We start from the raw sequence: 144,179 nt of genomic DNA on the forward strand, positions 1-144,179 counted from the left end.
GCTTGGCCCAGAAAGGATGATGATGACAATAACATATTTTTCCTAAATGTGCTATTCTGTTTTGGAGCTGGATCACAGTGGGTGAATTTGTGAGCTTTGTGTACAACCCTAAATCCAAGAAGATATTTGTTCCTTTATGTAGTCCGAAAAACTAGGTCAAATTTTAAAGTGGAAATTAGGAGATCATGTCCCAGATAAATCTTTCTGGTCTGTATTGATTTTCCTAGAGAATTAGATCATCCAAACATTTGCAGATTCATTGGGACTGCATTGAAGTGCCAGATACGTTCATTGTGACAGAATACTGCCCAAAGGAAAGTTTATAGGTTGTTCTACTCAATGAAGATAATCCTTTCAACTGGGGTTTCTGGTAAAAGCCAGGTGTTTGTGGGGTAGGAGATACAACCAGTGAAATCCTATAGTCAAATCCCACTTCCTTCAGTGTTCATAAGAATCTATTGCCATCTAAATGCATTATGCTAGAAGAAGATTTGTGTTATATCTTGGTATGTGGTTGGGAATGGATAGATCACTATATCCAGACAGGAAGGCCTTGGAGAGGACAGGAGTTTAAAGTAAGCCCATTCATCAGTACCCAGGGAGACCTGGCTGAAGATGCTGGCAGAAGCTCCTGTTTAGCATCCAAAGGGTTTAGCTATAGACAACAGCAAGTAATCCTGGCAAGAAGTAGGCACTGGCTCAGTCTAATCAATTTATCCAGCGAACACTATGCTGGACACTGATTTGTTACAAAAATAAATAAGGATAGTCTCTCCTTCAAGAATGTCATGGCCTGGTAGGGAAGAAACATAAGCAGAGTTACAGAATAGTGACAGAGATGTCATGGGATATGAGAGGTGTATGGGAGTGGTATCTAGCCCATATTGGGAAAGAGGAACAGGCAATAAAATGCTTCCCAGTGGAGGTGAGATGAGGAACAGTAGGTTTGCCATGAGAAGGGGAGAAAAGAAGTCATTTCAAACAGTGGGAACACTGTGTGAGATGTAAGAAAGGATGATCTTATCTGGGGTTGTAAATAGAATGGTATGGTCAGAGCTTAGAGTTGAGAGTGGAAGTGGGAGGTAGGAGATGTGAGAAATGAGACTAGATTGATAAGGAGTGCTAGACCATAAAGGGCACTCTGAGCAGCCAGTGAAGAATTTAAACTAGGGAAGTGGTATGATCAGATTTTCCTTTTAGAAAGATCACTCTGGCATGTGGAAATCAATTTAAGTGTGAAAGACAGTTGGCAGTGAGATGAGTCATTAAGCCATTGCAGTTGTCCTGGCCAGAGATGATGGTAGCCAGTAAGGCTTTGGAGGTGAAGGAAGGAAGATGCACTGGAGACGTAGGAGGGGGAAGAATTGAGTGCTACTGAAATAAAGGATTACATGGAGAAATGTGTTAGCAAAGTGCTGTGGTAATAAAGTTAAACAGGGTTTGCATGTTTAGTCTTGAATAGGCTAACCTGTATTGAAAATCTGCAAGATATTTTTTCCCAACTTATTTGAATCTTGCTTTTATGGACCATCTTGAGAGAAAGGTGTTCTGCAGAACATGGTCTTGGCAACTTAACAGGAGGAGGTTTGAGGGCAAGATGGTGAGATCATTTATAGATGTTGAATTTGAGATCTCTTTAGACATTCAGTCAGAAATGTCTAGTTTTGAGCTCTTTGGTATTTTGGTCTGGAATTCAGAGGAGTGGTCTGGGATGGAGATAAAGATTTTGGAGTCAACTGCATATAGATATGACTGTCAAGGTACTAAAAGTCAATGAATGAGAACAGTGGGATAAGAAGGAGATAAGAAGGGGAATGCCTTTGGAATCCTAGTGTATTAGCTCTGTTCTCTGGAGAAACAGAATCAGCAGGAGATATCTGTAAATATAAAATTTATTAAAGTGTCTCACACAGCATGGGGATGAAGATTCCAAGGTCTGCAGGGTAGGCCACAAGCTGGCAGCTCCAATGAAGGTCCTCACTGAACTCTCAGGAAAGCCTGGCTGGCTGAAGAAGGAAGAGTGATTCTCTCTTCTGAATCCTCCTTAAAAGCCTTTCATTGATTATATTAAGCATCACTCACTGCAGAAAACACTTCCATGCAGCTAACATGATCATGCTTTAAGTCCATAAAATGTCCTCACAGCAACAGACAGGCCAGCACTTGCCTGACCAAACACCCAGGCACCACCACCTGGCCAAGTTGACATATGAACCTGACCTAGTAAGTACCAGCATTTAAGTGTGGGATAAGGAGTAGGGGACTGAGGGAAAAGGTATCATTCAGGAGACTGAGAGGGCAGGAGTAGAGCACTGTGATTAACTAATTGATTAATGTGGTTAGCTTAGGGCTAGCATAAGGAGAAATGTGGATTATGAAGTCAGTGATCCTATCCCAGTCATTTTGGGGTGACTCTGAAGTGTAATGTGCATCTGAACCTCAAGAACTCAAATACTCTCTCTGCTTTGTTTGGATATCCCCCTCTTTAGGCAGCCTACAGTCTGGCAAAAAAGCAGACCAGATTGCCACCAGTAATCTTCTTAAAATGTAATTATGCAGATAACCTGGGCTCAAGGATTAGTGCTTAGATTTGAGATTTAGACAGGGCTCTTTGAATGAAAATGGACTGGCTTTTTCACATTGTATTTTCCCTTTCCTCACACATTACCTTTAACTCCAAGTTAAGTTAGGCACATAAGCTTTTGTTTGTTCACTCTTAGGTTATTATTATTATATTTATTGTTATTATTCTGCTTTCTCTATTTCCTGGTGAGTTCTTTCATTTCCATTATTAACAGGCTTAATATGGACTTAAATCACAGTAGAATTTAGGTCAATTATTATGATGATACTTGTGATGCTTTCCAGTTTTGTGAGGCTGTCCATTTTCAGTGAAAATTTCTTTTCTTTAATGTCAGACATTGGTTTGCAACCATATAGAAAAGAAGATTCCAATGAGTGTTGTAGCTCATACCAACAGTGCTTGAAACGGATGTATCTGACCCCAGAAGCTCACTTAGTGTCAGATTATAAACCGGCTATACCAGGAGATGGGTACAGGTGGTCCTTGGTTTTTTTCCCACTCTTCCATTTTCCATTGTGCCTTCTTTTCTTTAATGATGCTTATTATAAGTGAGGTACAGTTCTAGGCACTGAGAATACAAAATCAAATAAAATCAGTTCTGCCCTTGGGGAATTGACAGAAACAAAGGGGTAAGATGATGAGGACAAGGGTGACAAGTGCTTAAAAGAGAGACAAGTTCTGGATGCTAGAGATGAGTGGGAATAACTAAATGAATGATATAAATAATAATAGTGAAAAATAGTTGTGGTGGGTGGGAGTTATGAACCTCTCAAAAACATGTTCTTCATCTTAATCCATTCCTGTGGGCATGAACATATTGTAAATAGACCCTTTTGATGAAGTTATTTCAGTTGAGGTGCGGCCCAACTGAGTAATGATGGGTCTTAATCCTAATACTGGATACTTACGATCACAGAGAGGTGGAAGCCACAGGGTACACTGGGATCAACCAGAAGTTGGTTGTCAATGGAACCCAGAAGAGAAAGAAGAAGATGCTGCCATGTGATGGAAAAGCCAATGGACCCCAAAGACTGCCAACCAACTAGAAGATACCAACCCTGGGAGAAAGCAAGCCTTCTAGCCTCTAAAAATGTAAGTTGCTAACTTCCTGCTGTTAAGCCAACCCATTGTATGGTATTTGTTTTAGCAGCTAAGAAAATAAAACAATAGCTAATTGTTATTGAGTATGTACTTGTCAGGCACTGTGCAAAATGCTCTAGATCATGACCTCATTTACTCTATATAGCAAATTTGAGAGGTAGATACTATTTTCATCTCCATCATGTAGGAATCTGAGTTATATATTGATAAGTGGCACAGTGGGTATTCAAAAGGCCATCTTTATTCAATGTGCTATGGTTACTTGAGTCAGAAGGGGTTGTTCCACATTTCAGTGTTGGTTTAAGTTTGTGAGCCAACCTGTGGGGAGGAGAGAGGCCCGATTAAAGTCTGTTCAAGTTAATGTAGTGGGAATTTTGTTCAGATTGATCAGTGGGGACAAACAGTTCAGTTAAATGATTATGAAACAAAGAATGGAAATTTGGAGGGTGTTCTAGTTTGCTAGCTGCCAGAATGCAATATACCAGGAATGGAATGGCTTTTAAAAGGGGGAATTTAATGAGTTGCTAGTTTGCAGTTCTAATGCCGAAAAAATGTCCTAATTAAAATGAGTCTATAGAAATGTCCAATCTAAAGTATCCAAGGAAAGATACCTTGGTTCAAGAAGACTGATGGTGTTCAGTGTTTCTTTCTCAGCTGGAAGGGCACATGACAAGCATGGTGGCATCTGCTAGCCATGCCTCTTGCTTCATGAAGCTCCCTGGGAGGCATTTTCCTTCTTCATCTCCAAAAATTGCTCCCTAGTGGACTCTCTACTTCATGATTCTGCAGCGTTCTGAAGCTTTCTCCAAAATACTTCTTCTTTTATAGGATTCCAGTAAACTAATCAAGACCCACATAGAATGGGTGGAGACATGTCTCCATCTAATCAAGTTTAATACCCACAATTGAATGAGTCACATCTCCATGGAGATAATCTAATCGAGTTTCCAACCTATAGTGCTGAATAGAGATTAGAAGAAACTGTTGCTTCCACAAGATTGACTAGGATCAAGACATGTCCCTATTTGGAACCCTTTTCCCTTCCAAATAAATTTGATAATTGACTTTTCCATTTCTGCAAAGTAGGCTGTTGGAATTTTGATTTGGATTGCTTTGATCTGTAGGTAAATTTGGGTAGAATTAACATCTTAACAATATTTAGTCTTCTACTCAACGAACATGAAATGTACTGCCATTTATTTAGGTCTTCTTTGATTTCTTCTAGCAATATTTTATAGTTTTCTGTGTGCCAGTCCTTTGCATCCTTGGTTTAATTTATTCCTAGATATTTGATTCTTTTAGATGCTATTGTAATGGGAATTTTTTCTTGATTTCCTCCTCTCATTGTTCATCACTAGTGTACAGAAATGATCCTGATTTTTGCATGTTGATCTTGTGTCTCACGCCTTTGCTGAACTCTCTTATTAGCTCCAGCAGCTTTGTTGTATGTTTTGGGGGACTTTTCATACATAGAATCATATGATGTGCAAATAGTGAAAGTTTTACTTCTTTCTTTCCGACTTGGATGCCTTTTATTTCTTTTTCTTGCCTAACTGCTCTAGCTAGTGCTTTTAGCTCAATATTGAATAACAGTGGTGATAGTGCGCAAATCTTAGAGGGAAGACTCTCAGTTTCTCACCATTGCATATGATGTTAGCTGTGGGCTTTTAATTTAAACCCTCTATCATGTTGAGGAACTTTTCTTCTATTCATAGTTTTCTAAGTGTTTTTATCAAGAAAGGAGGCTTGATTTTGTCAAATGCCTTTTCTGCATCAACTGAGATGATCATGTTGTTTTCCCCCTTCCATTTGTTAATGTGTATTACATTAATTGATTTTCTTGAGTTGAGCCATGCTAGGAGGTGAGAAGGCAGTAGCATGGTGCGGTAGTTAGATTCAAGTGTCAGCTTGGCTAGGTGAAGGTGTTTAATTCACAAATGTTGCTGCAATAAGGGGATACTCACATGGAAAAAGAATGAAATGTGACCCCTGCCATACAGTATGCAAAAAAAATGAGGGGAAGTTTAAACTATTCACAGACAAACAGAAACTGAGAGCATTCATCAGGAAAAGATCTGCACTTCAAGAAATACTAAAGGGACTTCTACAGGCTAAAAGGAAGAGACAGGAGAGAGAGGCTTGGAGTAGAGTGTAGAAATAAATATCATCAGTAAGGGTAACTAAAAGAGTAAAATGGGATAAAGCCCACTTGATCATGGTATATAATTCTTTAATGTGCTATTGGATTCAATTTGCTAATATTTTGTTGAGGATTATTCATTAGAGAAATTGACCTGAAATTTTCTCTCCTTGTAGTATCTTTATCTGGGTTTGGTATTAGGGTGATATTGGCCTCATAGAATGAGTTAGGCAGTTTTCCCTCCTCTTCAATTTTTTGAAGAGTTTGAGCAAGATTGGTATTAATTCTTGGGGTGATTGGTAAACTGTCCCTGTGAAGCCATCTGGTCTTGGGCTTTTCTTTGTTGGGAGGTTTTTGATGATTGATTCAATCTTTTTACTTGTAATTGCTCTGTGGGATATTCTATTTCTCCTAGAGTCATGTGGGTTGCCCATGTATTTCTAGGAATTTTCCCATTTCATCTAGGTTGTCAAATTTGTTGGCCATGCAGTTGTTCATATAGATGCTATCCTCTTATGATCCTTTTCATTTCTGTGGAGTCATTAATAATGTCCTCTCCCCTCAGTCTGATTTTGTCTTTTTTTGTCAGTCTAGCTAAGGGATTATCAATTTTATTGATCTTCTCAAAGAACCAACTTTTGGTTTTGTTAATTCCATTGATTTTTAATTCTGTTTCATTTATTTCTGCTCTCATCTTTGTTATTTCTTTCCCTCTGCTTGGTTTGGGTTTAGTTTGTTGTTCTTTCTTCTCCTCCAGGTGTGCTTTGATTTTAGCTCTTTCCTTTTCTAATGTAGGTATTTAGGGCTATAAATTTCCCACTCATCAGTGCCTTCACTACATTCCATAAGTTTTGATATGTTGTGTTCTCATTGATATTTGCCTCGATTTTACTGATTTCTCTTGTACTTTCTTCTTTGACCCACTACTTATTTAAGAGTGCATTGTTAATGTTCATATCTCTGTGAATTTTTCCAGTTCTCCGCCTGTTATTGATTTCCAGCTTTACTCCATTGTGGCCAGAGAAAGTGCTTTGCATAATTCCAATCTTTTAAAATTTATTCATTTTCGTGTTGTGATCCAACATATGGTCTGTCCTGGAGAATGACCTATGAACACTTGAGAAGAATGTATAATCTGCTGTTTTGGGTTTCAATGTCTTTTATGTCTGTTAAGTGTAGTTCATTTATTATATTATTCAAATTCTGTTTTCTTACTGAGCTCTGTTTAGATGTTCTATCTAATGATGAGATGGTGTATTGATGTCTCCCTGGAAGTTACCTTATAGATTATTTTTGTGCTGCTTCATTTTCAGATGACGCAACTCAGACCCAGGGAGACTGAGACCTATTTTAGGCTCCAGCTTGTCCTATGATTCCCATTTAGACCTCTGGTAGAAAGATACGGAATCATCTCTGGGCTCACTGTTACTCTCTTTCCAACACTACTTCCATTATATTTCTAGGGCATTTAAATAGCTATAAGGATAATACATTCCATATCTAGCCCATCAGTTTTTGACATGGTTTTATCTTTCATCCTGCTTCAGCTACCTATTTTCACATCACACCTGAGATATCATTACCCATAACTGCATCCTTTCCACAATCTTGTAACTGAGAAATCAGAATTTAAGGGATGATTTTGATTCCTGAATCATTATATAAATATTCCTTTTTGCTTTCTGGCATATTGGAATAAACAGGGAAATACCTGAAATCTCTGAATTATAATCCAGCTGCCTTGATTTCTGATAATGGTTGTATAGTCCTTATCTTCTGCCCCTGTAGTTATAAAAACCTTGTGACTAACCTTCATCTATAGCTAGTTATCCAGTTTTTCCAGATGATGTAATTACAGGTGATCTAATTATTGCACATGAGCAGATTGATTACATGCTTAGTCACCAAATGTATGAAAGAAAATGGTGGAATGGGGTATAGGTGACTTGCAGGTTAAAGTCTAAGCTACTGCACATGTCAGGTGGGACATCTATAGCTAGTTATCCAGTTTTTCAACTTTAGAGTCTTGTAATCAACTAAAGATAGCTCCTAATGGCTGTTAATGAAGCATCGTGGGTCTGCCCGGAACTAAAGCACCCCAAGTCCCAAATTATCTTGATGACTGAAACTGGATTTAACCTAATTGGGCCCACCTGACATGTGCAGTAGCTTAGACTTTAACCTACAAGTCACCTATACCCCATTCCACCATTTACTTTCATACATTTGGTGACTAAGCATGTAATCAATCTGCGTATGTGCAATAATTAGATCACCTGTATTTACATCATCTGGGGCCATGTGCTCATTACCCTAAACGCTGTCCACCTTTTCTCTAATAAACTACCCAGATTACTGCGGTTTGGGGAGACAGATTTTGGGTTGTTAGGCTGTCTTCTCTCCTACTATGCATCTAGTAATAAACTCTTTCTCGCTTTGAAACTCCAGTGTCTCAGGAATTCGTTAATGAGCACATCAGGCAAAAGAATCCACAGCCTTTGTCCAATAATAAACTCATTATCAACCTCTCATTTTCTGACCTTCACCTCCTATTTTCCTAGTGAATTCCTTTTAGTTTCCCAACTCCATGCATAAGGCTCGGACATCCAATCCATTGACCCAGCGGCCCCTCCCTCCTTCCTTCCCAAGCCCCCTTTTTCCCCTTACCTGGCTTGGATTCCATGGTTCATCATTGATACTGATTCATTAGCCTATACTCTCTTCTTCCAAATCACCAATCAACAAAGTGTATGTGTTAGGAGGGTTGCTGTTTATTTCTCCCCTCTGGACAATAATACGTTTCTCAAAGGCAGTGACTTTGTCTGCTTTTCTCTCAGCTGTATCCTGAGTGCCTGGATCATACTTGGCACATAGGGAGTGCTCAATAAATATTAATTGAATGAATGAATAAATAAATCAGTGAGAGTAGCTTTTGGAGGGGTTAAATAATATTTTGCTCTGGAGAAGTTGGGGACATGCTACTATTTTGATTATTCCTAATGTTAAGTTGTCTCTGATTCTGTTCAATTCTTTCCTCCCCTTCTCCAGAAAGAAGATCCTCACACTGTGAAGCATTCCTTGTCTCCCTCTTCAGGATCTGATTACAGGAAAGTCTGAGGTCATTGTCCTTGCCCTCAGAGTATGCAGAGGTAAGGGAGTGGAGAAGAAATGGAAATTTGAAGCATGCTGACTCTGAAGCCATTGCATCTACTAATCCTGCTATCCTTAGAGCTCATGTTTATCTCTTAGAAAGAGATATATTGGCAATAGGAGCCCATGGCCTCAAGTGACAACCTCTTGGCATTTTTCTGGCTTTTCCAAATCTACCTCCAGATGGAGATGATCCAGTAGGTAATTGGAATATGTGTTAGGAGATCAGGACAGAGGCTCAGATGGAGATAGAAATTGGGGGACCACCTCTGTAGGGTTATAATGTAGCCATAGATAGAGATGAAGCTCCTAGGGAGAATATGCAGAAAGAAAAGAGCAGAGAAAGGGGCTGTGGCAGAATCCTGAGATTGGAACCTAGCATTCTTGTAGAGCTCAGTGCCATAAAAACATGATAACGATGTGATGTGTATGAAGAAAGCAAAGCAAGCATGTGCATATGCACATATAGATACAATTACAGTGCCATAATACACATCACTTTTGGATTTGACATGCATATGGGCTTATGATAATTTGTATAATTGATAGGAATGAATTTACTAAAACATAAAATGAAAACCGTGACTTGAAAGGGTTAGGTGCAGTCCATAGGAGAGTAATAGAGAAGAAAGAGCTAGCCATTGTGACATGGGAACAGCCAGTCCTTTGATCTAGTTCCAGCCATGGTATTAATTGTCCTTGTGAGCTGGAATCCCCAGGCTGCTGGCATTCTCTTTATCTTTAAAACAAAAAAGCGATGTCCAAGGGGATGGACCCAGGCAGCATATCAGAATCGGGAAAAGCTCCTAGAAGAACATGCATCATGCATGATCTAAAAAAGCATGCTGAATTTTATAGTTAAATTTTATATTTGTAAGATAAACAAAATCACACATATTGACTTAGTAGTTCAAGATACTAAAAGCAAAGCCCAACAAAATCTTTGTGGCCGGTGGGGCTAAGGTTAAAAATGAGAGAAACCTGGTGATTCCTGCATCAAATACTTGTACTTATGTTCAGATTAAAAAAAAAAAAAAGAGAGAAACCCTAAACTAGATGATTTTTAAATTGTTCAGTTTTCCAATTCTACTAAGAATATTGGTAAATTAGTGTGTTACTGGATAAAAGCCATGGATTCTTTTGCCTGATGCACTCAATAACCAATTCCTGAGATACCAGGGTTTCAAAAAGAGAAAGCGCTTATGACTAGATATGTAGTAGGAGAGCAGATGGTTTAGTGGCCCCATATCTGTCTCCCTGAGTTTAGGAGGTTCAAGGTTTTTACAGATTTTAGCAAGGGGAGATGAGGTCATTTCGGAAAGCAAGTTCAAAGCAAAAAGGAGATTGTGTGTTATCATTATTATTTCAATAGGAGAACGTAATTAGAAAGGAGGGAAGGCAGAGCTATCATTTCAATACTAAAATTGTAAGCCAAAAGGAAGGGAGACAAGTTATCTTTCAATAGCAGATTCTAGCCAATACGATTTATAAAAGTAAGGGGCTGAAACTAGTCAATGACTGACTTCAGACTCCTTAGCATTAGGGCCTTTGCCCTACAAGAAAATGACTGGATAAAGGGAGTAACAGCTCTTACAGTTGCAAAGGCACAAGGGCTTTTACAATCTGAAATGATTGTAAAATTGAATTATAGTTTAGGGATTTCAGGTATTCCCCTCTGTCTACTTCAATATATCAAAAAGCAAGAAGGAATATCTATATAATGATTCAGTAATCAAAAATCATCCCTTGAATCTTAATTTCTTGGTTACAAGTGCATGATTGCTGCTTTTGACCACTGCAGGTGATTAGGTAGTGCAGGAAAAACAACCCATCCCAGAGATCTATGTTTGAGCAAGTAAAGAAGCTTTTATGCAGTTATCCCCAACAAAGTTAATTCTGGGACCTGATGATGTCTTTGGTAAGCTTGGGTGACTTCCCAGTTCTCACTAGCTGCACACAAGTAGCTGACTGTGACTTACTCGTATGGGTTTGGTTGCGCATTTAAGGCAAGACTCAGCAGTGCACCCTCTTGTTTGGAGCGCTCAGCTGGTGTGGTTATTGGATCCTAAGGGGATGATAATTACAAGCCCAAGGGCCCCCTAAGGAAATTCCACTGCCTTCTTGGAACTTTAAAGAGTCAGAGATTAATACACAGGAAGCGAAGTGTTCCCATGAAGTAATTTTTCTTTTTGATTGATACTTAAACTAAATAACAAACACCTTAAAGTACTTACCACAGAAAGGACCCAGAACCTGACGCATGAAAGACAAAAACCAGTTGCCTGTTCTATAGTAAGTAATGACTTACTGAAATACAATATCAATAATAAAAGCTGTTTTGATTAGTTCATACGTTTCTATTTAACTTGTTTCTCCGAAGTGTTCTCTTCTGTGGAAGTCGTTGAAATAATAGTTTCTCATCTTTGTTTTAAGATCCCATGTTCTGCCTGCATGGATTTTTAAGGGTCAGTTCTCATTTGCACTAAGATTTTGGTCCCTTTGACAGAAGTCATTGTGCATCAAATGTCTAGAGGCAAATCTCTATCTGTCATGCCAAGAAAAGGATTTAATGTCACTACTGGATCTTGGGCATCTGTGAGTGAGTCTTGCAAGAAAATGTCTAGATAATGGAAGGTGGAATGGGAGAATGGCTTTCCTCGGAGGTTTCAGTGGGACATGCTTGGGTAGGTAGGAGATTCCAGCCCCAGGAGAGGAGTGGATCAGGTGTAACATAGGGTTTGGAGTCTGGCTCTGGAGGGGAGCCAGAGCTGGATTAGTGTCCCAGCTTTGCCATTTTTGTAGCTGTATGACTCCTGGGCTTTATAAGCCTCAGTTTCTTTATCCTATAAAATAGAGATTAAAATTGTGCCTACTTTTTAGGAACGTCATTTGTATTAAATGAGGTAACACATATAATGTTCTTAGTGAGTGCCTGAAGAGTTCTATAGATATTCTTCTCCTAATTAAGTGAATAGATTAGGACCATTGTTTTCAGGATTTGACAAACTAAGGAAGCAAGTAGGCAGCAGGTACCTGGCATGTTCCCAAGGCTCAGGCATCTTGGCAAGGTCTACCAGCATCCCAACAGTTTGTTCCCATCATCACAGGGAACAAAGTTTTCTGTCTGCTGCCCTGGTTTATAATACTGTAGGGTGTTCTAGGATTGTCCAGCATGTGCCAGACATAGAAGCTCCCTGTGTGGTTATTGTAGAGAGCCCAGCTTCCCCTATTTCTCAGTCCTAACTGCACTTTACAATCCCCTGGGGTCTTTGGTAAAGAACTAGGCCTGGGCCCTGCCCTTTAAACATTCTGCTGTATTTATTCCAGGGAAGATTCAGGAGGCATTGGTATTTTTTAAAAGCTCACTGGTGGAGTCTAATGTGCAGTCAGCTTGGAAAACTACTGATGCTCTTGTAGAGGCCAGCCCTCTGGGTTTCAGGACTTATCTGGTTTAGGAACCATCTGGAGATTACAGGTTTCAGGAAAGTAAATTTAGTGCATGAAACTTTCGTAGAGTCTCAGAGCCCTAGGTGTTCTTTAGGGTTAACAGGAATGATGTTGTTTGGGGTTTGGGAAACCATGGCAATAAACAATAACTAGCTAAAGCTTACATAAGAGTAGCCTCCAGAATAGCCTCTTAACTCCATTTGAACTCTCTTAGCCACTGATACTTTATTTTGTTACATTTATTTTCCCCCTATTTGGTCACGAAGGCATTGTCAATCCCATGGTGCCAGGGCCAGGCTCATTTCTGGGATTCATGTCCCACATGGTTGGGAAGATTTTCACCCCTGAATGTCATGTCCCACATAGTGGGGGAGGGTAAGGGTTTTCCTTTCAAAGATGAGCTTAGAGAGAGAGAAGCCACATCTGAGCAACAAAAGAGGTTTTCTGGAAGTAGCTCTTAGGCATAATTATAGTTACACTTAGCTTCTCCATTACAGAAATAAGTTTCATAAGAGCAAGCCTCAAGGTCAAGGGCTTGTCCTATTAATTTGGGAGTCCTAATGCTTGCGAGAGTTTCAGGGGTTTTCCAGGTGAGAAAGTTTAATAGTTCCATATTTTATCTCCAGTCCCTCAAGGGACTTTGCCAATACTTTTTTTTTTTAACCTGTGCAGATTTTTTTTTTAATTAAGAATAAAAACTTTGAGAAATTAAAATATGTTTAATTTATTCTAATTGGAATCAGGGTGGTATATAATGCAGTAATATTTAAACAAAAGAGCATTTCTTCATTATTCCCAGTGATGGCTTCTGCAACACATCTGTATCACCCCATAGAAAACTGCATTCCCTTGAAGGAGAATGAAATTGATGTATTCACATTTTCTCACTTCAAAGCTCTGCAGAAAGAATAATCATCATTGGATCCTCAGCAAATAACTTCTTTGTACTTTGGAAAGTCCATGGAGTTGACAGATAGGTAGAGGTTAAAATACAAATATTTTAGGTCTCTCCCTTCACTCAAGAAAGGCCGATGGATCAGAAACACCTCTGTCAGCTGGGAAGTCATGTGGCCGGCATCTGCTGGCCCTTTGCTCCTGGTCTCCATTGCTTTCAGCTTTTGTTCCTGTGGGGGTTCCTCACATTATTTCTCTGGTGCTGGCTTTCCTCTCTGGGCTTCCCTTCACTCTCTCCAGGTTCTGACTTGCATAACATCTCATGGTGACATCCGCTGGGCTCCAAGCATCTCCAAACACCCATGTCTCTGCTCTCTCTGTCAATGCTGAAACTTCTGTCATTTCTTTTCAATACTTTTTAATTATCTGCCCAACATACTCTGGTATATATCCAGGTATTACATTAGGCTTTACAGAGTTACAAGCCCTTGCTTGCATTCTGGGTTCCATGTGTTTGCGTCGTTTAAAATGAGCTCTCCAGGCAGTTAGGTTTGGATAAAACAAACCTCTCTGCCTTTGGTCTCATACAGTAGCTGAAGCTCTATAATACAGACAGTATATCCTTTGCCCTGTATTCTGATTTATCTTAGTCTCAACCAGATTGGTTTCATTCTTATCTCCAATTGAAGACTGATCTCTTTTTTGGTTTAACAGTTTAATAGTTGTTGTATGTAGTGATGCTGATTTTCAGAGCTGCAGAACTACAACTCTGAATTTAAGGTGTCACACAGGTATCCAAAATTCCAGCCCTCCCTTCTTTTTGAAACTCTCGCTTCCTTGGACTTCCCTACTTTGCCTCTCTTCTGGTTCACCTCCTGCTACTCAGCTGCCTTCTTAGTCTTCTCAGCAGCTTTGTATCCTTCCCATACACCTTGGATATTGATAGTTCTTGGGGTCTATCTTATTTACTGTTCCTAAATCTTCTCTGATTTAGCTTCTTCTATCAGCTTCCAATACCACCAACATGTCAGTGATTTCAGAATCTGGAGTTTTAAGCCTTTGTCCATCTTGAGATCCAGATGTCTAGTTCTAACCATTGACCTGGGAGTTCCTAGACTACCTCAACCGCAGTTGATTTGCAATCTTTTTATCTATCTTTTACTGTTTATTTACATTCGTTCTTAATCCTCTCTGTCTCCCTCCCCGTGAATCACCTTGTCCCACCATCTCCCCTCCCCAATTATAGACTCTAAAGTATGAAACTGCCTAACTTACCACCCACTCCCAATGATCACTAAATGTACCAAATAAAGGCTCATCTTTACCTTGTTTCCTCTTCTCTTAGAAGAGGAGGGGTGCCTTCTATTCTCCAGGGCCAATCTCTCTACTTGGGTTCTGAATTTCATCCCCTCCTGGCCCCCTTTCATTTAGACATTGAGCAAACACATGTTAAGAATCTACTGTGTGTTCCAGGTCAAGATGGCAGCTTAACAACGTGCGCATTTTAGTTTGTCCTCCAGAACAACTACTAAATAACCAGAAACAGTACAGAACAGCTCCTGGGGCCACATCAGTGACCAGACACACAGCGTACCCCAGTCTGGATCAGCTGGACTGGCTGCAAGCAACCCCCAAACCGTGGGTTCTCAAAGCTGCTGCAGCCAGTGTCCCTCCCCCACAGGCTGCTTCCCAGAGGGGGAAGGAAAGGTCTTTACCGGGAGCAGGGACTGGGCACAATCAAACGCAAATTGTGGAACTAATTAACAAATTCTGACTACTAAAAATAGGCCCCCAGCTTAGGTGAACTTGATCAAAGCAGAGGTTGCTCATTTTTGCCCCGGTGCCAAGGGGGCAGGACTGACAGAAAAGGGGGGGGGGGGGATAAGGAAACAGAGGTTTTTGTGGCTGTGTATCTACAAAGGCTTGACTGCCTTTGGATACAGCGGCAGGCCTTTTCAGGCTGCAACTGCCCCAGGCATAGGCAGAAGTGAGCTCTTTTGGGGGCTTGTCTGGAGCCTGTGCCTTCCCCAGGGGAGCGGTGAAGCCCAACTCAGGTGGAATCCCTCCATCAAGGAATTCAGACACCAGGGCTTGGTAATTTGAAGCCATTAAAACCAGCCTACAACCTCTCCTCTGTCTCTACCACGCCCCCAGCAGGGAGAGTCTGCCAAAGTTAAAGGTACTGCATCATCTTATGCTGGTGGGACCTGCAGACAGACAAATGCCACACACAGGACAGGATAAGAAAAACAGAGCCCAGAGACTTCACACGAAGTCTGCTGGGTCTCACCCTCAGGGAAAACCAATGCAGGAGACTCTTTCCTCCTGATAGGAGGCCAGTTTGGTCTGGGAAAATCTGGCTGGAGTCTATAATATCTAAGTATACCCTCCTAAGTGTGTATGTGGGGGGAAGGCACCACACAAGCAGGGCAAGAAACAAGAAAACAAGAACTGAAAAATTCTCCTCTGTTAAACAAAACTTAAGCTAAAGGTCCAGATAAAGCTGAATGGAATGTCAAAGAACAAAGAGACAACAAATTCATCCAGCAAGAAAACCCTAGATAAAAGAAGTGAAAGCAATCTCCAGAATAAACTAATTAAGGTAATTATATGCCTAGACGCCAGCAAAAAAATAACAAATCACACTAGGAAAATTGAAGATACGGCCCAGTCAAAGGAACAAACCAACAATTCAAATGACATACAGGAGCTGAAACAATTAATTCAGAATGTATGAACAGACATGGAAAACCTCATCAAAAACCAAATCAATGAATTGAGGGAGGATGTAAAGAAGACAAGGAAAGAACAAAAAGAAGAAACTGAAAGTCTGAAAAAACAAATCACAGAACTTATGGGAATGAAAGACACAGTAGAAGAGACGAAAAAAGCAATGGAAACCTACAATGGTAGATTTCGAGAGACAGAACATAGGATTTCAAAACTGGAGGACGGAACATCTGAAATCCGACAAGAAACAGAAACTGTAGGAAAAAAAATGGAAAAACATGAGCAGGGGCTCAGGGAATTGAAAGACAATATGAAGTGCATGAATATACGTGTTGTGGGTGTCCCAGAAGGAGAAGAGAAGGGAAAAGGAGGAGAAAAACTAATGGAGGAAATTATCACTGAAAATTTCCCAACTCTTATGAAAGACTTAAAATTACAGATCCAAGAAGTGTAGCATACCCCAAAGAGAATAGATCCAAATAAACATACTCCAAGACATTTAATAATCAGAATGTCAGAGGTCAAAGAGAAAGAGAGGATCTTGAAAGCAGCAAGAGAAAAGCAATCCATCATACAAGGGAAGCCCAATAAGACTATGTGCAGATCTCTCAGCAGAAACCATGGAGGCGAGAAGACAGTGGGATACTATATTTAAATTATTAAAAGAGAAAAACTACCAACCAAGAATTCTATATCCAGCAAAACTGTCCTTCAAAAATGAGGGAGAAATTAAAACATTTTCAGACAGAAAATCACTGAGAGAATTTGTGACCAAGAGACCAGCTCTGCAAGAAATACTAAAGGGAACTCTAGAGACAGATACGAAGACAAAACAGAGAGGTGTGGAGAAGAGTATAGAGAGGAAGACCATGAGTAAAGGTAAAAAGAAGGAAAATTAGATATGACATATAAAATCCAGAAGGCAAAATAGTAGAAGAAAGTACTACCCATGCAGTAATAACACTGAATGTTAATGGATTAAACTCTCCAATCGAAAGACATAGTCTGGCAGAATGGATTAAAAAACAGGACCCATCTATATGCTGTCTCTACTCAAAGGACACGAGGCCAAGGACACAAATGGACATTTACACACCAATGTTTATAGCAGCATTATTAACAATTACCAAGAGATGGAAACAGCCAAAATGTCCATCAACAAACAGTTGACTAAACAAACTGTGACATTTACATAAGATGGAATATTATGCAGCTGTAAGACAGAATAAAGTTATGAAGTATGTAACAACATGCATGGACCTTAAGGACATTATGCTGAGTGTGATTAGCCAGAAACAAAAGGACAAATACTGTATGGTCTCACTGATATGAACTGACATTAGTGAATAAACTTGGAATATTTCCTTGGTAACAGAGACCATCAGGAGATAGAAATAGGGTAAGATATTGGGTAATTGGAGCTGAATGGATACAGATTGTGCAACAGGAATATAAAAACTCAGAAATGGACAGCACAATACTACCTAACTGTAATGTAATTATGTTAAAATACTGAATGAAGCTGCATGTGAGAATGATAGAGGAAGGAGAGCTGGGGACATAAATGAAATCATAAAGAAAGATAGATGGTAAAGATCGAGATGGTATAATCTAGGAATGCCTAGAGTGTATAATAATAGTGAAATGTACAATATACAAATTTTAAAAATGTTTTTGCATGAGGAAGAACAAAGGAATGTCATTATTGCAGGGTGCTGAAAATAGATGATAATTAATACTTTAAAATGTCACCTTATGTGTGAGACTAAAGCAAAAAATGTTTATTTGTTACAAAATTTATATTTTGACTAGAGCAATTTCCTAATATAACTCATGTAGATAGTTTGATTGAATGTCATAAGTACTTGGAATCTCAGGTAGGACATGAGATTTTGTTGGTTTGTCCAGAGTGATGCCCTGATGAAACCCAGAGTGACTTGATCAGTGACTGTAAAAGTATTTGCAAGGCCCCTTCGGGGAATGGTGAGAGTGGGGAGAAATTCAACTTCCCCAAGTTGCATTCTTGATATTCTCACAAGCAGTGTGGACAACCAAAGCTGTAGGCTGAGCCCCCAGTCTTGGGGTTTGTTTATATGAAACTTAACCCCACAGGGGATAGGTCAAGCCTGCTAAAAATTAAGCCTAAGAGTCACCCCCAAGAGAACCTCTTTTGTTGCTCAGATGTGGCCTCTCTCTCCAGCCAACATGACGAGCAGTCTCACCACCCTCCCCCTCATGCGTGGGACATGACTCCCAGGGATGTGGACCTTTCTGGCAACATGGGACAGAGATCCTGGAATGAGCTGAGACTCAACATCAAGGGACTGAGAAAAACCCTAGAATGAGCTGAGAATTAACATCAAGGGATTGAGAGAACCTTCTCAACCAAAGGGGGAAGAGTGAAATGAGACTAAGTGTCAATGGCTGAGAGATTCCAAACAGAGTGGAGAGGTTATCCTGGAGGTTATTCTTATACATTAAGTAGATATCACCTTGTTGTTCAAGATGTAGTGGAGAGGCTGGAGGGAACTGCCTGAAAATGTAGAGCTGTGTTCCAGTAGCCATGTTTCTTGATGATAATTGAACAATGATATAGCTTTCACAATGAGACTCTGTGAGTGTGAAAACCTTGTGTCTGATGCTCCTTTTAGCTACTATATCAACAGAAGAGTAGAACATATGAAATAAAAATAAATAATAGGGGGAACAAATGTTAAAATAAATTTAGTTTGAAATGCTAGTGGTAAATGAAAGCGAGGGGTAAGGGGTATGGTATGTATAATTTTTTTTCTCTTTTATCATTTTATTTCTTTTTTTATTAAAAAAATTAACTAACACAACATTTAGAAATCATTCCATCTACATATGCAATCAGTGATTCTTAATATCATCACATAGATGTATGATCATCATTTCTTAGTACATTTTCATTGATTTAGTAAAAGAAATAGCAAGACAACAGAAAAAGAAATAAAATGATAATATAGAGAAAAAATAAAAATAAAAAGTACAAAAAATATATAAAAAAACAAAAACAAAACAAAAAAACTATAGCTCAGATGCAGCTTCATTCAGTGTTTTAACATAATTACATTACAATTAGGTAGTATTGTGCTGTCCATTTTTGAGTTTCTTTTTCTGTTGTCTTTTTATTTCTCTTTGTAAATTCATGCAAATGTTCTAAGAAATGATGAATATGCAACCATGTGATGATATTAAGAATTACTGATTGTATATGTAGAATGGAATGATATCTTAATATTTTTTGTTAATTTTTTTAATTAATAAAAAAGTTTAAAAAAAAGAAAAGATACTAAGTACTTGCTTAATAGGCAGCATAGTCATCCTTTAATTACATGACAAATAAACTATTTTAAAAAGGGCACAGAAAAAAAAGAAGAATCTACTGTGTGCTAGGTAGGTAAATACAGCACTGCACAGGACAAAAGGAGTCTCTGCTTTTGTGGAGCTTAGATTCTAGTGGAGAAAGATAGAAAATGTACAAGTAAACAAATATTTGCTATCATGTGATGATAACTGCCAGAAGAGAAACTAAAGCGGTGTTGGTGAAGAGTGAGAGTGACTGGAGGCTGCTGTTTTCTGTGGTGTTCCTGAATGAAGTGAGGACATCTGGGAGAAGAGCAGGCCTGAGAAGCACAGGCAGGAAGTGTGCTTGGTGAGTTTAAGCGGCAGCGAGGGGGTCATGGGGTTGGAAAGTGGGGGAGAGAAGTAGAAAATAAGGTAAAGGAGGTAGCAGGGGCAAGGCTCCGAATATCTTGATAAGTATTATAGATTTTATTCTGAATGATGTCAGAAGCACTCAGAGGGTTTGAGGCAAGGAATAGCTTCCGTTTTTAAAGGGATGTCCTGGTTGCTATGGAGGTGTGAACGAGGCAGTTTGGCTATACAAATTTGGAGTTCAGAGAGGGGTTCCAGTGTGGATTTATAAAGTTGAGAGTCATTATTTTATAGATTATATATTTAAGCTATGAGACTGCATAAGCTCCCTTGGGACAGTGAGTGTGGATTCAGAAGAGCACAGATCTGCACCCTGAGCTCTGTGGTACCTCAGTGCTGAGGTGGTCAGAGAGGGCCTGAGGAGGAGCAGCTGGAATCAAGATTAGATGGTGTCCGAGAAGCCCAGGCAAGAAAGTGTCTCCCACAAGAAGGAGTGATCAATTGTGTTAAAAGCTGCTGCTGGTCAAGTAAGGTGAGGACTATGAAGCAGCCACTGGGTGGGACAATATGGGGGTTCCTGGTGGCCTACACAAGAGCAGTGTGGCTAGAGTGTGGAGGAGAAAAAGCTGCTTTCAAGTGTGTTCAGGAGAGAATAGGAAGGGAGGAGGTGGAGGTAGCAAGGATGGACAACTATTTCAAGAAGTTTTGCTATGAAGGGAAGTAGAGAACTGAAGCTGTACCTGGAGGGGACACAGGCCTTTTTAGTATATTTGAAAGATATTATAATGTGTTTTAACTAATGGAAAAATCCAGTACAGAGTGGAAAAGCTGATGGACTTTGCTCCATCAATTGTCTCCTCTCTACACCTACCTCCAGTCTCTCCTTTGGCTCTAGCTCCTTCATGTCAGTTTACAAATACAAGGAGTCTTCCTTATTTCCATGTTCAGATGTCATCCTGAGTTCAAATTTGGTTCCTGCCATTTCCTTCCTGTTTGACTTAATCTCTTTGTGCTTCCATATTTTTATACTAATAAGGTTGGTGTGAAAATTAAGTGAGATAATGAACATAAGGAACTTAATGCCTGGTGCATAACAGGAGTTCTGCAAATGTTAGTCCTTCTACAAATGAGGGGGAAGAGGATTCTTAACTTGAACTTCCTCATTCTGAAATAAACTTGTTCTCCCTCTTTCTCTTATCCAAAGACCTTTTTTAAAAAGTGGTGCATACTCCAGGGTGCCTCTTAACCTCTCATTCACTTCTCTACCCACTTTCAAACTCATTGTTTGCCAGAACCAGCTTCACCAAGGTTCATGTTAAGGTTGTTTTTCAGTCCTTGCCCTTGTTGATGTCTCTAAAAGCTTTGAGAAGCTGACCACTCTTTTCTTTTTGTCTGTTGACTTCTGAGACACTATACCCTTTTTTTGGGGGGGGGGGGGATATGCTGTATTGCGAGGGTCACATTTCATTCTCTTTTCATGTGAGTATCCCATTATTGCAGCACCATTTGTTGAATATTTTTATATTCTGTGTTTTTTATTTCTTTGTTTGCTTGCTTGTTTGTTTTTGGGGGAAGTGCATGAGCCAGGAATACAACCCTGGTCTCCTGCATAGTGGGTGAGAATTCTACTACTGAACTACCCTTGCACCCCCATTATGTTCTTCTGTTTCTCCTCCCATCTTCTCTGACTCAAAGAAGGACTAAGATACGTAGTTTTGAATCAAGGCCTGAGGGCACTCTGAACAGACCAAAATTTTTCTGTCCTTTCAAAACAATTTTATTTGCATGTTTTCAGTATCACATTGCAGCTAAGAAAGAGGACTCTAGATTTAGATTTTCTGTGTTTAAATCTCAACTTTCACTATTCCTCATCTGTAAAGTGGGGATCATAGTATCCACATCTTAGGGTAGTTGTGAGGCTTCAATTAGTTAATCAATGTAAAATTTCAGGCCAGTGCCTGGAGAAAATAATGCGATGATGTTGATAATGAAGATGGTGGTTAGCAGTGGTGATGATGATGGAGAGGAAGTGCTGAGCACTAACTATGTACGAGAGAGGTCAGAGAAGCTTCCAGTTTGGGCTCCAAACTCTACTTAGCAAAACTAAGGCCCTTAGAAGGCAGCTTGGAGACTACCTTTTATTTTAGAGCATGTCCTTTAGTTCTCTTGCCTTGCTTCCCAAGTAGATTATCAAACTATTCCATTTCAAACATATGTGGTAAACCCCTTTAGAGGACTTTTGGTAAATACAATTTTCTCCATTTTGTTGTATTTCCATTACTATTTTAGCCACCCAGCGATGACTGATGACCCGCATTGCTGCCCTGTATAACCAGCCTGACAATGCAACTCTATTCGGATGATGCCATGGTTTCCTTCCATGGCTCTTCTCTGATTGACTTCACTTCAATGCCTTTTCACCCCTAAATGTTAATGCTTACTAGAATGTCATTATTGACTCTTTTGTCTGTTCACTGAATATCTGAATTTGGTACCAAGATGGAGAATCCCTGAAATTATAAGACTGCGTGTATATGTGCACTTTCTCGGAGAGGGCCCGTAATTTTTACCGTCTTTTCAAAGAGGGCTCCAGAACCACTCAAGCTAATCTGAGTGGTTCATTCTCATCAGCCTTTGGGGCCCTTGCCTGTCCTGCCCTGTGAACTTGGAGCTACGCTCTTCCTTTTGGTGGCATGAGTAACTTTCCCATTATACCTGGTATTAAAAAGTATCCCCTTGTGAGCAGAAGCATGTTACGTACTTCCTATAGAACCCTTTAAGCCTCACTTGGCTGTAGCCAGGGTTTTGTATTCAATTAGCACACGTAAGTGATTATAATTAATTGTACTCATTTCTGTTTATCTAGAAGGATTATGTGGTACTTATGTGGCACAAAATATGATTTTTGTTCATTTTTTGGATCCCTGGTGCCTGGGACATATAGTAAGTACTCCGTAAATATTGAGAGGCTGACTACATGGTATATTCTTCAATTTAGAATGAATACAAGAAATAGGAATATGACCAGATCATGCTACATTTATAAGTATTTAGCATATTACTAGAGTAGCTAATGAATATGTATATAAAGAATGGCCTATTGAGACAGAAATTCCTGAGGGAATTATAAAAATATCACCCTATTTCTTTCACTGAAAAAATACAAAATTTGATTTTTCTGCTATTATTAGGCTCCAATAAATATTCATCCTTTATCCCCCCCAGGGGGTCCTAAGCTACCTGCTAGCAAAGCCAGTGCTAAATATGCCCAGTAAATCACTCTGATTGCTTTTACCCTGTAGACAGAATGGTGATCTTAGTTGGTTTGCTTCTTTCAATAGCCTGAAGATTCAAATAACTTTGTATTTTTAATCCCCAAGACTAGAGGAGAGCATGCACACACACCCCTCCCCCACCCCCATGTTTAGGAAAAACACTTCCTGTGGAGAAGGTAATAGCTTCTCTTGGGAACAAATGGTCTAAGTGCAAAGCCCCTGGAGCTCAAAACTGCCTCTGCTCACATCCACTAAATTGCAAATCCCTGTGAGGAGGAGCTGGGCCTCCTCTCCCTGCCCTGAGAGGTGCTGATTCCCATAATAGCACATTGAGCTGTGGAGGTATCAATCTCAATGACGAAAGTACTCTATCAGTAAAGCCAGGTGCCAGTGAGATTAAAGGCAGGGCTTCCATTCTTTCAATTAGCTTCTCTTGTTTCCCGGCCCCTGATGGCACCCTTGGCCTCATTTCAGTATTGGTCCCAGGGGAGACCAGGTTAGGGAATGCATTTGTTTAGTACAATCCCTTGTGGCCTGTCAAGCCAATACAGCATACCATACTTTGTGTATGAAGAACAGAACAGTTGAGAGAGCCTCTGGTGACAAATGATGCTGCAGACGTGAAGATTGGGGCCTGTGTGCCCTTTTCCTTGAGGATAATGAACTATTCTAGCTCATACTTGAAAGCAGTCATGCTACCAGAAATAAGTTGGTGATGACCTAAGACAAGGTAGACCTGGTCAAGCTCATAGTTACCTAAGCATGCCCATCTTTTTCTGGTAAATTAACTTAACTGGAGTTAGGATTTCAGTGCGAAAGGCAGGGTAATGGTGTCAACTACAATACTATACTATTGTGCGTGACTGTTCGTAGGTCATGTAAACAATATCTGCAAAAGGAGAAGAAAATGCAGGTGTTTGAGTAAAGTTGCAGCGAGCTTACCCCTTAAACACGCAGGTAATAAATAGGTTGATGTGATTTGGTTAACCCACCCCCTTTTTTTCAAACATAAATCAAGTTCTTAGTACTAAAGGCATATTGTTTAGGAAAAACAGCAGGAAATTGCTTTAGAAAGGTATACTTCATCTCAGGGAACGTGTTCTGAAATTTGAAGTAAATAGACTATTTGTTCTTCCCTTTCGTAATAAAAGATACTGTAGCCACATCAGCAATGAGGCAGAACGGAGGTTGCTTAGCCTGGCAGCGGGTTTTGAAAGTTCAGATAAAAACACATAAATCGAAGTTGTAAGCTGTGAGGTTGAAATATTCTAAACAATTTGCCCAGAAGAGATCTGCTGCCACCAGTCAAAGTAGTCAGTCCCTAACTGGGGGTCAAGAGATCACCTCGTTTTGACAAATGGAGAAACTGAGGCATAGAGTTTGAAAACAGACTCCAAGCCACACTGTGTCATAGCCATAGAGTCTCTCCTGGGTGGGAGCTGGGGAGAGGTGGGGCTGGGAGGCAGAGGGACCTCTCTCCAGCAAAGAGGCTAGTATACTAAACTCAAAGTAATTTATCTGAAGAAATGAAAGCACCAACAACAATCCAGAAATAAAAAAAATCCAGGATATAAGTAGGAATCAGGATAACTGGCAAAAAAATTAACCTCTTTTTGGGACCTCTCTCTATCCCCTTTCCACCATGTCTCGATCTATATAATTCTCTTGTTATATATGCCTACTCATTCACTTGATAGACAAAAACTGGAACATCCAGATGTTAGAGGATGGAGTTCTCATCAAGCAGGCTGCCCTAGCTTTGAGTATACCAACATAGTCAAAATCAAAGCTAAGCAAAACACAACCAAAGCCAACGAAACATGCCACAAACAACTGAGGCTATTTCCTAAAGCAATTAACTAGCAATTCACTTTCTGGTCTTCCTGGCTCAGATTTCTGAGAGCTTCAAAAAAAATTGTGCTGAACAAAGAGGTACTATTGCTTAAGCAGGGCTTGCCAATTATTTGGCCTGATTTAACTTTTTTTCTACCTCATTGCCCCTTTCCAGGGACAACTTGGGGTTCACTGAACTTTCCAGTGCCAGCATGCCGTGTCAAGTGTTAAGTAAAATAAAATGGCTGCCTGCATTGAGCATTGCTGGGAGAAGTCCCCTTTCTGAGAAGGGCTTTCCAGAAAACAAAAACAATTGACCTGCAGGGGTTTTCTGAGAAAATGGAACACATCCTACGGGGTTGCTTATAAGCAATGCCTGGTGATAAAAATGGCTTCCATCTAATTGAGATAGCATGTCAGAATGGACAAGCATTCCAAACCGATCAATATACATGTGCTCCCCACTTTATAGGAATACCCCCATGTAAAATGGAAACAATGTCAGCCAGTCAGAACATTTCCTCACTTCCTTCTGTGTTTGCCTTATATGAGCGTCACCTTTCCACTACCTTGATGGGCTCCCTTCTACTTTCTGAATGGGATGCTATGCAATTGATGAATTATTCGATACAGCTGTGACATCCTAAATTTCATAACAAGTTTTTCTGTTATCACAGCTGGTGGATTTCCTGACCAAGCAGTACACTAACTTTGATGAAATTATAGATCATTATAATGTCTACAAAGTGTAGAGGATAGGAGATGCATGTGAGTGGTTACTGATGAATGGGCATTCCCTTAGACATGGAATAATATTAAATTGCAGTGAGAACAAAGCTTGGAATTAATGGAAGCTAATAATATACAAAAATTTTAACTGCACTAAGTCATAAGTTCCTTGAAAGCAAATCTTATTTGCTTCTATTGTGCCTATGCTTTTTTTTCTTCTCATAGCTGGCACGCAGACAACGTTTGCTGGTTTGATTCAAAAGCCATCTTTATTCAATAGTAGGGGAAACAAATTAGTTTTATACATTGTTTTTGTGGTCAGACTCTTTTATACATTTGTTTTGTGGTCAGGCACTTAGCTCAATGACTTCTAGGTTTCCGTTTATTCATTTGTGTTTATACTTTCCTTTTCTCTGTGGCCAGTGAGGGAAGAACGTAATCTTGAAAGACAAGGTAGCAAATATGGAACAATAATTAGATAAAATTACAATGTCAGTAGTCATTGCAACATCTAATTTTAGTTTTAATTTTATAAATTGAGAAGTAGAAGTGGAAAGAAAAAATATAACATAAAATGTAACATAAAGAGATGTTTCATTAGCCATAAGAAACTGAAAATAGATTTAGAAAACATTCAAGATTCATTTATTCAATGAGTAATTATTGAGAACCCATTATGTCCTAGGCATTGCGCTAGCACTGGAGCTCTGGAAGTTATAGAGCTGATGTGATGGACAGGATCTCTACCCTCAGTGAGCTTATAGTCTAGTAATAAATAGAGGACCAATAACCACCGTAATGATGCTTCTCCCATTTCTCGACAGCCACTTATGCAGGTCACTGTATGAATCACTGCTACTCACGCGTTCCTGACCTCAGCCCTGGTCCAGACCTTCATCGTCCTACAGCTGGTTGATATAACAGCCCTCTGTTTTATTGCCACACTTTACTTTTGTTGTTTTCTTGCTCAAGAGCTTCATTGCCTACAAAATCATGTCCGCACTCTCGAGGCTTGCATTCGCTGCTCCACATAACTGACTTCTTTGGTCTTATTTCCCGATGCTCTTTTACAGGAGGTCCCCAGTGAAGGATGGCAGCACCAACCCATCCCATGCTTTCAGTCCATTTCTTCTACCTGAAATGTTTCTCCCTTTCCTTTCAGGGTGTGTAAATGTTATGCTGTTTATGTTATGCCAAAGTCTCACTTGCTCCCTGAAACTTTGTTTGCCCCCAGACTTTCCTGATCGCGCACTTTTCTAACTAATTAGGTATTTACTTTCTGTGGCTCTGCAATATGGCTCATGTTAATAGACATGGCATATATTACCTGAGCATGTCTTCTACGGCTTGTATCTACCACAAAATACAGCTTACGTGTCTACCTAGAAAATGCTTATCACCAATGATGATAATTTTCCTGATGTCTACGACATTCTACAAATCCCTGTTGAAGTGAACTGAGCTGAATTGCTCTGAGTGTAAATTAGGCAACTTTGCTTACTGTATCTCACGACTTCTGATTACTTGTGCTCCAATTTAGATATGTTGCTATCGAAGACAATCAAATTCATATTGAACTTCAGAATGTTTACAAGTGAAAAAAAGAAGTGGTGGGTTGACATCTGTGGACATTAAAAGGCCCAAAATATTTCCCTAAAACTAGAGCTTTCTGCTAAACTGGTCAGTCATTTTTATTGTGGTCTAGTTCCTATGACTCCTGGGGAGTTAGAACCTAAAAGAGATGGGCATCACATCCAGAGATCTTTTGAAAAATAATTGATGCCTTAAGTGCCAATATTGTAGTTGTAGTATTCTAAGATCCCAGAATTCAGCACTTAGCCAAGACTACTCTCTGCATTACAGACAGATGGGTTTTTGTGGCTGCTGGGTAGACAAACAAGCCCTATTCCACCCCTATTAAAACAAAAATGTTCTTACCAAAATGTCGGAATTACTGGTTCCATTCAAATATAACCTCAATATGTATTTTATTTAGATCATGACAATTGAGTGCATGCATTTGTGTGTGTCTGCTGGATGATGTGTGGAAGCAACACCTTCAGCATCCAGGTGGAAACAGAGTGGGTGTGCAGAGCAGAAAGTGTCTCCGCTCCTTTTTTTTTTGGTATACTGTGTGGTGGGGTCACATTTCATTGTTTTTCCATATGAGTATCCCATTATTGCAGCACCGTTTGTTGAATTTTTTTTTTTTTTTGACAGGGCAGCGCATGGGCTGGGAATTGAACCCAGGTCTCTCCCACATGGTAGGTGAGAATTTTACCACTGAACTACCCTTGCACCCCCTCCCCGCCCATTTTAACAATGATGTCAGGAAAGGTAAAAACATCCTTCAGCATCATTTCAATTAAAATCCCAAACAATCTGCTACTCTACCCAGCAGAGCAAAGCAGACATACCCTCAGGGACAGTGTCTAAGCTTCTCAGTTCTCATTTTGCATTGTACCAACGCCCGTTATGATTCGCCAGTGTTCTGATTCTGCTGACTGCTCTGTATCCTCCTCCACCTTTCCAACTTCTTTAGCTTCATCTTTTGCAGAAACCCAAACACCCTGAATCTCCACTCTGGTGATCCACTTATAGATTATACTGTCTCAAACTTCTGAGATTATGCCAAAATGCATTAAAGAAAGCCAGCTTTTTTCAAGACACATTTTAAGCAAGGAAATCCATTCTGTTCAGAACTTGGTGCCTAGAGCCCAGGACTTGATGTTTATGAACTTTCCAAATCTTAGGAAGCCCCTTTGACTCTTCTTGAAATTTTGGCTTATTTAATTATAGAAGTTGCATATTGATAGAAAACTCATGCTTACAATTCAAAGTTCCTGTATACCACTCCATCATCAATACCTTGCATTAGTGGTACATTTGTTACAATTGATGAAATAGCATTTTTATAATTGTACTATTAACTATAGTCCATTGTTTAAATTAGAATTCACCGTGTTCTATAGTCCTACGCTTTTTTCTGTTTTTTTCTTTATTAGAGAAGTTGTAGGTTTACAGTATGTTTTTTTTTAAATTGTTCTAGTAACATATATACAACCTAAAATTTCCCCCTTTAACTGCATTCAAATATATAATCCAGTGGTGTTAATTACAGTTCCAATGTTTTGCTTCCATCCTCACATCCATTACCAAAATTTTTCTTATCATCCCAGCTAGAAACTCTGTACAACTTAAGCATTAATTCCCTATTCCCTTCCTCAACCCTGGTCCCTGGTAACCTACATTCTAGTATCTGACTCTATGGATTTGCTTATTCTGATTATTTCATATCAGTGAGATCCTACAGTATTTGTCCTTTTGTGGCTGACTTTTTTCACTCAGTATGATGTCTTCAAGGTTCATCCATATTGTCGCACATATCAGAACTTCATTCCTTTCATGGCTGAATAACATTCCATTGCATGTATATACCACATTTTCTTTATCCATTCATTGGTTGATGGACACTTGGATTGCTTCCATCTGTTGACAATTGTTAATAATTCTGCTATAAATATTTGTGTGCAAATGTTGGTTTGAATTTCTCCTTTCCCTTCTTTCGGATATATACCTAGAAGTGGGATTGCAGAGTCATGTGATAATCCTATAAATAACTTTCTAAGGAATTGTCAAGCTGTTTTCCATAGCAGTTGTACTATTTTACGTTCCCACCAGCAATGAATGAGTGTTCCTAGTTCTCCACATCCTCTGCAATACTTATTTTCCATGTCTTTAATAGTTGTCTTTCTAGTGAGTGTGCAATGATATCTCTTTGTGGTTCTGATTCGCATCTCCCTAATGGATAATGATGTTGAACATCTTTTCATGTGCTTTTTGGCCATTAGTATATCTTCTTTGCAGAAATGGCTACTCAATTCTTTTGCCTGTTTGTAAATTGGGTTGTTTGTCTTTTTGTGTTGTGTTGTATGATTTCTTTATATATTATAGATATTAAAGCCTTATTGGATATGTGGTTTCCAGGTATTTCTCCCAATGCGTAGGTTGTCGTTTTACTTTCATGTTAAAGTCCTTTGAACCTGCATGGAGCTGTGGAGCCTGCTTTTATTTCTGGGCTTGTGCTTGCTGGAGGCCCTAGGAACTCCCTGTTTACAGTTTGCAGGAGTTGAAGTGAGTGCCAACTCCACTCCCTTTCCTTTGAAGTAGACTTGCACCTTCTCTTGGGTGCTCTCTTGAGTGACAAAGCAGGTAGTCCTTTGCCCAGGTTGCTTCAACCTGATTGTTTCTTACATTATCCCAACTGGCTGCTGCTTTTCTGCCCACTGGAAGAACTGTGGGAGGGGAAGCCTGAGACAATGCCCTGGCTCAATCTCTCTGACTTCCACCGATAGATCTCCAGTGACATATATGCACCCCAGTACGCATGCCAGGGCCACTCTGCTCCCCTTGGAAGATGGCCAAGGGCCCACAATGGGAGCACAAGCTGGAGTGAAGGAGGGGCCAGCAAGGGGGCCTTATCTTCCAGAGACACATTTTCTTGATTTAGTACTTGTCCAGTTAGTGCAGCCCTTTAACTATTTCCCGTAGTTTGGAGGAACATTATGTCCTTATGATTCTCTGCCACCTTTGTCCTAGAGGGTTGGAACAATAGACTCCCACAGAGTTGACTCCCAGTGATCTGAGGTAGCCATATTTATCACAATTTGCCAGGCTCTTCCTCCTGCTTCTCTCTGCATGCTGCACAGTATTCCACTAGACTCTGGAGTTTCAAAATAATTGATTTAGACAGTTTCTAACAGTTCAATAGTTGTTTTGGTTGAGGAACTGATTCCTGGAGCTTCCTCCTCAGCCATCTTCCCACAGTCCCTCAATGACTCTTTTAACTACTGTGTTGCTATCCCATAATAACCCTTTTCTTACTGCCTTAAATGGTCCTGTGGAAGTCAAAGAATTACATTTGGTGCATCATCTCATTATTTCTTTCAGCAGCCTTGGCCCAGAGTGCTAATTCCCAAAATGAAAGGCAGATATGACTGACACTTATATGGCTGGTTATCCCTAAATAGTTACTCTTATTTGTCTTAAAATTGAGTATTAGAAGATAATGCTATTTCAGAAAGATGAAGAAAACAATGCTACTCAAATGTAAGAGGCATTGACTAGCAGCCGCTGAGAAGTGCTCTGTTCATACCATGGGCCAGAAAGATTTATCAGTTTGTATGCAGGTAGCCCAAGCCTGTAGTGACTTTTGCACTCAAAGATCCATTTCTGGAAGTGTTTTTTTGGACCCTCTGCCTTACAGGAACTTTCAAACCTTCAAGGGAAGTTCCAGGTAAAAGGTTTGGGATGGCAAACCCCTGCCAGTAACCTTTAAAAAACTCACAATCTTTTTTTGTTCACTCAAGAGTGCTATTGTTTAATATGTTTTCAGACATGGTGGTATCTGGGGTGCCCAAGGCCAGTGGGATTCTCCATGCTTGGGAAGGAGCAAGCATGGCCCTGGACCCAGAGGCTATGTGCAAGACCTCTGTGATTCCACACAAGCCCAATAGCCAGTTGAAAATCCATGCTGGGATCCACTCAGATGAGGTAAGTTAGGATGTCTGAATCCCATGATGTGCCAGTTTTCAGGAGAGGAAATGTGACCCCACAGATGTAAGCAAAAAAAAAAAAAAAAAAGAAGAGGTAGATATTATTTGCTTTTTTATTTTTGTATTGAGGTAAACATGTATAAAGTGCACTAATTTAAATTGCACACTTGATGAATTTTTACCTATGTGTACACATGTAGAACCAGCTTCCAGATGAAGATAGAGAACAGTTCCAGGTTTCCTTTCCTTCCACCCTCTCTCTCCCTGTGCCTGCCCTGCAAGAAGTACTCATCTGACTTTTATCTTCATGGATTAGTTTTGTACTCCTTTGTGCCTGCCTTCTTTTGCTCTGCGAAGTATTTACGAGTTGCATCCATGCTTTTACATGCACCGGTTAAAGATTACTGTTAAAGAAAATCAAACACCCTTAAGGCCACAGAGAAACATTTTATACTATCATAGTGATTTGATTCATCTTGTCTGATGCATTACTTAGAGGAAGTAAAATGATTCTTGTATATGTACATGCATAAAACATAAAAAGACATTGAGTGTTGCATGTGGAGAGAACCTGTATAAATCTTGGTCAGTCAAACTGTAATTGTATTCAGTCAGTCCAGATCCCAGTTATTCAGAGAGGTGATTCTTCCTGCTCCCTAATTTTAAATATGGGAAAAGATGTAGGTGGGACAAAATTTAAAGGGTACAATACAAAGACTTGTGCGCGTCTGTTAGCAGCAGCATAATTCATAATAGCCTAAAACAGGAAACAGTCCAAATGTCCATCAGCTGATGTATGGATTAACTGTGATATACCCATATTATGGAATATTACTCAGCAATAAAAAAGAATCAAATATTAATACGTGCCATGTGTGGAAGAATTTCAGAAATATGCTAAGCAAAAGGATCAAACACAAAGGGCTACATACCGTATGATTTCATTTATATGACATTCTAGAGAAAGCAAAGCTATCATGGCAGAAAGCAGATAAGTAGTTACTTGGGGGTGAGGTGGAGGAGTGAATTGACTGCAGAGAGGTACAAGGGAACTTTTTGGGATGATGTATATATATCTTGATTGTGTGGTTAAGTTTACATGGTTATGTGATTGCATACATTATCCAAATTCATACACTGTACACTTAAAATGTGTGGATTTTATTGTATGTAAGTTGTACCCCTGTAAAGCTGGAAAAATTTTCAAATTGTTGCAAAAGGACATAGGCAATGAAAAGTAGTTCTTCCTCCCACATTTGTCTTTTAGCTGCTTTGCTCCCCAGCCTGCCTCTCCCTCCTGTTAGCCTTTGTAGTTGTTTTGATTTATATAATGAACACTTGAGTAGTTTGAAGATTAGGCTAAGGAGACAGGAATCCAGATGTAAGATTTTGGTAACCGATGTGAGAATCAAGCTAAGTTTAACTTTCACAAAAGATGACGGCAGGCAGGGAAAGGGGAGGGCCTCTGATGCAAGCATAGAACTGGCGCCAAATCCCTACTCAGGGTCATTAAAAATATAAAACATAATCAAAGGCAGAACCTTTGGTGGGAAGTTCAAACTAGTTAGATTACCTGGATGGGCTGTAACCTCTGAAGTATCCAATCAGCAGTGAAACAGGAGAGGGTCTGTGAATGAGGCACAGGTATAACCAACTCTGCATTCTATTTGGCACGCCAACCACCATTTTGTGTTGTGCTGGGCACCCGTTCTTGCAAGATCACGAATAAATTATTTTCTTCTCCACAATTGGATGAGCGTTTATCCACCTTCACGTATGGCTCTTTTTTCTAACACTGATATAATAAAAAGGTTCCCAACATTATTTGCCTGTACACTCAGAAGAGTTCAGTGTCTGCTCCTTGGTGTCCCTTACTGAACGCTAGCTATGGACCAGCTCCTTTGAAAAAGCTTCCCTTCTATTCTCACCACAGTCCTCTAAAATATGTATAATAGAGCCCTGTTCAACAAATGAGGAACTGAAACTGTTGTGGGGTACACCAAAAGAGAGACCACACAATTCAAAAAATTCTGCAAGCCAATTTGAAGTCTTTGTCAGCCCGCTGGCAACTGCCTCAGAAACCCCCAAGAAGGAAGATTCAGAGAGCAGCCCCGAGAGGTTCTCAAGGGGGGCTATAAAGGCAAAAGCCGCAAACTTATCCACAGAAGCAGGAAAGGGACGTTATCTTTTTAGAGCCACATCTTGGTTTGCAGCTGTAAGCAAGCAAGCTTATCTACAGAAGCAGAAAAATGCCATTAGCCTTGCAAAATACATCCCATTCTTTAAGTTTCTTAGCTATGATTATTGTTCAATTTTTAACTCTTGGGGGCTTTCTGCCCTGGATCTTGTGACTCCGGATACCTTCTCCTTGCTCGGGCCTGATTTATTGCTCCTGACCCCCCACAGAAACTTCGAGAAGTCAGGTAACAAGCTTTCCCAGGTAGTAAGTACACAAAGTTGCCCCACTGATAAAGCAGAACAGGGGTTCAAATCCAGGTCTTGACCTGCCTCAACACAACGTCCCGACCTGTAGTCAGTGGTTGCCTTGGTTTCGAAGAGAGGGAGTATCACTTGGTCAACAGAGCAGCCTAAGAGATCTCACTTCCAAATTCTGTAATACTCTTAGCCAGACCTTTAGAACAAACCCGCCTTCTCTACCTTGATTCCCACACCCCTTCATAAAATCTTTGATTCGTCCTAGTTCTCAAAGCACAAATATTCTAGTTTCAGTCTTATGATAGGACTTTCCTTGGAGCCTCAGGTGTTTTCATCTTTCTTTGTTTATCATTCAAAGAAAATTAATCTTCCTTGCATGTGAAATGCCTTTTTCAGTCTCCATTAAAGCTCTATCACATTTATTTTCTCCATTCCCTCTGCAGCAGGAATAGGGGGAGGCTCAATAGTGAAAAAAGCCCTTCTGTTCCATGGGCACTTTCTCCTTAAAATAATGCCCTCAAGAGATACAAGGCAGGCAGAGGCTTGTATTGGTCAAAGGATCAGCTACAGGAGTTTTAGTGAAATAAATAAACCTCCTGGGCCTGGGGGGATCATACCTGCTCTGCTGTTTTAATCTATCTTCAGTTGAGTCTGGCAAAGACAAGCTCAGATATTGGCACAATATTGGAAATAACTTCAGTTTGTAAAGAAAAAGGAAGGACTGCAATAAGACTGCTCATGCCAAAAAGCCTTCTGGCATTCTTTTAAATTTTCTTGCATCTGCTAAAATATTCTCCCCGTACCCTCTTCAGGTAGTGATCTGGCCTGACTCCTAAAGCATGGCACCACAGTACAATGTCAAACTCCAAGAAATTCATGTCAGAGATTTCTATAGCTAGTTGAGCATCCATTCTGAATGCTCTTTTGTTCATCAGTGGGTGTGTGGAACGAGCAGACAGCTGGAATATTTTTTAAATGCAAAGTTAAATCTGTGCTGTCAAAGGATGCCACCAGCCCCATCCTGTTGAGATTAAGGCTTTGCCTGCCTCTCTACCTTCTATGTGCTGTAGAGGAGGATACAGAAGCTGTTGAATCCCCAGTGCTTGAGCTCTCTGTCTAGCACATAGAAAGTGCTCAATAATAAAGTAGAACCAAAACAGATGACAGCACTGTCTAACCCAACTTCCAGAGAAGAAGCCTATGGCGGCCAGGCAGGTGAGGAAAGAGGTTAGGTAAAGTCTATGACAACTTACAGAGAGGTTTGCCCCTTTTCAGTGAGGCAACAACCACTCAACCCCTCTGGTCGATGCTGTGTGGCCCAAGCGTTGCAGATCTTCAAGTTTCCAAGAGGGTTCATAAATCTAGATTTTGATGTGAAATTTCCTGACTTTTATAACACTATTTTGGCAATTGTTTGCCTGCCAGCTAGATTGGGTCTACAGGTTGCCAGTTTGGTAAAACATCAATTTTGTTAAAAAAAAAAAATCAAGAGGCTTGTTTCATGGGATAATTTTTTAAAGTATGTTTTAATCATATTCCCCCAAATGGTAGTGCTTTGATTAAATTTGGGGATTGGTCCTAGAACCTCATGAAGTGAATGTGGGCGGTTACCTAACGTATACACTTTCCTTAGCCCCTCCCTCCCCTCTCTTCCTCATTGGCACAGTGAACTCTGGGATACTCTGGAGCTCTTAGCATCTTCTCAGATGGAAGGCTGAGGGCCGTCTTAGGCCCAGCCTGGCTCACATTATATATTTTTCCTGCCCACCTTGGTCTCCTCTTCAACAGCTCTTCCCTGTGAGCATTTAAACATGCTCAAGCCTCTTTAGAGTTAGAGCGAAGTGTAACAACTCACATTACTATCTGGCTCCTGCCTTGTCTCTCTGCACTCTTTTTGCCTTCAGTCTCCGTGAAGAATTGTCTTTGCCTGCTGCCTTCACATCTTCACTCCACTGGCCCTGCAATTTGGCAGCCACTCCCACCAAACCTCTGAGGTTTCCCAAGCAATACTTTCCAGTTTCAGTTGCTTTTGACTTTCCAATTCCAGTCGCTTTTGACTTTGCTGACTGATTCCTCCTTCTCGTAAGAGTTTTTTCTTGGGTTTCAGTACTTCTTATCTTCTTGGCTTTCTTTCGACTTTCTCTGCTTTTTCTCGGGTTACCTACAGGTGCTTCTTCTTATGGGGCTTTAACATTGATGAGTCTCAAAGCCCTCCTGTAAGCCCCACAACTGTGTCTGTGGATGGCCTCAGCTACTCCCATGGCTTGTGCTGTGAACTGTGTGTCAGAGGCTCTGAAAGCTTTGTTGTCAGCTCAGGTTTCTCTCTTGGCTTCCATCGGGATTATCCCACTCCCTGCTGGACAGCCTTACTTGGTGGCCTCTCAGGCACCTCCACAGTGAACTCATCCCATTCCCCCTCAAGGTTGCTGCTGCTCCTCCTCCTCTGGTGTTTACTGTTACAGAGAATGGTGCCCCTTCAACCTGGTGGCCCAACTCACACACGGGAAAGTCATTCTCAACTCCTCCTTCTCCATCACACCCTACTCCAGTCAGTCACCTGGACTTGCAGCTCCATCTGCTTTCAGATCTGATCCCTTTTCTCCATCCTAACAAGATGCTGGGGCTGGTCACCACCATCTCTTGCCCAGATTATAGTAACAGCCTCCAAATGGGGTTCTCTGCCTCTAGTCTTCTCCATCCCTCCTCACCATCCGTTTGTCCTCCCTGCAGCCAGGGTAACCTTTATCTTCTTCACTTTAATATCTTTTTGTTGTGGTAACATGTATATAAAACACAAAATTTCCCATTTCAACTGTTTTTAAGTGTACAATTCAGTGATATTAATTATATTCACATTGTGCTACCATTACCACCATCCATTACCAAGACTTTTTCATGACCCCAAACAGAAACCCGCACCTATTAGATAGGAATGCCTCCCCTCCTCAGGCCCCTGATAATCTTTAATCTATAAAAAATCTTGTTTTTAATGACATAATTTATGCATCAGAGTGATCTTTCTAAAATGCAAATCCAGTGGTGTCACTCCTCTGCTTAAAACCTTGCTCTAACATTTTCATGGCCTTAGAACTGTAAATTTGTAACCTAATAAATCCACTTTGTAAAAAAAAAAAAAAAAAACCCTGTTCTCCCTGTTGCCCTAACACAGCTCACCAGGCTTTGCATGGCCTGGTTGGGAGTAACCTCAGCCCTGCTCCCTCTTCTAGTTTCCTCCTCACCCAATCTGTCCTCTCAGCTTCCTGCTCTTACACCTCCAGGCTGTAGCACTTACCACTTCCTCTGTTCAGCACACTCCCCAGGTCCCATTGCACCTGCTCAGCCTCTAGACTGGGAGTCTTCTCTGAGCCCTCATCTGGGTGAAGTAGCCGTCCTGAACTCTCTTGCCAACTCTCTTGCTTCCTACTCAGCTCCTGCCTCACAGCCTTGTCACTGCTGTTTAATTGTCCTTCCTGTCCCTGATTATAAGCTCTGGGGAAAGGAAGGCCAGGTCTTGTTTGTTTGTTTTTAGAAATCATCATTGCACAGTAGATGCTTGGCCCATAATAGAATAGTTAAGTGGAAGAATGAATCCCCAAAGGAAGGATCTCAATCATTCCATGGTGCATGGGAGTGAGCTCCCGAGGACCAGTGTGTGTTCAGTGATGTCATATTGGTATCTTGAAATCAGTTGTGGTGGGTGCATTTGCATGGAAATTCACAAGCACTACAAATGGGTTCTCAGTCCTCCCTGTGCCCCAGCTCCATCCAGTTTATTGGCATGCCTCTGCATATATGGCTTTGGAAAGCTCTTCAGAGAGGATAGAACCCTGCAGCAGTGGTTTGGAGTCAGTTCATTGCCCTAAGCATACAATTTGAGAGCTTAATTACACTAATAGCTACTGTTTAATGAAATTTATTATGTGCCAAACCCTGTGCTAAAGTTTCACATACTGGATCTTGTTTAATCTTTGAAACAATGAAGCAGAGTAGGCGTCTTTAGCTCACTGTACAGAAGAGGACATTAAGAATGGATTTTATTGACATTTACTCAGCTGGTAAGTGAGGAGATGTTTGATACCAGATCTGACCCTCAAGTCAGAGATTGTAACTCTTCACTCAGCTGCCATTCACAGTGGTGGTGGTGGCTTCTGTTCCTACTTTACACTCTCACTTCTCAGAAGCAGTTCCTTGGTTTTCAGCTGGCTGTCACAGCCAGCCCTCCATCATTATTGATTAGAAAATATCAAACTAATATTTTATCTGCAATAGGCTAACTGATATCTTGACAAGCATTTCATCCAAGATTGAGAAATAACTAAGATAGCAAGAACTGAGTGTCATCAACAGTGACATTTTGCATTGGACAATGAGTTTAGTTTCTTGATGACATATTGGTAGAAATTGTACTTAAATACAATATTCCCACCTGCTGGAATAATATCGGTTGGTAATTGTTTGTGTTCAGGATTTATGTGTTCCAGGGAAGGTACTGTTTGAACCATGGAGCATGTGACTTGAAGCCCTCTCCTAGCATTCCTTAACAATAATAATCTGACACCTGGTGGTTGTGTAGCACTTTTTAATTCAGAATCTAAACAATGCCCATGGACAAAACCTATCCATTGTGAAGCTCCCTGAGGAGCGCAGTGTGTGGCCTGGACATTGCTGATGTTCCCTGCCCTGGTTATAGCCTGGACTTCATCATTGCTTAAAACTTCTCCTCTTAAGAAATCCCACCCTGTGTCCACATCCTTCCACCCTCCCTCCACTTCTCTCCCTTTCAATCTGTTACTTCTTCAGCTGCATTAAGTCTCCAGGATCTCAACTTTTCCACTCTAATGGACTTTCCTGGCTTTCTTTCTGATGTGGTCTGGAATCCATGGCCAATCTCTATAATACTTTCGCATTGCATGTGAAGGAAAAGCCAAGGAACCCCAAAGATTGCTGGCTAGCCAGGAGATACTGATCTAGGGAGGAAGAAAGTCTTACTACAGCCTCTGAAACCAGGAGCCAGTAAATTACTGTTGTTAAGCCAACCCATTGTATGGTATTTGTTTTAGAAGCTTGGAAACTAAGACCCCACCTACTAGCTTTGGAACCTTGGGCCCTTCCCAAATGGACATAACAGTCCATTTGGAATTCCTCATGAAATTGCTTTGAAGATTGAGGTGCTATATGTAAACAGTACCTGACAAGTAACGAGCCCTCTGTAAATATTCACTATTGTTATTATCACACCAGATTAGAGTCATCCCCATTGACTGTTTCTACCATCTCCAATTCTCAGTACCTTTCAACCTATTGTAATTTATTTTCTGCCCTGCAGTAAAACCTAATCTTGATTTGAGGATTATAACTTCTCACCTCACTTGATCCTATTGATCAACCCTCAATCACTCTCTCTCCACTGGTTTATGAATTATGGTTCTCTTTTTTTCTCCCCACCTTTCTGGCTGTCCCTTCTCCAGGTCTCCTCCTGGCCCCTGGGCTTTAACTTTGGCCCTCTTGTCTTCTCACTTTTTCTATTTTCAGTGGGCAGTTTCATCCACTTCCGTGGTTTGCAAATAGCTATATGTTTATGAAAACTCCTACATCATTATCTTTACCCCAGATCTCTTTCCTGAGCTAAAGCCAATATTTAGAATGTCCCTGAGACCCCTCCATCTGTATGTCCTACACTAGATTTAACATGTCTAAACCAAATGCATTACTTCCCTGCAAAGTGTTCTATAATCTCAATCTCAATAATGGAGCCAGCTTGTTTTATGGGAACGTTTTGTTTCCATAGTAACGTTTGAATACTAGGTGTCTTCTTTGTTCGAGGAGGAGATAGCTAGCAGAACTCGTGGTCTGTGGTCACATACCTAAAATTTGTGTTTGGGTAAATGGTTAACAATCTTTAAGACCCCATGTGTTCTATTATTAACTAAGAGTTTGCTTTGGGCCCAACATTTTACAAGATTTTATGATTTGAGGAAGTTTCAATAGTTTGAAGAGGTTTGGGGGCTTTAGGGAAATATTTGTCTTGGGAAGTTTGCAGCTGAACTTCGTAGCACTTTGGAGCTAGATAAGAAATAAGGGACTTGGAGTAGTCTGTTAACTCTTTCAGAGCTGAATAAGAATCCAGGAACTTACAGTTGTCCTATTTTATCCTGCTTCAGAATTATTTAGGGAACAAAGAAATGAGAGTGAAAGGCTGATTAGATGTTCAAGAAAATTAATTGTATTGTATAGTAGAAAGACTGGAATTAAGCAAACACAAGTTCAAATCTTAGCTCTGACCTTTAATTAGCTGTTTGACTAAAATGGGGATGATAATGCCTTTTCTTACATTCAATTACGGTGATAAAATAAGAATGCAAAACACTTGGTCAGGTAGTAAGTGGTAGCTTCATGTTTTTTTCTTTTTTCTTACCCTAGAATTCCTTACAATTTGCTTCAGAGGTTTATAGATTCTGAATCTAGGAATTTTCTCACTGACCAGGGTCAATAGTTGCTGGAGCTGTTGGGACCAAAATGCCTCAGCAGTTTCTATTTGGAGACACTGTGAACACAGTGGGAGTCAACCCATTATACAGGATGCCCAATGAATGGAGGTGGCTGAAGGATGCACTGACAAGTAGATTGATGGACGTTGGTAGATACATATGATAAAATATTGTACTGCTACTAAAGGAAATGAGGCTGAGAGGCATGCAACATTGTGAATGAACCTGTGGGACATTTGGTGAGGCAAAAGAAGCCAGAAACAAAAGAGCAAATATTAGTATGGTCTCATTTAGAAAATATTTTTAAGAAAACAGGGGCCTAGAGTGTAAACTCTTACAGCAGTCACATTTAGTCCGGAGTGGCAATTCTTGTTTTGTGTATGTATAACCTTGTATTTAGATATAAGAACAAAGCCAATCAAGTTGGTGTCAGGTCTCAGTAAAAGAACTTTTTTTTTTTTACATATAAAATGGACTCTGTGACCTGGGGGCCTCTCTCAGCTCCTTTCCTTCAGCTTCTTTCCCCCAGACATGCCGGCAATGACAGAGCAGTGTGTCAGAACCCCAGCAACCAATCAAACCATAAGTTAACAAGCGCCCATCCGATCAAGGGATGACACACCACCTAGTGGGCACCCTCCCCTCCCTGTGTCACTTTCTCTTTAAAACACAGCACCCAAAACAAAGAGCCAGAGCCATTTTTCTTTCCTTTCACTGTCTCCCCAGACAGGAGCCATTTTCAGGCTCCCACCTGCTTTCTCCCTTTCACTCTCCTACCTGCTTTCTCCCTACCTTCTCCCTGCTTCCTCACCCCAATAAATCTGTTAAACTTTGACTCACTGTCCTGGGTGGATTCCTTAATGACTCTGTAGACAGTTGGGAATAAGGTAACTGAGAATAAAGGGGTTAGGAAGATATTGTCTGGATTTTAGAACCTCATCTAGCCCTTAAGTCCAAAGGAAGAAAGATTTATTTTGTCCAGAACCTAAATTTTGTGTAGCACATAATCTAACTCAACCTGTCTGGATAGATCATTTAATCATTCCAAACACAGGGAGCCCAGAATAAGAATAAGAGCCTTTAATCCTGTATAGTTTAATGTAATGCCTGGATAAATCTCAGAGTATATTAAGCAGATAATCAAAAAGTATTGGCAAAGTCCCTTGAGGGGTGGGAATATGGAACGATTAAACTTTTATAAAATTTTTTTTATTGTTAAATATAACATATATACAAAGAAAAGAAAGAAGGAGCAATCATTTTCAAAGTACACTTCAACAAGTAATTACAGAACAGATTTCAGAGTCTGTTATGGGTTACCATTCCACTATTTCAGATTTTTCCTTCTAGCTGTTCCAAAACACTGGAGCTAGAAGAAATTATCAACATAGTGATTCAATAGTTACACTCATTTGTTAAATTCTATTTTTTTCCATTATAACTCCTCCTTCTCTTTTGATCCTTCTCCCAATATATAGGGACCTTGAGGCAAGGCCCGTTCTAACATTTTCACGTTGAGAAGGGGTGTCCACACTAAAGTATAGGGGGATGTAATTAATTTATAATCTTGGAGAGGCTGGTTCCTCTTGGTTTCGGGATTTATCTGGCTTAGGAATCCTCTGGAAATTTTAGGCCCCAGGAAAGCAAACTTAATAGCCTCTTGACTCTATTTGATCTCTTTTAGCCATTGAAGCCTTATTTTATTACACTTCTTTTCCCACTTTTGGTCAGAAAGCATTGTCGATCCCATGGTACCAGGGCCAGACTCATCTCTGGGAGCCATGCTCCATGTTGTCAGAAAGACTTTCATCTTGAATGTCATGTCCCATGTAGGGGTTGTGGAACCATTAGACTTTACCACTAGAGGAACCCCTGATACTGTGTCAAACATTAGGAATACCCAAATCAAGAGGCCAAGCCCTTGATCTTGAGGCTTGCTCTTGTGAAGATGATGCATGAGTGGAGAAGCTTAGCCTACCTATAGGCATGCATAAAAATTACTCCTGGAGGACCTCTTTTGTTGCTCAGATGTGGCCTCACTCTCTCTAAGCCCAACTCTGCAAGTGAAATCATTGCCCTCCTCACTATGTGGGACATTACTTCCAGGGGTGAAAGTCTCCCTGGTGGCATGGGAGATGACTCCCAGGGATGAGCCTAGCCCTGGCACCATGGGATCAACAACGTTATTATGATCAAAAAGGGAATAAGAAGTATAACAAGTAAGGTATCAATGGCTGAGAGAGTTCAAATAGAGTTGAGAGGCTGCTCTGGAGGTCACTCTTATACAAGTTTCAGTTAAGACACTGTTACCTATCATAACTTGCCAAACCCAAACCCAAACCATTCCTGCCAACCCTAAAGAACGCCTAGGGCATTAGCTGAGATTCTACAATGGTTCCATGCACTAGGACTACTTTCCAGAAACCTACAGTCTCCAGGTAGGTTCCTAGGCCAGATAACTCCTGAAATACAGAAGGGCCAGCCTTTCCAGAACATCAACCAGTCCCATCCCCTTATCCCATATTATCAATAGCCCCTTCTGATGTGAAAAAATTCAAATGGCCATAATCCAAATACCCCTAAAGAGTGGGATAGAAGGATCAAAGGTGATGGTGGAGTTATACAGAGAAGGTAGGGGTTAACAAATGAGTATGATTGCTGAATGATTATATTGATATTTCTTTTAATCTCCAATATCTTAGAGCAGCTAGAAGTAAAAACCTAAAATTGTGGAATTGTAACCCATACCAAACTGTGAAATCTGTTCTACAACTAATTGTTGCACTGTGCTTTGAAATCTATTCCTTTTTTGTATATGTGTTATTTTCACAAAAAAGGAAAAAAGTTGATTGTGATGATAAATGCACTGCTATATGATGATGTGAACCATTGATCGTACACTTTGAATGGTTAAATGGTATATGAATATATAATATATATATAAGTAATATATAAGTAAGCTCAGCAAGTGGGAAGTAGCCCCGGTCATAAGGCTGAGGTGGGGGAGTGGGAGTGGTGGAACAAGACTGAACGTGGTGTGTTTGCCTCTGTTAGGCTGATCTCCCTGTACCCTCCCCATTAGCTACTCACAGGGGAGTACAATGCATGGGTCAGCAGTGTTTAATATCTGAAGCTCCCAAGCACTCATTTCTACCTCCTCATCTTGTAGGAGAATCTATAGACCCTGGGTCACTCCAAGAACAGAGTCATTGTCAACAGGGAAAGGTTGGCATCGGTTATATGAACCAAAAGCCAACCACCAACTGAAACATTTCCAGTTGGATTGTTAGGCTGTATTACAACCCAGGTGATTTCAGAGTTTGTTTTTTTTTAAAAAAATACAATGCTCAAGGGCCTATACCCCTTTCCAAGCTACTTTCCTCCACTAATGGAGGCTGTTTAAGGACTCATGTAGCAGAAGATTAGAATTCCTTTAAAAGCCTCTTCTCCAGTCCTCCTCTGGATCTGTAAAAGCTCAAAATACAGCTTCCCTTTTAGAAAAATATATCATCTGCCCCATACAGAGAATGGTATTTAAGATCACCCATTTTCTGCTTCCCATGACTTACCTCTTATGAAGGGGGAATTTAGGATTTAGGATATTATTGAAGTGTTTAAAGTACTGACTTTAGGATCCTGGCTCTGCAACTTACTGACTGTGTGGCCTTCGGCAGTCATTTCACCTCCCTTAGCCTCAGTTCCATAATCTATAAAATGGGAATAATTCTGTCTAACTTTTAGGGATGCTACCATTAAATGACATAGTATATATAAAATCTTAGCTTAGTTCTTGGCACATAGTAAGTGTCCAAAATGGTAATAATTATTAAAATGATGTAAAGTCTTTATGGAACTTCAAAAGAGAATTTTAATATAAAAATAAAAAGTAGATGCTATTTCAGGTTATTATTTGCTTTATGGAAAGTAATATGCTTTTCATTATTTTTATTTGTCATGATTGGCTTGTATCATTAACACAGTTTTTCAGGGACCAATTATTTTGGTTGAATTGTCCAATTTTTTTCTCTCTTCTGGCTTAATGAAGCTTAATCAGGTGAGCATGGGTAATAAAAACACAGATTTCAGGGCCACTCAGTGTTGTCATTTGTTAGCAGGGTTTAGGGTTGACTGCCTCAGAGAAAAACAATGACATCCAGATCCTGCCAAGAGAGCAGAACCGTTTCTAGGAGATTTCTTTTGCCCCACAGCTCAAGGCTTAGATAAGACAAAGGCCTGGGGAGACATCCTTGGTTCCTTTCACCCACTCTGGGATCCTAAGGCTTTAGGTGAGAGATGGCCCAGAAAAATCTCCAGGAGAACAATATCCCTTTCTTTGAGGCCTATGGCAGGCTGTCCTTGGCTATCCTCTCACTGCCTCCTATGGATTCCACCCTCCTTATTTTGTTTGGTTGTATAAGGGCTAGGGGTGAGTGTGGGGTTCTGGGGGCCTCAGAGGTAGGAGGCAGCCTCTGCTGTAGCTGACCCAGTAGGTGGGAGAGAAGGGAGGGAGGGAAAGTGACCTGAAAGTGATCCAGAAAAGGGGCCACTTTATGTCTGGATTAACTCGTTAAGTTTAACCATCAAAGCCACAATCTCTACTGCTGTGGCCCAATTTTGGGTACTTGAGGATGGGTCAGATCTCCTCCAAAGTGACATGTGTGTGGGAGGTGGTGGTGTTGAGATGTGGGGGTGGGTGCTTGGGCTTTCTCTAGAGCCCCTCCCCCCTGAAGTGTGGGGGGGTGTACTAGGTGGTAAGGGACAAGGATTTAAATGAACTTAAATCACATTGTGAGAAAGCTAATTACTTTTCAGTTCTCTTGAAGTCCTTCTAATCATATCAAGAAAAAATAGACTCATTTTGATATTAGGATACTGTTAACTCTCTAAGACTTGCTACTCTTCACTAAAAATTTAGGTGAGTCCATATAAACTGAATAATAGTATAAGTGAGTGAACAGTAATCCTTGGCAAAGTCATGAAACAGACAAAGTTTTTGGTTTCTCCCAGGTCCCCTTTTCAATTCCTTCGCCCTGGTTGCAGCATTCTCTTTTGCAGCCATGTGACCCAATCCTCTCACATTGCTTAGGGTCCCTCTTCTTATAGAAGGAGTCCATTCATGGACTTGTTCCCCCCGTGGTACTCTCAGGATGTTCCTTTTCTAAGGAATTTTTTAATTTTTAATTTTAAAAGAGGAGTGATCCCTAGAAAAGACAGTGAGTAATTGAAATTAGTTTAGATGTTGTTATGCCTGGGAAAGAAGGTGAGACCTAGCTTAGGGTGAGAGGCATTTTCAACCCCAAATCCTTGATTCCCAACATGGGTAAGATGAGTTGGGGAAAGGCAGCACCCCTGGCTCTTTTCATCAGAGCCCGATTGTTTCTCAGCTCACACTGGCTCTTGTGGGACCTGGGACACCTGGCTCTGCTCCAGTTTCTACAGATGGAAAGTCACAGAAATAATGGTTGTGGGACTTTAGTAAAACACTAAATAAATGCATTCTGCCTGAAGCCAATTTAACCAACTATAAAAATTAGATATATGTGCATTATTTGTAGGCGGTTCTCTCCAGATATTGTCCAAATAGTTTCCATGTTATTTTTGTATATTTAAAACATGAAATTTGTTCAGAGGGAATGCCATGGTAACCCGCATAGAAAAGCCCAGGAAAAGCATCTCACTTCTGTGGCTCAACTCTGAAATCCATCTTGCACAGGGCTCTGTTTGCATAGTTGTTTCCACTTCTTTCTATTAAAATGAATCACAATTAATACAGTTGGAGTTGATGGGCAAATACAGACAGATGTTGTGTCTCTTGCAAAGTGTATCAAAGTGAATCTAGAACGAAAGCTTCCAAAGACCCATTTCCATGTAAATGAGAGGCCTAGGCTGGGAGAGTTATTGATCTACAGTGGATGGAAGGGCACTGATTTTTCATGTGGGGATACAACATGCTTGTAATTGTCCTGAAAAGAAGATGTCAGTTCTCAGAATTAATAGGTCATCATCCTCATTTAGCTCTGCCCGAGGGGCCGAGTAGCCGCAGAGTCTGGGCTTGTCTCTGCTCTCCCAGCTTGGCAGCACACATGGGATTCGTTAGCCATGTGAGTGTTAGCATTAGTGAATGTGCTCCGGTGACCGCGACTCATGAGTCAGCGAGTATGTCTAGGTGCCCGTGAGAGGATTGTCTCTGCCCTGACTGCAGGATGTGCTCGGTAGCCACGAGGCAAACCAATTAAAGAGCTGTCTTGCAGGGAGGCCGTCCCCGGACCCCCAGGTTCCCTGGTGGACTTGAGGATGTTCGCTGTCATGTTCAATGACCTGGCAAGTCCATCACTGGATGACCCCTTTCTGGCTGAGTTGGCTATTTCTTCCCTAATTAAATGTCTGTGTTTTCCCCCCAGGGGAAAGGGAAAGTGGCCATCTATTGACTGGAAAGAAAAAAGCTTGTTGCAGCCCTCTTCTTAGGTCTAGCACTGTTGTCCCCATTCAAGGACCAGAGAGATCTTTTAATTTAATTCCAGGAGTCATTAAGTTCAAACTATTATCTAATTTCTTTGTTCTCCACCTGGTTTTAGACTCTTCCTAGTCATGCAGATGAGCCTGTCACACTCTTCCCGTGAAGTTCAGAGGAGCCTGAAGTTTTGTAAGTTTAGTGACATCTCTGGGCCACATGGGAAAGATGACATCTACTCCCTTCAGACCATTTGAAACCACGAAGGGTTAAAACTGTAAGTGTTCTCTCTCTCTCTTTCTCATTTTCCACTTTCTAGTGGAAAAGGAATGAGTAGAAGTCCCTGGCAGGGGCATACATGCAAGCAAAAAGGAAAGAACGCTGAGTCGGGCGGGAGGGAAGAGTGGGGTTGTTCAGTTTGATTCACAGACATAGATTTCATTAAACATGTCAGGGCAGAGCTGATTTTCAACAGAATTTTGAGGTTGCAAGCATATTTCTCAAGTCCCTTCATGCATCTGCTTCCTTTCTTAACCAAAGCCCATGCCCCCTCTCCTCACCGTGAACCTTTCCTTGGCCTCCCATCCATGGCCATACTTTCTTATCCAGGGTTCTAGATCATTTCATCCTCTGGGCTCCTACTCAAATCTCAACCGTCCTGTGGGGATGCTTAATGACTGGCTAATTGTTAATTGGCAAAATTACTCATGTTGAGACATCAAATATGGATGGGAGAGGTGAAGTTTTGCATTTTAACAGGGATACCTATTATTTTTTGTGACAGAGTAATACACAGTGAGAGCCCCAGGCTTGGTGGCAAGCCTTTAGAAGGTGATTTTTTTTTTTGGAAGGAAAACTTTAATTTTTTTATGTACAGAAGAGTCAACTGTGTCCATTTAACCCAGTTTAGTGGCATGTTCTTTAGCCTTTGCCTTCTCCAGCTTGGCAGTGAGAGCCACAGATTTTGACCCAGGACATTGCTCCCCAAGTGATGTTGAATCTCATCATATCTTTCATTGTAATTGGTCCTGATAGTTTCCATCAGCTTAGGTAGTGCTCCTTTTTCTTCTGAGTTTACCTGCATGAGGGTGATAGTGGTGCATGTATTTCTGTGAACAAGCTGTTCCAGCCTGTTTCCCCTTGATGATGCAATAGGGGACCCCCATGTTTCTACACAACGAGGGCAGGAAGACAAGCAGCTTGATGGGGTTCATGTCATGTGTAATCACTACCAGCTGGGCCTTCTTGTTTTCCACCAAGGAGGTGACAGTGTTCGCCCCTGCTCGAAACACAGTGGCCTCTTAGTGGGGATATAACCTTTGTCAGCAGCTTTCTTCCCAGCCTCTGCTTCTTCACTTGCTTGGTCTCTTGTATGTACTCACCAGCTTAAGCAGTTGAGTACCCGTTTGGCAGTCCAGGGCCTGGGTGTACTGATTGAAGGTGGGGGAACTTTCAGCCGCTTGTAGAGGTTGGCCCTTTGCAGCTTAGAAGGCGATTTTAGCAACCATCCTGAAGAGGAAGGTGTCTGCTCTCCACTTGTGAATAACTATGTGTTCTTTTTAACAAGACACTCTTAGCTCCCTTCAGTATTAATTTTGATTATGGAAAGCCAACTGAAAGCTTTTAGAGGTTGTTTCTATTCATTATGATCATATTTTCCCTTTTGATGTATCAAGAGTTGCTTTTCATCTTTTAGTTCAGGCTGGTATACTCTTCTTACCATGGATATTTGAATCATTTTTGGCTCCCCATGCATTTTAATCAGGTAGTTTGAATAAGCAGACCATGTCTAAAGGAATGCAGTCAATCACATGCTAAGAGTCCCCTAAGAACCTGCCCAAATTATCTGCAGATTCCATCCCTTTTCTGCAGTGCCAAATCCACTACTAGTACTATATTAACTAGTACTACTAGTAAGGGTACTCCTCCCTCGCATTCCTCCCCCCACCCCCCGCACGGGCAGGCCCTAGGAATTGAGTCACCATGGCTCGCCCCTCCCTTGCATTTTATTCCATCCCTGACACCCTCACTAGACTCATCGTCTTCAAATCCAGTTCCAATCTTACCGTATTCCAGCACAGAGAAGTTCCCTTGACTCTGACCAAATTGAGTGCAAACTCTTCACCCTGCCCTCTCACACTCTTCATGCGCATGATGCCTTCCACTGCTCTAAGCGCTTTACACAAATTAACTCATTTCATTCCCACAGCCCTGTGACGTAGGCACTATCACTGCCTCCATTTTGTGGTTGAAGAAACGGGAGTTACACTTAAGGTAACAAAGCTAATGAGTGAGTGGGGAGAACCAAGGAAAGTGCTTGCTTTTCAAACTCCACAGTCCACTGCTTCTCCTATCTAAGGCCCCATGCTCCTCTCCACTTTCTTTCCTCACTTCTCATTCAGTGCTCCCAGAATACCTTCCCTGCTCCCAGAATACCTTCCCTGCTTTCTGGGAGTCACATCTTTGCTCTGCTGAGCTCTCTCCTCAGCTCTGCTGGTTGAATTTCCCAAACACTGCATCCTCCAAGAAACCTGATGAAACCCCTCTCTTGCTTGAACCCCGATGATTCTATTTTAGTTACTTCTTATGAAATACCCAACATCCACTACTTCACTTCATAATTGCTCATGTCTTACCTAATTTTTCTTTATCTAGATTGTAAGCACCTGAAGGCAAGGATTATGTCTTAATTATCTTGATGTACCCCAGTGACTTGTGGTCTTTCAAAAGGTAGTATTTTTTTAATAGATATTTACTAGAACAATTTAAAATTATAAAATCTGTGACTGCTGTGGACTTTGGACATTATACATCAGGCCTAATGAATGCGGGTGGCTGAAGGATGCACAGACTGAGAAGTAGATGGCAAATGATGGTGTATACATATGATTGAATATTATGCTGCTACAAAAAGGAATGAAATTGTGAGGCATGCAACATTGTGAATGAACCTGTGGAACATTTGGTGAGGCAAAATAAGCCAGAAACAAAAGAGCAATTATTGTGTGGTCTCATTTAGAAAATGCTTATAAGAAAACAAGGGACTAGGTTGTATGCACTTGTTGCAGTCATATTTTGTCTGGAGTGGTAATTATTATTTCTGGATTTTGAGGGGGTGTTTTGTATAACTTGGTCGGAATGAAAGTAATTTGGAACACAGGGGTAAGGAAGACATTGTCTATATTTCAGAACCTCATCTACTCTTTGAGACCAAAGGAAGAAAGGTTTATTTTGTCTAATTTTTCTGTAGCACATAATCTGACTCTACCTATCTAGATAGCTCATTTAAGCAATCGAAACAGAGGGAGCCTAGAATAAGAATGAGGACCTTTAATCCTGCATAGCTTAATGTAATACCTGGATACATCCCAGAATATTACTAAGCAGGTAATCAAAAAGTATTGGGAAAGCTTCCTATGGGATGGGAGAACAAATATGAAACTTTACCACTGGGGAAACCCTTGATATTGTGTCAAACATTAGAGCCACCCGAATCAATAAACCAAGCCCTTGATCTTGAGGCTTGCTCTTGTGAAGCTTATATATGTAGTAGAAAAGCTTAGCTTACCTTTAGGTATGCCTATGAGTCACCTCCAGAGGACCTCTTTTGTTGCTCTGTAAGCCCAACTCTGCAACTGAAATCATTGCCCTCCTCCCACATGGGACATGACATTCAGGGGTGAAAGTCTCCCTGGCAGCATGGCAGATGACTCCCAGGGATGAGTCTGGCCCTGGTACCGTGGTTCTCAACAATGCCATCCTGACTGGAAAGGGGGAAAAGAAGTGTAACAAATAAGGTATCAGTGGCTGAGAGAGTCCAAATAGAGTTGAGAGGCTACTGAAGGTAACTGTAATGTAAACTTCTGTTAGACATTGCTACCTATCACAGCTTGCCAACCCTCAACCAAAACCATTCCAGCCAATTCTAAACAACACTTAGGGTAATATATAAGATTCTACAAAGGTTCCATCCACTAGGGTAGTTTTTCAGAAACCAGCAACCTCCAGATGGGTCCCTGGACCAGATAAGTCCTGAAACCTAAAGGAACTAGCCTTTCCAGAACATCAGCTAGTTCCATCTCCCTATCTCTTATTACTGACAACCCTTCCTATATGAAAAAGTTAGAATGGCTATAGCCCAAATACCTCTAGGTAGTGGGATAGAAAGATTAATGGTGATGGTGGAGTTTGGTGGAGTTAAACAGAGAAGATAGGCTTTAACAAATGGGTATGATTGCTGAATCATTTTATTGATATTTCTTTTAGTCTCCAGTATCCTAGAGCAGCTAGAAGTAATAACCTAAAATTGTGGAATTCTAACCCATACCAAACTCTGAAATCTGTTCTACAACTAATTGCTCTGCTGTGTGTTGAAATTTATTGCTTTTTTTGTACATATGTTGTTTTTCACAAAAAAGAAAAAAGTGATGATAAAAAATATATATAATCCTTCTAGCCTCCAATGTTCTGGAGCAGCTAGAAGGAAAAATCTAAGAGGATAGTATGGTAGCCCATGACACAGTCTGGGATCTGTCCTGTAACTACTTGTTGAAGACTGCTTTGAAAACTGTTGCTTTTTCCTTTCTTTGCTTTATATATATGTTGTATTATACATAAAAAAAAAAAAAGTTAAAAAAAAACAACAACTTGGTCTGGCAACTCATATCTTTTTTTATTTTACCTACATTTATTCTTTTTTTAAAAGATATTTTTATTGATAAAACTTAACATACAAACATTCTTAGCATGCAAACATTCCATACATGGTGTTGGCAACTCATATCTTGAGTAATTGTTTGGTCTGTAAAATATGGGCTTGCTATTTGTCTTTTATATTGCTGTACAAATTCGCTCACTAAATTTCTTGGGACTGGTGAACTTAAAGGCTAACAGCCTACTGGTTTGGCTTTCACCTCATGACAGGTTGAGATGAATCACTGGAACTCTTGTTATCACCATCCCCTTGTGCCACAAGCTTGACTGGAAGCAGGGTGGGCGGCTGTAGAACGAGTTGCTATATGGTATGGTATGTCATGGAGACATAGGCTCAGGCACAACAGAAATTTTCAACAAATGACTGCTTTGTAACTAACACAGCAGGAAAGGTCAAAAAAGCAGTGAGCATCGTTGCCAGTCTCCTGGGGAGGCCAATTGCTTGGGTCAGGGTTGATGGATGGCATCTCCCCACATCCCACTTCTCAATGGAGAGGAGACAATCTGCTAATGGTGGGGTATTTGTATGACCCAGGGGGAGGGCACCCTGCCACTGAGAGTTCCCATCCTGATAAGCAGCTGGGGCTGCTTGTTCCTGGTTTCTGGGTTTAATGTATAGTTAGGCTGCTCTATTAGATCTAACATCTACCATCTACTCTGGGCCAGAGAATGGAAACGTAGACATATCTGCACACAATAAAAAAGGAGGGAAGTGATGGTGGGGGTGGGGAGGGTGGTAGGTAAGAGCTGATATATATATGACCATGATGAGTTCATGACTTCCCCAGCAGGTGCTAAACTGGGACTACCGACACCTAATGCCAGTAGTGCTACCTGGAAACACCAACAACCATTGGGCTGACAGTAATTGTCACGTAAGCCCAAAGCCTGGCAAGAGTCAAACAGAAGAAGCAGGGATGGCTATACTGGTTGTGAAGCTGATGTTAAGGGGGATCAACAAATAATTGGCCAGAAATGATCAAGATAAGTGATCCTACCTCTTGCCACTACCAAGGACTGTTTGTAAATTGTTTTTCCTCAAAGAGTTTCCTTTAGAAATATATTTGTTAATTATGCTTAATTTGTTCTTTAATTTTCTTTGTCTTTAAGGTTTTTTTATTTTGAAATAATTTCAAGTTACAGGAAAGTTGCAAAAATAATACAAACCCTATACAGAGAACTCCAACATATCCCTCCCCACCCCAGGATATCCAGGGCCACCAATTTTAACATTTTCCTACATTTGCTGTATTATTCTACTTATCATCGGTCTATCAATCCATCATCGACTTATCTTTTTATCTTTATCCATCCATCCATGCATCCATCTGTATCTTTCTGAACTTTGGAGTACAGGTTGAATACATCATGCTCCTTGAACATTTAATACTTCCATGTACATTTCCTAAGAACAAAGATATTCGCTTATATAACCATCTTAAGTACAATGATCAAGTTCAAGAAATTTAACATTGATACAAAGCTTACTGCTTATAGTTCAATTTTCTCATATGTCCCCAAAATATTCTTTTGAGCCTCTTGTCCTCCATTATTAGATAAGGCCCAGGATCATTTGTTGCATTTAACTGTCATTGTCTCTTTAGCTATTCACTTAATCTTAATTAAAAATTAGTGGAAAAAAAAGAGTTAATGTAATTGTCAACCAGAGGCTCTGATCAGCAGGAGTGAAACTCTATTACTACATGGAATTGGGATAATTCTAGTCAAAGGCATAGGCACTTTAATTGGCCAATGTGGGCTTAGTGTGAAGAATGTGCCATTTCTTTCTAGTTTTATGAAATAACGAATAGCTCTCAACCTTATTTATGGACCACTGTAGAGAGAGGGCTTGCCATAGTTTGGGATGCTTGTGTTAAGTCAAAATCAAATAGATTTCTTGGTTGTGGTCCACCTTTACCAGGTCTGTGCCTTGTCTTTCTGAATACGTCAATCCTGGGGGCCATCATTTGGCATATGTTCAGTGGGTCGATTTAAATCCCCTGTTGTACACCAGCACACAACCAGAACCTAAGGAAACTTATGATGTGGGTATTAGTAGAGCCCTGCACACCTCTTTTACTTGCCCCCTCACCTCTGGCAGTATTAACAATTTGTGATTTTTGTGCAGGGAGCCTATTTTTGTATAGGAGAATTCTATAAAAAAGAAGATAATGCTTATCTTACAGAGGTGTGTTAAAGTTCCTACATCCTACTAATGTATAGAGCAATGATTTAATATTTTATTTTCAAATAAATGTTATTGTCTAAGACAAGTAGCAGGATAGCCATTGGGATTAGCAAATGTTGTCAGCATTATTGTGTTGAGTACTCTGGGCAATTCCGAGGCTGGGAAGAAAGAAATAACCAGACAGGAAAATGGCTGTTTTGGGAACATTGAGAGGATTTGGGGACCATTGATGAGGCGGAGACATGAAGAGAATGGAGAAGCCCAAGGTAATACGATGATAAAACTTCAAATCTATGCGATTAGAAAAACTTATAGTGGAACTTTAGTTTTCAAACTTATAATGGAGCTGTGGGGTAAAGAGGACTGAAGAGGCGCAGCAGAGAGAGGGGCAGATGCCTTTCCCAAAGGAGGAAATGGGGAAGAACAGAGATTTTCCCTCAGAAATTTCTTTAATCCATATGTACTCTATGTAGCAGGAAGAGGAAACCATTGAGATGTGTGTGTGTGTGTGTGTGTAATTTTTTTAGGTTATACTTCAGATGGAAGAGTCAAGTAGTTCAAGACGAGACAGGCAAAGCTGAAACAATACTGATAATTGTGAATATATGCTATTAATTTTCTTCAGCCTCCTCCCTTCTCCTTTAGAGAAAATTGTCCTTCAACTGGCCCTGTATGTGTCTACGAAGATTCTATTCTCGAATGTTACAATATGTTTCTTACACTGGGGAATTGCTCTGGATTGAGAGCACACACAGCTTCTCCTGTGAAGTGATGTGAGCCAATCTTCTGGCAGGGGTAATCAGCTGACATCTTAGAATGGCAGGCAGCCTGCAAGAAGCATTTCTTGTGGGAGGCTGGAGGAATCTGAGATTACACATTTGATAATGGTGTATCAAAAAATGATGGGATTCTGAGGGTGTCAGATGCAAAAGCTCAGAGCTGATTGTTGTAGTTGTGATTTATGTTGTCAGGGCCAGGAATCCTCAAGATTTGGGAGGAGGGTATGGTAAAACATTAAGAATCTTGAAGAAAGTTTTGGAATTCTTCTCAGGGGGAGAAAGATGTGTGTATGAACACACACACAAATATGCGTATATTTTTAGGGAGTTCAGTCATGCACCCCAGTAATGAGTTTAAGAACCCATTATGTAGAACACATTTTCTAGAGTTATGTGGATTCTTTTAGTTTTTAGAGAACAGAAATGCTTTGCAATGATCTCCACTGTGCTAAAATCAATGTTTTCTATAGAACAAAATCTTATTCTCCTCATTTGCTTTCTTACTAGGGTGTTTCCTTTGTGGAGGGTGAGGGATGACACTTGGCAAAGGTCATTTAAAAACTAGACTCTGTGGTTGCATCTGTTGTGGAGACCTCACTTTCAAGAGTTTTGTCCTTTGCTCTTTGTCCTCCTGAATCTAAGTTCAAGCCTGTTTAAGGGGCTCAAAGTCCAGGATGGATGTGTTTCAGAGTTCAAAGAAGCTTAGTCAGTGCATTAGTCAGGTCAAGAGTCCACATGAGCACACACCATGATTCATAAGCTAGAAACATTGCCAAGTGAGAATCTCCTTGATATAAACTGAGAGAAGATATCTTCCAAGTCTCAAAAAGCATAGAGAGGACAGATAGGAGACACCGTGTCACTTAGCAAATCCTGGTGAACCCTGGAGTTTGGAAAGAGATAAGTTTGGGATGAGTAGAAGAAGTTTTTTTCATGAAAACAAACTTCTAGAATGCTTTTCCTACAAAAAAAAGATAATAACAGGATGAAAATATAATTATTGTGGATTATTTTGAGAAACATTTAGAAGTTAGTGACAAGCAGGGTAGCTATATTCTCCCATGAATCTTCTTGATGATATTGATCATTGATAAAAAGCCCACATTTGCATGATAGGATATGTTATGTACTAACCTCACCTTGATTTATCTATTTTCCTTAGTCTTGATTTGCTCACTTATTGTAGCTGACATGGTTAGGCTCCACCCATACCCCTTCCTCACTCTTTCGGTACACACCAACCCTACAGCTTTCCAAATGCAACACCTGCTGCTCATTCCTGTGTTTCCTCTGGCCATGGTGTTACCAGACAAAGGCTGTGAATTTTCTTGCCTAACACGCTCAACAACCAATTCCTGAGACACTGGGGTTTCAAAGTGAGAAAGAGTTTATTACTAGATGTGTAGTGGGAGAGCAGATGGCCTAGTGGCCCAAAATCTATCTCCCCATACTGCAGTAATTTTAATAGTTTTATTAGAGAAAGGATGGGCAGGGTTTAAGATAATGAGCACATGGCCCCAAATGATGTAATCAGAGGGGATCTAATAATTGAGCATGTGCAGATTGGTTACATGCTTAGTCACAGAATGTGTGTAAGAAAATGGCAGAATGAGGTTTGGGTCACTTGTTGGTTAAAGTCTAAGCCACTGTGCATTGTTGGGAGGGCCCGTTTGGGTTGGATCCAGTCTTGAATATCAATATCACTGTGGGCTCGGGGTGGCTAAGTTCTGGGTTGACCCAAGATCCTTCGTTAATAATCATTAGGGGCTGCCTTTAGTGATGACAAGACTCTAAAGTAGAAAAACTGGATAACTGGATACAAATGAAGGCTAGTCACAAGTAGTCACAAGGTTTTACAATCACGGGGCAGAAGATAAGGGCTATACAATCATTATCAGAGATCAAGGCAGCTGGATTACAACCTAGAGATTTCAGGTATTTCCCTCTGTCTACTCCAATATACCAGAAAGCAAAAAGGAATATCTATATAATGATTCAGTAATGAAAATCATCCCTTAAATCCTGATTTCTCAGTTGCAATGGTAGCCTACTTAGCATGTGTCAGGGCATGGACTTGGAGTTAATGCTTTCCTAAGATCAGTCTTCAACTAACGAATGGTGGGAGTTGGTTGATAAATCCCTCAGTTTCCTCATCCCTCAGGACGGCCCAACTCTGAGGTGTGTTCTACACTGTCTCCCAGAGTTCCCCAGCAGAACTAATTCCCAGTTCTCCATAGCTGTGACCCACTCAATATCACACCCTGACTGCTTTCTTCTCTTACCAGATTAAGATGCTTTTCAGGATCATGTCCTAAACAAACTACATGCACTTAAATCCTTGGCTCACCTTAATCGAGACACTTAATTAAAAAAAATCTTGTTGTAGAATAGGTAGGCTTATAAATTGCCTTTGTTTTAGGTGTTATGCGGAAATTCTTTGGGTGATAAGGCGCATACGCAGATAGCCAGCCAGCCTGGAATGTATGAAATGACAGCTTTGTTAGATCAAAAGGCCGTGGAGGGAGAGAGGGGTGAATGAGGACAGTGGAGGGCTCAGCTGGGTTTACTTAACCTGGGCTCCTGTGAGGGTCTATGGGGAGGTGGGGGTGGGGTGGGAGTGGACGTAGGGGTGGGGGGAGATGGGGGGAAGGTTGGAAACTCCTGTGGGTCCTGGTCTCTTGTCTTTACCATAATCTAGGGGTGAGAGCGAGGGCTTTCCATCAGACAGTGAAGACGGGAAGTTTCAGACTATATGGTATGTAATAGTAAGGGATGTTTGAAGAAGCTGAGGGCAGCTTCTTATCATCCAAACCATATAAAATAACAGAGTTTGCTAACTGCAGTTAGCCCGGGCAGGACTAATTGGGTGGTTGCTCAAAAGGGACACTTATGACTATGCCAGGCAGGATGAGGTGGCACCAAATATAATTAATTTAATGCCATTATAGCCTTTAATCATTTTAGAACATTGCAGAGTATAAATAAATACAAATAAATGATAGTATTGTCTTTTATCCAATAATAGTATTGTCTTTCATCAGTTTTTGCAACTTTTAATTTTGAAATAATTTCAAATACAGAGAAAAGTTGTATACCAAATGAGCACAAAAATTTTTATATATCCTTCATCCAGCTTCCCAATTACTCTTTACTAGATTACCACATTTGCTTTATCATTCTGAACCTTTTAAATGCTGCAGAGATGATGATGCTTTCCCATTAAGTACCTTGGTGTCTGTTTTATAAGAGTAAGGACCTTCTTTTATATAATCATACTACAATTATCAAAGTCAGAAAGTTAACATTGATATGATATTATTATCTAATCTACAAATTTTTTTTCAAATTTTGCTAACTGTTCCACATAGCAATTTCTTTTCTCTGTTTCGGGATCCAATACAGGATCATGCATTGCACTTAGTGACAAGTCTCTAGTCTCTTTTTATGTGGACTGTTTCTTAGTCTTTGTCTTTTATAACCTTGACATTTTTGAAGGGTACAGACTGTTATTTTGTCGGATGACCTCCAATTTGGACTTTTCTTCTTGATTAGATTGAGGTTACTCACTTTTGGGCAGAAATATCACAGAAGTGGTGATGTTTTCTTCTCAGTGCATTATGTTAGGAGGCACACGATAGACGTTTGCCCTGTTACTACGGATAGTAACTGATTTCTTGGTTAGGATGGTACCTGCCAGGTTTCTCCACTGAAAAGTGATTATTTTTCTTTTTTAAAAAATTATTAAGTATTGGGTGGGCCATGATGACTCAGCAGGCAGAGTTCTTGCCTGCCAAGCCGGAGACCCGGGTTCAATTCCCATGAGAACGAAAAGAAAAAAAAAATTATTAAGTATTTTGTGAACTCTCTTCTCATAAAAAGTAAAGAAGTGTTCAAAGCAAGATGGGGACTTATCAAAAGCATATAGGAGCAGCTTGAAGGGGGCTCCCACTGGGCCAAGTCTGGAACAATTTGATCATTTAAAAAAAGAGAGCGACATAAAAATAACCCATTGAATAAAATAATAATCCATGAGATTCATAGAATAAAGGAAGAAAGATGACGATTTAGCAACTATTATAGTAGTAGTTAATTCAGGCAAGAATCATCAATGGATGCTAAAACTTTGATTATTGGGTTATAGTAATATTCATCAATATTTACATAATCCAAATCATTTTTACAAGCAAAGGGCATTGTTAGGGCTTTGAATAAATGCCAAGCAGAATACCATGTCCTCCCTAGACTTTATATTGCCTAAGATAGAGAAGCTTTGAATATACAGATCATTACAACACAAAGGAGAAACTGATATGGTGTGTCATGTAAGAGAAAAGTGAAATTATCCAAGAAAGAACTCTAGACTGAATGTATCATGTGTCTGACCCAGTATAGAAATTTTTTAATATTGTTCCCCACACTGATGGCATCCCCAACATCAGGTGTTTTCAATGAGGAAGAAAGGCTGCTAGTCCCTGGGTCTGACGAGTGAGAAAGGAAGGAGACGTTTTTGCAGGAATCTGTTCTTGTGGTTTCCAAGGGAAACAGTGGTAGAAGCTGCAACAAAAAAGGAGTGGGAAGACTGTGGTTTGGCACAGATGGGTTATTTTATTAGATACTTGTGCATTGGCAGTTACCTGGACTGCCCAGTAATGTTGGATTATAGAGAACATTAAATTGTTGGAATATTGATAAGTAACAGATTTAATTTCTTCTTCTGGATTTCTTGGGAAGACTTTTACCTTGGGATTTACTTCCCCCATCATCCATTGGAGCCTGAATATATTACTCTCCCAGGGTCATAGTTCAGTGTCCTCTTTCACACAGTTCACAAACATGAGTCACGGGGAAGAAAGAATAAAATTAGCCATTGGAATCCATGCACACAAAGCATGATTAAAATAGTTCAAGAGTTAAAATAATAATACAGCAAACCATTCTTTATTCTGGCTGACTGAGAAAGCTTCCCGGATCTCTAGTTCAATCTCTATTTCAAAGTCACCATTGGAACCTGGGTCAGATACCTGTCCTGTGATCCCTTAGCCAGAGTCATGCTGGGGAACTCAGGAGTGCTTTATCAGGAGGAGGAATCAACCAAGAATTGTTGAGATAAGCCCAATCATGATGGGGTTGGCTATTACCAGAAGGCCAGAAGTCTAAAGACCAGGGTCCAGAGAAGGTTTAAACCACCTGGCCTCCTTCAGATTTCCTGTTGCCAATCAAAAAGTCCAATTTTGGGGCAAATGGTCTCCGCAAGGTCTGGAGACAGCAGGGAGTTATGAATCCAGTTGAACCAGTTGGAATAAAGGATTGGGCTCTAGTTACATCAGGGAAGATGAGGTACACTCACCTCCCCAAAGAAGAACCCCAGTGAAAGGGATTAAATGGACCATTTTTTCATTAATTCAAATTACTTACTGAGTACCTATCCTGTGACAGCCATTAGATCCAAGTGTTGCTACCTGGGCATTGCAGGACCCAGAGTCTGCACCAGGGTTGGGGCTGTAAAACCAACTGAGAACATACCTAGGAGGGTAAAGAGACCCAAAACCAGCATTATTGGCCTTATCTGGGGATTTCTTAGCACTGTAGAGTCTAATGAATCAGAAAATCTCTGGGGGTGGTCCCCACAATCTGTTTTAACAAGCCCTATAGGTAATTCTGATGCATGCTAGAATTTGAGAACCACTGGCCTATCTTGACTGGCTAAATTTTTAGGTGAGGCTAAAGAATGCTGTTTAAGGTCCTATAGGGTGGGACTAGGAAAGGCAGGGATTACAATTTCCTATGGATTTCTGCCTCTCTAACACATTACCTTGGCATCATAAAGCTTTTTAGAATTCCTAAAATTCCTCACCAATTTTCTGGTGTCTAGGGTGAAGGCAAGACAGGGCAACCTGTTGTTTCAATCCATGGGGAAGTTAAAATCTGGAGGGAAAATATATTCAGCAGATACATTTTTGCCCTTATACAAACTCTTCCTGCAGAGGAAAGGGTGGTTGGTTGGGGCACTGCTATTGGGCAAACTGTAATTGTTAAAGACCAAGAAAATGAGGGTCATTGTGGGGCTTATGTAACTTTTTCTGGCTTTGAGAGGCCCAGCCGTGACCTGGCTCTTCTCTACCTGCCCCACTTCCCACCTAGCAGTACACTCTCCAGCCATCTGATGAACCCTTACATTTCTTTAGACATGTGTCATGTTCTTTTCTCTCCTTTTGGTCTTCATATGCACTGTTTTTTTAATTTATTTTTATTTTTTTATGGCTTAGAACACACTCTGTCACCCAGCTCTTTAACAAGCTACCTCTTTTTCATTGTTCTGGTCTCATATTGAACATTTTTCCGCTATGAAACGTTTCCTGATTCCTGTCTCTTCTCACCCCTTGCCCCCTGGCAGGTGAGGGTTAGGTGTCCCACCATATGCTAACACCTTCCCTTTGGCCCTTGACATGATCTTTTTATTCTTCAACCTCCACACTTGGCTGTGAGCTCCATGAAGGCTCACGCTTATCCCTAAGCCAGTATTTGTTGAGTGAAAGAATAATGGATACTGGGCAGGCTTGTGGAAAGGGGATAAGATGAGGATGGAGACCTGGGAAGGCTGACAAGAGCATAATCAGTGATGCTTCTCCTGTGTTAGAACCTCCATAAGGCCACTCCCAATTGATCCAAACATGCCTGCCCTTTTGTGTAAGTATCTGTGCAGCATCGAGTATAAACTGATTTTTATTGGGTGCCCATAGAGTGAGAACCCTGTAGTAGGCAATGAGAAATCAAAGACACAATTTCTGACTCAATGATATTTACATGATTGTATGTCATCTGGACAAGAGGCTGAATGAAATTCAGTCCTTTATTGAGATACTTGGTTGAGCCAAGCATTTATATATATCTCCATCCTCAGTTTAGTTTTTTCCAGGAAGGAAATAGAAACACAGAAAACTCATGGATTGAGTCTATTAAATTCCAGAATTTCCAGTTCATTTGTAAAAGTCACTAATAGGTAATAATAAATATATATATTAAATATATTAGGAAATATATGGTGAGGTACTTTAAGAAAATTCTTTTTAAATATTACAAAGTAGTTATTATTGTCTAAGTCTATTTGTCATTTGGCTTGTTGAACATTATGTTCTTGAAAACTGACCCCACTGTAATTTGATTTTGAAAAACACGACTACTGGTACCTTAAATTGGGAAATGCTTCATATTTACTCTTAAAAATCCAAGCTCAGCTCCCAATGGGGAGATCTTTTTAATTAAGCCTTATTTTGTCTTCCACTCTATTTATTGCATCTACATGAGTGAAGAGACATCCTGAACAACAATATGGAGCGTTTGATCCATTATCAAATTTCTGCCCCCCTCCCAGCCCTATCTAATAAGGAGATAACCTTTCTATGGTAAATTTTCATCTCTATGGGCATATGACAAATAGTGGCACAGTGTTACCAATAATAGGAACAAAACAAAACAAAACCAAGAAAAACATACAAAGCCATCCATAAAACTCAAATATCTGGCCTCCAATAAAGAATGGCATGATAAATTATGGCACATCACAAAGATGGCATATTACATAATCCTTTAATGATAATTAGGAATACTGCATAAAACATGAAAACATACATAAGATAAAATTAAAACAGATAAGAAAAGGACATGATTACAATATGTAAGCCGTATATGCATATGGAGGGGGATAATATGCTAAAATGGAAATAGTTCAGTTAGGATAGTGGGATTATGGATTTTCAAAAATGTTTTATTTAAGGTAATAAAATAATACTAATGACTGTGAGTTCACCAAATATATGAGGCTGTGGTTGCGGAGGGGAGATGTTAATAAATAAATAAGTAGAGGTTGGCCCTTACAAAAGGGAAAAACATTTAAAAGAACAAACCGTTCCTACCTTTGCCATTATCTGCAGCTCACTGGATGTTAAGAGTCACAGTATCTAAAACATTTGCAAAGTAACTGGTTAGTGGGGTTTGGTAGAGAGCCTGAAATTAAACTATATCTGGATTTTGTTTACCATGAGAATTGCAATAAGAACTAAATCTTGAAACAGTTGCCTAAATATGCTCCAGTTTGGGAGTCTTGGCTGAATTCACACTTTGGAATCAAGAAACAGTTTGAAAAAGAACCCATGTGCATAATAAGTAGGAATATAGAGCAAGAGAAGTTCAATAGAGAAAATTTCAAAAATAAAATACCTGTTTACAATAAAGTTGAAATGACTATTTGGATTAATAACAACATAGAGGAAACTGATGACTACTTATATTTACATCTGTCTCGAAGCTCTTAAAGACTAATGAGAAAATACCTTCATTTCTATTACGTTATTATTAACAATTTGCTAAATTTTTCATTGGAATCAGTTGCTCTGTTTTCCTCTAAGGGGCTGAAACAGTTTTCTGTCCCTGCTTTCTCTCCTTGTTTTCCTTCACTTCTATGTTTGTTCGGAAAAACCACAGTTTTACCCTGAATGTGATAAAACACCTTATATCCCTAAGCTAGTAGTTGGCCCTGGATTTGGAAATTGGAGGCTGTGGATGCATGTGTGTTATGTGTGTTATTTGAATTGCATTCAAGAAATCAGAAAGTAACCTTTCCAAATCCCAAACCCTACCTGAAACTCTGAGCATCTCTTTTCAGATCTTGTATAAGATTTGATGAGCCTCTGTGAACATCTCTCTCTGATGTCTCATTGTCTCCTCACCTCTAAAGATTTCCACAGTGGCAAACACCTAAGAGAAAGTTTTATTCCTAAGGGTTATCCAATACTTTTCATCTTCATGGAAATATGATTTCCTTCTTTCAAAATTCACTAGATTACTAAAATTTCATCTTTACGGAAATATTATTTCCCTCTTTCAAAATTCATTAGAATTATTAAAAGGTATTGTGACTTCAGGAAACTATTCTTACTCATGCCCTGGATCCAAAATAAATTACATTTAATGCAAAGCAGTGCATCAGATAATGTTGGGCTATACCAATATCTAAACTTTATTCTTCAAAACTATTAAACTCCCAAAATTTTATTCCCAAAAATGCATTATGTTAAATAAATAATATTTGGTAATAAAACAAATCTGCTTTTATACCTCTATAAGATTGTTTTGAGTAGTAGCAAGAATTCAATCCATGCCTTATAACTGCTATTGTGAATTTTATAACTTTAGCATGCATTCTGCTATAACTCATTTTTCTGGGCAATATTTAAAGCATCTTTGACATAATATCACAGAATATTCAAACTGGGAACGAATGATAGAAATAATGTAGTGTAAATTAGGCTCCCTCCCCCCATTTTATAATGTAGGAAACTGAAGTGTGAGAAGATGAAATTCTCCCAGAATCACACATCCCATTTTCTGACATTGAAGCCCTACTAAGGAAAATTACATAATTTAGAACTTGATTTGTAAAGTGTGGTTTTTAAGGACATGGTTTCTTAAGACAAAACAGTTGCTACCTTTGCATTCCTTAAGAAAGTATTGTAGAGTTGGGGCTGACATGTGTAAAAGAAGTATGTCCAAAATTTTTGTACTCAATTCCCCTTTTGAGAGAAAGTGGTTGAAGCTGTCTGATCCTTTAAAATAATTAGCTGTTGAAAGATGCAAAATTATCCTTATCTTTAAGATGCAATCTACTACTATTTCTATATATGATTCAATGCTTCTCTTTACATGGATCAAACAGTATTCTGGCTGATTGCCCTTCTTATCTATCATAGTTAAACGAGTGAAACAGGAAATACATTTTAGGCTTTCATTTGATTTTTTTCTTCAGCAGCATAAAAGTAAGCATGAAATAATACAGACATTTGTCATGTACTGTTCACAAGTCAGATGAGTGTAATAAAATCTGGGTTTTAGTTAAATCTAGCACATTAATTTTTGTTTCAGAGGCATTTACAATCTGGGAATGTTGAACAAATGTACAAATAATGACAAATAGTGATGCTTCCAAAGGTTTAACTATTGCATTTCATGCAAACTCAGCATAAAGTCCAGAACTGCTGTACTGACTTTAAAGTCTTCAATTTGCAAAGACATAGAAGAAGAAGAATTACCAACATGTCTCTCAGAAATGTCAAACACTTGTATGTATACGTAAAATTCATTTTGACTTAATGAAAACAAACTCTAATTCTTTAAAATACTTTAAGTCATTTTGCACTTGATGAGGAAATTATACATGAATGAAAGTAAATGTTAAAAAAAAACACTTCAGGTAAAGACCCAGTAAATCAACTGAGATGAAGAGTTTAAGAAGTAACATAGCCATCTAAAACTGTTTCATATAGCTGGTCACGTTTTACTTTCCTTCATTTGAAGTCCCCAATCTTGGTAGAGGAGAATGCTACAAAACTGAATTACATAATTCAACTGTCTTTAACTCTCTCTCACTCTAAAAATCATCTCCTAAGAAGGGATTTAGTTATTCTATCATGATTTTTTTTTTTTAATTTCTCAGCAAATACCAAGTGTGAAGAGCTTTTCACCAGGCAAAAATACTTTCACACAATGGAGCATTAAATTAATGTTTCTTTCAACTTCTTCAGACATTAAAGCAGCTCAGTTTCCCTATAGATAACCCATGTATCATTTGATGCCCAGTATCTGCAATCCACTCTAAATGTACCTTGCTTTCAGCAGGTGCTGGGCAACATTTTGGGGATTATTTTACAAAACATTCAACATTGTTTAAAATGTTAAAAAGCAAGTGGAACAACTCCTCCCTTTTCTACTCACTGCCTCTTACAGTGATCTTGACCCTCATCACCCTTCCCTAAAATGTGTCCCCAACATGCCTATTTACATGACTTTCAAGCACCAGAGGTGTGCACACCCATCACATACCAGGTTCATTTCTAACAGCGTGAAGGCTGTTGGAGCACGGCTGTTTCCTTCCATTGGGAGCTGGGTGTACTTATGTTCCATCAACATAGAAACTCTTGTATGCAAAGCTTAGACTATCGTCTCGTGTTCCCACCTGCCTTGACTCTGATTGATGTAACAACAGTATTTGTCATAGGGGCTGTTCTGCTTGTAGGAGCAAACGATGATACTGTCCTGGGGTACAAAGAAGATGCTGTCCTCAGGCTCAGGACACTCAGACCTGTCCCAGGCTGAGCACTTGGCGTCCAAGGCACTGTAGGCGAGTGAACTGCCTGAGGGACAGTAGCCGTCCAGGTATCTGGATGTCTCCTGATGCCCACTTGGGATCAGGCTCTGGCATTCTCCTTCCTCTGTGGGCGTGGGAGTGGTGATGGAGCTGGCAGTAGGCACCTCACTCTGTCCCTGCGGGGGAGGCTTCCCCCTGAGGCTCGCCTTCTTAGCCAGCTCATCTGAGCTCCCCTTGCCCGACTCAAGGTCCGAAGGGGTCCTCAGCAGTTCCACCACTTCCTTGTCCTTGGGTTTCCGGAAGCAGGGCAGTTTGCGCGCCCAGAGTAGCTCATTCTCCGGCCACTTGGTGCATCCCTCGGTTTTTCTGGCCAGAGCAATGGCTGCAATGCCTGGTAGGCAGATGGCTGGCCCGATGGCCAGAAGGGGGATGTTTCCCAGCGTCTCCCCTTTCATACCAGAGACGGTGAACATGAAGCCAAAGACCAGGAAAACACTGACCAGGGCCACCACCAGCCCAGTCCTCGGGTTAATGTCATCAGGCCTCATCTTTCACTCCATCCAGGTTGGGAGCTGCTTGCTGGCCAGGGAGCAGTTTTCCTCTCTTCTGTCAGGTGGAACCACAGAGGGTTAAAAGACAAAAATCCAAGTTTCCTCCTGCCAGCTCTTTCTCTTCCTTTCAATCCCTGCCTCTCTTGCACTCTGTCTCTGACTCTACTTATCTGTCAATCTTGATCTCTGTCTTCTGCCTCTCTCTGTGTCTATCTGACTGTTTTTTCTAGCTCTCTCTTTCTCTTCTCTTTCTGGCTCTCTGGCTCTTTTTCTGTCTCTCTTGCTCTGTCTCTCCCTCTCTTTCTCTTGTAATCTCTCTCTCTCTCCCTCTCTCTGTCTCTCTCTCTCTGTTTTTCTCTCTCTCACTCACTCACTCACTCACTATTTCAGCCACTCTCTCTTTCATATAAACATCCACCAACTAGGGTCATCAAGGTACCTGAGGTTTCCTGCCGTCTCCCTGGGAGCTGGGAAAGAAGTCCGTCTGTATCTCCTTGGAAACCTCCACAGCAGCTGTCCTCACGGCTGGCTTCCTTGTCTCTAGGAGGAAAGCCTGGCTTTTCCCACTGATTGTCATCCAGAGGGTGGGACGTGGGAGCGTGTCTTTCCCAGCAGTGCCCGTCGGTCCCCAGTGTTCTGGAAGCCGGAGCCGATGCACAGCCCAGCGCTGGGTTTTGGCGCCGAGCGCCTGGCGCTGGAGGGAGGAAGGACTCAGTCCAGGAAGAGGGAAAGCCGCGCGCGGGCCTGGCCTCGTTACATCACATTCAGAGCGAGCTTAGAAACAAATACGGACGCACGGGGGCAGGAGGGTGGCAGACCCTGGGGAGAGACCATCCGGCGGGGGGGCTGCCCGGGGTCTCATCTGGGGGTGCCTGGAGCAGCCCGGGCTCCGCTAAGCAGGGCGGCTGGGCTCGCCCTCGCGCTCGGGGAGCGTCTGGGGTGCGAAGCTGCCGCCGGCGGGAGACCGGGACTCTGGTCGGTTTGTTCACCGGGCAGTTGTTGGAACGTCAAAGTCTGACCTCCGGGACCGAGGTCCAATGGGGCAGAGATGGTAGCTGGAGGTGACCTCAGGGCACGTGGAGCCTTTTCCTCCAGTTACAAATTAGGGAGACCAGGCAGACAGCGGCTTCCAGGGGCGGTTTCAACCCGCGGGTCTCCGGATGCGGGGTCTGTCCCCTTCCAGAGGCCCTGCGCCCGCGGGACACTGGAGCGCAGACACGAGCGCCGAGAAGGAATTAGTGGTGGTGGTGATGGGGGCGGGGGAGGTTCTGGGTTTCGCCCCGGCCGCGGGTGAGTCACTGGGGTTCCCTCCTCCTGGCATCCCAGCTCGGGACCCGGGAGCACCCCTGGAACCCCGATCCCACTCCGCCTCGACAGTGGCGCTAGCCAGTCGGGCTAGTGCGAGGGAAAGGGCACCCTGGCACCTCCACTCCCACACCCCGCGCCCAGCTCTCAAGGAGTAGATGGGGTCTTGGATAGCCGGTCAGGCCGACCACCCTGAGACATAATTTCGGCTTTGGGCGATTCTCTCCTCCCTCGCTGAAGCTGCCTTGAGAACCCAAGGCTCCTTCCCATTCGGTTGATCTTTCCGCGGGGGGTGGGGTGGAATGGGTTCCTCTGGCCCCAGAGGCTGTGCATTTAGGCTCACAGCGGGAGGAGGACGCTGGGCGGCCATTCTTTCATGTTAAGGCACTAACTTGGTGGGAAGAGCTATGACATCCAACAGATAAATCCCCTTTCCCCACTTAAACCTAGCAGGGTTTTCTTGGACAAGTGATCAAGTGATTAACCTCTCTGAGAATCAATTGACTCATCTGTAAAATGAAGATATTAATAGTGTCTATATGGGGGAGCATTATGGGGATGTATTTAATGTAAAATGTAAAGTTTGTAGCACAATACTTATACATGGTCCCTATTCAAAAAAAAAAGGTTGAAATATGTGTATTCATAGTGTCATAATCAGTGTTCTCATCATCAGAAATACCATTTATTGAGCAATTATGACTTTTGTAATGCAGCTGCAGTGCTTTTACATTCATTATTTCATTTATTTTCACAGCCCTCATTTTCCAGAGGGGAATGAGGTTTAAACAGGCTGAATCACTTGAATTTGAACTCAGATCTATTACGACTTCATTGCAGGGGTTTCTTGATCACATGTTCTATGTTTGAATCCCCTCTAGAACATCTCCTCTAAATAGATACAAAATTTTGCTTTAATACTTCCAGGGGTGCTGAATTCACCCCCTCTGGGTGTAGCACATTCTAATTTTAGATGCTCTGACTGTTAAAGTGTCCTTCCCTATAATGAGCCAGTCTCTGTCCCCCTATAATATCCATCTGCTTGTCCTAGTTTTACCATTTGAAGCCCCACAGCACAATTAAATCCCCTCTTCTATATGACAGCCCTTCAGATAAGGGTAGATAGTGATTCTGTGCTCTTGGGTTTTATTTTCTTTAAGCTTAAGAGCCCTCCTTTGGTCACCAAATGCAAATCCATTGGCTGGAACTTATTCCAAATGCAGTTCAGATGGAAGAGCAAGTGAAAAAGTGTGGAGATGTACCTAAGTAAAGTTTCTGGAAAAACCAGCATATGATATCTTCAGCTGGAGACATGTAAGGCATGAGTCAAATCATAAAGGGCTTATTTGACTGGCTATGGACCTTTACTTTATCCACTAGGCAACAAAGAAATGCGGAAGTATTTTTAGCAGGGACCAACAAAAACAAATTCCGCTTTTGAAGATACTGAGAACAGATTAGATACTAATGGCAGGTTAGATACTGATAGCAGGTTAGAAGGAGGGTTGGAGGCAGGTAGTCTGGAAGTGGGAAAATCTGTTAGGAAGGCAGTGCAGTAAGCCAGGCAAGACATGATGACACTGACCAATACAGGCTAGTAGGGGTGGTTAGTAGCAAGCAGATTTGAAAGGTATTTAAGGATGGAATCAGGTGTCTTGGGGCACAGCAGAGTGAGACATAGGGAGAAATCAAGGCTGACTACCACGTTTCTCCCTCAACTCTGTGGATCTGGAATCAGACTCCTAATTTTCCACTACATCATCTAGCATATGTGTCATTTGTACTCATGCCCTTTAGATGACTACTGCATCTATGGGCATAAAACCATTATTTAAGAAGGAGCAAAGTGTAAAGGGCAACAGTGAAGTGCCAGTTATTTGATAATTTATTTCAAGAAAATAATGGTTTTCCTGGAAATGCACCAAGTAGATTTTTGCATATATCTAATTGGCCAGAGGGATATCATATGACCACCCCTAGCTGCAAAGGAGCCTAGTAAACCAACTTTTTAAATATACTTTTGTGTTTTTGATGAGGTAAAAATCTATTGTCCATGGTGGAAAAAAAAATCAGGTTCTATGAGAGAAAAAAAGGAAGAATGAATATTAGGAGAGCAATTAGTAGTGTTTGCTACAACTATTGTTGTTTTGTATTGTATTGTTGTTTTTCCCATCTTGAAACCCTCTTTTCCTTTGCCTTTGCTAATACAATTATATCCCAGTTTTCCTCCTAGCTCCTGGCCACTTATTTGTAGGTTATTTTGTAAATTTCTCTTTATTTTTATTTTTAACAAATCCTCTTAGAAATGGTTGTTCTGCTGATCTGAGATGCTGATGTTCTGCTGCTTCCCTTCTCTTCCCTTCCATTCCCTTCCCTTCTCTTTCCTTCCCTTCTCTTCCCTTCCTTCTCTTCCCCTCCCCTTCCGCTGCCCTGCCCTACCCTCCCTTCCTCCCTCTTCTGTCTTCTCCCTTCTTCTCTCCACTCCTCTCCTCTCCTCTTTTCATTCTATAATAGTCTCAAACACCAACTGTATAGGCTGATGATGCCTACATTTATCTGTCTAGCTCTGTCCTTTTCCCTCAGCTTCAGATCTATAATATCTGGTTACCTGTTCAATTATTCTATCTGGAAAACAGACACTTCAGATTCAAATGTCTCAAATTTAACTCATTATATTTCCCTCAAACTTGCTTTTTCTCATTTGAGCCCATCCTCCTCCCATTAACCCATTTGAGAAACTTGGGAATTTTCCTCTACTCCTTCCTTTCCCTAACCACCTACATCCAATAAATCACCAAAGTCATCAAAGTTTTGTATCCTACATCCCTTGATCATTTCCTCTTCTATTTGTGACCTTGGGCAAACTGCTTTATCACAATGAGTTTCAATTTCCTATGAAACAAGGGGTTTAGATAAATATCTAGTTGAGGTCCACTTCAGCTCTAATATTCCATAGTTCGCTGACACTTCTGCAGGGTCGAGCTGATATCATTGTGCAGGTGCTCTGACATGGTACAGGAAATCAGTGTGGGCTCTAAAGTAAGATTGCTGAGCAGGACCCTCTTTGACTTGTAGAAACATCTCATTCCATTCTGACTTTTAAGTTCATCTGCTTAGATATTAGATAAGGCTGATACAGATAGCCACAGGAAACTTCAATTGCTGTTAACTCTACACCCTATTCTTGAAGCAGTTCCTTCTTAGAGGTAATTCCACATGGCCTTTGAACAGCAGGCAGCGATAGTGGGTGGGAGTGAGAAACATCATCCAGGGTCGCATTACTCAGAGGCAGCAAAGGCATTCCCAGTATTTAATTTCTTGCCTTTGTAAACTGACTACACAGGGATTTAAAATTTTTAAGCAGTTCTTACAATGCTGTATGCATATACAGCCATATACAAAAGCTTTTCAACAGAAGAGAAAGGAAATTCAGGTTGAAATGAAGCTTTAGTATGTGAGTGTTTTAAGAGGAAAACATGGAGCCTTTATATCTGAAATTACAAAAATCATGGGCTGCTAGCATCTGAAGGTATCTTATGGAATATCTACTCCAATTCCCTATTGTACAGATGAAATCCAGAAATTTTCATTCATTCATTATTACTTGAGTGTTTTATTATGTGGTTGGCACTATGCCAGGTGTTGGAGGTACAAAGTCAAATAAGACACGGTTTGCCTGTACAGAACTCACAATCAGAACAAGATATGTATATTTAGTCAGTATAGTATTGCGCTGGTATGAAATGATGTATGTACCCTAGAAAAGTCATGTTTTAATCCTAACCCCATTTTGTAAAGGCAGCCATTTCTTCTAATCCTTATTCAGTATTGTATGTTTGAAATTGTAATTAGATCATCTCCTTGGAGGTGTGATTTAGTCAGGAGTGGTTGTTAAACTGGATTAGGTAGACGTGTGTCTCCACCCATTTGGGTGGGTCTTGATTAGTTTCTGAAGTCCTATAAAAGAAAACATTTTGGAGAATTAGAGGTTCAGAGAGAGCAGAAAAGAACGACATAGCCACAAGAAGCAGAGAGCCCACAAGCCAGCGGCCTTTGGAGATGAAGAAGGAAAGCACTTCCCAGGGAGCTTCATGAAACAGGAAGAAAGGAGAGAAAGCTAGCAGATGATGCCTTGCTTGTCATATGCCCTTCCAGCTGAGAGAGAAGCCCTGATTATGTTCACCGTGTGCTTTCTCTCTTGAGAGAGAAACCCTGAACTTCATCAGCCTTCTTGAACCAAGGTATCTTTCCCTGGATGCCTTTGATTGGACATTTCTATAGACTTGTTGTAATTGTAATTTTCTTGGCCTTAAACTGGAAACTAGAAATTTATTAAATTTCCCTTTTAAGAGCCATTCCGTTTCTATTATGTTGCATTCTGGCAGCTAGTAAACTAGAATAAGTATAGATTATTATGTGCAACAAAAGACCATCCAAGTCTGAATGGCTACAATGCTCATACTACAAATCTGTTCCATGTTGTCTCTACTCTGTGTTTCAGACTTTTAGAACAGTCTCCATTTGGGACATTGCCTGTCTTGTAGTGGTGGGTAAAGAAAGCAAGGCAAACCACATGCTGGGTGTTAAAGCTTATACCCATGTCTTTGTCATCATCAGGTTCTTCCTTCTTTCACTTCCTTCTATATATGGCTAAGCTATCATACAGTAACAGAATATTAGAGTCTGGGAATGCCTGAAATTTTGAAGGCTAAAGATGGGAACTTTTGTTCATACTGTAAACATTTTGTATTTGTCTCTGAGACCAATAGTGGGTGTTTCACATTGTGCTGGAGAGATAATCTGGCATCAAAGACCTTATTCCCTAGTGTGGGATTAGTCCCTTCCTGGTATGACAGCAGGAGCAGACGTGCTCAGAAGCACAATGAACGTGACAACCAGATAAAGCTGTGTCTATTTCTTCTCTAGATTTCTTCTGGTATCTGTCTGCCTACCTCTAGCCTTTCTGTTTCTTCTTGGTTTTGGATTTTTAGTTCAGAGCCTGAAAACCCACTGGACATGGACCCTGTCTGTCTTATCTCCAAATTAGGGATGCTCTTTTGGCTGTAGTAACAGAAACTCATTGGAGTTAGTCTAAGTCAGGACAAAAGTAAGCTTACCAAAAGGATTCCAGGATTTTCAGAGAACTCAAGGTCATGTATGCAGTTGAAGCTGTAGAAAGAGGTTGAACCAGGGACTCAACAATACCCAGATCTTTCTCTCATGCTCATTTCTCCTCTCACTGTGTTTTGTTTTTTCCTTACAAATTATAATTTCCTCTTTTTATCTGGTTTAACATGGAAAAGCATGGTCCCCATCAGCTCTGTTATTTTACATGTTACCGATTCATTCACCTAGAGATAAAATAATCCTTCAATCTTAGTCTTAAAGCCCCAGGGAAAGAATTCATTGGATCATTTTGGGACAGGGACCCATCCATGGTCCAGTCACCTGTTAGGTGACATGGTTGCAAAGAACTTCTTTGTTGTAATAATAGGGATGTTAGGGAGTATTGCCCAGGAGAAAAGGGTGGGATGATTTGCTGGCTGAGTTGCCAACCCAAGAAGGACCTGGTATAAGTCTTTTGTACCCATCATCCTTCTAGAGTCTAAATTCCTTGAGAGCAGAATCCGTATATCTGAATTCCAAATGGCTGTGAGATGTGTCCAGCATAGTGAGAAAAATTCCAAGGATAGTATCTACTATTCAAAGACAATAGTAGGGCCAAAGTCAAGAAAATGAGAAGACTTTATTGAGTTATATCAAAGAAAAATGGAAAGAATGGCACATTTATGGTTGAAAAGACTGAATATGATTTAAGATTTCAACTGTTCCCAAATTAGATTATAGACTTACAATTTCAGTTGAAATCCCAATGGAATTTTTCTTGGACCTTGAAAACATGACTCTAAGTTCCATCTGAGCAATTACACATATAAATGATAAGAATACTTGGAAGAAGTATAGTGTGGAAGAAGTATAGTGTAAAGCCTTCACTAATCACAGAAGGAAATAAAGTTAAGGGTTACAATAATTAAACCTGTCTGGTATGGTATAAAAATGGTCACACATATCAATAGAACTCAGACACAGTACTGACAGTATTTATTAAAACTTAGTTTTAAGATAAAAGAAGTATAGAACTAATGGTTTTGAGAAAATAGTCTATTTTGAAAAAAGGTTAAATTCTGTTCTGGAATAACTATAGGACCCTTAGAGACTTCTGATGTCGCTGTTTGACCCTTTTTTTGTTTGTTTGTTTCCTAGGAGTTGGATAAAATTAACACATTTGTTACTATGTTCAACTGTTCTTTTTTTTTTTTTATAGCTTGGATGCAGCTTCATTCAGTGTTTTAACATGATTACTTTACAATTAGGTATTATTGTGCTGTCCATTTTTGAGTTTTTGTATCCAGTCCTGTTGCACAGTCTGTATCCCAACAGCTCCAATAACCCATTATCTTACCCTGTTTCTAACTCCTGCTGGACTCTGTTACCAATGACATATTCCAAGTTTATTCTCGAATGTCGATTCACATCATTGGGACCATACAGTATTTGTCTTTTAGTTTTTGGCTAGACTCACTCAGCATAGTGTTCTCTAGGTCCATCCATGTTATTACATGCTTCATAAGTTTATTCTGTCTTAAAGCTGCATAATATTCCATCGTATGTATATACCACAGTTTGTTTAGCCACTCGTCTGTTGATGGACATTTTGGCTGTTTCCATCTCTTTGCAATTGTAAATAACGCTGCTATAAACATTGGTGTGCAAATGTCCGTTTGAGTTTTTGCCCTTAATTCCTTTGAGTAGATTCCCAGCAATGGTATTGCTGGGTCGTATGGCAATTCTATATTCAGCTTTTTGAGGAACCGCCAAACTGCCTTCCACAGTGGTTGCACCATTTGACATTCCCACCAACAGTGGATAAGTGTGCTTCTTTCACCGCATCCTCTCCAGCACTTGTCATTTTCTGTTTTGTTGATAATGGCCATTCTGGTGGGTGTGAGATGATATCTCATTGTGGTTTTGATTTGCATTTCTCTAATGGCCAGGGACATTGAGCATCTCTTCATGTGCCTTTTGGCCATTTGTATTTCCTCTTCTGAGAGGTGTCTATTCAAGTCTTTTTCCCATTTTGTAATTGGGTTGTTCAACTGTTCTTAAGTCAGTTATATCAAGATTTATTTCACCCTATAGAAGATAGACTACAACAAAGACGGAGAAAAGGCAACTTCTCCACTATTTCATATTCAAGGCTCTTTGTTAAGACATTATGTTGGACCTTGTCTATGCTTTGTTTGGAGAAGCGAGAAAATTTTGACTTTTGCTATCTTGAATTAGGTAGTTATAATTGAATATAGTCATGGGCTTAGAATTTCTTTCCCAGGTAAATAGATAAAAGGGTCTTACAGCCTCCTTGTTTTGAAACAGGCACTCTGCAATGACCAAGAAGCTTGGCTACAGGTTAGGGGGAAGGTTGCTTCATCTGCCTTGACCACCAAATGAACCTTGCCTGCGGGAGCACAACTGGGTGTTGAAACTTGCTCAACTTTGGCAGAAGGCTGGGAACATGCACGGTGCTATCTAAATCATATCTGGCATTGCTTTGAATAGGAATTAAAGGTAGTGAAAACTCCTTTGGTCTTTTTTTCCCTGGTGATAGAATCTTGTGTCTCGGTGTATTTTAATAAAAGTAAGTTCAAGACCAGAGAGGGTGTCATTTATAACTTTGGTAGATTCTAAGATATCTCATATACATCATATTATATTCCAAAATAAACTCTAGATGGATTAAGAGATTAAATGTGAAAAAAAGTCATAAAAATTAGAAGAGCATATAAAGTAACATTAAAATAATCTCTGAGTGGAAAAAAACTTTCTAGGCAGAAAATTTATCAAAGGCATCGCATATAAACAGATAGGCTTGATAATTTAAAAATTAAATTTTTCTTAACACAAAAATTATTAACATAAAAGCAAGCAACAGTGTTGGAGAAATATGTGACACAAATATGGCAAAGAGAGTACAGAATTAATATTTAAAGAATATTTAAAAATCAATTTAAAAAGTACTAAACCAAGAGCAGACAACTGTGGCTCAGTGGCAGAGTTCTCACATGCTGCACCAGAGACCCAAGTTCAATTCCCGGAGCCTGCCCATGTCAAAAAAAAAAAAAAAAAGTACTAAACCTCAATTTTAAATGTGTAGAGAACATGAACAGAAAATTCATAAGAGGAGGAATATGCATGGCCAATAAATAGAAATGTTTGACCCCAATATCAATGCATTAATTGGTTCATTTATTCAACAATGATTATTGAGCATATACACTGTGCCAGGTTTTAGGTTCTAGGGAGAAGCAAAGAACAAAATAGACAAAATTATTGTGGAAAAACAAAACAAAATATGAGTATATAGGTGTGTCAAATAGTAATTACTATGGAGAAATATCAATCAGTGTAAGGAGGACAAAGAATGCTGGGGTGGTGTTTGCTATATTTTATATTAAGATATCAGGATGACCTTACAGATAAGGTGACATTGATGCCCTGAGGGAAGTATAAAAATCAAGCCTTGAAAATGACGAAGGGAAAGCTATTTCAGACAGAGGGAGGAGTAAGTATAAAGGTCCTGAGGCAGGAAAGGTCATGGTCAGTTTAAAGAGCAGCTAGGAGGCCAGTGCAGCTAGAGCAAAAAGAGCAAAAGAAAGTGGAGTAGGAGATGAGGAAAGGAAGCAGCAGAGACTCAAGTCATAGAGGCCTTCAAGGCCATGGTAGGGACTTAGCTACTACTCTGGATGCAGTTGACAGCTGCTGGAGGCAGTGAACCCTCAAATCCAGACAATGAGGCTCTGAACTGAATCTTTACTTTAGAGGCTCCACTCTGGCCCTCCTCCTCTCCCTCCTGCAGTTAAAGGGGCCTTGTGTTAGTTTGCAAGCTGCCGGAATGCGATGCACCAGAAATGGAATCACTTTTTAGAAGGAGAATTTATTAAGTTGCAAGTTTACAGTTCTAAGGCCGTGAAAATGTTCAGATTAAGGCAAGGGTATAAAAATGCCCAAATTAAGGCATCCAGGTAAAGATACCTTGGTTCAAGAAGGTTGATGGGTCAAGAACACTTCTGTCAGCTGAGTAGTCATGTGGCTGCTATCTGCTGGTCAAAGGGGGTAGAGTTATGCTTTAAAAGGCTCTTTCTGGTTGTTATGTAGGCAATAGATTTAAGATAGGCCAAGGTCAGAAGCAAGGAGACCAGTTGGGATGTTATTGCAATTATTCAGATGAAAGATGATGGTGGCTTTGACCTGGGTGGGTGGGAGTGATGGCAAGAAGTCGTCATGGTTTGGATCTATTTGAAAGGTAAAGCTAATGGATTGATCATATGGTTGTTTGGTGAACAAAGAGGTGGAGAGTCTTGCAAGGTTTTAGATGTAGGAGATCCCAAAACCTGATGAACCACCCTGCCCTGTAGCCCTCATCTTTCTTCTGAACAGTGCTGGATGCATAGTAAATTTCAGAATCATTGATTTTCTCTTTAGTTTGGCTCATGGTGACTTTCCTTCTCTAGTTACACATGCTGTGTCTAAAGATACAATAAGCTCAATCTCATTAGTTTTTTTTTTCCCTAAAAACATATTCCAACTGTTCTGATTATGATTTTTAGTGTTTCTGAAACTCTTCAAACATTTTCAAACAAGCTCTTGATTTTGCCCCACAACTGGAGAGCCTTTCATTGTGCCTGAATTTTTTTAGCACTCAGCGTTTTGGCTGGAACCATCATCATCAGGATCATGTAGCCTTTACAGTATATGGAAGTGAAGCTTTATCAGAGATTTGGGGGGAGTCCAGATAGATTATAATGCATGTCTTTATCAGTTAGATCTCACTGGCTTTCTGGCTTTCAGATATTTAGCAATATTCCTGGTTTGCTAATGACTTTCTTATTTTCCAGGGCGACTGTGATGGAATTAATTTTAAAATTCACACATGCAAAAGTCTTTCATCTCATGACTAGATTTTGGGAACATGTAGAAGGGTGAGGCATGTGTGGTTTCTCTGCCATGTTAATCCAATCTGCAGCTTCATTTATCATGATTCTATAACACCCCAGTGTGTTGCTATAACTTAATTCTTATAACCAATATATGTTTTCCATATTAAATTAACATTGCAATCAACATCTTTATATATAATCTTGGCATATGACTCTAATTGTTTTTAAAGTCACCCTTTTAATGTTTACTGAATAAAATAGTTTGTGGTCTCTGTTTGGGTTTTCATAAATAAATGAAACTTTTTAATCGTACTTTTAAATAAAAAGGTTGAATGTCAGTGCAGTAATGTGCTTTATTTAAGAAGAAGAGCATGAAAAAACCAGGTCAATCTTTAGTTTGGAGATCAAATCACATTGGAATTATCTATTTCCAACTCTTCGTGATTCCTAACAACCCATTTTCTTTCCCTTTCTTTATTCCCTTACCAAAGATCCTGTGCAGAATCAAAAGAGAGACAATGTGGTGAAAGATCTAAGCTGCTGAACAGGTTTAGTCCTGCAGAGCAAATGGATATCTGACCAGCACCATTCGGATGCCTGAAAGGTTTTCATCTTTGGAACCATTAATTGGATACTTTTAACTTGCATCAGCTTTAATTTCTTAAGTTAAGAAATGATTTGTGAAGGCCTCTTCTGGACTTTGTAGTGTGTTCTGCACAATCTATGAACTCTCACGAACTGCAAAGGTTTTAAAAATTCAGTTAATTTGATATTGAAAAAACAATTAAGTGACTTTACATCTCTGGTGGCCCTCAGTGCAATAAGGAAAGTTAGGGGTGTTAATGTAACCTCTTGCAGGGATCCTTGGTCACCTCTCAAGAGGTAGATAAGGCAGGAGGAGGTGGCAATGTAGCAATGTAGAGTAGGTATGAATGCAATCAGGGTTATAGGAGGCACCCCAAAAATATTTGTTAAATAAAGAAATCAAACTTAGAGCCAGAAAGAAATCAAGCCTCTTCCAGGTGCATCTAAACAATCATCTTTCAAAATATCTTTTAAAAGTGACAGGGGAAAAAAATAATGCCTTTGTGATTTTCTAGGATGAAAACAGGGTGAGACACACGATGTTGATTAGTTCAGACTTAGGAGGGTCCTCAAGGTCCAACCCGAGTTCAACATGAGAATCTATTTGCTCATCTTTCAATTTTCTCCTTTTCCCAATTAATCCCATACTCATTCCCCTCCTGTGAGGGAGTTCTATAATGAGGAAGGAGGCAAGATGGACTTAGGGGAACTGTAAAGTTGGAAAAATATGGCTTTGTTCATTTAGCTTTTAATGTTGTTAGTGTTTCGGATTTTATTCATCTGGTAAGTGTGGAGTAGTATCTCTGTGTTGCCTCAGTTTACTTTTGCACTTTATTTTGCATCTTGAATTATTTTGAAATAAGTCATAGACATTAAGACATGCCATTTTGCTAAGAAAGCAGCACCCCACCTAGCAAGTGGTCAATATTTTCTTATTATTACCAATTCAAATTTCCACAACAGCTCCCAAAGACATGCATATTTGAGTAGTTGGAAAGTAGCATCTCCCATTGTAAATCAGTACAGCAACTTTCTGGTTACATATCAGCCTCTGGAGAGTTTTCCTAGTATGACAGAGCTTTCTTGATTGAGTCTGTTGGATGAGTCTTGGACAGCCTGTCTTTAAAACGTGAGCCAGGCCATCAATTCTTCTGTAAATTTGGAGTGGGGACACTGAGAGGGAAGTGTGTCAGTTGTGCGGTACCAGCCACCATTTCAAGCCATGCATAAGAAGAAAAAAAAAAAAGGAGGCTACAAGAGAGTGAGGGGATGAAGCAGATATGCTGGGAGAAGTTGAGTTGAGAGAACACCCAGGTCCTGAGCAGCAGGGAGAACCCTCAGTCCCTGATGCCTGTTTTTCCCAATCTCAGTGTTAGGGTAGAAGGGCTTTTCTGTGCTCCTCATTTTCGTGAGGGATTTTTCCTGATAAAACATTGGCCTCTCTCCTCTCTGGGGAGGTGAGGTCAATATCTAAATTTGCCAATTAGAGTGGGAAGAATAAGTGATCCTTCTTGGCTTGTTCTTCTTGGAAACGGGCTGCCCACAACACACAAGCCTTCAGTTCTCCCCCTTTGCATGGGGAGGCACTCGCTGCTGCTTCTCCAGGAGGAATCCCCCATGTCCAGTGTTTCCAGAACAAGCTGTGTAAGTTAGCCTAACCCTAAAGTCAGAATTAGCAAGCATGCTTAGCTGGAAGACTGAAAGTCACATCTTCCAGCCTCGCCTCCATCAGTAATAAATACCATCTTTTGGCCTCTGTTAGCCACTGCTTTGTGTTAATTCTCAATTTCTTCAGGACTATATTAGGGCAGAGGAGTAGATTTATTGAGTGCCTCTCAGGGAGCCCAATATGGAGCTTCCCATGAAGGCCAGCAATACTTCCTGCCTTGAGATTGGTGAGATTCTGTGATATCTTTTCAATAATGCCCTCTTTGTTAGATTTAGCTTAAGTGACTTTTTCTTCCTTGAAATCAGAAGAGGCTTGGGTAGTATAGTGAATTAAAAGAAAGATAAGGGCTTTTCACTGTCATGATTCCTCAGCATCTCACATCCTGTCATGAGGTCCTTCAGAGACCACCCTTGCTACCTACTTATATAAGATAAACAGCTTCTCCCTCTCCTTCCAGTGTCCTGTCTGGGTTCGTGCCCCCATAAATATCAAAAACAAACTCCAAATCCCCACTGTTGCTTTACCGACTGCTACAGCCCCACCCAAGTAATATTTTCAAGGCAGAGACCCCAGATCCTCTTGCTTCCCACCTTGGTTGAGCTATGCTCCTAATGTGCTTGCTTGTGTGACCCAGCCAGTCATGCTGACCTTCTCTGTTCCAGGACCTGTGAGTACTGATAAACTTGCCTTTCATGCATCTCTGGTGTCACTCATCCTTGCTGCATCTGACTATACATATAAAGACAAAACTATTTATTTAAAATTTATATCATTAATTTGGAAGAGATGAGGCAGGTGGACAGAGGATGCACAAATCTGCATATATACATAGAGAAATGAGTACAGATCATTAGTGTATACCTGGATGAATTTTCACAATACCCTGCCCATTTCACCATCACGCAGGTCAAGAAGTACATCTTAGCATCCCAGAAGCCCCCCTTTCCCCTTCATGATGCTACTCCCCCCACCCCCCACCCCCAAGTAACCATTATCTTGACTTCCAGAAGCATGGATCAGTTTTGCCTTTTTTGCTTTTGCATGGGCAAGCACCGGAATTGAATCTGGATCTCTGGCATGGCAGGTGAAAACTCCGCATGCTGAGCCACCGTGGCCGGCCCTTGCCTGTTATTGAACTATATTTATATAAACGAAAGGTCAGGACAAGGGTGAAGCAAGTGAGGCACTTGTCTCAGGAGCAAAGTTTAAGGAGCTGCCAAAAAATTCATTGATCAAGATTAGTGATGTTTTCTTTTCTTTTTGCATGGGCATGCACTGAGAATCGAATCCAGGTTTCCAGCATGGCAGGCGAGAATTCTGCCTGCTGAGCCAGCGTCACACCGGTAAGTGTTATTTTAATGCTTATCTAAAATAAAAATGTTGCAAAAAATCCATAATGAACAAAATGTTAAATTTTAAATTAAGGCAATACCAATATTACTGATTTTTCCTTTTGTCTCAGTCCCCTATATGGTTCAGCAAGGCGCTGCTTACGGTAAGTACTTTTTGGTTTGGCATTTTTTTGCTTAACATTAGGTTTGTGAAATTCATACATCTCAAGTTATGTAATAATCATCCTTTCCTTCTCATTGAATAAATTACAACAGTTTATTTATCCATTCTACTGTTGATAGATATTTGGGCTATTTCCAATATTGTACTGTCATGAATAGTGTTGCCTTTAACATTTTTGTGCATGTTTTTTGGTGAAAAAAAGGTGCACATTTCTGTTGTGTATTTACCTAGGAGAGGAATTGCTGGGTTATAGTTGTGCATCTCTTCAGCTTTCGTAGATATAGCCAAACACTTTCCTAAAGCAATTGCCCCTTTGACACTCCCACCAACAGTTTCTGGGCACTCCTGCTGCTCTACATTCTTGCCAACACTTGGTAGTGTCATTCTTTTTGGTTTTAACCATGTAAGTTAGCAGTAAATTTCTGTGTAAGCTGTGGAGGAAACCTAGTCAGAATCCTTGATATTGAAGGGTATCAATTGTTTCCTTCTGTGTAAGTATCGGCCTGCCTGGTTGCTGCTTAGTATCTTAGTATGATTAACCTATTTGTCTGTCATCTATGTTCCTGCCCTGCTCCTAATATATTGTGTTCGCCCTCTGGAAGGAGAGCTGTTAATTTAATGCATATTTATTCATACCCCACTGTGCTCCGTGGTGCCACTATCAGAAAGAGTTCCTTGGTAATCAAAGCAAGGGGCTTCCAATTTTTCTCAGTACTCTCCACATACCAATATATTGTGTATTTTTAAAACATACATAAAATAGAAAAAGAACAGATAAGAAAATGATACAACAAATAATGCTTTAAAATGTCTTGCTCTTTGTGATGGTGTTATACTATCATAATACAAAGGGCACAGTATGTGCTTAAAGTGAGGTTAAGCATCTATGAGATTGGCTGTAAATCCACATTTCAGATAGTCTTATAACTTCAAACTTTCAAGGTTGACTTCTTGCTAGATCATGTTAGTTCATGTTCTAGTTTGCTAGCTGCTGGAATGCAATATACCAGAAACGAAATGGCTTTTAAAAAGGGGAATTTAATAAGTTGCTAGTTTACAGTTCTAAGGATGAGAAAATGTCCCAATTGAAACAAGTCTATAGAAACGTCCAGTTTAAGGCATCCAGGGAAACATACCTTGGTTCAAGAAAGCTGATGACGTTCAACGTTTTTCTCTCAGCTGGAAGGGCACATAGAATACGTGGTGGCAGCTGCTGGCTTTCTCGTGGCTCTACAAAAGGGGACTCTCTCCAAAATATTTCCTCTTTTAAAGGATTCCAGTAAACAACTCCACCTTCAATGGGTGGAGACATACCTCCATAGAAATCATCTAATCAAAAGTTACCACCCACACTGGGGAGAGTCACATCTCCATGGGAACAATCAAAATGCTCCCACCTAGCAATATTGAATGAGGATTAAAGGACATGACTTTTCTGGGGTCCACCACAGATTCAAACCAGCAGAGCTCATCTTTGTTTTTACCTCATAATGTGCCTGACAAAGAGCTTGTACCAGGAGTAGCAGAAGTGTCAGCTCTGCCATTTTCTTGTTCACTTGTGCTTGTATTATTAGTATTATCTTCAGTCTGAAGTTGCTCTGCAGAAATCCTTTTTAGCCTCTAGTCCATTTTGTGAGATTAGTTTAATTAAAATTATACAATAGAACCCATAGATCCTTTTAACCTGGCACACACAAACTGCCATGCATTAGAATAAAGAGAAAGTGAAAAAAAAAATTATGAAGCTTCCCATCTTCCCTCAAGCTGACTCATACTTGTACCTGACACACAACCCTCTAAAGGGTGTCCTAGCGTCAATCCAATTTCTAATATGACCAAAGCTTGAGCTCTATTTTTTTCTTTTCTATGCTGTATGGTGAGGGTCACATTCCATTCTTTTTCCATGTGAGTATCCCCCTATTGTAGCACCATTTTTTGAATTTTTGTTTCATTTAGTTTTTCATTTGTTTGTTTCACTTGTTTGTTTTGGGAAGTGCATGGGCCAGGAATTGAACTGAGCTGTAACTTTTAAACATGAGCATGAGTAAAAGTTCTAGCATTTTTCTCTTGCACACCAGTTATTGACTTCCTTTCTTTGGAGACACTAATCTAGAGTATCAGGTCACAACAACCTCTTACTCTGTTCTTTTCAGCATGAGCATATTGCCAAGCATTGTAGAAGAAAATAGCAGAACACAGAAAAACAAAACAAAACAAAACAAAAACTAGACCATTTGATTTTCTAGCATCAAAAATTTCACCAACATTGTAGGGCATCCCTTAAGAAAACCGTGTCGTACCTTTCCTGCATTGTTTTATGCAGTCCTTTCCCACGGCCAACCAAATGCTCTGCATCCATTTCATGAGGGTGCCATCTGCTCTGTGCTGGGCCCTGCAGGCCTGTCTCCCAGAGACAGTTGGGTGGTGGCTGGTGGTGGTGGAGGGACTCCTGGCCTTGGGGGCTGCAGATGCGGATTCTTGTCCTTGCTTTGCAGTTCACATGCCAAGTGACCTGGACACAGTCACTTCATGTTTTTCCTCATTTCATCTAAGTGGCTTATTTCGGTGATTATTCTTGACCCTGATCCTAATGACGGAGAAGGACGTTTGTCTCTTCCTCTGACTCTTCCAGACAGAGTTTCTTCTGAGCCTTATGCTACTTAAGTCTTTAAAACCATTTCTTATTGTACACCTTTTGTGTGCCAGATACAAATATTTATAGTTCTTGCATAGTGCTGATCATAGTGTATTATAATTTGTCTAATCATGTATCAGTCATCTCCCTCCCCACCTCCCAACCATGAGTTTCCCAAGTTCAGGCATGCTTCATTGATTTCTGAGCTCAAGAAAGTGGGACACTGGTCCAGAATAAGCACTCAATAAATGATGACAGAATAAATAAGTCTCCTTGGTAAATGGGGCTCTTCCCAGACACTATTAACACCCTGTCGAATACCCTTAGCATTCACTTCCCCACATAGGTGGCTGGATCCTGAGGGAACCCAAACACCACCTACTTTGAAAGGTTGTTGTGATAATTAAGTGGGAAACACCTGTACAAGGCTTTGTGTTCTCAAAAGACAAGTGATGTTACTCTTAGTGTGAGTTGTCTCTAGAGGAGTGTGGTAGACTGAATAATGGCTCCCCAAAATATTCCAGTCCTAATCCTTGAACCCATGGATGTTACCTGATATGGCAGAAGGGGCACTGCTGTGTGATTAAGTTAAAGATAGTGAGATGGGAGATTATCCTGGATAGTCCCAATGGATTCTAAACATGATCACTAGTGTCCTTAGGTGAGGGAGCAGAGGGAAATTTCAGATAGAAGACTTGAGACAGAGTAGCAAGATGCTACGCAAGGGGCCAGGAGCCAAGGAGTACAAGGCAAGCAGCCTTAGAAGCTAGAAGAGGCAGAGAAACGGATTTTGTCTTAGAGAGCATGGCTCTGCTGACACCTTGATTGCAGCCCAGTGAAACTGAGTTTGGACTTCTGATCTCCATAACCGTAAGAGGATAATGCATGTTGGTTTAAGCCCCCCAAGTATGGGATAATGTGTTACAGTGGCCAGAGGAGATTAACAGAAGGAAGGTTCAGCTGATGGCAGGATGGGGTGAAGGGGTAGCAGTCATCTCCACTGTCTCAGAATCCTGCTCACTCTTTCATCCTGCTGTCCTCTGATAAAGCAAGACCAACTTGTTCTGTCTTTACCCCCTAGGAGGGCAGTCCTTAACCACAGACTCATGAGGAATTTCCACTGTGTTTCAAGGACAACAGAAGAAACAAGTCAGGGTTTTTCTGGACGGATGAAAGTAAATCAACAAGCACTAAAATGAAATCATAAATATGCAGGGAGAAAGCTGAGTCTAGGAGCCCCGAAGCCTGGCCCCAGTTCCCTGCTGTTATTAAAATTAACTAATGATCAGCCGTGCTCCTTCTTACGTCAGGACTCATATCTTGAAACCAGCAAATAGGATCTTTATTGTTGTTCTGAGCTGTGTGTTTCCCTTTCATTTCCAGCCCAAACCATGTAGAGTGGCTATGAAATGTATCTGCCTGGCTACCTCCCCCTTTCCTTTAGGATTCACACTATGCTGGAAAGGGCCTCTGTATCCTTCTTTATCAATGTCCAATGCTGAGCATTTAGAAAGACTCAAAACAATGTTTTTGAGATAATTAGGGAAATTCAAATATGGATTGACACCATAGAATTATTGTTAATCTTATTGAGCATGATGGCTATGGAAGAAAAGAAGGGAGGAAAGGAGGGGTGGGGAGAGAAAGAAAAGAAAGAACAGAAAGGAGGGAGGAAGACAAAGGGACAAACAAATCAAGTATGGAAAAATCTTGATAAGCATTAAATTTAGGTGACAAGCACTGGCAGTTCATTGGATTAGGCAGCTGAGAAAAGTGCTTCTGAGCATGGACTCTTGGAATTGCCTGAGTTTGGGTCTAGGCTTTTCCACTTTCAAGCTATGTGAACTTGGGCAAGTTCCTCAACCTCTCTGTCTTGGGTTATTTATGGGTGAAATGGATATAATTATAGTGTCCACTTCACAGAGATTGTTGAGAAGAATTATAAGATTATTTGCTGAAGCACTGGGAATAGTGCCTGGCATAGAGCACTACAAATGTTAACTGTTAGAATTATTTTTAGTACTGTCTATTTCACTTGTACAGTCATTCTGAACTGGGAGCAATTTTGCTCCCCAGAAGACATTTGGACATTTCTAGACACATTTTTGGTTGTCACAGCTCGGCGTGCTCCTACTGTCTGGTGAGTAGAGGCCAGGGATGCGGCTAAAAATCTTAAGATACACAGAACAGCTCCTCCCAACAAAGAGTTACCCAGGCCAAAATGTCTACAATGCTGAGGTTGAGAAACCCTGCACTAGTGTTTCAAGCATATTGTAAAAATATGAGAAAATACAGATAAGCAAAATAAGGGTGAAAATTACCCATAATTTCCCTATGCAGAAATAATCACTATCCAAAATTGGACATTTAAAAAATGAAAATGATTCCTTCATGAAAATCAAGATACATAATAAAGAAAAAGTGCCTTCACCTCACTGCTTCCAGACCTTACCTCTCCTCATTTCTTCAAAATCATCACAATTTAGAGCAAGCTGTCCAATCTCTTCAGATTTCTGGTAAATGTAGCATTTGGTATTTAATTAGACTATTAGCTTCTGTTGGAACAAATGTAAAGAAATCATTTGAACTCATTAATGATCCATCTCAGAAATCTTGGTGGAATCTTACCCTCACACCAGTTTTCCAGGGAAAAATTTGGCAAATTATATCAAAACCCTTTTTCTTTTTTTCAGTCCATGATTAACTTAGATTTAGCTTTAGTCAATGTGTTGTACATTCCATATATATATATATATTTTTGTAATTTTTATTCTAGTAACATATATGCAACCTAATCAAAAGCCCATTAAAAGTCCATATTCTTTGACTTAACAATTGTACTTCTAAGAATTTATCCTTAAGAGATAATCAAACAAATTTGTGAAGATTCTTGTACGGGGTGGTTCACTGTAGTATTGTGTAAAAATTGTGAAAAATGGGAAGTGACCTGGATTGGAAGCAACTAACAAGGGGGATTGATTGATTACATTCTGGGGTACCTATGCAATGAAATACCATGCAGTGATTTTTAAAAGACAATGTTTCTGTGTCTTTACATGGAAAGTTATTCACAACATATTAAGCAAAAAGTAACCACAAGAAAGATCTGGAAGGGCTAATGTGTTAAAGATGGTTATGCAAAGGGCTTGGGTGAACACACAAGGAGAAGAGTCAGAAAACACATAGGTCCCTCAATATCCTGGCATCCTGTGGAGAAGGGTGCTTGGGCCAACATGCAGCTGGATGAGTCGGGGACTGGGCTGCAGTGGAAGGACTGAACCCTTTCTAACGGGCCAATGACCTGGCCTTGTCAATGGGTAAAAAATATTTTGCACTCAGGTGCCAGGTGTCTGTGGTCTGTGCTTAGGTGCAGCTTTTCAGTGAGCCCTGGGAAACTCAGCTGTGAAGCACCAGGAGTTTTTGGCTCCCTGGTCCTGGTGGAAGTTGGTTTGGTTAGCCCCTCATGCTGCTGGGAGCTGCAGTCAAATATCCCAGCTAGCTGGTTGCCAGCTAGGAGCTACAAGGAGTCCTGGAGGTTGATGATGAGACAATTCTGCTTGTCTCTACAAGAGATGGTGACATTTGGATCATTCTAATTATTTTCCTCTGCTTTAACTAAATTTTGCTATATTTTCTACAGTGTGCTGGTTGCATAATAGAAAAGAAATGGCAAGGAAAAGGGGATGAGGTAAGGAGGACCTTTTATATTCTCCTGGGGAGGCTCAGCAGCATAAAGAACAAGTACTCCAGGCAAAGAGCTAGCAGCTCTGCCTCCTGGTCTCACTCATTGAAGCAGAGGCTTTTGTAATCTTAAAATGAGTGGGTTGAACCTGATGCTCTCTGAGGACCCTTTGGGCCTTAAGCACTTTTATGATTTTAATATTTTAATCACTGCCAAAGGCAATTTCTGTTGTTACAAATGACCTGTAAATTTCCCTGGGGATTTCACTGACTATGTATTATCTGATCACTGGGGAGTTTCATCTCAGCATCAGGCAACATTTTCCCTGTCCTTCTCCCTCCTCTTTTTCTACCTAGATTTCTCTCTGCCTCTCAGGAGGTTTATGTGGCTTAATTAACTCAGATCAGTCAAGTGCTTTCCAGAGTCTATGAGTAATGTCAATGTTTGGCTATGAATAATAGTTCCTTGGAAACTCACATCGCTCACAGCATTATTTGCAGAAGATATTAGTCTTGCTACACATTTAACTTGAAGCGTGTTAGGTCTAACGTGCAACATCTGCTCCTTGGAGGAAAAAGTGGCATAGAGGAACCTACCTAAATGCCCTGAGTCCTTTGCAAAAATGCTCCAGGGTTTTGGAGATGTGCTTGAGGCTGAGTGAAGGAATTAGGGAAAATGAAATTCCTTACAGGGATAAAATAAAGTATTTTTGCAAGAGTCATACTCTGGTTGGGGGAGGGATTGTTTTTTCTTTAGGCCTTAGGAGAAATGCCCTCTTCCAGTTTCTGTTTCCAGGGGAGTGCTGGAGGGTGGAGGGTGATGAAGCATTCAGGCCCCTCAGAACAAGGCAGTTTAACCATAACTGGTTCCAACTTCAAGAAGCACAGCTGGGCAGGAAAGGACACTGGGAGGAAGGACAGGTAAGAGCTTGAAGTCATAAGCCTGTTGGGGCAGAGCAGGGAGGGTTCAACTTGGAGCCAACCCTTAATTCAATGAATGTTTGTAGAATCGCATCTATGCTCCTAATGTCATGTTGCAGTCTTGAAGCTCTTCTGAGCAACAAAAATCTAGGTATCTTTAGAATGTGTACACTCATTTTTCAGTATCTAGACTCTGTTTTGGAAAACTGACTATTTTTAAAACATCTAAAGGATGGAAAAAATACACTCCAGACATTTATTGAGTGACGTATGGTATTCAAAATGAAAGATTGGGTTAATAGAATTGCCAATTAATGGAATTAACAGAACTTCCAGGAACCCCAGGCATTTCTGGGTAGAATGTGAAGTAGACAGGAAAACAAAATTCTACTGGACACTGATGATGACTAAACATTCATATGATTTCCCTCCTCCCTGTATTTTTCTGTTTTATTTTCCTAAATCGAGTGATCAGGGTCAGATAAAGAAACTTTGTGGTAAAAATCCAATATTATGAAAATTGAGACATTGGAAACCTTCATACATTTCTTACTTTACAGTTCAATATATCAGTGAAGTAATGTTGACTATGGGAGAAGAAAAGGAAGAAAAAGGTAGGTCTGTGTACATTGTTTTGTTTATTTATTTGTACCTAGCCTTGTTCCAGAAGGACCCATTCCTCATAAAGTTCTGCCTATAAGTTCAAGGAGGCAGAGCTGGAACCATGGGAAAAGCCAAGTTTGTTTTCTTATTCCCCATAAGCCTTGTTGAGGGGAGCACATTTGCCTGTCTCTTTGCCCTCTCTGCTCCTTTCCCTATACATCTAATCATATGAAAGGAATATCAGGTCCAAAATTGGCATAAGGATTTACAAGATTCTAAGATGACCCCAGAAGTATTTTTTTTTTTAATTAGAGAAACTTGCAGGCTTCCAGAAAAATCACACATAAAATGCAGAGTTCCCATATGTCACCCTATTATCAACACCTCGTGATAGTATTTTTCTTAATGTAAGCAGTAAGTAGGTCTAGGAATGGATCTTCAAGACATTAAAGGACCCCTTCACACCATTGTTCAGTCGTCAGGCACAGCCTCTTTGGTCATGAATCTGCTATAGAATTTGTGGCATGCTAGTACAGTTTCTCAACCACCCACACTCTCCATGGTGTTTGGTCACTTGTAGGTATCCACAGCAACCAAAAAGATTTCCCCAAGTTTATTTTCAGTGGTGGACACTGTGAAAAAAAAAAAGAATAGATCTTCTCAAAGTGATAGCCCTCCTCTCCTAACTACTAGATTCTGAGGAGTCCCTGTCCTCATCTCTGCTCTCCCCATGAGAGTGTAAAGAGAGCGGGCTTGGGAAACAGATGGTGTCAGCTTCAAGGACTGCTCTGCTATTCACGAACTCTGTGGTTTTGGGCAGGTTCCAGAACCTCAGATCTTCAGTGTTTTGTTTTAACCTGTAAAATGGGCATAATAATATCTGATTCCCAACTACAGTGAGGATCAGATGAGATATTGAATAGTCAGTATGCATGACGCGCTTAGGCCCATAGCAGGCACCATCTGCTGGAACACGTTTGACGCTCCTCATCCAAACTGGTAATGGGAATAGCTATTGTTTATTGGGCGCTTTTGTTGTGCTGGGCTCTGTGCTGAGCAGTTGACATACGTTATCTCATTTAATCTTCACAACAAACCTAGGCGGTAGCATTATTATGTCCCAATTTTAGTGACAAGGAAATTGAGTCATGGAGAAGTGAAGTAACTCATACAAGGTCACACAGTAAGCTGGACACTGACTCTTAAATTTATTAGGTGTTAGCTGCTTTCCCTTCCTCCTCTATAAATTCTGCTAATGTCAAGAAAGCTTTCCAGAGGACTTAGAGTTAACTTCCTCCAATTATGTCTTTAAATCAGAGGAGAAGGAACCTTTGTAGATGGCCTGCAAAAAAAAATGTGCACATTGCCAAAGTCTTGGTATCTTGTGATTCAAAGCAGAGAGGCTGCAAGACACCTCAATTCATCACTCTTTGTTCCCTTTGGCTCCTTTCCCTTTCTGACTGACAGTTTCCATTTGAAGACCAAATTGAGGGCTTGGCAATACTATTCATGTCTGAGAACTAATTCAAGTGGTTCTGATTTACTTTTTATCAGAGTCTGTTCTGAAAAGCCTGGGCTACCTTGTGCTCCAGAAATTAACTTCTGGTAACCACGATGAAAAGAACCGGAATGACAAAGTGAAGCCAGTCAGGAGGAGAGCAGGGCTCCTCGAATCCTCCAGAGGAACCCATGTTCCTTCAAGTCACCTGGGCAGCATTTCGTGGGAGGTGTGATTCCTGTTTTCCCCTCAAACGTTGTAATGATTCTAAAAGCAGTACGAGTTTAACAAAGAAAATTTGGAAAACATGTAAGAAAATTTACATCAATTATAGTTCTACCACTACTCTGAGACAACCACTGTGACATGGCGGTTGATTTCCTTCTAGCTCTCTTTCCAATGGATTCATTATATAGTTGGAATCTTTATAATATACAGATACATTTCCCTGTTTTTCATTTAATACTATCATGCAAAATTAAATGGTAAATTATTTGCAAATATATAATGCAACCTTAAAAAATTCATTGCAAATTTTTTTGCTTCGAATCTCTTTTGCTCTAAAACAAATACAACAGTATAAATGCAGCTAAAGCTGTCTTCCATCCCTTTCCTCTCCTTACAACCCCTGACATAAGCATGCTTCTTAATTTGTTGTGTCACATTTCTGTGAATGTTTTTATATCTTTACTACAAATATATGTGATCATAACTAATATATATTTTATGTATTTAAAATTCACATGACATGTCATATTGCATACATTACTTGTGCAACTTGCTGTTAATTTAGTTTTAGTTTTTATTGTGAAAAATAACATATATACAAAAAAAGCAATACACTTCAAAGCACACTGCAACAATTAGTTGTAGAATAGATTTCAGAGTTTGGTGTGGGTTACAATTTCACAATTTTAGGTTTTACCTTCTAGCTGCTCCAAGACGCTGGTGACCAAAATCAATATAACGATTCAGCAATCATACTCATTTGTTAAATCCTATCTTCTTTGTTATAACTCCACCTTCTCCTTTGATCTTTCTCCCAATCTTTAGGGGCATTTGGACTGTGAACATTCTAACTTTTTCTCATTGGAAAGAGCTGCCAATAATATGGGATAGGGGAATGGAGCAAGTTAATATTCTGGAGAGGCTAGCCCCTCTGGGTTTCAGGATTTATCTGGCCTAAGACCCATCTGGAGATTGTAAGTTTCTGGAAAGTTATCTCAGTGCATGGAACCTTTGTAGAATCTCAGATAAAGCCATAAGTGTTCCTTAGGGTTGGCAGGAATGAGTTTGGGTGGGGTTTAGCAGACCATAACAAGTAGCACTATCTAGCTGAAGCTTGAGTAAGAGTAGCACTATCAAGCCTCCTGAATAGCCTTTTGCCTCTATTTGAACTCTCTCAGCCACTGATACCTTATTTATTACACTTCTTTTCCTCCTTTTGGTCAGGAAGGCATTGCCAATCCCACTGTGCCAGGGCCAGACTCAGCCCTGGGAGTCCTATCCCACTTTGCCAGGGAGATTTTTCACCCCTGGATATACATGCAACTTTTTAATGGTTGCATAATATTCCGTCACATAGAGTCAATATTTTAAAGAAGAATAAAGTAAACCCTATGTTAACCACAAGTCAGATTTAGAAATAGAATATTGTCAATATTTTATAAGCTTTCTTTGTGCTCCTCCTTCTCCTCTGAAAGGTAATCACTACTTTTGCAAAAATTATTCTCTTACTTTACCTGTGGTGTTTTAATGTGTTCCCCAGATGACTAGTGAGCCTTTTTTTTCCTTGTGTTTATTGGCCATTTGGATATGTCTTTTGTAAAGTGCCAACTCAGCTATTTTCCCCTTTTTTTCTGTTGGGTTGTTTGTCTTTTTCTTACTGGTTCATAGATGTTCATTTCAGATTCTATATCTAAATCTTTTGTTGGTTATATGTGTTACAACTATCTCTTTCTCTTTTTACTGCTATTTATGTCTTTGGGGGGACTTAATTTTAATATCAATAAATTTATCAGTATTTTTCTTATGATCAGTGCTTTTTATGTCTTGTTTAAGAAATCCTTCTGTACCCTAAGGTCATGAAATATTCTTGTATATTTTCTTTTAAATGACTTGACATTTAGGGTCTTAATACACTTGGAATTTATTTTTGTGTATGGTAAGAGGTAGGGATTCAATTTCTGTCTTTGCATTTCTGTGTAAATTTGAGCATCAGCTTATTAAGTTTCACAAAATACACATAGAAATTTTGACCAGAATTACATTGAATTTATAGATAAATTTGGGAAGAATTTACATGTTTACAATATTTAGTTTTTCAATCCATGAACATGCTACCTCTCCACTTAGGTATCTTTATGTATTTCAATAAAGTTTTTGTAATTTTCTCCATTAAGTTTTCATGTATCTTTTGTTAGGTAGTTTAAAAAAACTATTGTAAATGGTATTTACATTTTTTTTGTTTCTTTGTGTAAACCAAAATGCAATTGATTTATATATGTTGATTTTGTATCCAACCACTTTGCTGACACCTTCATTAATTAAAATAATTTGTCTAGAATTATTTAGATGTTCTATGACACAGCTATATATTATCTGTGGAGTAGTGACAGTTTTGTTTTCTCTGTCCATACTCGTAATTTTTATTTCTTTTCCTTGTTTTTCTGCACTGGCTATAATCACCAGTAATGTGGAATAGGTAAGATAGCAGGTATTCTTGTCTTCTTGTTCCCATCTCAAAAAGAATGCATATAACAGTTCATAATAAGTATGGTTGCTCCAGTTTTAAAATTTTTGCAGGTAACCTTTTTAAGATTAGTAAAATATCTTTCCAACTCTTTTTTTTTTTTTATTTTGGGGGGTGCTTGGGCCAAGAATCAACCCCAGATTTCCTGCATGGCAGGTGAGAATTCTACCGTTGAACTACCTGCACACCAACCCAATCTTATTTGCAAAGAGAGTTTTATCATAAAAAAGTACTGAATTTTGTCAAATGCTTTTTTAAAAACCTATTGAGGGCAGACCATAGTAGCTCAGCATGTAGAGTTCTCGCCTACCACGCCAGAGACCCGAGTTTGCTTCCTGGTGCCTGCCCATGTTAAAAAAAAAAAACGACTGAGATGATCATGTGCTTTTTTCTAATTTAGTAATGTGGTGAATTTCTTTAATTGAATTTCTAATGAAAATTAATATTTATTGATTAATTTTGGTAATATTTCATTCATTTTTTGTGCATATATGTTCATGAGTGATATCAGCCAGTAAATTATTTTCTCATGTCCTTTTCAGGTTTCAGAACCATGGTTATGCAAGTTTTATACGTTATGAAAAACTCTGGGTATGATGATATTATTGCTTTCACTGAAAGTTCGGTAAACTTGAAAGTGAAGCTAAACAGACCTAGAATTTGTATCTATACAAATATCTTCTGATTCACTTTCTTAAAGGTTACAGGGCTACTCATGTGTTCTAGCTCCTCCTGAGTTTGGTTAGTTACATTTTTCCAGGAGTTGTCCATAGCATATAAAATTTCGAATTTGTTGGCATAATATAGTAAAAAATACACTCATCTTTTCAAGATCATAGTTATGCCCTCCTTTTCCTTACTGATATTACTTGTTTGTGCCTTCTCTTAATCATCTTGCCAGAGGCTCATCAATTTTATTAATATTTTCAAAGAACCAACATTTGGCTAGTGCGTCTTTTCTATTTCATTAATATCTGCTGGTACTTTTCTGTTTTCCTTTCTTCTCCTTTCTGGATTTAGATGGTGTGCTGGTTTGAAAGGATTTATGTACCCCAGAAAAGCCATATATTAATCCTAATCCCACTTTGCAAAGACAGCTGTTTCTTCTAATCCCTATTTAGTACTGTATGTTGTACACTTTAATTAGATAGATTATCTCTATAGAGACGTGACTCAATCAAGTGTGGGCACTAAACTTGATTAGGTGGAGATAGGTAGCCACCCATTCCAGGTGGGTCTTGATTAACTTACTAAAATCCTATAAAAGAAGTATTTTGGAGAAAGCTGCAGAACCATGAAGCACAGAGTCCACCAGCCAGTGACCTTTGGAGATTCTGAGAGAATGATGGGAGAACAAGGAGAACAATGTAGAACTACAAAGCAGAGAGTTCACCAGCCAGTGACTTTTGGAGATGAAGAAGAAAAACACCTCCTGGGGAGCTTCATGAAGCCTGGAAAGGAAGCTAGCAGATGACACCGTGTTTGCCATGTGCCTTTCCAGATGAGAGAGAAACCTTGAACTTCATCAGCCTTCTTGAATCAAGGTATCTTTCTCTGGATGCCTTGGATTGGACATTTCTATAGACTTGTTTTAACTGGGACATTTTCTTGGCTTTAGAATTATAAACCAGAAACTTATTAAAGTCCCACTTTTAAAAGTGATTCTGTTTCTGGTATATTGCATTCCAGCAGCTAGCAAACTAGAACAGATTTTGGTATTGGAGGAATGGCATGCTGCTGTGGTTTGCAAATAGCAAACATGTTGGAATGGCTTTTTAAATGGAGAAGGGGGAGATTCTGGAGGAGTTGTGAGGAGCTTGACAGAGAAGGCCTGAAATGCTTTGAAGAGACTGTTGGCAGAAATGTGGACTCTAAAGATACTTCTCATAGGGCCTTGGACAGAGATGAAGCACGTGTTATTGTAAACTGGAAGGAAGGTGATCCTTGTTTTAAAATGGCAGATAATCTGGCAAAATTGACTACTGGCTTTGGCTGGAAGGCAAATTTTAAAAGCCATGAACTTGTATATTTAGCAGAAGAAATTTCCATATTAATATGGAAAGTGCAGCCTGGTTTCTCCTTGCGGGTTACAGTGAAGTGTGACAGGAAAGAGATAAGTTGAGAACTGAACTTTTCGGGACAAAGAGACCAGAAATTGATGTTCTGGAAAATTCTGGGCTCCCAGGAAGGGAGACCCCAGAGGATAGTGCCCCACATGAGGATATAACCAAATGTGGAACCAGTCAGCCATTTCAGAGAAAGACAGGATTGGACATGGAGTTATCCAGGAAGGATTTGTGGGAACTCCTTATGTCTGATGGGCATGATCTGAGGCTACTGCATAGAACGACAACAAGAGTGTTGCGGGATCTGTACAAAGGGAACTACTCCAGTTGGGACTGAAAAGGACAGAGAATGGACCCATTGGAGGAAAAATAACTTCAGAGGCAAAACCATGGAGGCTGGGGTCTGGAGTCAAGAAGCCTCAGGTCAGGAGAGTGGACTCACCCAAGCCCGTGGAGAGGGTGAGTTTGCCCCAAAGGCAGAGAATGGGCCTTCCACCTTGTTGCAGTGGAAGAGTCATGCTGCCTCAGGCCTTGGAGATGGGGAAGCACATTCCTTGGGGTTTGGGGAGAGCCTAGCTGCCAACATATGAAGGGGTTGGGCATGTGCCCCAGAGATGGCAGTGAGCCCGGGTGCAGCCCCAATGCTTGGAGAGGGTGGAGCCTAGAAAAGAGGTGGTCTCCCCAGTGTCCCCCAAGGTTGCTTTCAGAGAGATGCAAGCCACTGCGTAAGCCCTTGGAAAGGGTGGGGCTGCTGCTTTCTAAAGCCCCGAAGATAAATGGCTCTCAGACTTTGAAATCTAATGGAGTTTGCCCTGCGGGTTTTGGAAATGGGTATATGGATCCTATGACTGTTCCTCCTTTGTATGTTGGTAGCAAATAATTTGTTCAGAGTTTTACAGGTCCAGAGCCAGAGGAGAATTTTGCCTTAGAACAGACCATGCCTGTAATTAACTTTGATGAGGCTTTGTACTGGTTTTAACCTTGTATTGCATTTGATTGTTACTGAAATGCTTTAAGGTTCTCTGATATTTTTATGGGATGAAAGTATTTCATATATGGGATAAACATGTCTATAACCAGATGGGCGTCTGATTTCAGTTACTTAGGCTGTCTAGTATCCTGAGCAAAGCACGGTGCGCTTTTTCCTTATATTCTTCTTCAGACTTGGGCTGGATTCTTCCCTTTTGCTAAGGAGGGCATAGGGTCTGTGCCTTTCTGCACCTAGTCGGGAAAAAGAGTTTGTCTCTGGAGTTACCTCCATATTCTCTCCTTGGACCACTGGCCAAAGCTCTGATGCAGGGTGTCGGTACAGTCAAACCCTCCATCTCCTATGTAGGCACCTCCCTTTCCCACTTTCAGCTTCTCCTTTGCATTTCAGCAATTGATGAGAGTGTATTTTGGCCAGAGTTCTAATTTGACTGCTATAACAATGACTCCTCTTCCTAGAAGGCTAGAGAAAGGGATCTTTTCTGGATACATCAGGTGTGACCAACAAAAGAAAAGGTCAAGCAGCTTTGCTCACCCACCTTATCACAGGACCTAGTCCAAATCTGGGGCTTCATTTCAGGGGCAATACCAACCTACAGGGATCCTGTGAACCACTCAGGCCAAGTGTGTTTCTTCCACCTTCTTACAGTACCACAGGATGATTTTATGGAGTCTTTTCACACTCAAACCCCTCTTCCTCTCATGTTCTGGTTAAAAAAAAAATGGTCTTGGAAATATGAAAGCATTTTGAAATATTGCTCTTGAGAATACCTGTGTGGGGTTTAGGACCCCAATGATAAAGAGGCCTGAGTTACTTGATGGAACTCTCACATTTCTCTCAGCTTAAGTCCCCAGCCAGAAACCAGGGAGAAGTCACTGCACTGGACATCCCACTTTATCCAATTTATAAGCCTTTTCAACCTGATGCTGAGGAAAGGGGTTTAGGAAGAGGAGGACCCATCAGCCAGCATGATTCTAGCTGCAATAAGTAGAGCTCTGCCCAGACGACCCGACTGTCCCTCAGAGGTCTTTCTGGAGCATGGACTTTGTGGTCACAGTTTGTGGAGCAAGCACTTCTTGTTCCAGAATCTGACTAATCTTGACACAGAAGCTTTCTCGTATGTGCGGTCCCCAAACCCTTCAGTGTTCTGTGAATCTGAGAACAAAAGAGTGTAATTTAATAAGAGACACTTTGAAGTAAGAAAGAAAAAGTTGCTCTACCGAAACTTTTGGAACATTCAGATCAGTTCCATGAGCTTAGAGGTTTTAGTCACTTTTACAATTGTAAGCTTCAATGAAGAAGTTTGTTTGATATATTCCCTCATCAGCTCAGCTTCACAAGCACATGAATAATGTGGTTCCTTCATTCATCCCATGTGGTGCTCTGGGGAAGGAGTTGTGTTTTAGTCCTTAGGGGTCCTAGGAGTACCCAGCAGGTTCAGTAGATGCTACCTCTGCAGGCATATGGCACTTGTTTTTTCAAACCTGTTGCCTCAAATTAAAACTCAACAAATATTTTTTTAGGGACCTACACAGGTTTTGTGACTGTAGAAGTCCAGCAGGTCATGGTTTCTATCTCTAGGGAACTCACCCTGTAAGGAGGAGGTAGAATTGTCAGCAAATCATTACCATCGAGTATGAGAAAAGCTAGAAGAGGTCGGGGCCTGGAAGCTCAGAAAAGAGTGACTGCTAGGGCTTCTCTCTCTCCTGCTGTTCTTGCCCTAGGTGGCTGAGTGCATGCTCTGTCAACATCCTTCCTTGTCTTCCAGCCTCTGACTGCATTGGACAACAGGGGACAGCAGAAGTGATGGGGAAGAGGGAGGGGGAAGAGAGCTCCTGGCTCCCTCCCTGCACTTCAGGCATGGGCTGGCTGCATCCTCAGCAAGTCACAGCTCCACTCTAGTGGCCTTCTGCACTGGACTCTCTCCTGTCGGTTCCCACCACCACTCCTTTCCTTGCCAGGCAGGCCTAGGGGCGGTTACAGCCCTGCCCATAGTGCCCTGGACACTGCACGAGCCCTTGTATTTTCCCTATAAGTTGCGTACACCTCTGTAAGTCCTCTATTAAGTGTTTGTCTAATTATCCCAATTTGAGCATATCAGTTTTTCCTACTGGGACCCTGAGTGATACGAGGTCTCATCCTATTGAAAGGGACAGTGTGGGGACCCAGCAGGGAATGCCTCACAAAGGAGGGGACGCCGGGGTTGGGTTTTAAAAGCTAAATAAGATTCTGTCTAAAATTAACTTAGTCTTAATTTCTCACAATCCAAAGGCGACAGTACAGCTATTTAAATCCCCAGGAGCAATTTCTCCATACTGTCAGTTTTCCTTAACGCCCACAGGTCTCCACTTTGTAAGAAGGACTCATAAACAAATAAATTTCCCTGTAATTGTAATTGGTCTTTTGGCATCTGCTGACTGAAAATTTTTTATAATGAAGAAAAGTTCCTTTTAAAATGAATCTGCATGTAGTTAACCCTCATAGCACTAATGTATGTTTTAAAAATAGTACATATATGTGTGAAATATATTTTATTCAGCCTGCATATAATGCTTGGCTTAAGTATGGATTTGACAGCTGCGTGTGAAAATTCTGTGCCCTCTCTCCCAGAGGTCTGTGGCTAATGTCAGGATCAAAGGATCTAGGCCAAGTCTCCATACCCCTGCCGACGGCCACCCCACTCCTTTCTGTGCACAAATTCCCAAATAGTTGTTGAATGGTAGAGTTGTAAGGAGAATGCACAATTTTTACTCTATTTTACGGATGAGGAGATGGAAGTGAAGTTATGGTCCCAAGGTCACACAGCTAATGAGCGGCTGAGTCAACAGTTAAACTTGGGTCCCCTCTCTCCCAGTCTAGAATTATATTGCTATTAAAAATTAAAAATTGTCATTCTTCCATGGTAACATTTTGTGCCCAAAATTTGATCTCCCAGTGTCCTCCAGATTGAACAGATGGTAAACATTTCTTTCTTCTCCCTGCCCTCCTACCCCATGCTTATTCTAAGGCAGCAAGTCCTGCAATAGGGGGCTCGCCTCCTAGTCAAGGACTGATTCCTACACCAGCGGAGCAGTGGAACTGGCTAGACTTAGCCCACTTCAGATAAACACAAGAGTGACCATTTTCCCCCAACCCCAATCACAATCAGCTTTAGGGAAAATAGACTGGGATGGGACCTAAATATGGATGGAGATCCTGGATGTGAGCCAGCTGGGTTAGCCTGAGAAGTGGTGGAAGAACTTAATCTGCCTGGCATGTCACAGTTCAGATGTGCATGCGCATCCCGGCTGCTCTCTGTGAAGTGGGAAAGGCATGTGCTGAATTCCTGAGTCTCAAGAGTAGCGGCCTGGCCAATGATATTGGCCTGAGAGGGCACAGATCTGCTCACTCCCTATCATCCACAGGATCTCACTGCACCAAAGTCCTACAGGCAACTTAAGTTTCCCACCAGAGATAAATTCACTTGCTTATTATGGTTCATTCCTAAGGCCCCCAAGATAGAGATTTGATCCAGTCAATGGTAAATACTGTAGACCAAGAGGGCTCTAGCCAGAGAGTGAGCAGATTTAGAGAACAGAGGCGTCTTCACAATGAAAAGATTCAGACTTTTCCCTGCAATTGTTATAAAACATTGAAAAATAAATGGTCCTTCCAGGAAATGACTCCATCATAGAAAGTTCCATTTGTAAAAGGAACTTGGTCCTATGGACAAGTAAGCATGTTTATTGTGTTGTCTACCAAGAATTACATTAGGCATATAATTTGAATGGGAGCTGCTGTGTTCTTACAGTTCTCAGTCTTCTGACCACTGTTGATTGACTGAGGACATCTGATCCAAGTTGAGCTAATTATACCACCATCCATTGGCCATAACCGATTGTTTTGGGAATGAGCACTTGACCCAAGAGAAGTCAATCAAAATTTTTCCTATTTTTGTCCTTTTCCTTGGGTCATGTCTGGTGACAAAACTGGATAATATGAGCCTGGGTGCTGCTAGCAGTCATGTTTCTAGTAACTTGGAGAAAGTTGATCTAAGAGAAGAAAGCTGACATGCAGAGAGAAGCTGAGATGAGGGCTCAAGAGGAAATCATGGCAATCCTCAGGTCCCTGGTTTTAGCTGAGTTTCAGGCCATGGATTTCCACAATTTAGTTAAGTAAGCAAAATTAACTATCACTTGTTACCTAATGAATTCTGACAAATTTTGATCTACCACAAAAATGGTAAATTTCTTGAAAATATACTTTACATCTTATTTATTTTAAAGTCTCTAATGTCTGGTGCTACCACATGAATTGCTCTGAGTTGGCCCAGAGGAATTTATTAACAGGTATTTTAAATTAATTTCTATTATTCTACATCCTAAATGTATGTTGACTATCCTTCTCCAGATCTATCTAGTGAAAGCTGCATAGTTGCAGAGAACCAACTCAACATAACATTCTGTGTTCAAGGAATGCCTTTAGAATTCCATGTTTGGAGCTTCTATTGAGAAGTCAGGGTAAGCCCTGGACAGGATCAAACAGAGTTAATCCCCAAAACTAAGAGCCTGAAGTTCCCTGAGACCCAGGATGCAAGAAGACCATGATATAAGGTAACCAAACCCTAGAAAGAGAAATCATATTCTTTGAGTACCTAGATGTGCCAGGCAGTGTCCCAATGCTGCCCTCATAGTCCCTTGGTCCCCTTTAAATACCTGGTTCAAAAATGAGGTCTTTTGACGTTCCAGTCAGGTGATATGAGTGTGACAGTGGTCATCCTGTAGTGGGAACAGGTTGGGGTAGGGTGGAAAGGAATGGATCTATCCAAAGGCAGAGGGCTCCAGCCACCAGCTGAGCCCTGAACTAAGGTCAGATCTCAAAGGATCTGCAAGGGAAGGCAGATTGGCCATAGCTTGCAAGGACCCAAGAAGAACATGTTTTCTACCTTCAGTTGTATTCCCTATGGTGCACCATTCCTCAGAACACAGTCTGTAGAAATCTTCTTCTGCTTGTTCAGGTTGCTTTTTCTATGAATTTGCTGATTTTTAATGGGCTCACATTCCCACAGCCTAATTCTATGCAGTGATTTCCATGATTGTAACAGAGATAAGAGTAGTTTGTATGAAATACATTTTCTATAGTAAATGTCTAAGGTGTCTACCCAAATAGATTGGCCAGATAAGTTTAATGTGGATCAACAGTCATAAAGCTAAAAATACATATCATAAGCTGTGAAAATAAAACATAGCTTGTTCATAAACAAAAAACAATCCTCACATAATTCGTAAAGGAAACAGAAGGCATAATGGCCCCACCATAATGGTAGTCCTGGGTTGGGTAGCAGTCTACTTACAACAGTAGTTCTTAATGCCTATTCAGTTGTATGTCCCTTTGAAGACATTTACACACATTCACAAACTTTTATATATAATTTCAGGACTTTATGGTCTGCTGAACTCTATTGGTGGTCCACCAGGTCAAGAACCCTTTATCTATAGGATCCTATAATGTTAAGCACTGGTGAAATATTACGTAAAAGACTCAGTTTGGTATTCTGCTTCTGGTAATGGCAGGCTAGTTTATAGCCAACCAAAACTTCCTAATGAAAAGAACTAGAGAGGCCAAATAAATATGGATATGAATCATAAATATAAATAGCTCAAGGCATTAGAGAGCACTGCAAGTAGCCAGAAGTAGAGAAAATCCTGTAGAGAAGAGAAACTCACTGAGGTAAGCCTGATATTATAAACTGCTTCTCTCTTCAAGGCTGTTCTCCTTGGTTTTTCCCATGTTTTTCTTTTTTTTTATTTTAACATGGGCAGGCACTGGGAATCGAACCCGGGTCCTCTGGCATGGCAGGCAAGCATTCTTGCCTGCTGAGCCACCGTGGCCCGCCCTTCCTTGGTTTTTAAGAAGCAAGGACAGAAAGCCTGAGAAACCAAGCAGAAAGTGACTGCTAAGAGGCAGAAAATTTGAGCAGAGTTTTCATCAGTCAGTCATGGATGGGGAGACAAAAACTAGAGTTCAGGGCTATGGAGATAGCAAAAACTTGAGGCAAGAATCCTGCAGAGAAATGAGAAAGTCTGAGACACTTAGCCCCTTGAGATATTCATGGATTAGAAAGAGAGACGTGAGAAGAGTTACTGAACAGAGCCTTCTCATAGTGCTGGGGGTATAAAAACTGGAATTTAGGGTTTGCTAGAGAAGAGAAGCCCTAATAAATACTCCAAGATGATGGCTGGGCTCTTCACAAGCTATATGCAGGTAATAAGGGCAACCAGAAATAGACCAGGCCTTATAAAGACTAAAACCCAGGCTTGAGTTGGATTAAGGTGATCTGCCTCTGGTCTAATTGTCTTGTAGACATTAAACCCTTATTCAGAGCAACTACAAATTTTTACACACAATATCTGAATCAAATAAAAAATTACTGGGCATACCGAGAGATAAGACCAAGAGAAAAAAGAAATAATGTGCCTATTGGTCATCAAGATAGTGGAGTTATCCAGGGTATGGACAGATGAGTAAAAAAAAATGATAAAAAGTAAATAATAAGGGGGATAAAAGGTAAAAAAAAAAATGGGTAGATTGAGATACTAGAGGTCAATGAGAGTGAAGGACAACAGGTTTGAGATGTATGAGTTTTTTCTTTTTATTTCCTTTTTGGGAGTGATGCAAATGTTCTAAAAATGATCATTGGTGATGAATACAAAACTATGTGACAATATTGTGAGCCACTGGTTTTGTACTATGGATGGACTGTATTTGTGCAAAGATTTCTCAATAATAATATTTTTAAAAAGATAGTGAAGTTTTTAGACACAATTAAAAATACTATGATTAATATTTTATGAACATAGATGACAAGATGGAAAATGTCACCAGAGAACTGAAATCTATATACAAGAATCAAATGGAAATTCTAGAACTGGAAAAACACCCTTCTTACCATCAATACCTTGATATTAAGAGCACAATACAAAGGTTTAACAACATGCCAGAGCCAGGTGAAGGAAGGATTAGTCATCTGGAAAATAGATTAATAGAAAATATCCAGATGAAAGCATGGAAAGAAAAAAAAAAGGATGGAAAATAAGGATAATTTTTGAGATGTATAGGTCTAGGTGCCAAGACCCAGGCAATTAGAGAATCTGAAGGAGAGATGAAAGAAAATAACACTGAAGCAATATTTCAAAAGGTGAAGGATGAAAATATCTCAAACTGATGAAAGACATCAAACCATAGATTCAAGACACATAAAATACAAGTAATATAAACAAGGACCATCACATCTAGGCACATCATAATAAAACTTCTAATAGAAAGGAAATATGCAATAAAATATTTGAATAATCCAAAAGAAGGCAAGAAAAGAGAAAAAGAACACACAACTAGAGGAACAATTTGGAAACAAAGTAGTAAGAAGGTAAAAAAAATCCAAATATGAGTAATTACATTAAGTGTAAACTGACAATATTCCAATTAAAAAGCAAAAATGGATCGGAAAAAAATCACAGCTATATACTGCTTACTAAGATGTATACCTTGAATATTAGGACTCACAAAAAGAAGATTTTAAGCCAAAAAAGTATTATAAGAGATAAAGAAAGACTTTTCATAATGATAAAGGAGTCAGTCCTCTAGGAAGATATAATAATTCAAACTTGTGTGAACTTAATAACATAGCTTCAATATATATAAACCAAAATTTGATCATACTAAAAGGAGCTATAGACAAACTTATAATTTTTTTTTTCACATGGGCAGGCACCAGGAATCAAACCCGGGTCCTCTGGCATGGCAGGCGAGCATTCTTGCCTGCTGACCCACCGTGGCCTGCCCCAAACTTATGAATTTTACTGGGAGATTTTGGTGTTGTTGTTGTTGCTGGTAAATATCTTTCTTTATTATTCAAGTTCAACAATGAAGTCACTTCTGCTAAATGGCAATTATTCTTTGACAATTTCCCTTATATATACTGAACCATTTGTCCTGTAAATTTGGCTTTTTGTCCCAATAACAAATGAATCATATCTTTTTTGTTTATCTGTTTTTATTTTTTGCTTATTTATTGTTATTAAATATACTTATGCATATACCTGTTTTGAACAGCTGTGATAAATGGCAATTTTCCTACTGGGAGGTTTTAATAGTTTTTTTTCAGTTACAAACAGGAGCAACAGAATTGCAGAAAATTCAGAAAAGTTTATGAATAATTTGACCTAATTGAAATAATAGAACAACGTGTCCAACAACTTCAGGGTACATATCTTTAGAAAGTGCTCAAGTCTCAATGAATTTAAAAGGAATTAAGCTATAAATTAATTTTAAAATGCTAGAAAATCTTCAACTATTTGGAAATTAAGTAATATTCATAAAATATCCCATGGGTCAAAGAAGAAAATTCAATGGAAACTTGGAAATATTCTGAACTGAATGACAGTGAAAATATGACATCAAAATATGTGGATGAAACTAAAACAGTGCTTAGAGGAAAATTTCTATCCTTACATGCATATGTTAGAAAAGAAGAAAGGCTGAAAATAAATTACCTAAGCATCCATCTGAAGGAGTTTAAAAAGGAACAACAAATGAATAAAGTAATAAAGATAAGAGTAAAAATTAATGAAATAAAGAGAATCATATAATTATGAAAATCAATAAAGCAAACAGCTGGCTCTTAGAAAAGACTAATGGAATTCCTAACACCACCCACCCCCAGCAAGACTGATCAAGAAAAAAAAGAGAGAAAGCACAAATTACCATTACCAGATTTGAAAAATAAATGTCATTGGAAATTCTAATAACATTCAAAGGATAATAATTGAGTATAATTGACAACTTTATGCCACTTAATTTAAAAGTTCAGATGATTGAACATTTTCTTGAAGAACATCTTATCAAAACCGACACAGGAAGAAATAGAAAATGTGAATAGTACTATTGTTACTAAAGAAATTAAATCTGTAATTTACAGTAACCCCACAAAGAAAACCCCAGGCCAGATGGTTTTGCAGGTGAATTTCTCTAAACATTTAAGAAAGAATTAGAAATAATCTTATACAGCTCTTTCATAGACTAAAATGAACGGAAACACTTCCAACTCATTTAATGAGGCTAGGATATATACATTCGCCCAAACCCAAAAGGATATTCACGTAAGAAGGAGTACAGATCAATATCTCTCCTAAACATAAAGGCAAAAATACTAAACAAAAATTAGAAAATTGAATCCAGCAATTCATTAAAAAGATATGCAACTTCCAAGTTGAATTTACTCCAGAAATGCAAGGCTGAATTAGAATTTGAATATCAATGTAATTCAATATATTAACATATGATCTCTCTATAGGTATTGAGAAAACAATTGGTAAAATTCTACATCCATCATGACTTAATAAGGAAAATAAATAAATAAATAAAAAACCTAGGAGCCAACTAGAAGACTTAGTTGTATTAAACCCTAAGGAGACAAAACACACTTTAGAGAATATTTTCTTTTCTGGGACAACTGGGGATTGCTTTTATTTCTTTTTATGTAGTATGACATCCTTGAATTAGTTGGTAAAAATGCCTACAAATTACAGCTCAGTCATAATAATAGCTTCTGTTTATCAAGCGTTTACAATTTTGCAAGGTACTGCGTCAATACATTATCTCATTTAATTTGATCACAGAAACCCAATGAGATAAACCACTATAATCCCCACTTTACAGATGAGGAACTAGAGTCTCAGAGAAGGTAAATTGCTTGGCCAAAATGACATAAGTAGAATTCAAACAGATCTGTTTGACTTCAGAACCCAAGCTTTTAACAGCTGCAGTTATTATGCAGAGTTTCCTAAGGCACCAGAATCTGTGCTCTGCCTCTCTATACCATATTCCAGAAAGGCTTACAAAGGAGTGAATCCACCATTGCTTTTAAGTTCCAGCAGGTTATGACAGACTATGATTAAATCTGTAAGTAAAGAGCATATCCAGCATCTAGCACCCCACATTTGCAGAGTGTGGGGAAGAGTTCTTTCATGGGGAAAAGAAACCTGAAAACTCTAAATTAGGCAGTTTGATGATAGAGATGACAGGCAGTTTAACATTTAATTCACTGTTATGCTCTCCATGACATCTTCTCCCATTTATCATTTTAATATCATTTTTTGGAAAGAAAATCATTCACATTACTGTAGCCATGAACCTTATCTTTGATTTAGCTCTTGAACTTTCTACCACACTTAGGATAGCATTCACCAGTTGTTTTATAAAAGGAGCCTATCAATTGTATGGTAGCCCATGACAAACTCTGGGATCTTTCTTAACTACTTGTTGAAGAGTGCTTTGAAAACTATTGCCTTTTTCTTTCTTTGCTTGTATATATGTTATATTATACAATAAAAGATTTTTTTAAAGAAGGAGCCTATCACTTTTATTTTTTACAATAAATTCCTACATGTAGGAAATTGGGACTAAAATTTTCAGTAGCTGTGCAGATGACTCTGGGTCTCCATTTTATTTTCCAGGGTCCTTTCTGTATCTATTTAATACAGTCCTATATCACCTTTTAGGCAAAAGGCTCTATCTTCAGGAGATGAAATTCAAGACAATGCAATGAATCATAGCTCTAGGTTCAATTTTACCAAGACAGGTGGGCAAAGAGGATTACAAGGACCTGCTGAACTGACACCATGTGCCCCAGCTCCCCCTCTTCTCAGTGAGGGATTCTGGTAGCAAAAACATGTAGAGGAGAGGAAGGGAGCAGAAGGGTCATGGTGCTAGGATAGAGCATGCGCTTTGGGGTTAATCAGAACATGGTTTGAATCTCAGTTCTGCCATTTTAATAACTAAAAGAATTTTTGGCAAATTAGCTGCTCCGAACCTCTGTTTTGTGGATGTCATCATTGTTGTTGTTGGTTTGTGTGGAAAATGAAATCCTCTGATATTTTATGCCTTTTTGGGTACATAAGCATATACATGCTTCTTTTTCTATGGAGAAGATTGAAAATTCTCATAAGATACTCAAAATGGGTCTTTTCTTTATTTGCTAAAATGTTCTTTGAAGTTTACTGCTTTTCGCATATATGCTAAATTTCACAGTAGAAAAATGTTTTAAAAAAATACATGAGCAGGAGACCCAGGTTTGATTCCCGGACCATGCACCTACAAAAAAAAAAAGAAGTACATGAGCAGGTTACCAGGTCATAATAAATCATTCTTGAAACCTTAAGATACACCAAGCAAAAATTCTATATACTTTAAATGTACTAACTTATAGATTCTCACAGAATATTATTATTCAGTATTACTATTCACATTAACAGATGAGAAACCTTAGGCACAAAGGGCATGAACAACACAGCCAAGTTCTGACAACTACTAAAAGACGGTGCTCATATTTCATCCTCAGGGAGTCCCAGTGAATCAGCAAGTCAGGGAACAAGTAAGAGCAGCTCATTCTGCCATTGATTGTATGCCATGCATAGAACGTTTGTATGTCAAGAATGTATGCTTGTTTGTTAAATTTTATAATAAAAATATTTTAAAAAGGAAAAAAAGAATTAGGGTGGTAGCTGGCTAAGCAAAGGGCAAATTCCCAGAAGTGGTCAGGCCTCAAAGAGAAGGGTAGCTCTTAGGAGAGCAGCAATAAACAGCACCTGGGGACCAAACAGCAGCCACCTGAGTGAGTTATCTATGCGAAGGACAGAGCCAACGACCCTACTTGAGTGAGTCATCTCCCATCAAGCATCCACAGATGCAGGAAAAGGGGAGGGTCATAAAACAGTTAATAAAAATTACAGAAGGAACGAAAATCTATAAAAGCAGTTTGTCCCACAGTGTGGGGGCCTCTTGCCTCTCACCTCTTCTTGCAAGAGTGCCCTCATATTCTCTCACATGCGTTCTCAATACACAAAATGGGTCTTTGGCCCAGAACAGAATGTAATCACAGCTCTATAGGATGTAAAAAAAAAAAAAACCAAAAAACAAAACACTCTTCATAATCAGTCATCACGATTGTTCTGAATGAGTGTTACCAACCTGCTACCCTATATCTAGAAATGTTGAAGTTTGTCCTTCAAATACAAAATTTCTTTCACGTATGTTATCATTTGTACAAAAACAGAGAAAAGAATACATGTGTTCTTTTCCCCAGACCCACAGCTTGATTGCTTAAGTATTTGTAAAGTATCTTTGAAAGGATACACGTGCTCATACAGAACGGATAACATCGGTTGTACTTGGGGAACAGAATTAGGAGGCTGAGAGTCAGGAATGGAAAGGAGAGTTTCCACCTTCATAATTTTATACATCCTTTTAACTTTCTGAGTTTTGAAACGTACACAATGCATTAACTGGTCAAAAATGATTTTTAAAAAACACAAGAAAAAAAGTGTACTAACCCAAGATTAAGTTAAAAGTCTGATCAGGGATAAGAGCTTCTAATTGAATGTACTTAAATACACTTTCAGAATAATTAGAGCTTGCTAGGGCCTTTGCTTCCAGTATTTCAGCTGTTTTGTTTCAGGTTGGCTATAGGGTTTGGGTATAATCACCCGAACTTTGTGACTTTAAGAACTACCTTTAAGACCCACAAATTATGTCAGAAGTTAGTAGCTAATACAGCTAAATCCCTGTTGGAGTTTGTCCTAAACCCCAGGCTTCCAACATAAGGCTGAGGGCCAGCCTCCTCCTAACTCTAGGTTGCAGCCTCCCTGAGATGTTTAGGTCTTAGAATTTGCTTAATTAACAAGTTTAATGTATATCACACAGAGGCAGAAATAGGCCTTGTAAACGACTGCCTACTTGGCATTACCTGTTCTGGCCGTGCTCCAGATAATACTCAGGTACATTTTCCTCAGGTCAGGTGCTTCCGCCTGATTGTACCTGAAATGATGCTTTAATTTGGGATTTTATGAAGATATGAATAAACTTATTCTGAATGACAGCACTAACTCTTTAATTAGAACTTCATAAAGTATTGGTGAAGCATCACATAGTGGATTCTGGTATCAATTTTCAGTAGCTTCTCACTGGGAGACTGGTGACAGCTCAGTAACTAAGGTCTGTTTTAGTTTTCTTCTTCTATGTTTGGGGACTCTTGTGGGTCCTGCAAGAACTTGCCTTGTGCCATTTTAAGCTTCTTCAGTGTTCTTATTACTTAATTCTTAATCCTGACCTGTAACTTGCTAAAAATACCATTTTAAGGCCCAGAGGCTTTATGAATTAGCTCCTCCATGGCCCACCCCCATGCCAGTATTCTCAGTAAAATGCTGCATGTCTTCTTCTCCCACTAATGGGTATCACCAGGAGAGGCCTCTGCCTCCTGTCTCTCCAGACCCAGGGCTCTGTGTGTGTTCTCCTGGACAGCAACCTTCCCTGGGCAGCGTCAGTGCTCTTCTCTTTGCACTCTGTCAGTGGAAGGGGCATCTCAAACCTCTCTTGGAGGAAGAGCCACACTTTGTTAGATTCTGAAGAGAAAACTGATCCTGCATTGCACTTTTGCTGTGCAATATAATTAAACATCCTCCTGGTAGCAGGAGGCCAGGGCTAACTGAAGGGCTTGCTGCTTAATCACTTTTGCTGCAGAGTATGAACCAAGAGGCTGGGGTGCCTACCCTGCACCTGCTGATTGCCCTGATTCCTGCCAGGGTGCCCCCCAACAGGCTTGACCCTTTAATGATTGGCCTTGTAGCTGAAGCTGAATGTAACCAATTTTCTAATTCTGAGCTGTTTAGAATATAACTCCACTAAAACGACATCATGAAACTGGGGCATTATGAAGGATTCCTGACAAAAGAAAAATAGGTTTGACTAAAGTCTCCATGGTGCTTGACTCATGGTTGAGTCACATCCCAGCTTGCATCCTGTCGACTCAGCATTATTGTGGATTTCAGATCATGGGGTTAGTAGTGAAAAAAAAAATGTGGGCAATGCAGGCCCAAGCGTTTTGCCCTGAACTTTGGAACCACAGCACCCAGCCCTGCTTCTTGCTCTTTATTTGCCTTCTATCTTGTCAAATGCACCTATTATGTTTGGATGACTTGGTTAGGGACACAGATATTATATATGCTAATTATTCTGTAAGAAAGCCAAGTGGTGGTCTCAAGTCATCCTGCACAGGATCTTCTTCAGGGTTTTTATTTCTACTAAAATATTTCAGAAGGACAGAAATCTTCCTTTTGCTGACTTGCAGAAGAGAATACTCACAGGTCCCTTACAAGGGGCCCTCTTGGACAAGAGATCTGAACAAGTCCATCACAGCTGGCAGGGGGTCTGGATGGTGAACCCTCTGCCCAAATGTCAAGACTCCTGCACTCATGAAACTTCAGGGGAAAAGGACATGAAATAGCATTTCTTTTGTAATCCGTGAAGTATTCTTGTGGAGGCAAGAGGAAAACCACTAAACTTAAGGCTTTTGGTTGGGTAAACTCCTGGCGCTGGGGAAGATTTAATCCAGGGTTTGGCATCACAAATTTTTCCAGAACACGGGACATTACTGCAGTTATTTAGCTGGACTGGAATGCTGGAACTTTGTGAGCCTCATTCAGTGGAAAGAGTATTTATGAGTACATGTGCCAGTGTGTAAACGAGGAACTGCAGCTTTTAAAAATTTTATTAGAGACTTTTTTCTGTGAGTTTATGGAAAAATTATACATAAAATATAGGATTCTCACATACCACCCTATTATTAACAAACTGTGTTGGTATTTTATTTCCTAGGTTGCTTAAGCAAATGTCATGAAATGGGTTGGATTAAACAATGGGAATTTAGTCACTCACCGTTCTGAGACCAGGAAAATGTCCAAAGCAAGGCAATGTTTTTTTCCTGAAGACCGGCTGCTGGCAGTCCTTGGCTCCACTGTCACATGGAAAGGCACATGGCATCATGTGCTGAGCTCTCCCTTCTCTTCCAGATTTCATCTTCTTGCTTCCATGGCTTTCTTTCTCTCTGTCTGCGTTTCATTCTCATAATAGGATTATGACCTCTGTGGGCCATGCCTTAACCAAAGTAGCCACATCAAAAGATCCTGCTTACAATGGGGTCATCACTCACAGAAATGGATTAGATTTAAGAACATGCTTTACTGGGGAAAATGCAGCTTCAAACCACCACACTTGGTGTGGTACACTTGTTACCAATGACGAAAGCATATTTTTATAATTGTACTATTAACTATAGTCCATGGTTTAACTTAGGGTTCACTGTGTTGTGCAATTTCATGGATATTTAAAATTTTTTTTCATTCTAGTAACATATATACAACCTAAAATTTCCCCTTTTAACCACATTGAAATATATTATTCAGTGGTGTTAATTACATTCCCAATGTTGGGCTGTGGTCACCACCATCCGTTACCCAAAATTTCCCAAAGTCCCAAATAAAAACTCTGTAAATGTTAAGCCTTAACACCTTATTCCCTACACCTCCCTCACCCCCTGGTAACCTGTATTCTAGATTCTGCCTCTATGAGTTTCCTTGCTCTAATTATTTCAAATCAGTGAGATCATACAAATATTTGTCCTTTTGTACCTGGCTTATTTCACACAACATGATGTTTTCAGGGTTCATCTATGTTGTCTCATGCATCAGGACTTCATTCCTTTTTACGGCTGAATATTCCATTGTGTGTATATATCACATTTTGTTTATCCATTCATTGGTTGCTGAACACTTGGTTTACTTCCATCTTTTTTGCAATTGTGAATAGTGCCACTATGAAAATTGGTGTGTGAATTTCTGTTCAAATCCTTGCGTTCAATTCTTTTGGGTATCAGTTCTTTCGGGTATATACCTATCAGTGGGATTGCCAGGTCATATAGTAATTCTATACCAAACTTTTTCCACAGTGGCTGCACCATTTTACATTTCTACCAGCAATGAACAAGTGTTCCTATTTCTCCACATTCTGTCCAACACTTGTAATTTCCCACTTAAAAAAAAGTAGCAAATCTAGTGGGTGTGAAATATATCTCATTGTGGTTTTGATTTGCTTTCCCTAATGGCAGTGATGTTAAGCAGCTTTTCATGTGCTTTTTAGCCATTTGTATATCTTCTTTGGAAAAATGTCTATCCAAGTCTTTTGCCCATTTTTAATTGGGTTAAATATTTTTGTTGAGTTAAAGGATTTCTTTAAATATTCTAGATTTTAAATCCTTATCAGACATGTGGTTTTCAAATATTTTCTCCCATTGAGTGGGTTGTTGTTTTACTTTCATGATAAAGTCCTTTAAGGAACAAAAAGTTTTTCATGTTGATGAGGCCCCATTTATATATTTTTTTCTTTTTTGCTTGTGCTTTGGATGTAAAGTCTAAGAAAACACTGCCTAACACAAGGTCCTGAAGATGCTTCCCTACATTTCTAGGAGTTTTTATTTCTGACTATTAGGTTCTTGATTCATTTTGAGTTGATTTTTGTTTATGGCACAAGGTAAGGGTCCACCTTCATTCTTTTGCAAATGGATATCCAGTTTTCCCAGCACTATTTGTTGAATAACTACTTGTTCTTAGGTTTTAAAGTGCTGCAGTTGAGTAGTCTTTGCCCCTTTCTCAAAATTCAGTTGGCCATAAATATGAAGGTTGATTTCTGAGCTCTGAATTCAATTCCATTGGTCTATATGTCTGTCCTTGTGTCAGTATCACAGTGATTTAATTTCTGTGGCTTTGTAATAAGTTTTAAGATTAGGAAGTGTGAATCCTCTAGTTCATTCTTCTTTTTTCAAGATGATTTGGCTATGCAGGGCTCCTTACCCTTTCATATAAATTGGATGACTGTTTTTTTCTGTTTCTGCAGAGAAGGTTGTTGGAATTTTGATTGGGATTGTGTTGAATCTGTAAATTGCTTTGTGTAGAATTGACATTTTAGCAATATTTAGTCTTCCAATCCATGAACATAGAATGTCCTTCCATTTATTTAGACCTTCTTTGATTTCTTTTAGCAATGTTTTGTAGTTTTCTGTGTACTTTCCCTTTATATCCTTATTAGATTGATTTTTAGATATTTGATTCTTTTAGTGGCTATTGTAAATGGATTTTTTCTTCATTTCTTCTTCCAATTGTTCATTACTAGTGTATAGAAACACTACTGATATTTGGGTGTTGATCTTGAACCCTACCACAATTTGCTGAATCTATTTATTAGTTCTACGAGCTTTGTTGTAGAGAATTACAGGTTTTGAAGTGCCCTAGTGAAGCAAAGATACTCATCATGCTACAAATATACATAGTTCCAACTCTCTCGGAACTCTATTTCTCTCTCTGTTCTGGAGAACAAGTAGCTGGATGTAGTGGGATGAGCATAGACTCTGCAGACCGACAGACCAGCTCTCTTGTTCAGTTTCTCCATTATCTTGGCAAGTTACCTATTCTCTCCTAGTCTCCATTTCCTCATTTATAAAATGGGAATAATTAGACCTCTCTCAGAGTCTTATCCCAAGATTTAAATTTATGAAAAGTAAACAGTATAGCTTCTGGCACAAAGTGGGATTTCAATAAATGCAGTTGTTATTATGACTCTTGTGGAGAAGGGCATTCTCTTTCTCTGCCCCCATTTCTGCCATCCCCTACATAATAGGCATTTTGCCAGCAGATGTGAGGAGGAAGCTCCTGCCTGTCTCTTGACTCCCTTTCTCTTCTGGGTGAGCAACTTACCTAATTGGGGAGAAGCACTGAGGAAATATCATGGGTTTTCTTGGCTGTATCTCTCAGGCCCATCCATTCAGAGTTATCCACGTTCTCTTTCTTTGCCTCTACTCCCCTTAGTCACACCTGGATTAATACCTAATTCTCAAGCTTAGCTGCACATTGGAATTACCTGGGTAGCTTTAAAATATGTACCAATGCCTGGGTCCAACCTCTGGGATTCTGAGGTAATTGCTCAGGAACAGGGAATTTTAAAAGCCACCCAGTAATTTTAATATGCAACCAGGTTGGATATTACTGTACTAGAGGCAGCCTGGAGTTTGTTTTTCTCTTTCTTTCCTGCAATTTGTGTGGTATGTGACCCTTCACGCTATAATTTCAATAAATATCTGCTCTGCAGATCTAACTCTACCCACCAGATCAAACCTGGAAATATGTAGGAGGAGGCCCCCATTTTGACCACAGGAGTCAGCCTCAGTCTTAAATTCAGCTTTACCAGTTTTAAAGCTGACATTGTATTTTGATCATCTGACTTCCTGCTTTGTGCTTCTTCTCAATACCAGAATGGGAGAGGGGGCAATTAAACTAGCACCCCCAAATTTTCAACACCTGTTTTTTTAGTAGTAATATCAATCTATATTCCTGGCACTTGAATGTCTGTTTTAACCTGTGTATTTACATGTGGTTTCACCTCCTCAACAGTTTCTACTATAGCCTCTAGCATGCTTACCTGGTTCTTCATACTTCAAGACATCACCTGAAGGAAGAATTCCCTGGACATGCCAGACTAGATGTGGAAATCCAGATAACTAAGATTCTTACTTACCTTGGTCTGCAAGCCACTTGTTAGCAGAGGAAACTCAGAGTCTCTGACGACATGATAAAATATTTTTACCAAGCAGATTATGATGTGTCATTTGGATGTAGCCCTGCTGCCCAGTTGAAATAAAAGACTAGGCCTTTTATTCAGTCTTGGTCACTTGAATCCCTTATATCATATGCCATTCTGTTGCTACATCCTTGAGCACTGTCTGACTCGTGTTGACAGTTAATTGGCTTGGCTGGCCTCACTGAATGCTTTCCTTTTAAGCTGGTTGCTCTTGGTCTTGTGCCTCCACACATACTGCTTCTCCCAGTTATGACTTCCTCCTTCCTGCTGAGATAGCCCCCAATTCCCCCCTCACTAACCAAACTGTTAAAAACCTGTCAGCTTAGACATCCTCCACCTCAGCTCCCTCCATGGCCCCCAGTGTGCTCACAAGATGAGCAGTCAGCCAGTTCAGCACCTGCTCCTGAGGAAAAAGTTCTTGGAGGGGAGGTTGTGATATGTAAACGGTAAGGATAGTCATAGAGTCTTTGGGCTTTGCGAGCGGGAAATGCTGCTCTGTGGCTGGTTTCAATTCTTGGCCTTCTAGCTATTCAAAGGAAAGAGAAAAGCCTCGCTGTGAGGAGAAGACACAGCCCCATAGGGTGGAGCCCTGGGGCTGTGTCTTCTTCATTTGCCCTCTTTGAGGTTCCAGTCCTATGCTCTCCTTGCTCTGCTTTGGTGAATCCCTGACCAAGTTCTGTTGGGCTATGAAGTGTAACTTGGATTCATAGAATCACCCTGTATGAATATGGGCCTGGAGATGGGGAAAGGGTAGAGGAACTTTGTTGCCAAGTACCCTGATGTGGTTTTCGTGATCTGTGGCTTAATATAGTAATTCTCCTATTGTGGTCCCTAGACCACTAGCATCAATATCATCTGGGAACATGCTAGAAATACAAACTGTCAAGGCCCCAACCCAAAACCTACTAAACCAGAAATTCTGGGAGTGAAGTCCAATAATCTGCTTTAACAAACCCTCCAGGTGACTCTGCTACTCTCTAAAGGTTAAGAACCACTGAGCTAATGAAATGGGTGGAATTTCTTTATATGATTCTGTATATGATTCACTGTCCAGGTGAATGATGATAGACATCTAGTGGCTAGTAGAGCTCTACCAAAGATCTATCCTTTAGAACCTCAGAGAAAAGAGCTGGAGAATAGGAGTTTCCACCTTGCACTTGGGTCTTCTCTTAAGAATGCCACTGCCAGTCCCACATTGGCCCAGATCCCTCAAGGACAAATTTTAAGAAGGATGTGCTGATCCCCTTTCCCAGGTGGAGATATTAGGGACTTGCTAGAGCTTGTCCACCTGGGGAATGTGTGGTCTTCTGGCTCAAGGACTGCCTGGAGGAAATAAACTATTTCCCAGCTTGAAGGAATCATATAGTTATGTGGAGCTTAACTCAGACTATCCTGAAAAGAGTGGAGGAGGCCCATCCACTTTTTCTTGGAAGTTCTGGGTAAAAGAAAGAGCATGATACTTAGAACCAGGACATTTGGGTTCATATCCAGGATTTGCCACTTACTAACAGTAAGTACATAATCTCTCTGAGCCTCAATTTTCTTATCGATAAGATGGGGCTAATAATAATAATACCTAATTCCTAAGGTTTTTGTGAGGATTAAATAAAATAATGAAAGTAAAATTGCCTACATGTAAAATGTATGTGAAATGTCTTGCCCTAGTAAGTTGTTTTGTTAGTAACTATCCCTCCAGGCCTCCAGGACTTGAATCCCTGTGATTAAGAGACCACCAGCAAGACCCCAGAGGCCCTCCCTCACTGTATACTATTTCTTGTGGCTGATTCTAGACAGGTGGTTGTCCAATCAATTACAGCCTAAGAAATAGGTTTCCACAAATTTCCCCATTTCGCTTCTAGAGCAGAGTCTATTTCATCCAAGTCTGTTATTATTGTAGAAGTGACTGATAAGCAAACTGACCTTTTGCATAAGAATTTGTCTCCCAATAAACTTTTTAGAGTCGAAGTATCTGGAGATGCTTTCATTCTGTTACTCTTTCTATCTGTTTAGTTGGTTCTTAAGTTTTGATGGTGGGATGGCCTATTTCTGCCATTATCTAAAGTAGTAGTTCTTAATTGGGGGCAATTTTGCTTCCTTGCAGAAGACATCTGGCAATTTCTAATTGTCACAACTGGGAAGGAGGTGCTACTGGCATTGGATAGGTAGAGGCCAGGGATAATTTTAAACATCCTACAATGCATAGGATCTTTCCCTATAACAAATAATAAATTACCTGGTCCAAAATGTCAATAGTGCTGTTGTTGAGAAATTGTGATCTAAAGCAACTTTGAGAAATATGTTTGATTTGGGGGTCAATACTAATCACTTACTAGTGGGTGCTTAGAGCAATGTGTTAAGTAAGATTCTGGGATTATCCCTGGGCACTTGGGAGTGACATGATTGACTACTGATATTTTTTCATTGGGTACATGAAAAACGAAGGAGAACTGGATATTTATCATCATCTTAAATTTCAATTTCTACTCTAGCTACCACTATCCATAATGTCCTCAGATCCCAAAGAAGGTGACCAAACTGAAACTGTATGAAATTCTCCTTGTCATCTTCATAAGCTCAAGGTCCTGAGTAGCCTTTTCTATGTCAGGGAAGCAGAGATATTTCTTCCATATTTTGGTTCCATATTTTGGTTCCTTGGGATCCAGAATTCCTTGAGGTGGGTACCTATCTTTGTGAACCTAACACTCAGGCACTTTAGGAATTCTCAGTCCCTAAACCTGGGTGTGGATTCACTTCAGTATTTGGTAGCTCCGATCAGAGCTTTTCTGCCTTTGCTCAGAAAAAGAATGATGAACTCTACCTTTTTTAAATGAAATTTTATTGATATATATATATTAGATATTCACATACCATATAATCATCCAAAATGTACAACAAATGGTCCACAGTATCCCCATATAGCTGTATTTCATCATCACAATGGATTTTTTAACATTTTCACTACATCAAAAAAATAAAAATAAGAATAAAAACAAAAGTAAAAAAAGAAGACCCCAAATATCCCATATCCCCTTTCCCCTATTATTTACTTATTTATTTAGTCTTTATTTTCTTACTCATCTGTCCACACACTAGATAAAGGGAGTGTCAGTTACAAGGTTTTCACAATCACATGTCATGCTTTGAAAGCTCTATAGTTACACGATCATCTTCAAGAATCAAAGCTATTGAATTACAGTTCAACAGTTTCAGGTATTTTTCCTCTAGCTACTTCAATACACCCAAAACTGAAAGAGGATATCTATATACTGCAAAAGAATAACCTCCAGAATGACCTCTTGACTCTATTTGAAATCTCTCAGCCACTGAAACTTTATTTTGTTTCATTTCTCTTCCCCCTTCTGGTCAAGAAGGCTTTCTCACCCCCACAATGCCAGGGCCAGGCTCATCCCTGGGAGTCATGCCCCATGTTGCCAGGAAGATTTATACCCTTGGGAGTTATGTCCTACTTAGGGGGGAGGGTAGTGATGAACTCTCTACCTTTGCAATGATCATTGAGGAATAAACAATATTTTCCTGCAAGAATAGTGCTCTCTTCAATTGATTTTGGAAATAGTAACCTTTGGCACTCTCATTTAGGTTCAAGAAGGGAGGGAGTGAAAGTTTCTTTCTAGACTTTGAATTGTTGGTTCAAATCTAAAGGCAAGCCTGAGAACTGGGCACTGTCTCAGCTATGTGATCATGGGTGAATATTTACAACCTCTTTCATGACTAACTAGATCAAGGATTGGGGATGAATTTGGACAACATCCCAAGAGATGGCTCAGCACAAGAATCGGGATCAGCAGCCATGACCTGTCTGCCCTTGAGCAATCTTTTTGCTAAATTGTAAAAATGCCAGTTAGTAGAATAAGCAAGTGCATAAACACAGAAAGTAGATTGGAGGTTACCAGGGCCTGGGCAGGTTGAGAGGAGGGAATGGGGAGTTTTTACTTGATAGGTACAGAGTTTCTGTTTTGGGTACAAAGGAGTTTTGGTGGTAGATGGCGATGATGGTAGCACAACATTGTGAATGTAGTTAATGCCACTGAATTGTGCGCTTAAAAATAGTTAAAACGGCAGATTTTATGGCATATACAAATGTTACCACAATAAAAATATCAATCAAACCAAAAGGAGGCTAAACACCTGGGCACACTATCTCCCAACTGGGATGGGAATGGAGTCCCTAAGGATCCCTAAGGTTCTGAACTAAAGGGTACCCCATAACCCCATAGAATTCCAAGAATGACCCTGATGCTGCCTCTAAAGCTGACATATGAAACAGACTATGAGGTTGTTGACCATCGCCCCCACGCCTACATCCCTGAGTCCTCCTCCCTGAAGGCCTCAATGTAATCCTCACAGAAGTCCTGCTTTCTCCTCTGAAGACATGCGCGGCCATTTCTTACACAGAGCTCATACCAGTGGTGCTCATCAGTACTCCTGAAGTAGCCCAGGGTCTCACTGCTGCAGCTGTTATCATCCGCAAATGGGTCTCTGGACCAAGGCCATGCCTTGCTGCCACAGCAGTACTTACTACCTTAGTTGGCGAACAAGCTGCACCACAACCACCTTAGAAATGTCTGCTAATGCCTTAGCAACGGCCAAACGGCCCTCCCACACCTCACTGCTGCCAGTGCTACTCCCACAGCTGTTTTTATTTCTTGATTGGGAAACTGTTGCTAATGGCTGCCCCTACCTCAGCTTCTTTTCGTTATGGTGCCAGGCACTCTCAGGAGCTCTACCACCATCCAAAAGCCTCACAGATTCAAAGCTCAATGGCTACATTCCCCCACTCCTGCTGCCACCAGAAACCCTCTTTTTTTGGTGTGGGGGGGTAAGTCACAGCACTGTGTGCCTCTAGCAAACAGAGGCAGAGCCTTCCAGGGTTGTGGCTTTCAGGAGTAAGCATAGCTCTATGGGCCCAAGGAGGGCCCTCTGTGTTATCAGCTATAGCTATACAGAAATATTATTAATAGGTTCAATTTATTGAGCAACTATATGCTAAACACTTAATATAATCTTCACCAAAAAATCCACAAGGAAAGAATTATCACTCCCATTTACTGATGAGCATATGAAATCTCAGAGAACTTGCCCAAAGTCACAGAGTGAATAGGTTGGGGAGTTAGACCACAAACTGAAGTTTGGCTGACTCCAACGCTCACTCTATTTTCTGTTCAGGGCATTAAAAGACAGATGAGGCTCAAAGTAGGGTGTCAGATATATTGCCCTAGATACAGAGCTTCTTATCTACCACTCTAGCGAACACAGCTTGGACTTGGGGTAGAGTGAGACTTCCTGCTACTTCCCTCTTCTACCTTGTTCAAGACCTGGGCCCCTATTTGAGGGAAAGCTTGGAATCCTTGTGTCCAGAGAACTTCAGACTCACTTACCTTGCCTGCAGCCTGGAAGGGAGCCCAATTCATATCTTGTAGAGTGCAAGAGAAAGAGAAAGCACTCTAGAGGCGAGAAAGCCAGAGGGAGAGAGGCAACCTGGAGAGCTAGAGCCGGAGAACAGAGCTGTGCCTAACTGCTTGCTGAATGCAGACTAGAAGCACAGACATCCATCATACATAGGTCAGAGCAGGTTTGAAACAGCTAGAGAAAGCAAGAAAGGTTAAGGCCAGCACTGTCATTATTTTAACTCAGGAACCCCACTCTCAGGTGAGTGTGGGCCTGTGGAAGTCGGGATCTCCCCATCTCCTTCCGCAGACAAGTAATTCTTCCTCCCATGTTGGGGAACCAATGGAAAGTTGAGAGAGCTGACAATATTTGCTCCAAAATGGCTTTCTCTTGGAAAGATCCTCATATGGAAACAAAAGAGCAAGAGAATAAAATTCCCAGTAGTATTAACAGTGGTTCCCTGGGTTGGTGATGCATCAAAAGGAGTTGAGGGGAATCTCAAAAGGGGAACAGCGTAAGGACCTACCTAAGGTTAAGGGTCAGAGATCAGCAGTTTGAACCTTCAAACCCTTGACAGCTTATAGCCATCCATATTTGGGGTTTTGAAGCTCACTAAAGTTCCACATGTCCCTTCCTGTGGATGTGGCCATTTGTTCTAACCTGCCTTCCCTAAAAATTGTAGGGTTAGTACAGTCTAGATTAGTGGACTTCAAACTGGTTCTACTTGTGGATCCATTTCTCAAACATTATTATCTATGAAAATCAGGCTTGAAACCTGGGTAAAAGAAGAACCTCCATAGTTGATATGGATGTACGTGATATGCATCAGTTATTAGGAAAGTCTAGATTCATCTGGGGACACTTCCAACATCAAGTGCAGGATGTAGAAGGGCCTAAGTTGTGAGATTGGATGTGTCTCCTTTCACTGGGAGCAAAGCTTGTACTTATACCTGTAATTCTTTCTCTGCTAGTGCCTTGCTGCTTGTCAAATGGTAATGATTACTATGATTTTTTTTTAAGGGAGTTGGACTGAGAGTGGATAATGGTTGTTAAAGGATGTGTTTGTTTTGGTTTATTTTTTAAAAAGAAGAGGTTGAACCATAAAGCAATTGTGTAATGTGGCAGGAGATTTAGCTGGTATAAATCTTGGTAAAATCTTTTTATTTGTTTGAACTGAGTTGAATTCTTGTTCCCATGAAGCTGGCAGCCTCTCATGCCATTTCCTAAGATTCTGCCACCCAGGCTGGTCTCTGCAATTCTGAGTCTCTCCCTAGTTCTCCTTATCACCCTCCCTAGAGCTTACCCATGTTAATAGAAACCATCATGGCCCCCATGTGTCTTTTCAGGTCTGAATCATTTTATTAAGTTCTACCAGAAATGGGCAAGAGGTTCAAATATAGAGGGAAAGGGGTTACCTGGTAAGATTTTTTGTAACAAACCCCCCCATTAAATGATCTTTCAGGTCCCTTCTGGCACTAACATCCTATGACACTCCACTCAATGCTGTGAGAATGATCAGATTTTATCAGCTGACAGTTAAGAGACAAAGAACAAAATATCATCAATATTTTAGTTGGTATTAAAATTATTTCTAATGCTAAACCCAATCAGAAGAATGAAGGAGAAATAAAATTCCCGTTCTGCAATTTAATATGTGCCACATAGAAAAATCAGTCTCTTTATACATTTTTCACACTTCCATCCCTTCACCACCTTTTGTTCTAGGAATCCAATCGCTGTGTTTAGACTAAATGTTCAAATATTCTGCTAAATGAAACCACAGCTGCTCTGTCAGAAACATCACATTTAAATGTGTTCTGAAACCATTTGGCAACGTTCTGAGGACGACTTTCATTTCATGAACTACAAAACCAGCTCTGGGCATCATGTCGACTTTAAGCAGCCTCTGTAGTTTTTGGAGGGGGGCCAGGAAAGCTGAAGGGAGGGCAGTCACAGAGGTCAGCCATGGCTGTGCAAAGTGGAATAGCAAAAGCAGAGTGAAAATCAATTTTTTAGATTCAATTTTATTTCTTTATTTTTTCACATTGCAAAATCATTTATATAATTCAAAATTCCATAGGAACAAAAGAAAAGGCAGTGAAGTTGTCCTTCCTTCCTAGTTTTGAAACCACTCTGTTTCCCCATAAACCATATTATTTTTTTGGGAATGCCTGTTGGGATATTTTTTGCAAATAGCAACCCTTACTATGTTCTCCCTGCCTCCCTTTTTGTTCCATATATGGTATAGTAATTCACTATATATCTTTGATAAGTGATATTTCAGTGTCATTCAAATTACATTTCTCTTATTATGAATGGGGTTGAATATGCTTTCTGATGTTTTAAGAGACATTCGTTTTCCTTTCCTGTGGAGTGAGCATATCTTTTGTTCATTTTTTTTCTCTTGCATTGATCAGTAGGAGCTTTTGTTTATACAAGGGAATTTGTCCTTCCTCTGTGATATGAATTGCAAACATTTTCTCCCAGTTTGTTCAGGCTTTGTTCATGTTGGTTTTTGCCATGTAGAACCTTTGATTTTTTTCTTTGTAGTCAAATTTATTATTCTTTTCTTAAATGGCTTCTGGGTTTTTATTAGGTAGATCATAAAGTGCTACTTCCAAAATTTCTTACAGTACTTCTATGATTTCAGGTTTCACACTTAAATCTTTTGTCCATTTGGGAGTTGTTCTGGTGTAAAATGTTGAAATATGGACCTAACATTGTTTTTATTTTGATGGCTAGCCAGTGCCCTCTTTCTTGTATGTCTCACCCTTCCCTTACTGATTTGAGATGCCTGCACTTATTGGGTTCATTTCCGAAATTCCTATTCTGTTCCATTGATCTGGTCATGCTCCATTACTATGCAGTTTTAATTATTATACCTTTTTAATATATTTTGACATCTGGTGATGATAGTCCTTCCCACACACCTACATTTATTTCATTGCTGTTTTTGCTGTATTTCCACACTAACATGAAAATCATTTTGGCTTGTTAAGAAGTAACTGCTGGTATTTTTTATTCATATATTATTAGATAACTCAGGGAAAATCAACAAACTTTGACATAGTCTTAGGAAGGAAAGAGTTCAATAAAGCAAGGAAAGATGATAGATTTCCCTTTGTACTGAGTATATATAGGAGAAATAAAAAGAAATATGGTAAGAACTTTGCCCCAGGACATCTTTCCAAAGTGAGATCAAAGAGCCTTGGAATACTAATAGGATAAACTGAAAAAAAGGATTCTATGTCCACTAGTTCCAGTAAAGACTGAGAATTCTTGCAGTAAAGCCACCCAATGATCTCTGCTTACCATGTTAATTCTCAAACTTCTTTCAACATGGAACTCTTTTCTCAAATAACACCTCTTAAATGCCCATAATACACTTAAGAAAAAATGTCTCAGGGGCATTCGAAGCCACTTGTGGATATTTGAAAGGGAAATTTGTGCAAGTAAGCTCCTTTCCAATGCTGATGGCCTCATTGATTTTAGTGAAACTAAGGATTTAGGAAAATAGCCCTTAGGACATTCTTTTGGAAATCTCAAGTATGTCCCTACAGGGACAACCATCCATAAAATACTGTTTTCCTCTTGCATTATTGAGCTCCCGTGTGAAGTTACTAACATGGAACAAAATTACATGTTTTATCCAGTCATTCGTCCCTTCCTTTGGCCTGTAGTGTGAGCTGGGCCCTGCCTCATACCCTTTATCAGTGAGGCGGGGCCCTGGCACCAGGGGAGGGGACAGTGAGAATGAGCCTCTGGGTTTCTCTCCTCCTCACCACCCCCTCATGTCCTCTTTGAGGTGTATCTTTCTAACGGCAATTGTCCTAAAAACTTGCTTGTTCTGTGTGGGAAAATCATAATCCTGGGCCTATGCCAGCATTGCCTGTGTTCCCAAAAAGGGCAACATGACAATCTGACTCCAGGCAGAATGAGGCAGCAGGGAAAAGAGAGAGAGCAACTCCTGCAAGTGGTAGAGACTCGATTTAAAAACAGATGTTTCAGTAATATCATTTGCTAAAAGAAAAGGCACAAAGGTATCGTAAGAAAAGCAAAAAGAAAAGAAAAGAAAATTCAGGTTAGAGGTTCCTATTTAAATAGTATTTAACAATTATCTTCTTTTGTGGTAACCTTCGTGTATTATGAAATCTCTTTGAAGTGATACTAGGAAATGAGTAAAGGTGGAATCATGTGGAAGCCATGCATCTGAGCTGACTAGCTGGGTGACTGCTTTGGGTCCTGAGATGCTGGGATAACATCCTTTGTCAAAGAACATCAGATCCTACAGCGATGAACATGGCCAGGGATGCAAGTTTCATCCCTGCTGGTTTTGATGTTTCCACATTCTTGAGATGGATTTACAAATGGTTCCCCGTAGAGTGCGAAAAATTCAAAAAGACATTCCAAGGAGTCGACATAAGAATCTCAATATATTTCATATGGAGTCGAGAGGTTATCCTGCAGGACTTGAACTTCATCTCATCAAGCCACAGTTTCCACACTGTGACACGAGGAAAGTCACTTCTAAGGCGTGGGGTTATTGTTCGGATTGAATGGCACCTGTAACCCATATTAGCCCGTTGTCTGGTGCCTGTTAAAATATAATTGGAAGCTAATGTGCAAGGACAGCATGGGGTATGGATGAGGAGCAGCACATGGCAGGGATTTGGCTGAGATAAAGCTGGAACAAGGGGCAGGAGCCAGACTGTGGAGGGTGTGGAATGCCCAACTGTGTTAGGTGGGCAGTGAGGGGTCATGGAGGTTTCATGAGCAGAAATGCTCAGAGAAGTGACTACATGGGCCTCTTAAATAGAAAGCAAATTTTGATAACAGAAATTCCATTTTAATATAATATTGCATCAGCAGTATAGCTTCACTAGTATACACAATATCTTTGGATATATTTGTGAAATTAGTGCCAAAAGGATATGGATCCAGATGTCATGCATTCCCCATTCTCTGTACCCACATTTGTAGATGGTGCTTTTGCCCCGAAGATTTGATCTGGATGCACGTGAAGATTCCTCTTTTATTAACACAAGCAATCAACTTACACAAAAGCTTTCATGAGCACATGTAGACTTTATGAAAGACTTCTTTAGTGGATAATATCAATGTTCTACTAAATGTCCTCAGACCATTTTGTGCTCTGCTTTGAATACTCAGCACCTGCAGCTGTGCTTTGGAGGATGCCCCTCAGGCTACAGGGACCACATTGCCTAAGGTAGCTGAGAGCCAAAAGTGCCTGGGAATTTATCTAGCCCCTGCCCTGCCACCCCATGTGACCCTTCACTGATGACTGACAGATGCAGGAGTATCTGACAGATGCATCTGACCTGACTAGCTGGGTGACTATTTTGGGTCCTGAGACCCAGCCTGTGGCTGGGACCATTCTGAGGTGTGATTGACGCTCGAGTTCCCCTGTAAAATAAAGCTGAAGGACTTTGCTTGCAATCGCACTTTTGCATGACTTTTTCCTCTTCCCTGTCCTGTTTCCTCCACTCCCTTACTGGGCCTCACTTCCTTAATAAACCCCTTGCACATGAATCCCAGTCTTAGAATATGCTTCTGGAAAACAGGTTCTAGGGCAGATGGAGAGAGGTATTGACCATGTATATCTACAGCAGATAACTTCAGAATCCCCCTTAGGTATCTCTGCTCTCCTCCTTTGCTAAGATATAAGTTATTCCTTCCTTCCTACCCCCATGCAAGTTCCAACTTTATTGGTTCATTCCTTTCTCTGAGTCTTCCACCTCCACATTCAAATTCTCATCCCTTTATTTTGCAGGGCAGCTCTACCTCAGCAATCATCCAGATGTATTTATCAACCTATCAAGGTCAACAATAATAGAACCCTGAAATCAGCAGGACCTTAGAGGTCTCCTTGGAAAGCAGTTTAGAGATCATCTCTTACCGTATGAGCATGTCTCTTCGTGTCTCACCTCTTACTCCAAGTGACTTACCAATGCATCAAGTACTATGCTCCCTCCAAGAGGAATTAGTTTACCTGGTGGGCTTATACATTTCACTCTTTTGTTTTTATATCTCTATATTTACATCTTTTTATCTATCAATCATCTATCATTTATCATCTATGTATCTATACGTATCTATTATCTATTGATCCATTGATCTAAAGATTTCTATCATGTATATCTATTTATCTTCCTATCTCTATCATCTCTAATTTCTATCATTTATGAATCCATGTATGCTTACCTATCATATCTATCTATCTATCTATCTATCTATCTATCTATCTATCTATCTATCTATCTATCTAATCTATCTATCTATCCCTATCATCTATCTATCTATTTCTATCATCTATCTATCTATTTAAATAGAACAGTACAAACATTTCCTTACTCCTGGGGGATGGGGGTAGGGGCAAGTATTTCCAAAGCATTTGATTTGGCCACACTTGAAAAATGGCATTGGGATGATTTGGAAATCACAAAGTTTCTGTTGGACTTGGGGAAGAGCTTCATAAGCAGGAAGGTTTGAAGTGGACAGAAGGGACCGGCATGCAGTTTCCAAATGTTCTTTTATGCCCAGATACCACAGCTCAGATACACGTGGCTTCCCTCACCATCCAGGCCTATTTGTTTTCACTGCCCCAGAAGTTTTGTTCTGAGCAACTTGATCTATACCTACTGCAGGATGTTTCTAAGACCTTTCACGGAAAGCTGCTGGCTGCTGGTGCAAACTAATGAGTATTTTCCAGCATAAAGCCTCCAGTTGAGATTATGAAGTAATTTATTAGGTTCCTACTGCAGTGAGCGCACACAGTTCCTGCTTGGAGTGGACTAATTAAAAACTTCCCTACCATGTACAATTTCAACTACATTGAAAAAAAATGAACAATAACTCTGAGGTAATTTTTCATAGGAAGGAAATCATAATGATTTCTAAAAAAAAAAAAAATCATGGAAGCCTTACATTGCTTAAATAGACAAAACCAGCATCTGTAGGTTTTAGTGTGCAACTTGGAGTACTATTGTCTTTATGCACAATAGACCCAGTTTCTCATCTCTAACTCTAAGAGATTTGGTTTCCTTGAGTTCGATTGATATGAAGGTAAAAGTCAATATTATAGCTCTAGAGAAGAACTGGGCTTAAGGGTAACTTCAGTTTCTTGGGGGTGGTGACATTTCTATAACTGATGGTTCTAGGTTTCTCTCTAGGCTCAGGAGTCTTTCTTCTTCAATAGCCAAATAGCTGCTATCTGAGTCCCTAGTAGTGTACTGGGCTGCTGTCCCAGGACGCCCTGGGAATCTCTCAGGAACACTTACACATTTCAGAATGCACCTTAATAGCTACTTGCCACCTTGGCCTGACATCTGACCTCAAACTGTTGCCACTTTCTATCTGCATCGATGCAGACTGTTGTAAGTCACCTCTGACTGCTTTACTCCAAGGGGATGGTAAAGAAAACCTTCACCAAGCCTTGAGCGTGCTCATTTAAATTTAACCACTGGGTCACCCTGAGACTTCCAGAGTCTTGTGCAGCCAACCCTGGACCTGTTTGAGAGCCGCACCTATGCCTCAATGATGCAAAACTGAAAAGTAACCAGTCTCAAGAGAGACTTTACAGTCCACGTTTGAACTAGTCAGAAATTTGGGGAAAAAATATCCCTTTTTCCATATTCTTCCCATCCCATTCGCTTTTAATTGCTGACTTTTCAGAGACTTGCTGACTTTTCTTAAGCAAACTTATTCTCCATAGACTGGGGGGTAGTGAATTCTGCCTCCATTTTAGTCTCTTTTGGTGGTCCTTAAGTTTATTCTGTGCCATTATATTAATTCCACAAAGCTCAACCTAGATGTATCTGTGATGTTTAATAAAAGTTTACTGAAGAATAGAGTAATGGAGGGAGTGACATAAGGAACTGGGGGCACCTTAAAACTGGACACCAAATATGCCTTTTCTCAGATTCTTTGGCCGTGCCCTTCCCCAGGGAGCCCCTGCTGGCATTCTTCTCCTTGCATTGGCTTGCAGCCTTGCTGCCACTCCAGTTTGCTTCCCTGCATTGGGAGAGCTCTTGCCAGTTCCTCCCTACTGTGCGTCCAGGCCCCGACTCCCCTAACACCAGGGAACACGCCTAAGGCCAGTCTCCCAATATCATAATAATCCTGGGGATGCCTCTCTATCGTTGGTAAAAACTCTCTTTTATATATTCACTCAGAGCAGTTAAACACCTTATTGTCTCTAGAAACTCTCTGTTGCAATTGAGGATCATAGCTTCACTTTTGCATAAAGACTTATTAAAGTTTTCTAGAAGCAAAGAAACAGTGACCCCTCAGAGGTGAATCCAAATGTCCACATTAAAGGACTAGAAAAGTTGGTAATGGTTGAAAAAGTAAATCTGTCTTCTTTGCTCCATCTCCTCCTCTTTGGAGTCTAGTTGAGCATCTCTTTAAATTTACAAAATTTCAGTTCAGCAAACGTTTATTGCACTCCTACTGTGTGCCAGGCATAGTATCCAGAATTGAGCAGGCAGAGAGAAATAAGGCACAATTCCTGCCGTTAAGAAATAGGGGTGTTCCAATGGCAATAATGGGATTAGAACAATAGAAGTTGCCGGTATAAGAGGTAGAGACAAAATAGGGCAGGAAATTTAGGAGGAGGTTGCATGTGAAACATTTTTTGTTTGTTTGTTTGGTTTGTTGGTTTTTTGTATGCCATATGGCTGGGGCCACATTTCATTCTTTTTCCATGTGACTATCTGGTTATTTCAGCACTACCTGTTGAGGGTTTGGGGGGGGGGGGAGTTGGGGGAGTGCACAGGCCCCCCGCATGGTAGGCAAGAATTCTACCACTGAACTACCCTTGCAACCCCCTGCATGTGAAATGGGTTTTGAAGCACGGGTGGACTAAGTAGGAAAAGATTTAAAATAGAGTAAAAAGTAAGGGTAACTATATGGCAATAGTAGCTAGTATAATATATGGGGATTACTGGAGATGGGTAAACCTAAAGCACAGATTAAATGCAGGGTAGTGGAAGAAAATACAGCTGCGGCATTATGACAGGGATCAGATCCCTCTGAAGCCTTGGGTTTTATTCCAAGGTTGATAAGAGATTTTGAGCAGCAGGTGACCTGATCAGATGCATGCTGTAAGAAATAGTTGTTAGCCAGAGACCAAGATACCAACCAATGAAATAGTCCAGATGGGAAGTGGCAGAGACCCCAGTGGTGGCTGTGGGAATGAAAATTAAAAAAGTTATGAGGACTGTTTAGGAGGTGCAATCAATGGGATTTGTTGTCTGATGTAATATGAAGGGTGAAGGGAAAGGGGTCTTGTGGGACAGCAGTGTCGCTGATGGATGGAGCATGGTGAGAAAGGCAGTACACAGAGGGCAGCAGGCTTGTGGATGGGAGTGGGAGGTGGAAGGAGGTGGAGAGAAAGTGGGCAAATGATGAATTCTTGTTTGGAACATCATGAATCTGATTTCTTTCCAGACTTTTGGAGATGACTGGTTATTAGCTGTACGCACTACTGGCATCCACTTTAAGTGTCACATATAATCATGAAGCAATTTATATTCTAATGAGAAGGGTAAAGTGAGAAGAAAGGAGAGAAAAAGCTTGACTATGGTATCCTGGAATAAGTCACCTTTGTTTTCATAATTTTTATAGAGCCTCAACATTTATTTGGAATATTTAGTCAATAACACAATGGAAAGCAATTTATCTGCAAATAGGATATTTTTCAGATAAGCAAAATCAACTTGAGAAATGAACATATTAGTGCTTCATAAATACTTTTTGAAAGTATAAGAGGGTAAATATTCATTTTACTCAGTTTTACAGTAAGTACCATGAGAATAGGGTAGCACCCTTGCTTTAATTTGCACAAGGGTGCATAGCACCAGTAAGTATTTTATGATTATGATGATGCAGTTGAAGGCTGGAAAGCGGAGAGAATATACTCTAACCATAGCACCTGGGTGCAGCACCATCCAGAAGGTCATAGATTTCTTAAGGAGAATATTTGCTCCCATGCACCAAGCAGCAACGATACTTATTAATTCTAAATGGCAGGGAAAAAATGACCTTGGTGATGTGAATAAGTAGGGATGATGGCAGTAAAGTTTGTGCTTGTTTCCTTATAAGACTTTTCTTATATTCTTTTTAGAATAAGTCACGGCCACTCTCTGACCTCTTGACCAAGACCAGGCCCCGATTTCCCACACCTTTTGTACATTGGCCCAATCTCTAATGTCCGACAGAAACATCCATTTTTGTACTTTAATTGGAGCCATGACCTAGAATTCACACTAAATTCTATAGTATGAAATAGATCAACAGGTCCACCCACAGCAACTTTGATGTTTATGAAAATACGCAATGGCCACCTAGCTTGGCTCCAGTGGCTGCGAAGAGCTGACGTTGGAGAGGTCCTTGTGATGGTATTTCCAGGTAAGCCTGGAGCTTTCCAGCCTCTGTAATACCTGATCTGGCAAGGCACAATCTCACAGCATTTCTGATTTAAAATCACTTCCTTACTAGAGGCTGGTAATGCCAAACCATAATTTCTGTCCCAGAGTTCAGCTACTGGACAAAGATGACCTTTTACTAAGAGAGCTGTCTCAGCCAGTACTTCTTCAGACAAGAGAGTGACATCGCGAGGTCACAATTGCTTTGTAATTCTTGCCACTGCTTTCCCAGGCGGTTCTAGTGTGATTTGTAAAGTCCATTTCATTTCGACCTTTGATGTTTGTGGCCCTCTGATTCCTCAGGGTATAATCAGAAGCAAAAGGGTACAAGCCGTGGTTGCTGGAATTCCTGTGACACAGATTACTAGATGACTTATAGGCACACTAGCCCATAGAGATTTAGGACTAAACTTTGGTTGACAACATTTTAAGATCATCTAATCGAGCCTCTTGGGCCAGTAGTTCTGGTCTGAAGGAGAAGGGATGAGTGAGCATGGGAGGGAAGAATATGTCCTGGGGATGGTGAGTATGAAGGGCTGAAGGTGATAAGTCTCAGTTTCCCATCAAGGTACTCCTCTTCAGAGAGTAACACCACAGGATTAACACATGAAATTGTTTCTTCATGAAGACGGAATTGTCCTCCCTTACTTGAGTAAGATAGGAAATTATGGGCTTGAAGGATTTAAAGTGTTCAATTCTGGACACCGCACATTTAAAGAGATGTTGCCAATAGGCTGAGCCCTCAATCTTGGGATTTGTTCATATGAAACTTATCCCCACAAAGGATAGGCTAAGCCTACTTAAAATTAGGCCTAAGAGTCACCCCCAGAGAACCTCTTTCGTTGCTCAGATGTGGCCTCTCTCTCTCAGCCAACACGACAGGCAAACTCACTGCCCTCCCTCTCTCTACATGGGACATGATTTCCAGGGGTGCGGACCTTCCTGGCAACGTGAGACAGAAATCCTAGAATGAGCTGGGACTGAGCATCAAGGGATTGAGAAAACCTCTCGACCAAAAGGGGGAGGAGAGAAATGAAACAAAATAAAGTGTCAACGGCTGAGAGATTTCAAACAGAGTTGAGAGGTTATCCTGGAGGTTATTCTTATGCATTATATAGATATCACCTTTTTAGTTAAGGTATATTGGAGAGGTTGGAAGGAAGTGGCTGAAAATGTAGAACTGTGTTCCAGCAGCCATGTTTCTTGAAGATGATTGTTTAATGATATAGCTTTTGCAATGTGACTGTGTGATTGTGAAAACCTTGTGTCTGATGCTCCTTTTATCTATGGTATGGACAGATGAGTAAAACATATGGATTAAAGATAAATAAATAATAGGGGGAACAAATGTTAACATAAATTTAGTAGATTGAAATGCTAGTGATCAATGGAAGGCAGTGGTAAGGGGTATAGAAAAAAATAGGGGAAACAAAGGCTAAAATATATTGGGTAGATGGAAATATTAGCTGTCAATGAGAGGGAGACGTAAAGGGTTTGGTATGTATGAATGCATGAGTTTTTCCTTTTTATTGCTTTTTCTGAACTGATGCAAATGTTCTAAGTAATTATCATGGAGACAATATTGTGAGTTTTTTATTATATGCTGAGAATGGAATATGGTAATATGGTAAGAATGTTCATGTTTGAATGTTGTTATATTTTTTAAAAATTTAAAAAAAAGAAAAAGATGTTGCCAAACTGATCTGTGGTCTAGTGGAGTGAGTAGAATAGGTGGGTATTTGAAATCAGCTCATCACATAAAGAACATCATGTCTGGAAAAGTTACACCTGGGAAAATATTTGAATGAGACGAGATGTTGTTGTCCTAAGATAGAGAAAACTCTCACCCTGGAGTAGACTTGGAATTACTCTATAAAGCCCAGATTGGCAGAACCAAGTTCAATAGAGGAACTGAAAATTCTTGAACAATAACAGATTCCCGATAGCAAAATGAGTCATCTGGGGAAGTAGTGAGGTTTCCACTCCTAGAGGTGTCCAAGCACTCACTGGAGATGCTGAAGAGAATTTGAAGGTTGGCCTCCCAAATGTTTTGAAGCAACATAATTGATGAAGTTCACATGCTCCACATGTAGCTAACAGAGACTGCGCAGAGAGGATAGGTTATAAATTATGCTCAACTTTTATTAGAATAACTGTAGGGTAGAGACCTTTCCTTTCTCACTCAAAAAGCTTATCAGACAAGTGTGAGGGACAATATTGTAGGATAATTTTAAATCTTTTAATTTACAAAGAAAAAGAAAATCAACAAACTCCCATTCTTTATTGATAATGCCAAATTTTCTTGAAAACAAGTAACCACTGGTAAGAACTGCTGGCCTCAGGTTGGACTAGATAATCTCTAAGTTGTGTCTAATCAAAAGTTCAGTCCCATTGAAAATTAAGGTTTACTACTTACAGGTATTTGGAATGATGGAAATGTTTTGGAAATGGATGGTAGTGACGGTAGTACAACATTGCGACCGCAATTAAAAGCACTGAAATACGCATATATGTTTTACATATCTGAATATGATTAAAAGGGGAAATTTCAGATTATATATATGGTAATAGATTTTTTAAAAATCCATAGAACTATAGAACACAAACAGTAAACTCTAACGTAAATCATGAACTTTAACTAATAGTTCAATAATAAAAAAAGTACTGCTATCAATTATAACACATTTGCAAAAGTTGTTGGTGGGGGGGTGGTAGTTGGGAATCCTGTATTTTATGTATTATTGTTCTATAAACCCTCTCTATTTCTTCTTTAATAAGAAAAAAAAACAGAACAAACAGAAAAAGTTCAGTCTATCTCTAAAGCCAAATGTTAAAGCTTGCATTTAAATTCTGAAAAGTATGAAACTCCTGACAGTTGGGTTCAGCTGGGACAACAAAAAGTTTTTTTCAAGTTGGGGAGGTGCTGGCCCCCTGAGTGGACATTTTTAGTTGTCATGATGATGGGAGGCAGGTATCATCAGTATTAGAGTCATGGATATGAAACATTTTGTAATGTTTGGGACAGCCTCACACAAGGAATAATTGTCCCCTTCCCAATACCAATAGCATCCCCTGGCAAACATTGACAGAGGAGGAACTTGACTAAATCAGAAGACCCAATTCTGATTGGGTCCCATTCTTGTTTAGTTTTCCTTATTTGTAAGATGGGAGGAAATACAAAGCTGGTGTGTGGACTAAGTCTGATAGCATTTTATCAAATTGTTTCTCACCAGACTTGATTGTTCAAATTCATTCTCCTTTCAGACCCAAGTGCCCCCATGCCAGCTTTAGGGATTGGGCATATGGTGCAGTCAGCTAATTCCATTCGCGTGGCTCATGATTGGTTCGTGGGAGTCTACATGATTATCATTCGGGCCAAGGATAATTAGGTCTTCAATTTTCAATGAAACTCACAGGAAAAGAGAGGGTCTATTTTTACGTCAAATCGGGCTTTGGAAGATGAGAGGTTAAAGCTGTCAGGGGCCACCATGATGGAACCTGAGAGCAACGCCAGCCCTGCAGAAGGCAATGTCAAGAGATTGAGGGAAACAGCTGCATATATTATCAAGCTCCTGGATAAAGCTAAGCCTGAAAGAGAGACCCCTGGGATTGTCAGTTTTGTGAGAAATGAATTCTCTTCGTTAATTAAGCCAGGTTCAGTCACAACAGAAAATATATCCCAACTTATCAAGCATTTATTCCTGTCAGCCTTGAATTCTGGTTGCTTCTGTCTCCTCTACTTGACTTCAAGCTCCTTGAAGGCAGTCTTTGAATCCTCTCCAGTGCTTTGCCTAACACTTAAGTACTAGGGTACTATAAATAGCACTCTCAGAATATTTGATGCATGAGAAAATGAAATAAAATGGTATCTATGAAGGAGTTTGGTTGACTGTCAATTATCTTATAAGCAATAGAATATTCTATCAAAGCTGTAATGTATATTTCCTCTAAAACCTTTGTCAAATGAGATGCTCTAAAACGCAATAAAATTAGCATGTAAGCAATGGCATTGCTCACCCAGTTGGTTTTCACATTTGTCCCCATGCCAGCTTTGTACTGAAGCAATCTGTCTTTGCTATTGTGTCCTAAGAATCTCCCTAACGAGTTTTTTAAATCTCTCCAGTGAAAAGACATTTCTGCTCTGTTTCTGCATCCTCAGTGCACACCGTAGATGCTCAGCTGCATGGATGAACTCCTCTTCTCTGTCCTCTCAGAAGTAGCCCTTTAATGCTCTGAACTTTTGAGGCTGACTCAGTTGCCAGGAAATGCCCAGTGGGCATGCTCAAGGACTTACAGCATGTCCTTAATTTTTGTTCATTCGGAAGACATTCACAGAGCACCTTCTATGTGCCAGGCATTATCTCTGGGGATTCATGCTGTTGTGGAGCTGTTATGGCAAGTCCTTAGGCTAGACAGAATCAGGGAAAACTTCCTAGAAGTGACATTGAAACTGAAGCCTCGGGCCCCGGTGGCTCAGCAGGCAAGAATGCTCACCTGCCATGCCAGAGGACCCGGGTTTGATTCCCAGTGCCTGCCCATGTAAAAAAAAGAAAGAAAGAAAGAAACTGAAGCCTGAAGGATGAGTGGGAACTAGCCAGACAATGAGAGCATGAGAAAAGAGTCTCCTTGTGAAAGCAAATAGCAAGTGCTAGTGGGCCAGTGGGGTGAGGGAGCAAGATGTATTTGGGGAGCTAGGGGAGGCTCAGACTGGCTGCCGTGCCCTTGCAGATGTGATACCACGTTGAGAGCTTCTGCTTCTGTTTACTCTGGGTCAGGGTCCCCTTTGCATGGCCCAGCCTGATCATGTGCTTTTTTGCCTTTTCCAGTGATTTTCTCAGCTATAGCTATTAATTTCAGACTATCAGAAAGCCAGGCCATGCTGTGTCTCGCTGATCTGGGCCAAGGGCCTGGTGGAATCCTTCCTTTCATCTTTGTTTGGAGTTTAGTGATGAACTCCTCAGGAGACATTTCAAACCTCAGGGCAGAGTATAGCCTGGCCTACCGGCTTAGAATCAGGTCCTAAGATGATTTCAACCACATCCGAAATGAATCTAGGTGTTTTTGGAGAAAAGTACCTAGGACTCAGGAAAGGGAAGGTCTAGGGGTAGGAAAGGTAGCGACAAATGGCATGGCAGAAGTTCTGGGGCAGGCTTGCCTGTGGCTCATTCATTTAATGATAGATTTCTATGTCGCACTGGATGGCTTTGGTAATCTGAGAGTATTTATTAGATGGGAAGGCTCTTGGCAGCTCATGGACTTGTATAATGAGCAATTCCTCTGATGATGGGCCCTGAAATTTAGCTGGCTGGGGAAAGTAATCACCATAGCTCGGACTCCTTGCTCTTTTGATGAAAAGTCATTCCTCCCTTCTCCACTGGCAGCAGGATTCCTGGACTCTGGGCTGAAACTGAGGGCCTATGGGTCTGCCATTAAATCTTCCCACCAGCGCCCTCATGGCAGAGAGTAGCGGGAGTCCTGGGGTTTGGGTGCAAAGTCAAAAGAAGCCCACCAGGGTGGTGCAATGGTGGTTCAGTGGTAGAATTCTCACCTGCCATGCTGGAAACCCGGGTTCGATTCCCGTGCCAAAAAAGGAAAGAAAAAAAAAAACCCACCACAAGTGTGAATTTCTTAAAATTTCATTTTTTATCTTTACATTTCTTGCAAGTTGGTATTCCTTCCTTGTAATAATTTCATGTTTGCTTTAATGAAAAGTGTTTCAAATAATTGACTAGCGAATACAGTTGGCATTTCAGAGGAAGTAACCATGCTGATCCCAGTGTCTTCTCATGACACCGGGCTCGCTGCCTTCTAACACCAACAATCCCCACTTGGAGAAGCAAGGGCTTTGGGGGTCACATAAATCTGGATAGATCACTTCCTTTTTCTAAGCCTCTGTTTTCTCATCTAAAATATGAGAGCAGTTAAATCTACATGTCTGGATGAGTGTGAGGATTAGATGAAATAAAATATATAAAGTGCCCGGCCCATAGTAGACACTCGAGAAATGTCAACACTTCAGTAATTAGGAAGGTCTCTGCCATTTTTACATTTTGAGGATCCTGTGATTCTTACTCAGCTGACTAAGAAAGTGGCCCCCTGGGATATCTGGGTTTGCAGGGTTTTGAGGAGAAACAGTTCATATCACTGCCTGATGTTACAGCTGATGACATGAACAATTGAAAACAAACAGGGTGAAGTGGGGGGATGCAATGATTTCAGGGCTCATCATCATCTGCTTTTCCATTTCTGGGTCTTTCAGAAATGTGAAAACTGGCAATTGGGTGGTGCTTGTGGTGTCATTCACTGCCTGGGCTCCCTATCATGCAGCAGATGCAGGGGAGTTGCCGACCGAGAAATTAAGTCAGAGCAGCTTCCTGCACCAGGTTGCCTGGCAGCCATCCACTTCTCCCTGCTCACCTTTCAGTCCTGCCATGGAAACAGATTTAGACCAGGTCAGCGCCTATACTAATGAGTATCTCTCAGGGTATATAATAACAGGCTGAGGAAATTTGCTTCCAACTGCTGAAATGATAAATGGAATGCCCAGCTCCCAATGAAGTAGGAATATTATATATGATTCCAACCATAACTGTAAAAATCTATTAACTCTAATTCTGAATATCTAGCTTTCTTTTTTATTTTATTTTATTTTATTTTTTTATTAATTAAAAAAATTAACTAACACAACATTTAGAAATAATTCCATTCTACATACACAATCAGTAAGCTGCTTTCTTAAAAAGAAAGCCTTCTAATCATATGATAGAATTCAGTGGGAGCAGGAGGCAGGTGAAAAGACACAAAACTAATGAGGAGTATGATAAAATCCCAGTATGGAGATATGCCACGGAGCCAAGTGGTCTGGAGGCTTCAGAAAAGTTTTACAGTGGAGGTGATAGCTGAGCTCCAGACTCAGATTCAGAAGACCAGGATGAGACACAGGCGCGAGAGCTTTTTATAAAATGTCTCAAGAGATTCTGATGCACAGCCTGGGCCAAGTCCCCTGGCAGATTTTTGCATCTCTGTTTTAGAGCATTTCCACTTTTGGGTTGTGATCCCCATGACGGTAGGGTCCCCTCCCAGCATTGCCTCTGAGGGGGTTGCAGTCTTCTGGACCCTGATCCTAAGTCCAGGGCTCTGTCTATTCCCCAGGGTGCCTGGCACAGAGCCATGGGGAACCAACACTCCAGAATTTAGAAGGGGTTGATGGCCTGTGTTCTAAAAGTTTAAAACTCAGCAGATGCAAATATCCATAATACTTTTTTGCCTCAGTATCCTATACCTATTGTTCTTCTGAAGGAACACTATGGTTCCCTTTCTTTCCTAATGTGTATCTGAATCTCTTTTCAGATGAATTTTTTCTTTGTTTACCATTGTTTCTCTCTTTTTCAAAATGTACCCATGAGTCACTTTTCAAATGCAACATATAAGTCTCTTTATTTATGAATAGATGAGCTTCCCTCCCATGTGGATGCCAGGGCAGTTTCCGAAAAGGAGGGAGGGGGTGGATTTAGGGTAATACTCGTGATAAAAAGAGAACCCAGAAAAATGGCGTGTGAAGAATGGAACTGAGGTGAAGTCATCACCTGGCTTCAGGCTGATGGCATGCTCCTCTTACTTCTTTTGACATGTAGATTTTGAGGCAATGAAAGAGCCATGATGCAACAATTTCTGAAATCTGTGGTTTCATTTCTACAATGAATGCTCTGCTTTGAAGTAGGAAACTCCAAACGTTTGATGAATGAATGAAGAGTCGTAACCCAGTTAGAAGTACCTGGTGTGGGAAGCTGCTGTCAATATCAGACAGTAGCAGGAGGCACTTTTCCCCTTGGCCCCCAGAGGGAAGGTGCTGGTGGGAGGAGAGAAGGACACTATGCCTTCTGGGGGAAGACATTGAACAGGTGTGCTAACTCTAAGATTTGGGTGTGCTCTATGCCAGCTGATCTTGGGAAAACAAGTTGACAAAGTACCTAAATGAGGAGAAGCCAAGTATTGTTCTGGAAAAGGCCCCAGGCTGGAGCTGTTGGCAGAGTTGGTGGGTGCCTGAGTCCCTTGCACCAGAGGCCCAGGAATGTGCCTTTCGCAGCTCAGTATCTATGAGTGTGGCTGAGCCAGCTCAGCTGGATCACAGTTCTCTCTGTCATCTATAGAATGGGCACAAGCATGTGTGCTGTGAAGAACAAACCTCTTTTATTTTGAGGCTGAGTTATGGTTTGAGCAAGAGGAGAGCAAAGGAGCTGGGCCTCCCTGGAGAAGGCTGGCGGTGCACCCTGGTCCACACCCGCAGGGAGGCATGTGCTACCTGGGAGAATCCATCCCAGTCCAGGCTGAGAACTGCAGTCAAGCAGCTTTGGAAGCTAAGTCACAGAGAGAGTTACATGAGCCCTAACACCTACTGGTTAATTCATAGTCAAAGCTATAGCATATGAAATATATATTTTTTCATATAAAAATATATTTGTATATTATAATATATAAAAAGAGTCACTGTTTGGAATCAGCATTACTGGGAAAAGTCCTTTTAGGAGGAGTGTCAGGGAACCCAATGACTGGGGAAAGGGGGTGCAATCAGACTCTTCCTCTGGAAATGACACCTGAGAGGGATTTCTGTGGAAAGAAGGTAGAAAGTGGTGTGGGGGTTATGAGCGGCCAATTCTGCAACCAGCCCAGGTGTGGCATCCCTCGGGAAGAACCGGTGGGGCCGTTTTCTATAGCAACCCCCTGGGGCAATGAGAGGTGGGCTTGCTTCATCGCTGGTGGTGTGCCTCAAGGGGACCGACTCCCACCTCCCTCAGGAATTCCGTAAAGCACTGAAACTTTGGGGCAATTCAGGAGAGAGAAAACTTCAAGAGAGAGATGAAGTAGGTAGGGGAGAGTGTGAACAATAAATTGAATAAATAACAGGTGTGCTTGTATTTACAGCCTGAGTAGGTGGAACAATCAAGTGAATCGGCTTCTCTTGCTGGCTTATCAGTACATTCCCTCCCTGTAGGGAGGACTCCATGGGAAGAGACATGCTAAAGAGGCAGGTTGGGGCAAGGGGCTTGGCTGTATGAGTCCTTGATGGCTGGTACCACCAAGTTCTATGAGGCAGAAGTAGCTGTCTTCATCTTGGGGTCTGCCTGCCTCGCTGATCAAATATGCACACTTCTGAGCTGGTCCTCTGGACCCAGGGGGTCGGACTCCTCTTTCATAATGCCACCCAGACCCTCCACTTCCGTTTTTTTTTATTATCATCATTCTGATCTACATATATAATCAGTAATTCATAATATCATCACATAGTTGCATATCATCATCATGATTATTTCTTAGAAACTTTGCATCAATTCAGAAAAAGAAATAAAAAGACAACAGAAAAAAATTCATACATACCATACCCCTTACCTCTGCCTTTCATTGATCACTAGCATTTCTATCTAAATTTATTTTAATATTTGTTCTCCCTATTATTTATTTTTTTTCCACTTGTTTTACTCATCTGTTGATAAGGTAGATAAAAGGAGCATCAGACACAAGGTTTTCACAGTCACACAGTCACATTGTGAAAGTTATATCATTATACAATCATCTTTAAGAAACATGGCTACTGGAACACAGTTCTACATTTTCAGGCACTTCCCTCCAGCCTCTCCATTACATCTTGACTAACAAGGTGATATCTATTTAATGCATAAGAATAGCCTCCAGGATAACCTCTCGGCTTGTTTGGAATCTCTCAGCCATTGACACTTCATTTTGTCTCATTTTGTTCTTCCCCCTTTTAGTTGAGAAGGTTTTCTCAATCCCTTGATGCTGAGTCTCAGTTCATTCCAGGATTTCTGTTACACGCTGCCAGGCAGGTCCACACCCCTGGGAGTCATGTCCCACGTATAGAGGGGGAGGGCCGTGAGTTTGCTTGTTGTGTTGGCTGGAGAGAGAGGCCACATCTGAGCAACAAAAGAGGTTCTCTTGTGGGTGGCTCTTAGGCTTAATTTTAAGTAGGCTTGACCTATCCTTTGCCTCCACTTCTATTAACACTTGCTTCTGCAGACAGGATTTTATTCAATTTCTTGGATGGCTGGTTATACTCCCTAAGGCTATATCTGGGTCCCTTGGGTTGGCGTTTGGCTGGCCATAGATGCTATTTGGGTCCATTTTTACTGAAGATCTTACTCCTTTCCAAATCTCAGTTTTGAGCATACTTGCAGTTAACCCACTGTGTCACCCATGCTCCATCTATCAGGCTCTTCTTCTGAACCACTTCTGAGTCTCTCAGCCTTACCTGTCTTGGACCTTTGAGCATTTGTTCTGCTGCAGCTGCTATTTGGTGACCAGCTTTGTGTGAGCTCCAACTGGTCCCACGTGGGCACAACCTGGCAACGCCTTGCTCATGTCTAAGCCATGTGCCTCCCTTGAGTCTCCTTGTTCACAGCAGGGGACACTGGACCCACCTGGTGACTGTGCAATTGCACCCAGGAAATGTGGGAGAGTTAGTGTTCTGTGGAAGAAATCTTTGATTAAAGGGAGATGGAAGCCCATGTATAAATTCTCACTTCTTTCCCCTGGACAAACTGACCTGTGATATGTAGTTGAACTCACAGCCTTTCAGAATTGCTCCTGCAATCAGTTGCATTAGTTACTAAGCAGTGGCTAGTTTAGTAATGCACACTGGTATTTTGCTGCCCCGCCCTCTCTTTTCTCTCATTCCTGCTTCCCTGGAATTGAACTCCATAGTTAATTACTCATGCATTAACTTTTCTCTCAGGCTCTTCTTTCTGAAGAACCCAGGTTAAGACAACCGATATCAAGAATACTTATCACCTATGTGTATAGAAAAAGTGGGCATTAGTTATCCATCGTTGTGTAACAAATTATCCCAAAATTTAGTGGCTTAAAACAGCAAACATTTGCTATCTATAGCTTCTGTGGGACAAGAATTTAGGACCAGCTCAGCTGGGGAGGTTCTGGCTCTGGGTGTCTCATATGGTTGAAGTCAGAAGGTCAGCAGGGCTGCCATCATCTGAAGGCTCGACCGGTGCTGGAGGACCCAATTCCAAAATGAGTCATTTCCATGGTTATTGGCTGGAAGCCTCAGTTCCTCAATGCATGGCCTCCCCATGGGCTGCTTGAACATTCTCATGACCTGGCAGCTGGCTTCACCCAGAGCCGTTCAAAAGAGAGTGAAAGGAAACTGCAGGCCATTTATGACCTAGCTTCTGAAGTTGTGCACTATCACAGATGCTTTTGTTCAATTTATTAGACACAAGTTAAGCCTTGCTTAAGAGGGGAATTAGGCCCCAGCTATTATAGAAGTAGGGTGGAGAGAATAGTATTTCTGCTTTGGAGGTCAGGGAAGATTTGAGGGGGTGGTATTGGAATCAGCTGTCCAGCTGGTATTGTTGCAGAGCCAAGGTTGAGAACCATGCAATGTGCAGTAAGAATGGAGTAACATAATCACTAAGTTTTCATTTCTGGGAACCATAAACTATTTCATGGGGTAGATGATACCTGAGGTGAGCTTTGAAAACAGAGCAGAATTTTGATAGGTAGAGCTTTAGTGAAGGGGAACACATTTCTGGCCAAGAGAACAGCAAAAACAAGGATCTCCACAATTGTGGCAATTGTCATTATTTCTTCAAACATAGGGAGGGCATTCACTTCACATCATTGAGCCTCAGTTTCTTCTGCTACAAAATGTGAGTAACTATGGTGTCTGTTATTTTGGTCTGTCCAACATACCTACCTCATTCTTCAGGTTATCCCAGCTCACCTCCTTTGGAGAAAGATACCTCTTCAATTCCATGTACAGCTGGTGAGCTTGCCAACCAAGTACCCTGTCTCCATGGACAGCAGGTCAGCACGTGACACAAGCCAAGCTAATCGAGCACTCCCTGGGATTTTACACAGAGATGCTGAAAGCAAGAAGTACTCTCTTTCCTCTGGAGCTAAACTGGGATTCTGAAAGCCTATAGCTGCCTGTGCCTGCACCCTCTGCACAAATAAAGCCAATTTGCACTGCAAGAGAAGTAGATTAGGGAGAGGAGGAGAGAGCTGATGGCCTCAATTGAGTTCTCTGAAACAGCTTTACTCTAGGCTTCCCATTTATACGAGCCAGTAAATTTCATTTATTTACTTAAGCCACATGAACAGTTCTAACCCCTGTGACTCTTAATGGTGTGACTAATACATATCAACTCAATGCAGGATAAACACATATAATCATACAATTATAAAATAACTTTGGGATATAATCATAAAGTAACTTTGTTTTTGTCTCCCACCATCCCTGTAATCCCGACAGTTGGAGTAATTATCTCCTGCCACAAGATGAAACTTCAGGCAGTTTTGTCAATTTTTTAGTTAGTCTTGGGTGATATAATAATTTCAATATAGAAATTAAAACATCAAGTACTATAAAATTGATTTAAAGTCATGGTTTCTCCCCTCCTCCAGCGTGGGCACACTGCAGGTTGGGAAGGGTTGTGGTTATTTTCTTCTTTCCCATCTAACTTTTCTTCTCTTTCCCCTTCTCGATGGCTGTGCTTTGACATCTCCCAGGTTGGAACTCAGGGAGAGAGGAAAAGGTAGGAGAGAGTCTCTCTCTAATAGGTACTGTTGTGCAGATTGGATACTGGCATTTCCCTGGCTTGGTGGGTGTTCAAAATGGACCTTTCTCCTCATGTGCTTTCCCCTCAGAGGCACTGCTCCCCGTACCCCCAATCCTCTGGCTGTGATTGCTCACCTGCGATTCCCTTTAAATCATCTCTATTCCAGGTGGCTGTTTACTTCCTCCTCAGGTCCTGGGAATCCAGCCATATTTTCAGCTTTTGTCTGTTTGTCCTTCTAGTTGGTCGTCCTGGGAACAACGAAAGGCAGCCCAATGTTGACTCTCTCCCATGTGAGGCCCACATCTGTCTGTGAAAAACACCCACATCACTTGTGCTCCACATGCTGGAGCGTCTTTTGTCTTTGCTTTACACTGCAGTTGAAGCAGCTAGCTGTCTGCTCTCAGCTAGGAGACCCTGTAGGACCTCTGTGTCCAGACTGCTGTGGGCATAGTAACTGTCTCTAAAAACCTATCTTTCTCGTATAGTGATGATGGGGAAAGCACCCTCCCCTTTAATGTGAGCATGGGGGGAAGAATTTAGCAACACATTGACAGCTTTCCCTAAAAATCTTGTCTTAATTTCCTTGAAGCCCTTACTTCTTACCACGAGTAAGGAGATGCCACCTTCACCCTCCTTCTGAAGATTGGGCTCATACGACAGTTTTTCTCTAAATAAATTCTCAAAAATCCTCCAACTCCTATCCCCTTTACCTTCAATGTGGAAGCAGGGCTTAAGAGCTGTATAACTGGTTCTCAGTAGCTATTTTGAAAAATTTGCATTTGCTCTGGCTCCTAGTTTGGAATGTAGCTCCCATTGTCTTTGAACCTTAGCTGAACCTTCCATTTAACATCCTGCTCCATAAATCTGCTGTTTGGTTACTATGAGCATCCAATGAGATAAATATGTAGCATGTCAATGCAAAAAAAACCTAATAAAATGGGAGATGACATTCAAAAATTATGAGGAGTTGTGGATGTCAAGTTGAGGGAATGGAGAACTGACAATTTTTAAGAGACAAATAATAAGATATGAGCTGTGTCTGAAACAAAATTTAGACAGCCACAGCTTACATGGGCTGGAGACAGGAAAGGCTTGAGGCAGAGGCATTACATTTCACCAGGTGAACAAAGAGAAGGTCTCACCTGAGCAGGGACAATGCTGTGTG

General features: G+C 40.4%; 1 protein-coding gene, 2 long non-coding RNA genes and 1 pseudogene across 11 annotated transcripts; 1 reads left to right on the plus strand and 3 right to left on the minus strand.

Annotated features, from left to right (window-relative positions):
* Positions 1-31,304: 31,304 nt before the first annotated feature.
* LOC143660582 (uncharacterized) lies at positions 31,305-34,258 on the minus strand. The gene is made up of 3 exons (XR_013164132.1): positions 34,170-34,258; positions 32,690-32,911; positions 31,305-31,520 (listed from the first exon to the last, which is right to left on the minus strand). It is a non-coding gene; the product is annotated as an uncharacterized LOC143660582 (long non-coding RNA).
* Positions 34,259-47,387: 13,129 nt separating this feature from the next.
* On the minus strand, positions 47,388-48,644 carry LOC143656359 (large ribosomal subunit protein eL8 pseudogene; annotated as a pseudogene).
* Positions 48,645-52,030: 3,386 nt separating this feature from the next.
* On the minus strand, positions 52,031-66,717 carry TMEM215 (transmembrane protein 215). 6 transcript variants are annotated; one of them, XR_013170361.1, is made up of 6 exons: positions 66,302-66,717; positions 65,047-65,917; positions 62,808-62,925; positions 62,085-62,129; positions 59,587-59,694; positions 58,561-58,725 (listed from the first exon to the last, which is right to left on the minus strand). XR_013170361.1 is itself a non-coding variant. In XM_077147969.1 (2 exons), the coding sequence occupies exon 2, from the start codon at positions 65,857-65,859 to the stop codon at positions 65,155-65,157; it is 705 nt and encodes a 234-aa protein (XP_077004084.1). In that variant the 5' UTR covers positions 65,860-65,917; positions 66,302-66,717; the 3' UTR covers positions 64,494-65,154. The 6 variants fall into 6 exon arrangements, 1 of the variants encoding a protein (XP_077004084.1); XR_013170360.1 differs by lacking the exon at positions 58,561-58,725 and adding an exon at positions 58,793-58,984; XR_013170362.1 differs by lacking the exons at positions 58,561-58,725; positions 59,587-59,694 and adding an exon at positions 52,031-52,609.
* LOC143673445 (uncharacterized) lies at positions 66,666-90,693 on the plus strand. 4 transcript variants are annotated; one of them, XR_013170367.1, is made up of 6 exons: positions 66,666-67,152; positions 68,328-68,481; positions 87,207-87,254; positions 88,031-88,168; positions 88,729-88,782; positions 90,326-90,693. It is a non-coding gene; the product is annotated as an uncharacterized LOC143673445 (long non-coding RNA). The 4 variants fall into 4 exon arrangements; XR_013170365.1 differs by lacking the exons at positions 87,207-87,254; positions 88,031-88,168; positions 88,729-88,782; positions 90,326-90,693 and adding an exon at positions 77,654-78,125; XR_013170366.1 differs by lacking the exons at positions 87,207-87,254; positions 88,031-88,168; positions 88,729-88,782; positions 90,326-90,693 and adding an exon at positions 77,654-78,125 and having other exon boundaries at positions 66,666-66,923.
* The last annotated feature ends 53,486 nt before the right edge of the window (positions 90,694-144,179 follow it).

Source organism: Tamandua tetradactyla, chromosome 2 (genome assembly GCF_023851605.1).
Source record: "Tamandua tetradactyla isolate mTamTet1 chromosome 2, mTamTet1.pri, whole genome shotgun sequence".
In the NCBI taxonomy this organism is placed as follows: domain Eukaryota; kingdom Metazoa; phylum Chordata; class Mammalia; order Pilosa; family Myrmecophagidae; genus Tamandua; species Tamandua tetradactyla.

What these genes read in the sequence shown, in the direction of transcription:
- TMEM215 (XM_077147969.1), bottom strand. Translation starts at nt 65,859, where the DNA reads ATGAGGCCTGATGACATTAACCCGAGGACTGGGCTGGTGGTGGCCCTG.